We start from the raw sequence: 144179 nt of genomic DNA on the forward strand, positions 1-144179 counted from the left end.
GGTACAGTTTGGCCAATTTTGCTTTTGTGGGCCTATCGTAGGTTAGCAAATCTTTTCCCTACATATGCCCATGTGTACAAACTACGTAACTTAACCTGGCAAACAACATCCTGGGGGGACACCCTAACTACACTTACTAACCTGGATAGGAATGGACTGTTCACCACACCAAGACAGACAGGAGAATTATTCTGAATTGCACAACTGGACCACCCTAGGAACACAGCCAGACCAGTACAGAGACCTATAGAGTTCTTCAAAGGACTGTCCCGGAACTGTGGCAAAGCAGGACACATGGCTAAACGCTGCTGGTTACCATCCAAGCAGGGACGGCTTGGCCCCTCCATCCCCCCCATTCCCCATATGCAGAGCAGCCGCACCCCCCCCCAACCCCACAGTGGCAGCCTACTCTATGGCTGATCCCTTCCCCCGTGCCCCTGAAACAAACTTGGGCTGTCGTGAGAGGGAGGTTCTGCAGGTGGTCTCAATATGCCTTTCCAACTCCCCATCGGAAAACCTGATGATGTTTGTGGAAATGTGGGGCGGCTCATCTCCTTACTGGTGGGTTCTGAGGCCACCCGCTCGTCTGCGCCTCCCTCTGAGGAACTTTCCCCGAGTTCCAAGACTGTCCGTACAGTAGAGGTTTCGGGAGTGCCCATGACAGAGCCACTCTCCCAACCCGTGAACTTTAGTATCGGACCAGCCACTGTCCCTGGCCTGGCCATCATTTCCACTACCTGCCCAGTCATCCTCCTGGGCTGACAGACCTTATGCAAACTAAATGCCAGCATTCACTGTTCCCCGGAGGGCCTCACACTGGAGATCCCGGACACCCACTATTCCATATTGCGGGCAGTAATCACCCAGAGCCCGGAACCCCCTAACCAGACAAGTTCCTGTTATGCCAGGTCCTGCCCCATCACCCCTACCCGCTCTCTTCTCGACCACTTCCTTTCCCTGTTATCAATGGCCCCTTCATCCCCCACTTTACCTTTCATCCACTGGGTGATACTGACAGGCCGCTTGTCTGTCGGGCTCACTGAGCAGCTTCCGGCCCGCAGGAACCAGCATCAGCATATGATGCACTCGCGGACCCTCATCTCACCCTCACCTCCCCGCTTGCACTCACTGGCCTATACTTTGTGGGATCATAGGGAGTGGCGGCAGAGGTACAGCTTGGCAAGGAACAGGCTGCACTGTTCTTTAATGGCCCAACGGCTGTTCTGTACATTCTCCTCATTGTTAAGAGCCTGGGAGTCCCTAAGGATTTAGCCCACGTGATGGTGACCTAAGGGAGTGCCCCCTCCACTTCGCACCCCTCAGTCAAGCCCCCACCCCTCTAGTAGAGATTGCCCAACTTGGGCTGGATGAGTTCTGTGTGCACAGTGGTCCTGCAACACTCCAGGCCACTTTCACCAAGCTAACCACAGACACTGCCCCCTCCTATGAGAACCCCCTGTTGCTAGCAGACCTCCCGACCTCACTGTGGGTGCACACCCTAACCACGTAGGCCAAGTGAAGTCCACCCCACCACACATTGTCACACTCAAACAAGAAGCCAGCCTGCCATCTATCCGGCAATACCCACTGTCCCCAGCAACAGCAGAAGGCATCAAGCTGGTGACTGACTCCCTTCTACAGCAGGGTATCCTAGTTACAACAACCAGCCCCTGCAATACACCCATCCTACCCATCCCAAAACCCAGGAGGCCAGGAAAGTGGCGCTTTGTCCAAGATCTCAGAGCTGTCAATGCAATTGTAATTTTCTGCTCCCCAGTGGTCCCAGAGACTAACGCCATCCTCACCAGTATCTCTGCCCCCGCCACCCGCTTTTCTATAATCGACCTCTGCTCAGCCTTTTTCTCCATCAAATTATCCCCTGAGAGTCAGTACCTTTTCACTTTTACGTACGGCAGCTGCCAAGTACACATGGACCAGGCTTCCCCAGGGTTACACAGAGAGCCACATAGTCTCTGCCGCTGCAATACACCGTACCCTCTACTTTACACCAGCCGTGCAACAGCAGCCTCCTGCAATTTGCGGATGATTTGTTACTGGCTTCCACCTCCGCGAGTCATACATGCAGGACACTGTGACATTGCTCTGCTGTCTGGCAGTGGACGGACACAGAGTCTCCATGGAGAAGATGCATCTCTGCCAGTACATGGTTCAGTATTTGGGGTACAAACTCTCACATGGCCTCAGGGCACTATCTGGAGAAAGAGTCGCAGCTATCACTCAGCTCCCCCCTCCAGCCACAAGAACTCAGCCACAGGCTTTCCTGGGGATGGTGAGTTATTGCAGGCACTGGATCCCAGACCACCGTGCCGTTGAGCAGCCTCACCAAAGAAGCCTGCAAAAGTGAGCTGGACACAACAGATGGAATGGGCATCACTGAATGGAAACAGCGACTCGTGTTTGCTCCTGCCCTGAGGGTCCTAGACTACATTCAGCCCTTCTACCTATATGTTAATGAATCCGTGGGGTTTGCATCTGACATCCTAACACAGCTCCATGGGGATCTCTGACATCCTGTTACTTTTTACCCTGTACACTTCCTGCCTGTTGTATGGGGAATGCTGGTGTGTTTGAGAGCTGTGGCAGCAGCCGCGGTAACAGTAGAGAAGGCCATCCCTATTCTGCTGGATCACCCATGCACTGTTTTGGTTCCCCATTCGGTCTCCCTGCTGCTCAATTCAGCAGCAACCCAACATTTCACTGCCACATAGAGAACTGACTATGAGGTGGCTTTACTGTCCAAAGCCAACCTGTCCCTACAACGTGCCCCTGCCTTGAACCCTGCCACCCTGCTCCCACTCATTCAGACTGCCATTGCAGATGACCACGACTGTTTAGACCTTGTTCAGCAGGTTGTCACCCCACGTCCTGACCTCTCTGAAACACCTCCAGACAATCCTGACCTCATACTCCATACTCTGAGGCTCATCCTTCAGGCCCTCAGACCACTGTACACTGGCAGGGTATGCCATCTGCTCCCCTTTCACAGTCCTAGAGTCAGCTGCACTGCCAGATGGCACATCTGCACAGGCTGCGGAGCTGTTTGCTGTCACTAGGGCTTGTAACATTGCTAAAGGACTCACAGCAAACATTTATACTGACTCCAAATATGCCTTTGGAGTCGTCCATGATTTTGGCACACTCTGGAAACAGAGAGGCTTCATCATGTCAGCAGGGAGGCCACTACAACATGCTGCGCTAATCTCTAACCTCCTGGAAGCAGTCCTGTTACCCTCAGCCCTAGCAATTATCAAATGCGCAGCCCACACATCTGCCGCTGACCCGGTCACCCTTGGGAATGCCTCAGCTGACACATCAGCCCAGGAAGCCGTAATGCACCCCACGACCTATGTCCTGCAGGCTCCCAGAATAGCGAAGGCCCCAGTATTCAGGGTCCAAGTTCTTACTGGAACACTAGCACATGACCACTGTATTCGCAGTGACATCCCTGCTTATGACAGAATCCATCTCCAGAATCACCAAATCTTATGACTACATCTACCACCCCCTCCACACCATGTATGTCCTTACCCAGTTTTGAAATAAAAATATTTTCCTTACATTATTATCTGAAAGGTTTAACTAAGGGCATTCTCATTAAAACTAGACATGTTTTCAACTTCACCACACCCAGCAACATCTATTTTTGACAGTTTCAAATCTTAGAGAAACCTCACAATTCTTCTGAACTGGTCAATTGAAATGATGTAAGGGGACAACAGCAGGAAGGGTGGTCTGGCACTGCACTTTCATAGAATCCCTACAGTGTGGAAACAGGCCCCTTCGGCCCAACAAGTCCACACTGACCCTCCAAAGAGTATCCCACCCAGACCCATTCCCCATTACTCTAGATTTACCCCTGATTAACACGCCTAAAGTACACATTCCTGAACACTATGGCCAATTTAGCATGGCCAATTCACCCAGCCTGTGCATCTGTGCACTGTGGGAGGAAACCTGAGCACCCAGAGGAAACCCACACAGACACTGGGAGAATGTGCAAATTCCACACAGACAGTCGGAATCAAACCTGGGTCCCTGGCACTGTGAGGCAGCAGTGCTAACCACTGAGCCACCATGCCGCCCTGTTTCAGCAACTAAAACAAAAAGAACAAGATGAGTATCAGTGGTCCAAAGCTCACAGTAATTAAAGGACAATTAGTCTGACAGACCGTCATCAAAAGGTGGCCAGTTGATGCCAGTTAGTTTTGTCCCTTTGACGATGCCTTCGAGTGAGGAGAGAGTGATTGACCACTAAAGGGTGAAACTGCACCATAAAAGAAAAGCAGAGGGATATCTTCATTCAATTGCAATGGCAGGAGAGTTTTGTATTTTTATATTTTGTACTCCTACTTTGCATTTTTAATCCTAGGATGAAGTGACGAGTTAGCCTCTGGGAAGGCTGCACAATATAGATTCATTCCTTCAAAGGACTTGCTCAAGGTCTGCAAAGGATCAACGCAAATCTCTTCAGAGGTTGCTGCTATCGATGGAGGAGTCACAGAGAGGACTGCAGGGACTGCATCAGGACCCACCCCACAATATTCTGGGCGGAGACGACGAGATCAGGGGGCCATCAGAGTTGCTTAATGATCGCATCGCTGAATCACCAGGTAAAGACAAAGAGTTTTCTTGTCTCTAGTACGAATATGGAACATCATTCCTGTTCTTCAGCATCCTGGAGAATGTTCCTGCATATTCAGAGTTTCCTGTTCTTCTGCACTGTTGGACAAAGTAATCACACACGTCCTGTGTGCTGCTGGATGAGACTCCAGTCTGAGCGCCCATATAACTAGAAATATGGAAACTTCCATCTCTTCTTCAAAATGCAGTGCTACCTCATTAACAATGCTGGTCATACCAACTGGCTTCACCTCAACACTGGGTGAAAGATTCTGCTGTCACTGATTTGGAACTGTACCAGAGAGATCTTCATGGCCTGCATCAGCAACTGAAGGATCAGGTACCACAAGATCTATTTCTGGAAAGAATGACATTAGGCCTGATACAACACGTTATCAGGTTCACCAACCATTCCCACCAACACCCCACCCCATCCAACAATCGTCTTGGCCACCTTTTGTCAGCTGTCTTCCTCCAGTTGGAATGGTGTTATGGACTAGGCCAGACCACTCAAAACATATTTAAGCAGGCAGCCCAGACCATAACTTTGCAATTTGTTTCGGTAAGATACAATGGAAATTATCTGGATTAATTTAGTTAGGTTGACTACTAGATTTTAAAACAGACAAACATTTATTCACAAAATTGCACAATGAAACACAGAGAACAAAATAAAGAACCCCTACAGAACTCAGTCCATCCAAACTAGACTTAGGTATGCTGGTCCAAATACACACAACAGTCACAATAAACAAACTCCCTTTAAAAAACCAGTCCAACATGCTTACAGGTTGAAGTTGAAGGGCAGAAAGAGAGAAAGAGAGTTTCCACACAGCTCACTGTTGAACTCTCAAACTGCTCAGCTATAGAGAGCTGACCACTCCCCTTTCATTATACAGGTCACTTCTAAAACATGACCACTTTAGCCTGAAGTCTCAACTGTTTCCATATAAACAAAAGGCCCTCAAAATCCTTTGCATCTCTGTATCAAACCAGACTGATCAGACCCCGGCCCGGTTTATTACCCCTCTGAAAAAATGTCAAGGACAGAGTCTCCTTGAGCCAAGGAACAGTTTTTGGAAAAAAAAAGGACGAGCTTTGTGACAATGGTAACTGTTCACCTAACCAGCCACGTGGTGAAAATTACCTCCTCAACAATCTTTCAGAGTCGGCACATAGGCAGATAGTTTCAATGCCAAGTTATGAAAGAAATCAAGCCCCATCATCTAATTTTTGATCTGCTATTTCTGGAATACTGCATCCACAATGTGGTCTTGGTTTGAGCCACTGATAACGTTCCAAAACCGAAATTGATGTTGCATACAGCAACACATTTTAAAAAAACAAAAGCCACATCTTATAGGATCAGGACATGCTTTTTTCCATTCTTCCTACCTCGTTTCCTTTTCCCTTCTTTTGGAAGTCACAGGGAGAGATAAGTTTTGGAAGTATATTAAGATGAATCCTCATATTTGGACTCCTGGCTGCCATGTTTTACAAATGGAGTCAGAGAACACTGTTCCTGTCAATATAGTTTGAGATAAGATTGTGCATTAGATCCGTACGCTGTCACATCACCTCTCGGACCTGTATGAAATCCAATCTCTCAGTGCAGGACAAATACACTTTGTAATTGGAAGGTTATCCACAAATGAAGCCCACAAGAACTCTCATCTCTTTGATCTATTCAAAACATGGGACAGCCCCCTTGGTAGCAACCTGTGGAAACACAAAGTAAGGTCAAGGCAAAATGAAAGGGAATGAATGTGAGAAATTGGAACGTACACCTTTCAACTGACAACTATTATGCTAACAGGACTTGCTTGATAGAAATTTGGAGCATGTTAGTGTAGTGTTACTTGAATGGATCGGGGACTTTCATTCCAGTGGCAGTGATGTGGCAAAGGGGATTCATGTCTGGCCACCACAGCCATGACCCATGATGGAGCACCTAACAAGAAGGACTGCAAAGTTGGACATTTTCTTTACTTCTTCATTTTTCTGCCTTTATATTTTATATTTTGGTTTATTTTTCCACGTTTTAAGATGGTATTGGAGAGTGGCGACACTATACAACAGTTTTCTCTGTATTTTGTAACAATATACATGTGACAGTAAATAAGTTAAATAGTAATCCCACTACCCGAGTTCAACTCCCACCACAGTAGTTGAGTAAGTTCAGCTAATAAAGAAATCAGGATCTAATGAAACTAGTAGCAATGTGCAGTGACTAGACTTCCCTAAACTCTGGTCTGGTTCACTAATATCCTTTAAGAAAATAAATGCACGGTCCTCAATGGGCCTTTATATGCCTGTAAATCTACAGCAATGTGGTTATCCCTTAAATGTCCCCTGAAATAAGGACTAAGGACAATAAATCCTGGCCTTGCCAACAGCACCGACATCCCATAAGTGAATGAAAACAAGAGAAAAGACCTTTATGATTTTGGTCTTCCTCCTTTCAGTGACAAGAAACTAATTGTGACCTGCTTTGCCAGTTCTGAGGAAGGGTCACCAAACCCAAAACATTAACTCTGATTTCTCTCCACAGATGCTGCCAGACCTGCTGAGTTTTTCCAGCAAGTTCCGTTTTAGTTTCTGCTGTGCTTGTTTTTACTTTCACCTGTGTCGGCCATTAACTGTTAGCTTATAGGATTAGTCAATGCCCAGTATCCTTCTTGTGCTGACTTGAAATACGTCCCCTAACCTTACTGATTGATTCCTATAACCTGAAAATCATGAAATTCCTTAGAATCGTCAATTTCCTATCTGACAATTTAACACTTGTGGAATGTCAGATTTGGATGCCAGAAAATTTCAGTTTCCTGATTTAATTTGTCTTCATTCTCAGGATTCCGAGGCTTGGAGCTCAGTGGCTCCAACTAGCTCTGTGCTTGAGTTTTCCTGTGATTCTCTGACTAGACATAGCTCAACTTGCTTGGTATTTATTCCTTGTGTTTACTTCCTTGTAGCCCTGAGGATCTTTCTTACATTTGCACTAGTGTTATGTTACCCTAGCAACAGTGATTTGGTGTGAAGCAGTTTACAAGTGATAACAGGCGAGTAGCTCTCGGTTGACTGCCAGGTATCACTGGGAGTTTGGATTGACTTCATTATTAAACAATAAGAAACAAAATCGAGAAAAAGGACCAAAGTTGGGATGATTAACTGGATTCTTAAAATCTCAGTCTAGTCACGGAAGTGTTTCAAATTGTTTTTCTGATCGAAATATTTTCTGGGATCATTTTTGTTTCATGCTCAATGAAGTGAGGGATGTCACTACCTTCACTCAGGAGAACAGAAAGCAAAAAGAAATTGCCAAGCTGTCTTCAGCACATTTGAAAAATGCTATGAAGGAAGTAACTGATAAATGTCACATGGATGGAGAAATGTTCTGGATTATTAGCAAGGTACTACAAAGACGGAGCACGATGATACAGAGAGATAAGAAAATATTTGACAGACATCACATTGTGAACACATATTTAAAGAAAGGTATCACTTCCAGCGAATGGTGCCACCAGGTGAAGCATTAAATGCAGGAATTAGAATTAGAATTAGAATTAGAATGAGGTTCATTGCCATTTGTACTCAAGTACAGTAAAAAGTTTAGAATGTCACCACACCTGGTGCCATTTTAGGTACAAAGTATCTAGGAACGCAGCATTACAACCTGATGTGATGCCTCAGCAATGGAGTCGAGCATTGCTGATGTCTTTTATCTTGTCTGTCTATGTTTGCTGCAAGCTGTGTGTATTTTGTTTCCCTACTCATCCTATTAGAGCAAAGAAAGTGGATTCGAAATAATCCACACCATTCTGGTTTTTTGCTGCTGGCTGCAGAAAGGTCTGTCTTTGCTCCTGACTAGAGAGTCCCCTAACACAATCGATGACTTGGGACCCGACGTACCCCTCATTACGTTAGAAGCAGTCTTGATACCGGAAACTTGGCTCTTCGTGCTATGTTCCCCTGAAAGTCCATCACCCCCTACATTTTCCAAAACAGCATACTTGTTTGAAACGGGGATAGCCACAGAAGATTTTTGCATGACCTGTCTACTTCTCTTACCTTTCCTGGAGTTAACCCATCTACCTGACTGTACCTGCGACTTTTCTCCATTCCTATTACTGCCATCCATCACACCCCATAGCTCTTGTAAATTCCTCATTGCTTCTAACTGTCGCTCCAACTGATCTATTCAATCTGACAGGATTTGCAAACAACAAATTGCAGAATTATTGCAGATATAACCCCCAGTATCCCTTAAACTCTCCTGAAACTCCCACATCGAACAAGAAGAGCATATCATTCTACTAAAGGCCATTTTGCTTCTTCCAAGCTACAGTCCCAGAAAATAGCATTGGTCTACAAAACACTGCTCCAGGCTAAATTAATACGTCTGACTTACATTTTTAAAATTTAATCAAGAGACAGATCCCAATAAAAAGAAATAATCAAGGAAGAACCCACTCTACTCACTATTTTAGATTTACAGCAAGGCTATTCTTAAAACTACTTACTTATCTGTTTCTGTGCTGGTGAATGGTGTGTTGCCTCCCTGGTGCCAAGATCAAGGATGTCTCATAGAGGGTGCAGAATGTTCTCAATGGGGAGAGGGACCAGCAGGAGGTCATTGTACACGTTGGTACCAACGATATAAGAAGGGAAAAGGATGAGATTCTGAAGGGAGAATATAGAAAGTTAGGCAGGAATTTAAAAAGGAGGTCCTCAAGGGTAGGAATATCTGGATTACTAGTGAGGGTAGGAATAGGAGGATAGAGCAGATGAATGTATGGCTGAGAAGCTGATGCATGGGAGAAAGATTCACATTGGATCATTGGAATAGCTTCTGGGGTAGAAGTGACCTGTACAAGATGGATGGATTGCACCTGAATTGGAAGGGGACTAATATACTGGCAGGGAGATTTGATAGAGCTGATCGGGAGGATTCAAACTAGGAAAGGGTTGGGGGGGGGAGGGGGGTGTGGGGTAGGGGTGTTGGTTGGAACCCAGAGAGATAGTGAGGAAAGAGATCAATCTGAGACTGGTACAGCTGAGAAAAATAGTGATTCAAACAGTCAGGGGAGGCAGGAACAAAGCAGAGAACAAGTTGTACTGATAAATTAAACTGCATTTATTTCAATGCAAGAGGCCTAATAGGGAAGGCAGATTAACTCAGGGCATGGTTAGGAACATAGATTGGGACATTATAATAATTACAGAAACGTGGCTCAGGGATGGGCAGGACTGGCAGCTTAATGTTCCAGGATACAAATGCTACAGGAAGGATAGAAAGGGATGCAAGAGAGGAGGGGAGTGGCGTTTTTGATAAGGGATAGCATTACAGCTGTGCTGAGGGAGGATATTCCTAGAAATACATCCAAGGAAGTTATTTGGGTGGAACTAAGAAATAAGAAAGGATGATTACCTTATTGGGATTGTTTTATAGACCCCCTAATAGTCAGAGGGAAATTGAGAAACAAATTTGTAAGATTTCAGTTTTCTGTAAGGAAAGTAGGGTGGTTATGGTAGGGGATTTTAATTTGCCACACAAAGACTGGGTCTGCCGTAGTGTTAAGGGTGTAGATGGAGAGGAATTTGTTAAATGTGTACAAGAACATTTTCTGAGTCAGGCTGTGGATGTACCTACTAGAGAAGGTGCAAAACCTGACCTATTCTTGAGAAATAAGGCAGGGCAGGTGACTGAGGTGTCAGTGGGGGAGCACTTTGAGGCCAGTGACCATAATTCTATTAGTTTTAAAATAATGATGGAAAGGGATAGACCAGATCTAACAGTTAAAATTCTAAATTGGAGGAAGGCTAATTTTGACAGTATTTTCAAAAGCTGATTGGATGCAGATGTTCGCAGGTAAAGGGATGGCTGGAAAATGGGAAGCCTTCAGTAATGAGATAACGAGAGTCCAGAGACAGTATATTCCTGTCAGGGTGAAAGGAAAGGCTGGTTGGTATAGGGAATGCTGGATGACTAGAGAAATTGAGGGTTTGATTATGAAAAAGAAAGAAGTATATGTCAGGTATAGACAGGATAGATTGAGTGAATCCTTGGAAGAGTATAAAGGCAGTTGGAGTATACTTAAGAGGGAAATCAGGAGGGCAAAAAGGGGACATGAAATAGCTTTGGCAAATAGGGTTAAGGAGAATCCAAAGGGTTTTTATAAATACATTAAGGACAAAATAGTAACTAGGGAGTGAATAGAGCCCCTCAAAAATCATCAAGGCAGCTTTTATGTGCAACCGCAGGAGATGGGGCAGATACTAAACAAGCATTTTGCATCGGTATTTACTGTGGAAAAGGTCATGGAAGATATAGAATAGGGAAATAGATGGTGACATCTTGAAAAATGTCATTATTGCAGAGGAGGAAGTGCTGAATGTCTTGAAATGCGTAAAGGTGGATAAATCCCCAGGACCTGATCAGTTGTACCCTAGAACTCTGTGGGAAGCTAGGGAAGTGATTGATTGGTCTTTTGCTGAGATAGTTGTATCATCGATAGTCACGGGTGAGGTGTTGGAAGTTTGGAGGTTGGCTAACATGGTGCCACTGTTTAAGAAGGGTGGTAAGGACAAGCCAGGACCAGTGAGCCTGAAGCTAGTGGTGGGCAAGTTGTTGGAGGGAATCCTGAGAGACAGGATGTACATGTATTTGGAAAGGCAAGGACTGATTCGGGACAGTCAACATGGCTTTGTGCATGGGAAATCATGTCTCACAAACTTGATTGAGGTTTTTTGAAAAAGTAATAAAGACGATTGATGAGGGCATAGTGGTGAACACGATGTAAATGGACTTCAGTAAGGCGTTCAACAAGGATCCCCATGGGAGACTGATTAGCAAAGTTAGATCTCATGGAATACAGGGAGAACTGACGATTTGGATACAGAACTGGCTCAAAGGTAGAAAACAGAGGGTGGTGGTGGAGGCTTGTTTTTCAGACTGGAGGCCTGTGACCAGTGGAGCGCCACAAAAATCAGTGCTGTGTCTACTGCTTTTTGTCATTTACGTAAATGATTTCGATATGAACATGGGAGGTATATTTAGTAGGTTTGCAGATGACACCAAAATTGGAGGTGTAGCGTTCAGCAAAGAAGGCTAACTAAGATTACAATGGGATCTTGATCAGATAGGCCAATGGGTTGAGGAGTGGCAGATGGAGTTTAATTTAGATAAATGTGAGGTGCTGCATTTTGGGAAAGCAAATCTTAACAGGACTTATACACTTAATGGTAAGGTCCTAGGGAATGTTGCTGAACAAAGAGACCTTGGAGTGCAGGTTCATAGCTCCTTGAAAGTAGAGTAGCAGGTAGATAGGATAGTGAAGAAGGCATTTAGTATGCATTCCATTATTGGTCAGAGTACTGAGTACAGGAGTTGGGAGGTCATGTTGCGGCTGTACAGGACGTTAGTTAGGCCACTTTTGGAATATTACGTGCAATTCTGGTCTCCTTCCTACCGGAAAGATATTGTAAAACCTGAAAGTATTCAGAAAAGATTTACAAGGATGTTGCCAGGGTTGGAGGACTTGAGCTATAGGGAGAGGCCGAATAGGCTGGGGCTGTTTTCCCTGGAGCGTTGAGGGCTGAGGGGTAACCTCATTGAGGTTTATAAAATCATGAGGGACATGGATAGGGTAAATAGACAAAATCTTTTCCCTGGGCTCGGGGAGTCCAGAACTAGAGGGCATAGGTTTAGGGTGAGAGGAAAAAGGTATAAAAGGGACCTAAGGGGCAAGGTTTTCACGCAGAGGGTGGTGCGTGTCTGCAATGAGCTGCCAGAGGATGTGGTGGAGGCTGGTACAATTGCAACATTTAAAAGGCATCTGGATTTGATTTGATTTGATTTGAGTGTTTCAATTTGATTGCCTCAACCTTGATTGTTGCATTTAAAAACCAGTTCCCATGAAATGAAAGTAGGGAACTCTGTGCATGCACCGGCGTTGATGTCACTGAGCACAGAATTACACCATGAGAGAAAAGTGGTGCAACTTAAAAATAAATGTATAATCTAAAGACAAATTCAAAGTGTCAGGTTGGATTCATTGGTATTCCAGCTTCATCACTTTAAAACACAGAAGTAAATTGTTTTATTGTGCATTTTCCAAATTCAAGTCACATCTTTTATTCTAAATGTACGTTGATTCAGAGGGTTTGAGATGAATATATTGTACACCTTGATCATCAACTTTTCAAATGCCTGCTCTAAATGAAAGCTTTTTGAGTAAGTATTTCCAAAAAAAGGGACTTGATGTATTCAAACTCCAGGTCAGTCAAATCAGTCATGGTCTCATTGAATGGTGGCGCAAACTCGAAGGGCTGAATGGCCTGCTTCTGCTCCCTTGTGTTATGGTTTTATGGTTCATGCCTGTTTTGCAAAATTTTCCCATCTCTGCTCGCAACTGCTAAAGTTCTGCCTATATATTCTGTGCCTGTGCACTTCCCACCACTTCACCTGACAAAGGAGCAACACTCCGAAAGGTTGTGATTTTAAATAAACCTGGTGGACTATAACCTGGTGTTGTGTGACATCTGACTTTGTTCACTCCAGTCCAACACCAGCACCACCACATCAAAGTTTTAAGTACTGAGCCCATGTGTTGGATTCTGATAAAACATCATTGATCTGAAATTCAGCTGTTTTTCTCCACCCACAGATGCAGTCAGACTGTATTTTCTGTATTTATCAAACCTTTAATGTGATTGGTTGAGAGATAGATATCGGACACATTATCACCTCCCTCCCATCCTTGTTCTTTTTCCTATCAAACCGTGAGATCTTTTACATGCACCTGAGGGGGCAGTCAGGACCTCGGAATAACGTTGTCATTGATAAACAATATCTTTGATAGTGTTTCTTCTGTACTGGAGGTTGTGCATTTGGAGTAAATTAAATCCCAAGCCTCTGAAATGAGGCTCGAAGCACTCCTTTCAGAGACAGAGGTGAGAGTTGCGGCTGATGTTGTGACAGAGTTACATATCACATTAATACAATTTACTGCCAATCATCGTGTGTGTGTGTGTGTGTTTTGGGGGGCTGGGGAGTATCTTGCTGCTTTGTTTTCCATCTTAAGGTGCTTGTCCATCAATTGTTGAAATTGTGGATTCCTGAAAAACAACGCAGTTCTATTAGAGCCACAAAACCGAACACGAGAAGCCTCAAATTATAGACTGTCCGTTGGGTGTGAAAATCACTGTGTGGCTGGACGGGCCACTCAAAATGGTGAATTTACAATGGATTTACAAAGGTGGGACAATAACTGAGGCATGCTGGGAAACAGAGACAAGCCTTGACCAAAGGGACTGTGCTAATAAACATGCTGCCAAATCCAGGCAGGCTGCGGCTACAGACAGACAGTATGCAATCGATCTGGTAGCTGCAGACCACACAATACACACCCGAATTTGGGGTTGAATAGAGTCAACCGGAATACCCTTGTCAGAGTGATTGGAAATATTGGGGTGTGTACCAGACACAGAGGGGTGCCTCACACCCTTATTGGAGGGGGCTACATGTGCCCAGCACTCCAGGAATGGATGCCTCAGGACCATCCTACCATCGACATGCCAACGCCACGTTGGGTCCAATTGATCAGGGTGATCGAGCCCTGATTGATCTATTGGAGGACAGTGAGGACCCTCCCAAAAAGAATTTCAAGTACAAGAATCACACAACACCGTACCAGAGGCAGTAACTCGAAACCAAATACTGTGAAGAGAAGACACCCCTGGAAACCCCAGGAAATGACCAGATGATCATCGCCATGTGGATCAAGGCCAAGATCTATTGTGGTGGGATTTGACCATCCAGAGTTCGTTAAAGCACAAGATAGATTCATAATGTAAATCATCAGTTTATTGTGTGTTTTGTTGTTATAATACTAACTGTGTTTAAATAAATCAATAAATATTATTTTTTAATATCATTAAGAGTTGCCTTGCAGTTTCTTTGCTAGATATAAGAGTTAAAACACACTATGCGGCAAGCACAACACTGTCAAACTTTTATTGCCAGATTTTGAGATGCCGGTGTTGGACTGGGGTGCACAAAATTAAAAATCACACAACACCAGGTTAAGCTAGTGCTTCCAATTAAACCTGTTGGACTATAACCTGGTGTAGTATGATTTTTAACTTATTGCCAGAGAAAGTGCTGGTCAGCTTCTTTCTTGAATACAGCTGAGTCTCTTGCTTGGCCTTTTCAGAGGGAAGTTAAGAGCCAACTGTAATGTGCTGGCTTTGGGAGGTCTGTGCAAGTCTAACCAGGTTAGGATGATAGGTTTTGTTTCTGAAGCCTAGTAGTGAACCAGATAGTTTTTTTTTAAAATGACCATCCAGTAGTTTCTTGGTCACCCTTACTGAGGCTAGTTGCTTTATTTCAGATGAGTGCAATTTAAGTTTCCCAAATGCAACAAAAGGAGTTGAACTCTAACTCAAATGTATAATGCAGTTGTTCCGTTCTCGTGTAATCTCATGTTATAAGAAAATCGTGTCATAGCGGCACCATTTAAATGAACAGGGCTGGAATCACGTTATAACCAATAGACGCTTTAAAAGTTCATGCTTTAGAAATAGTGTCCCCAGTTCATCACTGGTGTTATAGCAAAGTTATGATGAAACACGTGTTATAGCAGAACAAGCGGTGGTCGTTTTCCTTCTACACAGATACAATAAGGTACAAGATACAGGAGCAGAATGAGGTAATTTGGCCCATCAAGTCTGCTTCACCATTCATGGCTGATATGTTTCTGAACCCCATTCTCCTACCTTCTTCCTGTAACTCTTGATCGCCTTATGAATCAAAATTTATTTATCACCGTTTTAAAGACACTCAATGACTTGGCCTCCACAGCCCACTGTAGCAACAAGTTCCACAGACTCACCACCCTCTGGCTACAAAAGCTCCTCCTCATCTCAGTTATAAAGGGTCATCCCTTCACTCTGAGGTGGTGCCCTTGGGTCCTAATCTCTCCTGCTAGTGAAAATATATTCTCCACATCCATTTTATCCAGACCTCTCAGTATTCTGTAAATTTCATGCAGATGCCCCCCTCGCCCTATTAGAGTCCATTGGGCACAGACCCAGAGTCCACAACTGATCCTCATAAAACAAGCCCTTTGTTCCTATAATCATTCTTATAGACTTCCTCTGCAACCCTGCCAAAGCCAGCACATCCTTCCTAAGATACGGGCCCAAAAGCCACTCACAATATTCTAAATGCAGTCTGACGAGCGCTTTATACAGCCTCAGCAGTACATCCCTGCTCTTGTGCTCTAGCGTTCTTGAAATGAATACTTGCATTTGCCTTCCTAACTGCCAACTGAACCTGCATGTTAACCTTCAGAGAATCTTAAATGAGTACTCACAAGTTCCTTTGTGCTTCAGATTTCCAAAGTCTTTCCCATTTTAGAAAGTAGTCTACGTCTCTATTCTTCCACCCAAAGTGCATGATCTCATACTTTCCTACACTGTATTCCATTTGCCACTTCTTTGCCCACTCTGCTAGGCTGTCCAAGTCCTTCTGCTGCCTCCCTGCTTCCTCAATATGACTTGGCCTTCCACCGATCTTTGAGTCATCTTTAAGTGTATCACACTGCCCTCAGTATCTTTGTCCAGATGGTTAATGTGTAACGTGAATCGTTGTAGTCCCAACGCTGACTCCTTTGGTACTCCACTCATCACCAGTTGCCATCCTGAAAAAGATCCCTTTATTCCCCACTCTCTGCCTTTTCCCAGTCAGCCAATCCTCTATCCATTCCAGTACTTTGCCCCTATAATGATGTGGTCTTATCTTATTGAGCATCCTCCTGTGCAGCACCTTGTCAAAGGCCTTCTGGAAATCTAAGCAAATCAATTCCACTGGCTCTCCTTTGATTAACTTGCTTGTTACCTTCTCAAATAATTCTAACAGATTTGTCAGGCATGACCACTACTTGATGAAGGTCACGAATGTGGTGCTGGAAAAGCACAGCAGGTCAGGCAGCATCCAGGGAGCAGGAGAATTGATGTTTCGGGCTGGAGCCCTTCATCAGGAATGAGGCTGGGAGCCTCTGGGGTGGAGAGATAAATGGGAGGGGAGTGAGGCTGGGGAGAAGGTAGCTAAGAATGCAATAAGTGGATGGAGGTGGGGATGGAGGTGATAGGTCGGAGAGGAGGGTGGAGCGGATAGGTGGGAAGGAAGATTGACAGGTAGGACAGGTCATGAGGATGGTGCTGAGCTGGAGGGTTGGAACTGGGATAAGGTGGGGGGAGAGGAAATGAGGAAACTGGTGAAGTCCATATTGATGTCCTGGGGTTGGAGTGTTCCAAAGCAGAAGATAAGACGCTCATCCTCCAAGCGTCAGGTGGTGAGGGAATGGCAATGGAGAAGGCCCAGGACCTGATGTCCTCGGCAGAGTGGGAGGGGGAGTTGAAATGTTCAGCCACATTTTGATTGGTGCGGGTGCCCCAGAGATGTTCTCTAAAGCGCTCTGAAAGAAGGCATCCAGTCTCTCCAATGTAGAGAAGACGGCATTGGGAGGAATGGATACAGTAAATGATGTTTTTGGAAGATCGGGTGAAACTTTGATGGATGTGGAAGGCTCATTTGGGGCCTTGGATGGAGGTGAAGGGGGAGGTGTGGGTGCAGGTTTTGCAGTTCCTGCGGTGGCAGGGGAAGGTGCCAGGAGGGGAGGGAGGCTTGTTAGGGGTCGTGGACCTGATCAGGTAGTTATGGAGGGAACTGCTTGATGAAGCCATGCTAACTCAACCTGCACTTCCAAGTACTGGGAGAAAGTGAGGACTGCAGATGCTGGAGACCAGAATCGAAAAGTGTGATGCTGGAAAAACGCAGCAGTCCAGGCAGCATCCAAGGAGCAGGAGAATCAACGTTTTGGGCATAAACCCTTCTTCAGAAATGAGGCTGGTGTGCCAAGCGGGCTGAGATAAAAAGCTGGGGGGGGTGGGGGGAAATTTGGGGGAGGGGCACTGGGAATGTGATAGGTGGAAGGAAGTGAGCGTGAGGGTGATAGGCTGGACAGGGGGTGGGGCAGAGAGGTCGGGAAGAAGATTGCAGGTCAAGAGGGCGTTGCTGAATCCCGGGGTTGGGACTGAGATAAGGTGGGGGGAGGGGAAATGAGGAAGCTGGAGAAATCTACATCCAAGTACTGTGCAATCTTATCCTTAATATTAGACTCTAAATCTTACCAGCAACCAAAGTTAAGCTAACTGGCCTATAATCTCCTGCCTTTTGCCTTGCTCCCTTCTTAAACAGTGGTGTTACATTAGCCATTTTTTATTCCTTTGGGATCGTCCCTGATTCCAGTAATTCCTGAAAGTTTACCTCTAATGTCTCCACAATCTCCTCAGCATACTCCTTCAGAACTCTGGGGTGTAGTCCATCTGATCCAAGTGATTTATCGACGTTCAGACCTCTCGGTTTACCCAGCTCATTCTCCTTAGTGATGGCTGTTACACTCACCTCTGTCCCTAATTGTCTTGAAGTATGCTGCTGGTGTCATCCACAGTGAAAACTGATGCAAAATACTAATTAAGATCCTCCATTTGTCCTTTGTTTCCCATTACATGATTCTGTTTTCTGAGCAGCATGGTGGCTCAGTGATTAGCACTGCTGCCTCACAGTGCCAAGGACCCGGGTTTGATTCCAGCTTTGGGCGACTGTCTGTGTGGAGTTTGCACATTCTCCCCATGTCTGTCTGGGTTACCTCCGGGTGCTCCGGTTTCCTCCCACAGTCCAAAGATGCACAGGTTAGGTAGATTGGCCATGCTAAATTGCCCATGGTGTTCAGGGATGTGTAGGATAAATGCATTAGTCAGGGGTAAATGTAGAGTAATAGGGTAGGCGAGATAGGTCTGGGTGAGTTGCTCTTCGGAGGATCGGTGTGGACTTGTGGGCTGAATGGCCTGTTTCCACTGTTGGGATTCTATGATTACTATTTCTCCAGCCTCATTGTCCAATGTCCACTCTTGCCTCTCTCTCATCTCTTACATATCTAAAAAGAACTTAGGCAATTTCCTTTTATATTACTAGCTAGTTTACACTCATATTTCTTCTACCCCATCCCCCCCAACCCTGCTGTTTTAATTATCCTCTTCTGATTTTTAAAGGATTCCCAATTCTCTAGATTCCCACTAGTCGTCACTGCATTGCATGCCTTTCCTTCAACCCTTTGTCGCTGTCCCAGATGTCCCTTGTCAGCCATGGTTGCCTCTGCTCAAAGGCTGGTCTGACCCTCAGCACTGCGGTCTCCACCATCAATGGGGTAAGCTTCCCCCCTCCACCTCAGCAGGAATGGGGATTAAACCCTGCGCTTTTGGCCCCAAGTTGATCCACACCATCAGTCCAGCATTGCACTGTCCTCCACATCACTCCTCTATCTTCGTCCCTCCCCCACCACCATAGTTTACTGCAATGTTTTAAATATAGTAGGTTCTCAACATCTCAAACACATTAATTCGCATGCTATATGTTACACATGTAACAATGAAACATTGTATTTACAAAACATGCTGCATTATAAACATACAGTGTTATTTGACAAACAGTGTTACTTTATAATCTGATAAGGGCTTACACGTTCATGTGGATTTAAGACATTATGACCATCCTTTATTTTTTAAACTTGTGACAAGGCAGCATCTGAAATCACAAGGTTTCAGTGGATAACATGCACAATGTTTAGTGCAAAAGGCTGCAGCAGCTGAAACAGCCTTTGGCACTTCATTTCCAGGTTTTTGGGGAACACCAGGTTTGTAATCTGAGCAGACCAGTACCATGGTTTTTCACTTTATATGCTGCCTATCAAATTCGTTTGTTTTGCATGCTGGGACAGAGTTCATGAAGGGACAAAGATTTTACAATTTATTTGGGCTGGTACTTTTGTCAAGAACAGCATTGCTGACTGCTGAAAATCTGTCAGGCTTCAGGATACTGCTGGACGTCAATTGGAATTGAAGGGGTAATCCCAAGTCTTACCCTTGAGTCATTCTTGTAGTTCTTTTCCCTGGTTTAAAGTCTCCGTTTTTTAGGAAACCCAGGCTTCACATTGTGTACTTTTGCGCGAGCAGTTTATTTTTCTGTTGAGTTAAAACCTCCTTAGCTTCTTGAAGAACTTCCTTAAGGTTACATCAAAGTTCAGCTGAGAAAGTTTAATGTTCCTTTTCATCCAGTTCACAATATTTATTCTTAAAATTTCTTCTTGCCTTCTTTGCTCCCACTCTATATAAACAATCAAATTCAGGTTAGATCGATTGACCATGCTAAAATAATTGCCCATTAGTGCCCAGAGACATGTAGGCAAGTTGGGTTAGCTGTGATTAGCTGTAGGGTTTTAGTGGTGGGTTGGAGGTGGTGGGTCTGGGTGGGATGCTCTTTGGAGGATTAGTAAATTCTAGACTGAATTGCTTCTTTCTGCACTGCATGAATTCCGTGATTTTTGTTGTTGCAAGGGTGATTACTTCTTTAAGTTCTATTCAAAATGACACATCCTTCCTGGCAGCTCTATAGTGTCAGTATTGGACTCAATGTTTCCATTCTGTTTTGAAGCATGTTTTTGCACTTTCTCCTTAAAGCTTTAGATACTATTACCAGCTTCTTTACTACATTATAGGAAGGATATTATTAAGCTGGAGAGGTTTCAAAAGAGATTTACCAGGATGTTGCCAGGTCTGGGTTACAGGGACTGTTATCACTGGAGTGTAGGAGGTTGAGAGATGACTTCATTGAGGTTTATAAAATAATGAGGGGTTTAGATAAGGGTTGTCCTTTCCCTAGGGAGGGAGATTTCAAGACAAGGGGGCATATTTTTAAGGCGAGAGAAGAAAGATTTTAAAAAGACATGGGGGGGGCGCAATGTTTTTACAGAGAGAGTGGTTCATGTGTGGAAATAACTTTCAGAGGAAGTGGTGAATGTGGCTAGATTTACAACATTTAAAAGACATTCAGGTAAGTACATGAATAAGAAATATTTGGAGGGATTTGGATAAGCGCAGGCAGGTGGGACTAGTTTAGTTTGAGATTATGGTTGGCATGGGCTGGTTGGACCAAAGGCTCTGTTTCTGTACTGTATGACTCTGTGACTATTCAGGGACACTGCTTCCAATACCTTTGCAGAAACAAAGTATCAAGGATCAATACCCTCTGACAGAAGGATGTTTGCCTGTTCTAACTGGGTGACCCCTTGTTTAACAGTGACACCCACCTCTAGATGCTCCCATCGATTATATCATCATCTCCACACCTATCCCACAGGATCTTACCTGTTTCAATCAAGTCACCTCTGACTGTTCTGAACCTCGGCTGAAACAAGCCTAGGTAGTCCAACATTTCCAACCCTCCCATTCTAGGTATTGGCCTGGGCTGCTTTGGTACAGAGTGACTAGATTGAGAATTGCTGAAAGAGGAAGTAAAAATTTCAGAATTAGAATTTAGAATGAGAATCAGGTTTATTGTCACATGTACCCAAGCAGAAAAGTACAGTGCAGTGAAAAGTTAACAATGTAACCCCTCACGGCACCATCTAAGGATGAGGCCTGATTGCAGCGGGACAACCAGTATGCCCAGAGTGGAGTGGGGACGGTAATTGGACTGAGGACAAGTCTGGGTGGTCAGTGGCTTGTGAGCCCGGTCAGACCAAGGGCGAAAGCCCCCTGCATTAATCTACTTATAGAAAGATTATAATGTTTATCCTTTTAACTATATTTCTTACTTTTCTAATTTATCCTATGCATAGCTGTAAGGTAATATAACTTCATTTTCTTTGTTTCTCTATTTTGTATCTAAGATTTGTATAAAATCTGGGAGTGCTTGCTGGAAATTTACCATTTTACTTGAAGTTACTGCTTTAAATCTAAAGTCTCTCTGTGGGCGGGGCTAAGCCAGAAAACCAGGATTTCTGCAGCAGAGCAAGTGAGATCAGCTAAGTACCTGGTTCTACTGGGTTTAATAACAGACTGTCGGGAGTGAGAGGAACAATTGAGAGAGTTTATGTGCCCTCTTACTGGTGCTCTGGTGTAGTGTAATAATACTAGGTTTGGACAAAGTTAACAATCACACAACACCAGTTGTAGTCCAACAGGTTTATTTGGATGCAATAGCTTTCAGAGCACTGCTCCTTCATCAGGTAACTGAAGGAGCAGCGCTCCGAAAGCTAGTGCTTCTAAATAAACCTGTTGGACTATAACCTGGTGTTGTGCGATTTTTAACTTTGTCCACCCCAGTCCAACACCACCTCCTCCATATCATGACTAGGTTTGGTAAGTAGGGAGTGCAGAAAGAAGGGAAGGAGAACTTATCATCTTCTTTCTTTCTCTATCTCCAGCCCCAAACAAGAAAAGGTGATGAAAAGCTGCACAAGACAGGTGAATTCTGAAAAATATTCAAAAGCGATATTGCAGGGAAAGCATAAGCTTATCAGGTGAGACTGCAAACCATGCCGAGCATGCGGATAAGACAGGTGAGTATTTCTACTATCCAGTCTTTAATGTAAAAATTAATCTTTAGGTTAAAAATGTTTCAAGTATAATAGGTTAGATTCTCTACAGTTTGGAAACAGGCCCTTTGGCCCAACAAGTCTACACTGATCCTCCAAACAGCAATCCACACAGACCCATTCCCCTATCCAATGCACCTACCACTATGGGCAATTTAGCATGGCCAATTGACCTGACCTGCACATCTTTGGATTGTGGGAGGAAACCAGAGCACACCCACACAGACACGAGGAGAATGTGCAAAGTCCACATAGACAACTGCTTGAGGCAGGAATCGAACCTACATCCCTGATGCTGTGAGGCAGCAGTGCTAACCACTGTGCCACCCTAATAATAAATAAGGTAAAGTCCATGGTATATAATTAATATTCTTTAAACTAGATGAAATAAATGGAAAATAATAATTTAAGGTTTAGTTATGGCAGGGCAGCTTGACCTGGTGAAGTACTTCTCCTGTACAATGTGGGAAATCAGGGACACTTCCAGTCTCCAGAGTAAGCACACATGCAGGAAGTTATCTAGCTGCAGCTACAGAAAATCTGCATTTTGGATCTGGAGTAGTAGTTGGAGTATCCACAAAGCCGAGATCTTCATGGATAGCTCATACATTGAAGTGGTCACATTGCAAGTAAAGAGTCGAAAGGAAGATAAGCATGAGTGACTGCCCATTCAAAAAGCTCCAGGCAGGTAGTGCTGGAGTCCCTTGGGGACATCTCCTCTCTGACAGATTTTTCTTTACGGACACTCGGAGTGAGGGGGAATGTTTATGGCAGTGGGAGTGGCTCCGTGGCATGTGTCGGTGTGTGGGGGAGGGTCAAAAAAGAATGTATGAGAGCAAGAATGATAGGGGATTTTGTGGTAAGGGGAACATATAAACATCATTGTCATTGCAGATGTGACATAGAGTCATAGAGATGTACAGCACGGAAACAGACCCTTCGGTCCAACCCGTCCATGCCGACCAGATATTCCAATCTATTTCCACCTGCCAGCACCTGGCCCATATCCCTCCAAACCCTTCCTATTCATATACCCATCCAAATGCCTCTTAAATGTTGCAATTGTACCAGCCTCCACTACCTCCTCTGGCAGCTCATTCCATACACGTACCACCCTCTGTGTGAAAACGTTGCCCCGTAGGTCTCTTTTATATCTTTCCCCTCTCACCCTAAACCTATGCCCTCTAGTTCTGGATTCCCTGACCCCAGGGAAAAGACTTTGCCTATTTACCCTATCCATGCCACTCATAATTTTGTAAACTCTATAAGGTCACCCCTCAGCCTCCAACGCTCCAGGGAAAAAAGCCCCAGTCTGTTCAGTCTCTCCCTATAGCTCAAATCCTCCAACCCTGGCAACATCCTTGTAAATCTTTTCTGAACCCTTTCAAGTTTCACAACATCTTTCTGATAGGAAGGAGACCAGAATTGCATGCAATATTCCACAGAATGGTACATTGTCTCACTGGTGCCAGGATCAAGGGGTCCCTGAATGGCTACAAGTCATTCTAAAGGTGAAGGGAGAACAATCGGAGGTTGTGGTCAATGTCAATGCCAACAATATAGACAAAGAGAGGATGAGGTGCTACAAACACATTACAGAGAGCTACAAAATAAGTGAAGATGCAGAATCTCGGTTTTAATCTCTGCACTAAGACTTCCTTGTTCTGTACACAAAACCTTTTGCAAGGGAGATTAAAACAGCATTTGTCTTCCTAACTGTTTGCTGCACATGCATGCTTGTTTTCAATGACTAGTGTACAAGGGCATACTGGACTCTTTCCACATCAACATTTCTCTTTCTAACACCATTCTGTTTTCCTACTGAAGTGGGCATCTTCACATTTACTCAAATTATACTATGAAACTTGATAGGTTTCAGAAATGATTTACAAGGTTGTTGCCATGGTTGGAGGCAACGTGAGCTACAGGCAGAGACTGAATAGGCTGGGGCTGTTTTCCCTGGAGTGTCAGAGGCTGAGGGGTGACCTCACAGAGGCTTATTAAATCATGAGGGGCTTGGATAGGGTAAATAGCCAAAGTCCAGAACTAGAGGGCATATGCTTAGGGTGAGAGGGGAAAGATATAAAAGGGACCTAAGGGGCAACTTTTTTATGCAGAGGGTGGTGCGTAAATGGAATGAGCTGCCAGAGGAAATGGTGGCGGCTGGTACAATTGCAACATTTAAAAGCCACGATGTAGAGGAGCCAGTGTTAGACTGGGGTGGACAAAGTTAAAAATCACATTACACCAGGTTACAGTCCAATAGGTTTATTTGGAAGCACTAGCTTTTGAAACGCTGCTCCTTCATCAGCTGGTTGTGGAGTATAAGATCATAAGACACAGAATTTATAGCAAAAGATCACAGTCATGCAACTGAAACAATACACTAACAAACCTAGATTGCTGTTAAGTCTTTCATCTTTTAGAATGGGTTGCAGGTTTCGGATCTTTAATATGTAAATCCCAGAACTCCTTTCAAGATCATGTGTCATACAGTGATATACTGAACAAACCTGGATTGTTAAGTCTTTCATCTTTTAAGTCACCTTCTCAAGATAACTTAAGGTTTTATAACAACTTAAAAGAAATTCTGGGATTTACATATTAATGAACCGAAACCTGCATTCTAAAAGATGAGAGATTTAATAATCCAGGCATTTAGGAGTGAGTGAGGACTGCAGATGCTGGAGATCAGAGTTGAAAAGTGTGATGCACACTGGAAAAGCACAGCAGGTCAGGCAGCATCTGAGGAGCAGGCATAATCCCTTCATCAGGATTGTGGGGTGGGGGGAAGGGGTAGAGAGATAAATAGGAGTGTGAGGGTGGAGTGGGGGTGGGGACATTGTAGCTTGGAAGGCGACAGGTAGAAGCAGGTGAGGGGTTATAGTGATAGGTCAGAGGGAAGGTGGAGTGGATAGGAAGGAAGATGGACTGGTGGAACAGTTCAAGAAGACAGTGCCAAGTTGGAGGGAGGGGAGATGAGGAAACTGATGAAATCAACATTGATGCCATTGGAAGATGCAGCTTTCTTCCTCCAGGCATCAGGTGGCTAGGATTTGATGGTGGAGAAGGCTCAGGATTTGCATGTCCTTGGAGGAGTGGGAGGGGGATTTGAAGTGTTCGGTCACAGGGCAGTTGGGTTGTTTAGTCCGTGTGTCCCAGAGATATTCTCTGAAACATTCTGCAAGTTGGTGTCCTGTCTCCCCAATGTAGGGGAGACCACATTGAGAACAATGGATGTAGATGAGGTGTTTGGATGTGCAGGAAAATCTCTGCCGGATCTGGAAGGGTCCTTTGGGGCCTTGGATGAAGGTGAGGGGGAAGGTGTGGACACAGGTTTTACACCTCATTCGGAAGCAAGGGTAAGTGGCAGGAGTGGAGGGTGGGTTGGTGGGGGGTGTGGACCTAACAAGGGAGTCGCAGAGGGAATGGTCTCTTTGGAATGCTGAAAAGGGTGGGGAGGGAAACATATCTTTGATGGTGGGGTCTGATTGTAGATGGTGGAAATGGCAGAGGATGATGCATTGTATGTGGAGATTGGTGAGGTGGGAGGTAATTGTGCAACATTTAGCACATGTTTTAACCAATCTCCTGTCTCCCAGGACAGAAGCCTTTGTTTACTATAGATAAAACAATGTAACACCATATTAATGGAATGTTAATATATATAAGAACTATATTTTGGGATTCTATTGCTGCCTCGAACTTGTGCTATTGTGATTGCTGAATAAGGGAGATTATTTTCACTGATTTTGGTTGATATTTGAACACAATCCCATAGTGTCATCAGCAAACTTGGAAATATTACATTGATTCCCTCATCCAAGGACTTTGTCTATTTGTCCTACCAATGCCCCTAATGATTTTGTGGACCTCTGTCGGGTCTCCCTCTCGGCCTCTGATGCCCTTGGGAGGGCAACCCCAACCTATTCAGTTCTTTCTTAAATCTTTCCCCTCTGAGTTCCCAGAGGGAGCTGGCTTTTAAGATTAATTGTATTCCAGTAGCATTTTGCAAAGGAGTGTATGGTGTCCTGGAACAACTGATCACTGGGTTCCACAAGTCCATTGTCCCATTCCAGAGCTGTTTAGTTAGAAAGGTTGGAGTGTTGATGGGTGCAACTGGCTGTAGACTGGAGAGAAGCTGAAGAGAGCAGGCAGCTGCACAAAGCGTGGACCCGTGACAAAGAAAGTTATCTCAGAGTACAACAGGATCTGAACCAGATGGGCCAATGGGCTAAGGAGTGGCAGATGGAGTTTAATTCAGATAAATGTGAGGTGCTGCATTTTGGGAAAGCAATTCTTAGCAGGACGGAGACACTGAATGGTAAGGTCCTAGGGAGTGTTGCTGAACAAAGAGACCTTGGCGTGCAGGTTCATAGCTCCTTGAAAGTAGAGTCACTGGTAAGATAGGATAGTGAAGAAGGCATTTGGTATGCTTTCCTTTATTGCTCAGAGTATTCAGCACAGGAGTTGGGAGGTCATGTTGCAGCTGTACAGGACATTGGTTAGGTCACTTTTGGCATATTGCATGCAATTTTGGTCTCCTTCCTATTGGAAGGATGTTGTGAAACCTGAAAGGGTTCAGAAAAGATTTACAAGTATGTTGCCAGGGTTGGAGGACTTGAGATATAGGGAGAGATTGAATAGAGAACTGTTTTCCCTGGAGAGTCGGAGGCTGAGGGGTGACTCTAAAGAGCTTTATAAAATCATGAGGGGCATGGATAGGGTAAATAGACAAGGTATTTTGCCTGGAGGGGGGAGTCCACAACTAGAGGTTTATAAAATCATGAGGGAGGCATGGATAGAGTAAATTGACAAGGTCTTTTCCCCCTGTGGTGGGGGAGTGCAGAACTAGAGGGGCTAAGGTTTGGGGTGGGAGGGAAAAGATATAAAAGGGACCTAAGAGGCAACTTTTTCATGCAGAGGGTGGTGCATGAATGGAATGAGCTGTTAGAGGACCTGTGGAGGTTGGTACAATGACAACATTTAAAAGGCATCTGGATGGGTATATGAATAGGAAAGGTTTGGAGGGATATGGGCCAGGTGCTGGCAGGTGGGACTAAATAGGGTTGGGATATCTGGTCAGCATGGACGAGTTGGACCGAAGGGTCTGTTTCCATGCTCTCTATGACTCTAAATCATTGATATATATTGTAATTGGCCACAGATGCTGGTGCCATGTGCCAGCAAGATCAGGAATTGGAGAATAGACTGTCTCAACATGGTGCTGTAGAAGTTTAGATCCTTGAGGCATTGGGATTCATTCAAGGTAGATGGGACCTATTCAAGCTGGATGGTTACAACCCAGTTGGACTGGGACCAATATCCTCAGAGGAGCATTAGCTACTTCAGTGGGGAAATGTTTAAACTAGAGTGGCAATGGGATGGGAAACTGAACAGGAAGACAAAACCGAAGAAAACAGGGATGGAAATGAAGGTTAGAAAAGTAGAAATCAAATGGAGAAGACAGAGGAAGGAAGGACTAACAGCAAATAGGGTTGTAATTCAAAAAAGTGTGAAAACGTCAAAATGACAAGTTTAAAGGTACTACATCAGAATACATGGAGCATTCATAACAAGATGAACAAGTTAATAGCACAAATAATTATAAATGGATTGGATATGATTGTGATTCTGGCTACATGGCAGCAGTGTTACCAAGGCTGGGAGTTGAACATTCAAGACTATCCAACCTTCATGAAGGACAGGCAAGAAAAGGAGGTGGCATGGAATTAATAGAGAATGATGAAAACAATGCATTAATGAGAAAGGCTCTTGGTGCTGAAAATCTAGGTGTAGAATCAGCCTGGGCAGAGCTTAGAAATAATAAGGAGTGGAAGATATTAATGGGTCTATAGGCCTCCAAACAGAATTGGTGAGCTCGGGGAAAGAAATTTATATAGGAAATTTGATCTGCAATAAAGGTGCTACAGTCATCATGGGTGTCCTTAATTTACATATAGACTGTGTAAACCATATGAGCAATAAAGCTGTAATGGTTGAATTTTTGGAGTGTTTACAAGATGGTTTTTGTTTAGGCCAGTGTATTTAAACTATCCTATATTTGATTTTGTGCATTGAGAAGAAGTCAATTATTAATTCTGTTATGTGATTGTCTTTTAAGTAACAGTGACCATTATCATAGAATTCTTCACTGGGAAAGAAACTGGAGTAGTCTCATTATAATCTAAGGTCTTCGACCGAAACACAGGAAAGTGATGGTATGAGGGCTGTGATAGACTGGGTAACTTAATTGAAAGGCATGTTAGTGGATAGACAATGGTTAATATTTAAGGAAGTAATACATGCATCGCAACAATTCTTGCATGCCTTTTGCACGAAAGAGCACAACAGGAAAAAAAGTCCCACCAAGGCTAATGAAAGGAATTAAGGATAGTTTTAGATTGAAAGAGGAGTCATATAAAGTTGCTTGATAAAAAGAGACCTGAGGGCGGTGAGCAATTTTGAATGCAGCAAAGGAGGACCAAGAGGTTGATTAAGGAGGAAAAGTAACATACCATACTTGCCACTTCTTTGCCCACTCACTTAAACTATTCGTATCTGTTTAGTCTCCATTACAAAAACAATGTTACTTAATTCTGGGCAGGAAAGCCACATGTGTACTTTAGTTTGAGGCAGCTGGATGATTAAGGGAGCTGAGGTTAGAAAGGGAAAAAGCAGTAAACCTTGGAAATGATTGAACTGATGCAAGTTAGCTCATCTTTTAAAATACATTTCATTTCAGATCAGTACGCCAGGTTTACTGGCTTTTGGATTTTTCTGTTTTATCCTTCATTGAGAGTTTTTAAGGGAGTTAATTGGGGGTGAATGGGTTAAGGGAGGTTACATGGGTCTGGAAGTCTAATTAACAGAGCAGAGGTCTTAAGAAACTTGGGATGTCATTAAAGGATCTGCCTGGTTTATTAAGGGATTTGGAATAATTACTAAAGAAGCTTGGAGATTCAGGGACAAAAACAAAAACAGAAACAAAAACAGAAGTTGCTGGAAAAGCTCAGTAGGTCTTGCAGCATCTGTGAAGAGAAATCAAAGTTAACGTTTAGGGTTTGGTGAAGGGTCACTGGACCCAAAATGTTAATTTTGATTTCTCTTCACAGATGCTGCCAGATTTATTGAGCTTTTCCAGCAAAGTCTTTTGTTTCTGCAGTTCTTTCGGTTTTTACTTGGGGCTTCAGGGGTTTATTCGGGAGCTCGCATCTGTGCAGGACGTAAGCGATTTGGACACTGGCGACAGGACATAGTATGGGGTTGGGAGTGTCATGGGAAAGGAGATTGAAGAGATTTGGTTGTGTTGAGGGTGCAGGGGAGTTGCTAAGGTGCTTGAGGGGTGTTAACGTAGCAGTGGGGCCAGCTCCAACAGCACTGATTAAACCTGACACCACCAACCAGGGCAAGACAACCTCCTCAGGGGGTCGTGGGGTGACAAATTTTGGGGTGAGTTGTTGGGGGACTGGAAATGTAAAGAGATTTGAGAGATCTTGAAGGGGCAGGTCAGGTTGCTGGGGCGGGGCAGGGGAGGGGCACTCAGCAGTGGGTGGAGGTAGGGTACCAGTGAGGACACTGTGGGGGCTGTTTGTTGTTGGTTGTGCTGCGAGCAGGCACCGCGCAGGACGCCTCTGCGTCACCGAGTGAGGAAGGACCCCCCCCCCCCCTCCCCCAGCGACAGCCAACGGCCGGACAAGATGGCGGCGCGGAGGCTGTTGGCGACGGTGGCGGCTCGGGGAGTCCGAGAGTCCCTTCAACGCGGGGTCAGTGCGGTCAGGGCCCCCGTAGTGGGAGGGAGAGGGGAGAGTGAAGACTCGGAACAGGGGGAAGAGAGAGAGAGAGATTGATTGATCGATCGATCAGGGAAGTGTCAGGGGCAGGTGGAGGTCACCGGGGAAGGGACACAGAACACACAACGAGGCGTTAAAGAAAAGAATTTAGGGGGAAAAACACTAAAATAAAAACCGGCTCACGGGTTAGGGCACCAAGTAGAATCTATCGATGTCAGGGTTGTTGTTTTTTTTCAGCTGGGAGACCCAGGAGTCACTGTGTTGCATTACCAGCTGTAACCCAGACCCTCAAAACCCGAGAAGGCTCCCAGGGAGGAGGGCACGCCAAGAGCAGCTCGGCAAAAGTGAGGACTGCAGACGCTGGAGATCAGAGCCTAGATTAGAGTGGTGCTGTAAAAGCACAGCAGGAAGGGCTTTTGCCCGAAACGTCGATTCTCCTGCTCCTTGGTTGCTGCCTGACCTGCTGTGCTTTTACAGCACCACTCTGACCTTGATGCCAAGAGCAGCACCAGACCTGTCTCAACCTGAGGGCTCAAGCTTTGCCAAGTGACAGGTGCCAGTGTTGGACTGGGGTGGACAAAGTTAAAAAATCAGGTCGCTCCCTGATAAAGGAGCAGGGTGCTGAAAGCTTGTACTAAACCTGTTGGACTACAACCTGGTGTCATGCGATTCTTAACTTTGCCAAGTGACAACAGGTGACAGAGCCGGGCAGTCCCACAACCAACTGACGGGTCAGATCTGCGCTGCATGGTCCTGCTGCATCCGGTTGTGAATGGCAGTGGGCAATTCATGAGTTAATTGGGGAAGGAGGAGGAAGAGGCTTCACAAATGTCCACATCCTCCTCTTTGGGGGAGCCTACCCATTTTCAGTGCAAAGATAAGTACTTGAATCTCATTTTCAGCCAGTGTTGCTGAGTGGATGACACATCTCAGCTTTGTCAAGAGATCCTCTGCATCAGAGACGTCAGGTTTTGACCAATTTGATTCGTGTCACATGATATCAAGAAAGAGCTGAAGGTTTTGGTACTGAAAAGGTGGTGGATGCTGACAGTATTCCTGCAATAGTATTGAAGACTTGTGCTCCTGAACAAGCTAGACCTATAGCCCAAGCTATAACTATTCCAGTGCAGTGACAACACTGCTATTTAGTTGGTAGTGTGAAAGATTGCTCAGGTTTGTCCTGGCCACAACCGAGCAGGAGAAATCCAATCCAGCTATTTATAATCACTGAGAACTAGTTGATAAAAGCTGTGTGAAGTTAAGGGTGATGTGATTACCCGCATCGCTCTCAATCTGTGTATTTCTGCTTTGGGTTCCAGGCTCGAATCCACACAACGTCCCACAGAGAGCTGAGGTATGGCTGGTTGGCCTACATGTTGGGTGAAAGAACAATGCGAAAGTTCAAGGACAACAGTAAAATCATCACCATTGATGGAAACCTTGCTTCTGGAAAAGGTGCCTTAGCAAAAAGTTTGGCTGAGAAACTAGGTAAAATGCTGAGATTGCTTTATTCTTTTCTCAGTAAATGTTAAATAGCTCTATATTATTTGTTGCACCATTTAAGTTATAGATATAGTGAAGTTGATGTTAGTTGTTGTGTAGTTGGATAATAAATGCTGAAACATATTGCTTATAATCTCTCGAAATGTAATCTCCTGGAAACTTTGAATGATCACAAATAAACTGAAACATATCCCAGCACTATAAGTGCACTCAAGCTGGCCCTGCTGTTTTTGAGGGCAATAGGCACCATTGACTGCATTTGCTCCAGGTAATTTGGTTTGAAAATTATTTTGCTGCTCTCTTCCTAAACAGGAACTTGACTAAAACTTCTAAATTTTCTGTGATGTGCTACAATCATAGTAGGGACTGTTAACATTTAATGAGAAATTCAGAAATCCCAGTGATTTAATTGAAAGAACCAGAATCATAAAATCTCATAAGTTAAAACAAAGCAATCTTTGTGAGGAGAAAGTGAGGACTGCAGATGCTGGAGATCAGAACTGAAAATGTGTTGCTGGAAAAGCGCAGCAGGTCAGGCAGCATCCAAGGAACAGGAGAATCGACGTTTCGGGCATAAGCCCTTCTTCAGGGCTCTTTGTGAGCCCTCTCTGGATTGCCTCCAGTGCCAGTATATCTTGCCTTTGATAAAGGGCCTAAAAGTGTTCACGGTATTTCAGCTGTGGTCTTGACTAATGTCTTGCATAGTTTTCTTTATTTTACAACATTATTAGTTCACAGTAAAGCTATTTTATACAATGCAATTTTCTGTAATTATAAAGATTATTTGTGAAGTAGTTTCTTTACCGTGAAATGCTTTAGATGTCACAAAGATGTAAAATATGCTAAATGACTGCAAGTATTTGTCTTTTTTGAACACTTTTTGCTTTCTTCAGACATGTTGTATATCCCTGAGGTTGATATTCATTACTGGGACTGGAAGACAGGTGACGGCAAGAAGTTAAATTCTGCATTCAATGGTAACTGCAGTGTGGAGAAGTTTTATACTGACCCCAAATCTCCAGATGGAAATTCCTATCGGTTGCAGAGTTGGCTGTATCACCTTCGCACCCTGCAGTACTCTGATGCTCTGGAGCACCTTCTTCAAACAGGTGTGGAATTGAAAACAAATTATTCATTTTTCGTACAAAAGCCAGCAGTGCAGATCTAAGTATTCTGGTGTGGCAGTTTATTTTCTGTTAAGAAGGAGCAATTGTAAATTCATTTCTTTCTGGCTACTGATACTGAAGGGTATTCTCATAAGATATTCAGAGTTTTACCTTTCAAGAGTTGAGCCTGGATTTCTATCAAGGTAGAAGGACCAGGGAGTCTTTTAAAATTAGTGAGTCACTCCAGCGTCTGTAATCCTGACTCTATCCCAAATCTTTCCAGTTTTCAGTACCTTTTCTTTTTGGATGAAGCTTGGTTCAGGTCTTGAGGCCATACCCAGCATTTTAGACCTGGCCTGCTCCATTGTAGGTTTGTGAGATCTCAGCCAAGACTGCATAGTGAATCTTGGTTGAGAGCCCAGAAATTCATTAGTGTGGTCAATCACCCAAGCCCCAGGTAATTTACAATATTCATTTACATAACAGGTTTCAGGTGCTCCAGTTTTTGCCATTGATACACTTAATGGTAAGGTCCTAGGGAGTGTTGCTGAACAAAGAGACCTTGGAGTGCAGGTTCATAGCTCCTTGAAAGTGGAGTCGCAGGTAGATAGGATAGTGAAGAAGGCGTTTGGTATGCTTTCATTTATTGGTCAGTGTACTGAGTACAGGAGTTGGGAGGTCATGTTGCAGCTGTACAGGACCGAATCAACACGGACATCTACTGACCGAATCAACACGGACATCTACTGACCGAATCAACACGGACATCTACTGACCGAATCAACACGGACATCTACTACAAACCGACCGACCGAATCAACACGGACATCTACTACAAACCGACCGAATCAACACGGACATCTACTACAAACCGACCGACTCCCACAGCTACCTGGACTACACCTCCTCCCACCCCGCCCCCTGTAAAAACGCCGTCCCATTCTCCCAATTCCTTCGTCTCCGCCGCATCTGCTCCCAGGAGGACCAGTTCAAAATACGCACAACACAGACGGCCTCCTTCTTCAAGGACCGCAATTTCCCCCCCGACGTGATCGACGATGCCCTCCACCGCATCTCCTCCACTTCCCGCTCCTCCGCCCTTGAGCCCCGCCCCTCCAACCGCCACCAGGACAGAACCCCACTGGTCCTCACCTACCACCCCACCAATCTCCATGTACAGCGCATCATCCGCCGTCACTTCCGCCACCTCCAAACGGACCCCACCACCAAGGATATATTTCCCTCCCCTCCTCTATCAGCTTTCCGTAGAGACCACTCCCTCCGCGACTCCCTTGTCAGATCCATACCCCCCACCAACCCAACCTCCACTCCCGGCACCTTCCCTTGCAACCGCAGGAGGTGCAACACTTGCGCCCACACCTCCCCCCTCACTTCTCTCCAAGGCCCCAAAGGAAACTTCCATATCCGCCACAGATTCACCTGCACCTCCACCCACATTATCTACTGCATCCGCTGCAGCCGGTGTGGCCTCCTCTATATTGGGGAGACAGGCCGCCTACTTGCGGAGCGATTCAGAGAGCACCTCTGGGCCACCCGGACGAACCAACCCAATCACCCTGTAGCACAGCATTTCAACTCCCCCTCCCACTCCACCGAGGATATGCAGGTCATTGGACTCATCCACCGCCAAACCACAACAACGCGACGGTCGGAGGAGGAGCGTCTTATCTTCCGACTGGGAACCCTCCAACCACAGGGGATGAACTTGGACTTCACCAGTTTCTTCATCCCCCCTCCCCCCACCTTGTCTCGGCCGAATCCCTCCAGCCCGGCACCGCCTTCCTGACCTGCAGTCTTCTTCTTGACCTCTCCGCCTCCACCCTACTCCGACCTATCACCCTCACCTTGACCTCTTTCCACCTATCACATTTCCAACGCCCCTCCTCCAAGTCCCTCCTCCCTACCTTTTATCTTCTCCTGCTGAACACTCTCTGCTCATTCCTGAAGAAGGGCATGTGCCCGAAACGTCGAATCTTCTGTTCCCTAGATGCTGCCTGACCTGCTGTGCTGTTCCAGCAATAAAGTTTCAGCTTGCAGCTGTACAGGACATTGGTTAGGCCACTGTTGGAATATTGAATGCAATTCTGGTCTCCTTCCTATCGGGAAGATGTTGTGAAACTTGAAAGTGTTCAGAAAAGGTTTACAAGGATGTTGCCAGGGTTGGAGGATCTGAGCTACAGGGAGAGGCTAAACAGGCTGGGTTTGTTTTCCCTGGAGCATCAGAGGCTGAGGGGTGACCTTATAGAGGTTTACAAAATTATAAGGGGCATGGATAGGGTAAGTAGGCAAAGTCTTTTCCCTGGTGTTGGGGAGTCCAGAACTAGAGGGCATAGGTTTAGGGTGAGAGGGAAAAGATATAAAAGAGACCTCAGGGGCAATGTTTTCACGCAGAGGGTGGTACGTGTATGGAATGAGTTGCCAGAGGATGTGGTGCAGACTGGTACAATTGCAACATTTAAAAGGCATTTGGATGGGTTTATGAATAGGAAGGGTTTGGAGGGATATGAGCCGGGTGCTGGCAAGTAGGACTAGATTGGGTTGGAATATCTGGTCGGCATGGACGGGTTGGACCGAAGGGTCTGTTTCCATGCTGTACATCTCTATGACTCTATGACACTTGTATTGCTTTTTAAGTGCAAGGACTTACCATTAAAATTAGTGGAAAGTTATGAATGTTTAGTTTTGAAGAATATTTTACTCTTGTTGTGGAATTCATTTATTATATTCAATATATCGTGGGCCAGTGGGCTTGGGAATGCTGTATGGCTATCATGGAGAATCAGAGGTCATGGAGTGGCATAGCGCTATTTATGGGCTTGAGTTGCTCATTGTGTGAGACTGTGGGGAGATGAACGGTGAAGATTAGAGAACTGTTTTTATTATAACTGGGATGAAGTCCCACTACATCAAAGTGGGCCTTTAAACAGAATGACACTGAAGTCTCTCAACTCAGCAGCTGATCGCTCACAAGAAGTAGGTGAGAAGACTAAAGGTACTTTATCATAATATTCCAAAGTTTTTTGACTCCAGGATTATCCGTTATGGTTTGGAAATGTAAGCCCATCATTTAAGGAAGGTGAGAGAGAGCAAAACCATTAAATTATAGGTCTATTTGTCACATTATTTGGGGGAGAGTTCTCAAAATCTACATAAAGTCAGTAACTGAGCACATTAAATGAGAGAAAACAAAGAGCAAGAAGCATTTGTGAAGAAGAGCTCATGTCTAGTGAACCTAATTTAAATTTCTGAGGAAGTAACCAAAGAAGTTGTGCGAGGTCTATAATTATTTGGGAACTTGAATTGTAAAGTAGTGGGAATATTTTTTTGGTTTTCAGTTCTATAAAGGTGTCTTGTTTTCACTTAAGTGTTAGGAGTTTTTTTTAGCAATAGGTTGAAACAGAATTTCTAAGAAATCATGTGACTGAAGCTAAATGATGAGGCCACTTACCTGATGAAATAATTGCCAAATGTTTACAAAGTTCAGTATTTATGACCTAGAGGAAGAGGCTCGAAGCAGGTTAAACTTAGAAGAAAGCATGCGTACCAGGAGTTGTGCTGTTCTGCAGCCTGAAAATAGTCAAAGTAATTGGGGAAAAAAAACGTCCTGATAGAGTTCTATGAGAAAAGTCAGTGATTTCAACTGCCTGTGTGTCTCAGGCAGAGGCAGAGAGAACCATAAGTGATGGATAGGAATAGGAAAGAGTGGATAGGAAAGAGTGAAGACAGTAATTTGTTGAGTGTCTCTAAAAGATCTTGCTGAGATAAAGAAGTCAATTTTTTTTCTCCCGATGACAAAATCTTTACTTTTTTTCCCCTTTCCTTTTGTGCTTCATAAACCTATTGTTCTTTAGTTAAAAGTGCAATGGCAGCTTCTTGTGAAGATGTCCTGTGTGAAACACCGTGGTAACCAAACTGCAAAAATAATCCCCAAGACAGATTTTTCACTGTAAAGTCTGAGTTGCTCAGTATTATCATAACACAGTAGACAGGGTAATGTCAGTAAATATTAGCGAGTTTTGACAAGATTTGTAGCTCAGGTTGAGGTTCTGGATGTAGATTTGCTTGTTGAGCTGGATGGTTTGTTTTCAGACGTTTCATCACCCCACTAGGTAACATCTTCAGTGGACCTCTGGACCTTCCAGCTCAGAGAGCAAACCTACACATCAGTAAATATTCATTACTATGGAATTTCAGAGGTCATTTCATAAGATTCAGAATAAGTGACTGTTAGCTCAAAACAAAGATCATAAAATTGAAGATAAGTGAGTAACCTGATTTATAGATTGGGCATGCAGTCAATGACAAAGTGAAGGGATTATGCACTCATATTGGCAGAGAGAGATTTATGGAGTTCTCCAGGGATTGTTATTGTGACATTGACTATTCATTAAATTTGTTCAGGATTTGAATATTTGCTGTTGACGCGACTCTGCATTGCAAACCAGCCTTGCAGCCAACTGAGCTAACTTAGCCCCATTTATACCTTAAATTGTAAAGAGGAGAAACATTCACTGCATCAAAATGAAGCCCTAGTTGGATCACATTTAGAGCAGTTTTGGGGAAAGTGTGTTACCTTAGATGAGGTATAGTACTGATTTCCCTGGGCACCAAGACTTAGATTGACAAGTGATTAGATGTATTAGCTTTTTTTTCCTGGGTTTTGATTGCAAGCAGAGCTATTTCAGGTTCTTAGGATTTTGTAAGGAATTGATAGGCTAGTTAGAAAACTTTTCTGCTCATGACAGAGTCTTTGGCAAGGAGACCTTACAAAGTCGACCAAGCCTTTCAAAAGTGAAGTTTGTGAACTCTTCTTTCCACAAAGGCTGGTCGATGTGTGGAATACTCTCCCATAAGGCACAGTATAGGCAACTTCAAAACTTTTTTTAGGCTAGTCTAGGGTAGACAAACATAAAGAGCTAATACTATTGGATTGTATTGATATACAAACCATGAATGCAGTGAATGGTAGAACAAACCAGAGGAGATGAATGGGTCTCCATTTTTTTATGTTCCATACTTGTTACTGCCAACTGGGAGTATTGGTGCCAAGAATATTTCTTGAACCTAATGTTGCCACCATTTCTGTACACAGTTAAATTTCCAAACAAATATTAGTGTAAGTGTGGTGACTTTTATTTCATGTTGAAGTTTATATGTTTACATATAGTTAAATATACTTGGCAGTATAAATTGGGACATTTTCACTATTTTCGTGCAAAGTATTGACCCTTCTTGAGATGTGTTTCTGTGATTTCTGCTTGCTGCCAGTTCAGTGATGTTATTCATCATTTGTGGATGAGGTCATGCATATGACCTCTTAGAACTAAGAGCAGCAAGGAGGGGACATGAAAAGTCCTTAGTTGGAAGGATTAGGGAAAACCCTAAGGCTTTCTATAGGTATGTCAGGAATAAAAGAATGATTAGGGTAGGAATAGGTCCAGTCAAGGATAATAGTGGGAAGTTGCATGTGGAGGCTGAAGAGATTGGGGAGACACTGAATGAATACTTTTCGTCAGTATTCACTCAGGAACAGGACATTGTTGCCGATGTGAATATTGAGTCACAATTAATTTAGAATGGACGGCTTTGAGGTATGTAGGGAAGAGGTGTTGGAAATTCTGGAAAGGGTGAAAATAGATAAGTCCCCTGGGCCTGATAGCGTTTATCCTAGGATTCTCTGGAAAGCAAGGGAGGAGATTGCAGAGCCATTGGCTTTGATTTTTATGTCGTCGTTGTCTACAGGAATAGTGCCAGAAGACTGGAGGATAGCAAATGTGGTTCCCTTGTTCAAGAAGGGGAGTAGAGATAACCCTAGTAACTATAGGCCGGTGAGTCTCACTTCTGTTGTGGGCAAAGTCTTAGAGAGAATTGTAAGGGACAGGATTTATGAACATCTGGATAGGAATAATGTGATCAAGGATAGTCAGCATGGTTTTGTGAAGGGCAGGTCGTGCCTCACAAACCTTATTGAATTCTTTGAGAAGGTGACTAAGGAGGTAGATGAGGGTAAAGCGGTAGATGTGGTGTATATGGATTTTAGTAAGGTGTTTGATAAGGTTCCCCATGGTAGGTTACTGCAAAAAATACGGAGGTATGGCATTGAGGGTGAGTTGGAGGTTTGGATTAGGAATTGGCTGGCTGGAAGAAGACAGAGGGTAGTAGTTGATGGGAAAGGTTCATCTTGGAGTGCAGTTACTAGCAGTGTTCGGCAAAGATCTGTTTTGGGACCATTGCTGTTTGTCATTTTTATAAATGACCTGGAGGAGGGGCTAGAAGGTTGGGTGAGCAAGTTTGTGGATGATACGAAAGTCGGTGGAGTTGTTGACAGTGAGGAAGGATGTGTCAGGTTACAGCGGGATATAGATAAGTTGCAGAGCTGGGCAGAAAGGTGGCAAATGGAGTTCACTGTAGGTAAGTATGAGGTGATTCACTTTGGTAAGAGTAATAAAAAGATGGGGTACTGGGCTAATGGCCGGATACTTGGTAGTGTGGATGAGCAAAGGGATCTTGGTGTCCATGTACACAGATCTCTGAAAGTTGCCACCCAGGTAAATAGTGCGGTAATGAAGGCATATGGCGTACTGGCTTTTATTGGTAAAGGAATTGAGTTCCAGAGCCCTGAGGTCATGTTCCAGTTGTATAAGACTCTGGTGCGGACTCATCTGGAGTATTGTGTGCAGTTTTGGTCGCCATACTATAGGAAGGATGTGGAGGCACTGGAACGGGTGCAGAGGAGGTTTACCAGGATGTTGCCTGGTATGGTAGGAAGATCGTATGAGGAAAGGCTGAGGCACTTGGGGCTGTTTTCATTGGAGAAAAGAAGGTTTAGGGGTGACTTGATAGAGGTGTACAAGATGATTAGGGGTTTAGATAGGGTTGACCATGAGAACCTTTTTCCACGTATGGAGTCAGCTATTAGATTAGATTAGATTAGGTGTTGAATGGGTTGCGATTGCCACAGGAAATTTGGTGATTTGTGTCCCCTCAAATCCCATGACACTGAGACAAGAAATGGTGCCCACTTTTGAAGTCAGACAACAACTCAACTTGACCACTCAAGGACTCGCTAGATAAACTCATTTCGCCAGTAAAGGAGTTTAAATTCAGCTTTTCGTGATTAAAGTTGATGTATATTATGAATCGCTACCAAGGGTTGATGCCATTTTGATAACAAATGTAAGGATTGGGGTCATAATAATGATAAGGGACATACATTTTCCAAGTAGAAGCTGCAAATTTGAAGGATTCTGACTGCTTTTTTACCATATAACCAATTAACAGGATAAGCATTTTCAATGGACTTTGCATTTTAATCTGTTTGTGTTTGCACCTTTAGGGCAAGGTGTTATTTTGGAGCGGTCGGCCTACAGTGATTATGTTTTTCTCGAAGCGATGTACAAACAAGACTATATCCAGAAGCAGTGTAAGTTATACCATTTTGCCACAACACTGTTATGCACAGTTTGCATTCTCCAACTGCTGAGAAAAATTTATTTGAGCTGGATGTGGCTTGACATTTTTATTGTCCTGACTCCCTGTTGGGTTTTCAGTGGTACTTGCAGTGTTGCCCAACTTGCTACTCTTTATTTGAGAGTCTGTGTTAATAGGTTTCTTAATTACTGCAAAGTGCTGAGACCTATCTTTTACAATTGTGGAATGGCTGAGTCAAATACAAAATTGACTAGAAGCAGGTTATACTTTCTTTTCAGTGCAATACAAATTGTTTAGAGCACAGAAAGTGACTTTTCAGCTCATTCAGTCAATGGTGTTGCTCATGCACCACACAAGCCTCTTCCTACAGTTCTTCATTGAATCCTATTAATGTGTTCTTGTTTATTTTCTCTCTCTTATGCTTATCTAACTTTTGCTTAAATGCATCTCCACATTTATCTGTTATTATTGAGTTCTAAGGTTCTTGCCATTCCCAGGGGTAAATAAAAATCTCCTGAATTTGTTTTTAGTTTGATTGATTGTGTAATGATTATCTTAGGTATATGGCCCAAAGTTTTGGACCCCACTCCAGTGCAGGTTTAACACAATTTCTGTTCAATTCTAAACCTCCAGAAGTAAACTGCAAAGTTTTGTTTTGCTTTTTGATGGCTTTAATAACTGTTATACGTGGTTCTGTCTACCCTGCCAAATTATTCCATGATCTTAAGATATAAGAGCACTAACCTGTTCACGTTTTCCTGACATTTATACCCTCTCTCTTCTGGTATCATTCTTGTAATCCTGTTTTGAGTACATCTTCTCCAATGTCCCATAGTTTTGCATAATAAGGTGACTAGAAGTGTTTACAATACTCCCAAATCTTATCTAACCAAGGTTCAACGCAGGTTTAACATGATTTCTGTTCAATTCTAATCCTCCAGAAGTGATCTGCAGTGTTTGGTTTTGTTTTTTGATGACTTTAATAATTGTTGTAGATGGTTCTGAAGGGTTTAACACTGAGGAAAGCTGTAAGCACTACCCATTATACAGATGTCATGTGGACCTGTAGGTAGAAAGCTGAGGATCTCAAAGGATTGAGGTCTACTTTGGGCTGCTTCCAAGTCCCTGTAGCAATGTCTACCATATCTGTGTAACTTATAACTAGTTGCTGACATGCAATAAACTATATCTTGTTCCCCAGTGAAGGCTTTTCTAAATTGACAAGAAAGTGATTCTCCTGTACCATCCTAGACTAAACAGCCCCTATAGTTTTCTACATTTAAAGAAGATGGTGGCATCATGAGCATGTAGCTGGCATGCATTGCTATTTTTAATAAATAATGTGCCTGCGTTCCCAGATTCCTCCTCTTAATTTCATCACAAACTTTCCAAGGAGTTTCTGACTTTCTCATTCTTTGAATAAAATGTAGTTACTTGCAGTGACCTATGCTGAATTCATTTGCCAATTAAAAGCCTGTTCTCCCACTTTGTTGGTGTCTTCCTGTTTATTTTTCGAGTTTAGTTCTCGTCTGTGTGAATTACTTCTCCAAATTTAGTGTCATCTGCAACTTCTAAAATTGTTCTGCTTCCCAAGCCGTGATTATTTGTTTCAATGGGTGACCAACAGGGTCCCCAGCAACACACCTTGTGGGACTTTAAACCATTCGCTAATCCACGTAGCTACCTTTAATTCCAAAACTGCATTGATCCTTAGTTAGAGTACATTATTGAAGTTACTATTTTGTGTATATATGTTTTGTATATGAAAAGGAATTTAGGGACATAGAAATGGATACCTAAAGATTAACACAGCAAATAGTGCATTGATCCAGTGAATGGATAGCGTTTTCCTTCTTCCCAATACAGAGGAACCTTGATTATCTGCCATTTGATAGACTGAACTCTGGATTATCCAAACAAGATCTCAAGGTCCCGACGCGTGGCTAACTATGTTATCTGGCATTGATTATCCGACATTAGGTTAACTGAGCAAAATACTGCTCGCCTATGTCCTTCGGATAATCGTAGTTCCTCTGTAATTCCTTTCAATCATCAATTAAATGTCAAGTTGTTACAATGGTGTATCTAAGCCTGAAGAAGGTCTTTGCCTAATTACTGCACTAAATACTGTGATGAAATTTTTTTGGACCTATTTCTTGTGTGCATGCTATCAGCTGGCAGCTGTGGAGAAGTATACAGGGAGCATATGTTGCAGTGATATCTACATTCAAACAGATTCGTGGGATGGTAGGACTATCTCTTGAGGAAACATTGAGGAGACTGGGCTTATGTTCTCTGTGGTTCAGAAGAATAAGACATGATTTCGTAGAAACTTGCAAAATCCTTAAAGGGTTAGACAGGAGATGCAGATAGAATGTTTCCCCTTGCAATGGAGACTAGAACCAGTGGGACGGTCTCAGAATAAAAGGCAAGCAATCTTGGACTCTGATTGGGAGGAGTCTTTTCGCTTGGAGGGTGGTGACTCTTTGGAGGTTGCTGTTTGAGAGGGCTGTGGAAGCTCAGTCAATCATAGCTTCCTTCTGCACTGTAGGAATTCTATTCGGCCCATCGAGTCCGCACTGACCCCCTGAAGAGCATCCCCCCCCGACCCAGTCTCCCTCCACATAAAATAACCCCTTATTCCATGACTGAAGTGGTGAAGAAGGCATGTAACATGCTTACCTTTATTATTCGGGGCACTGAGTATAAAAGTTGGCAAGTAATATTGCAATTGTATAAGACTTTAGTCAGGCCACATTTGGGATATTATGCACAGTTTTGATTGCCACACTATACAAAGGATGTGGAACCTTTGGAGAGGATGCAGAATTAATGCATTAGCTTTCAGAAGAGGTTGGACAAACCTGGATTGTTTTCGCTAGAGTGTTGGACGTTGAGGGGTGATCTGATAGAAGTATATAAAATTATGTGGGACATTGTTAAGGTGAATCATCAGAGAAATACTAGAGGGGGAAGGTTTACAGTGAGGTGAGCCAGGGAAGTTTTTTCCAGGGGCATTAGGTGCCTGGAATGTACTGCTGCTGAGGTGGTAGAAGCAGATATGATAGCAAAATGTAATTGTCATTTGGACAGACACACGAATGGGCAGCCAACAGAGGGATATGGACCAGGGGACAGGCACAGGGGATTAGTTTTGAATAGAATCACGGTTGGCACAGGCACACTGGGCCAAAGGGCCTGTTCCAATGATGTACTGTTTTATGTTAACTGGAAAGGAAGGAGATGTAGGGTTACAGGTAGAAATGGGTAAAAGACTCCAGGTGGACTGCTCATTCTGGGAGCTGGTGCAGATACTGCCAACCTGAATGGCCTCATCCACATTGCAACAATGCACAATTCAGTAACTTGTCTGATGTAGGCTCAAATCAGGTTAAATTCAGTTAAGATTAAATAAACAGTGTTCAAGCAGGCCTATTCAGTTTGTTTATCCTGGCAAGTAACAGTTTCAACAATGTAAGGTATACCACTGGAGATCTTTCTGGGCAAATGCATAACCCAGAACAAATATGTTGGTGCAGTTTGATTTCTGTGGAATATAATCCCTTTGATACTGGGATCAAAAATATATTAGATCAAGTTGAATCAGTTGATTGTCACTTGAACCAACACAGAATACATAAGCACAGTATGAAGAGATTCATTCCAGTTTTACCAATTCGAAATGTGTCACGAAAACCACAATTATGTTTTGATTAAAACCTTTAGAGGCATTACAAGTATTTGGAAGTCTCAAAAGGGAAAGGCATACTGTAACAATAAACTTATTGAAAAGAACGTTACTGTGTTTTTTCATTCAAAGTTACATGTGAACCTGCCACAGCATTGAAAGATAATAGATTGATCTAATCATGAAAAATTTAGCTTGCCAAATTGCTCAATCATATACACTAAAATTATAGAATCCTTGCATTTAGCCCATCAAGTCTGCTCGAAACCTCCAAAGAGGATCCCCCCTCAGACCCAGCTCCCTACCCTATTCCCATATTTACCCACAAATCCTGCACATCCCTGGAGACTGTGGACAATTTAGCATGACCAATCCACCTAACCTGTGCATAGTTGGACTGTGGGAGGAAACTAGAACACCTGGAGGAGACCCGCGGAGACACAGGGAGAATGTGCCGACAGTCACCTGAGGGTGGCATCCAACCTGGGTCCCTTGTTTTGTGAGGTGGCAGTGCTAACCACTGTGTTGCCAGTGCTTCAATATGTTCAAGATAGAGATCGATAGATTTCAAGTTATTCATGATTTTGAGGGATGTCTGTGCAATGTGGAAACATAGTATGAGATAGATATGTAGCTATGACCTAGAAAAACGTAAGTTCACAGGGCTGAATGGCTCATTGATGCTCCTATGTTCCAATACAGCTAAAGGGAAAGAGCACATGCTTGTTGTGAGGTTATCATTGGGTCACTCAGAATAGTTACTGAACTGTCAGTTTTTAGTCATTAGCCAGAATTAAGATGGAGAAGAGCAGCAGAATCAGCTCTTTGTAGGGCAAATGCTGCTGAGAAAGTGGCTGACAGCCAACTTATGTGTCGTTGGTGTTCGGAAGAAGCCCTAGGAGCCATTTGTAGAGCTCCATAAAGTTAGAACACAGGAGTAGTGCTGGAGAGCTGATTAAGATGGTCTACTGCAAGACGAAGAAGGTTTGACCCCAAAAGAATGCTGCTTTGGCTGGTTTTGAGTGGTTAAAACTCTTGAGAAATCCTGGGAACGTACAGGTTTGACTGAGGATCCAGGAACGATCACAGAAGCTGGAAGAAGCTCAATGACCCAATAATTATTCAGTGATGCTGCTTACCAACTGGCAGTTAGCCTAAGTCGGCAGCTGCAGTCTTTGTTAGATCGTAACCCAGTCACTGTGGTAAAGTCCTTCTCTATTTTCAGGTATTGAACATTACAATGAACTCAAAGGAAATAGCATTTGTGAGTTTCTTCCCCCTCACCTTGTTATCTACCTGGATGTGCCTGTTGTGGAAATACAAAAGCGATTGAAGCAGCAGGGTGAGGTAAGGACTTTCTTTTTAACTCCTTTTGTTTTCATAGAGCTGTACAGCATGGAAACCGACCCGTCAGTCAAACTCATCGAGCCAACCAGAAATCCTAAATTAATCTAGTTCTATTTGCCAGCATTTGGCCCATATCCCCATCAACCCTTCCTATTCAGGAACCCATCCAGATGCCTTTTAAATGTTGTAATTGTACCCGCCTCAACCACTTCCTCTGGTAGCTCACTCTGTACACGCACTAGCCTCGATGGTTTCCATTATTTTGTATACTAATACCAGGGTATTACACATGCATTTATCTCAGGTCATTCATTGCGTATTTAGTATTTACAGAGGAACCTTGATTATCCGGCATTCGATTACCTGAACAAGATCACACGGCCCCGATGCTTGGCTAAACTGTGTTCTCCAGCATTTGATTCTCTGAGCATTTGAATATCTGGACAAAATACTCCCCGCTTGTGTCATTTGGATAATCAAGGTTACTCTGAAATAGAGAGGACACCAGTTTGGAGGTTGGTATTTTAATGAATTATTAAACTTCATGTACAATTTGGGGAGGGATTTGGAGATGCTTTGCTTAGTATCACAGGGCTGCTGTTTGATAGTTCCGAGAGGAGTACCTGTTCATAGCTCCTTGAAAGTGGTGTCCCAGGTAGATAGGATAGTGAAGAGAGCATGTGGTATGCTTTCCTTCATGCTGCAGCTCTACAGCACATGGGTTAGGCCATTTTTGGAATACTGTTTGCAATTCTGGTTTCCCTGCTATAGGAACGATGTTGTGAAACTTGAAAGGGTTCAGAAAAGATTTACAAGGATGTTGCCAAGTTTGGAGGGTTTGAGCTATAGGGAGAGGCTGAATAGGCTGGGGCTGTTTTCCCTGGAGCGTCGGAGGCTGAGGGGTGACCTTATAGAGGTTTATAAAATCATGAAGTAGTGGACAGGGTAAATAGGCAAGGTCTTTTCCCTGGGGTGGGTGAGTCCAAAACTAGCAGGCATAGTTTTAGAGTGAGGGTGAAAAGATTGAAAAGGGGATCTAAGGGGCAACTTTTTCACTAGTGGGTGGTCCATGTATGGAATGAGCTGCTGGAGGAAGTGGTGGAGGTTGGTACAATTACAACATTTAAAAGGCATGTGGATGGGTATATGAATAGGAAAGGTTTACAGGGATGGGCATGGGCCAAATGCCAGCAAAAGGGACTAGATTAATTTAAGATATCTGGTTGACATCGACAAATTGGACCAATGGGGTTTGTTTATGTATTGTACATCTCTATGACTCTTAAGTTACTGGGGCTGGTAATTTCTTGATTCCTTGCATCAGCCTCATCTACTGTAGATCAAGAGCAAAAACTGTGTCCCATTGTTTGTCTGTTAAAGCACATGATGTATGTCTTCAAGGTGTACGGGGCAATGGGTTGTTTGCATAATCTCCTCCCCAGTCCTGATCACGTGAGATTCTCAGTGAAGTGGCTGGCAGCTGTAGATTTCTCCTCGTGCATGAGATTGGAAAATATTCAACACAGTCGAAGCCTTAGGCTGAGAGGGTTACCTGCTTTAAGACTAAACTGACAGCATCTTTGCAGTTACCTGATTATACAGGCATCATAATGAAGCGTAGCATTTCCACAGCATGGATAGCTAGATTGACATTTGGAAAGCGCTGGGGTATCACTTTTCCTGCTTTGTCACCTCGGGATGTTTAAGCATGTTATAGGTATCTTCGGGATTGAGCTTGTCATCTCTTTGATAGCTCCAGTGGAAAAACTTGCCTTAACACTGAGGGAAGCTTCACTTATGCAACTGATTGGCTACAGATTTAACTTAGTGTCAGATGTAAATTTGTGTATTTATTGATACATCTAAAAGGATGTTAGCAAAGTACTTGAGGGAGAAAAGAAGGGATGAATATGCTGATGGTGTGATGTGGTGGAGAGTTGCTGGAGACTTATGTTAAAACTCCCTCGAAAGCCCAGATCAATGGGCAGAATGGCTTTTTTCTGTTTTTTCTCTGTAATATTTACGTAATATCTAGCCAGGACATTTATTTTGCTTCTTATCTCTCTGTTGATTGCACTTTTCCGTTCATAAACTAACCAGCAAGAAGTTTACTATTCTTTTAGCGTGGGGTGAATTTTCATGTTTACTAAATAAGGGATTTCAATACTGCATAATGAGAGTGTGGTGTACTGTCAGCCAGTTCGGCACTGACCACTCCCAGTCCATTTACCTTCTGACTTAAACTGGATGCAGAGATTTGCTCTTTGTAATTCTACTTTGCCATCTAATGAGCTTCAATCTCCTGCAGCAATACAAAGCTAAGGTAGTGATAACTGATGTTTGTGCAACTTCACTCGTCACCTTTCCACATCACAAAACTCTTCATAGGCAGACACATTTATAAATTGCATTTCCAATGAAGTTGAGCTGCTTAAAGGAATTTAGGTGTTCTGTAGGGGTGAGAAATAATAGGTAAGGAGAAAGATATACCTGATTCCCATGACAGTAAAGGAGGACAGAATTCAGTCACAGAGTGCTCCTTTTAGTAATATCATGGTTTGAAGGTCAGAAATCTTCTGGAAGTTGAAATGACTCTTTATCAAAGCCTGTTATCATAAAATTGAACTGACAAAAGTCCTTCAGTCATTGTTGAAGCTGTTCTCATCACTATTGAAAACACCTGTGGTGGTTATAGTTTTGGACATAGTACACACACTGCTGACTTTCCTTGGTCTTTTCATGCCAGTTGCACAAAACCACAACCGAAGCCCTGTGATTTTTAACACGGCTCTACCCACTGCAATTCTCTCAAGTTTCTTGAATTTTGCCCAGCTCTGATCAAACTGTGAATTTATGACCTAAAATTTGACTGATAACCATAGTTCAGTGATTTTGTTTCCCTCTCTAGGAGACAAAGTATTTTGTCTTTGTATCTCACAAAGAATCCTTTATAGGTTCCCTTGTTGCACTTTCTGAAACATGCTGTGCTTCAGTATATGTAAATGGCAGTTTCCTGGCTTCAGGTGTTTAGCCCCTCTTAATGCACGACAGTTATAGAAAATATAGTGCAATTTCACATTTTTTATGACTTAGTCATAGAGATAGACAGCATGGAAACAGATCCTTCGGTCCAACTTGTCCATGCCGACCAGATATCTCAACGTAATCTAGTGCCACCTGCCAGCACCTGGCCCATATCCCTCCAACCCATCCTATTCATATACCCTTTTAAATGTTGCAATTGTACCAGCCTCCACCACTTCCTCTGGCAGCTCATTCCATACGCATACCATCTTATATGTGAAAAGGTTGCCCCTTAGGTCTCTTTTATATCTTTCTCCGCTCACCCTTAACCTATGCCTTCTAGTTCTGGACTCCCCCACCTCAGGGAAAAGACTTTGTCTATTTACCCTAGCCATGCCCCTATGATTTTATAAACCTCTTTAAGGTCACCCCTCAGCCTCTGACAATCCAGGGAAAACAGCCCCAGCCTATTCGGCCTCTCCCTATAGCTCAAATCCTCCAACCCTGGCAACATCCTTGTAAATCTTTTCTGAACCCTTTCAAGTTTCACAACATCTCTCTTACAGGAAGGAGACCAGAATTGCACGCAATATTCCAACAGTGGCCTAACCAATGTCCTGTACAGCTGCAACATGATCTCCCAACTCCTGTACTCAATACACTGACCAATAAAGGAAAACATACCAAACGCCTTCTTCACTATCCTATCTATCTGCGACTCAACTTTCAAGCAGCTATGAACCTGCACTCCAAGGTCTCTTTGTTCAGCAACACTCCGTGGGACCTTACCATTAAGTGTATTAGTCCTGCTAAGATTTGCTTTCCCGAAATGCAGCACCTCACATTTATCTGAATTAAACTCCATCTGCCACTTCTCATCCCATTGGTCCACCTGATCAAGATTCCGTTGTAATCTGAGATAACCTTCTTCACTGTCCACTACACCTCCAATTTTGGTGTCATCAGCAAACATACTGACTATACCTCTTATGTTCATATCCACATCTTTTATATAAATGACAATAAGTAGTGGACCCAGCACCGATCCTTGTGGCACTCCAGTAGCACCTCGTTAGCCAACCTCCAGTCTTCTGTCACCTCACCTGTGACTATCGATGGATACAAATATCTCAGCAAGAGGCCCAGCAATCACTTCTCCAGCTTCCCACAGAGTTCTAGGGTACACCTGATCAGGTCCTGGGGATTTATCCACTTTTATGTGTTTCAAGCACTTCCTCCTCTGTAATATGGACATTTTTCAAGATGTCACCATCTATATCCCTACATTTTATATCTTCCTGTTTTATGCAGGTTTTCACTTGTTTCACACTCTATGTAACCTCTATGCATGCCAGTGAGATTCTTTCGAAATGTTGGTGTAATTCAATAGCGGGGAGATGTGAATATATTTTAGCATAATTTCTATATTATTTTGTTTCAGGATATTCCAGCCGAATTTTATGTTATCCTGAGGCAAGTCATAACTCTTCATGTTGATTTAGTTGCTTCAAGTGCACATAATACACTATCCAACAGCTTGAGTGTAGGCACCTAAATGAGTATTGATGGCTTTAGCATGGTAATTATTCCTCCATTCCTAGAGCTGTTGGTAAAATGTTGAGATTAACAGCATCGCTTCTGTGGATTGGTGCTTGATGATACACCTACCTTTGTTATTTTGCAGTCTTAGTTCTGCATTAGACAATTCAGTGGAGACAAGCTATGTCCCTGAAGAGAAATGATCTGGAGAGTTGAACTCATCTGTGCTCTTTAAGCAGCTGACGGTTGGGTGAAACAGCATCGGCAAAAGCTGTGGGGCAGACTGTTGTCTCCCTACCGTAGCACCCTGAAGGATATTGGCACAGTCCAAAGGAACAGAACTAAAGCAAGATTATGCTTATACAAAAATGAGCTTTTAAAAATTGAGATGAAGCTTCCTTGTCTGTGCATCAGAGAAGAAACCCTCCTAAAACTATCTAGGAATACTTTGACCTGTGACCATTCTGGGTAAAAAGGTGTTGGTTTTCAGCCTTTGGAGGGAACATTGGGAAATATCAGCTTGCCCAGTGTTCTACTGTATTTAGAGACTGCGAATATAAACCAGCTGAACATGTAATAAAATCATGACCGACCTGACGGTACATTGCTGTATTGTTAGAATTACTAGGTTTCACATGTCAAACCAATGCTCATATTCAAGTAGATGTGAAAGGTTCCATAACATTTTTGAGCTGTCAGTCCTGATCAACATATGTTTCTGAACTGATGCTAGTCCAATTGTTGGTTCATCTTGGTGATACTTCAGGCTCATTCCCGTACATGATGAGGTCACAGTTTTTGGCTGCAAAACTGCAGTGAATACTCTTCAAATGAAAAAATGCACCTGAAGTGCTTGAAATATCCTCAACATGATAAAAGGTGCTTTATGAATGCAGGCTTTTTCCTGAGCTAATGAATCCCCTGAAAGCTGCAAAGCTGTGTGAGAAGGCTATGTTTACGCTGGGTAAAGAAGGCAATTTGAAGATACTTGCCTTCATTGCTCAGTCCTTTGAGTATAAGAGTTGGGATGTTAAGTTGAGGTTGTACAGGGCATTGGTGAAGCCTCTTCCGGAATACTGTGTCCATTTCTGATCGCCCAATTATGAGAAGGATATTATCAAGCTGGAGAGGGTTCAGAGGATATTTACCAGGGTGTTGCTGGGTGTGGAAGGTTTGAGTTTTATAAAGAAAGGCTGGATAAGCTCCAATGGCTATGTCCACTGGAGCATAGAGGTTAAGAGGTGACCTTATTGAAGTTTATAAAATAATGAGGTATACATAGGGTTAATGGTAGTTGTCTTTTCCTTAAGATGGTGCATTTCAAGACTAGGGAGCACATTCTTAATTCTGGATCATTGGTGCTGGAAGAGCACAGCAATTCAGGCAGCATCCGAGGACAGGCAAAATCGACGTTTCTGGCAGGAATAAAGGCAGAGAGCCTGAAGCGTGGAGAGATAAGCTAGAGGAGGGTGGGGGTGGGGATAGAGTAGCATAGAGTACAATAGGTGAGTGGGGGAGGAGATGAAGATGATAGGTCAGGGAGGAGAGGGTGGAGTGGATAGGTGGAAAAGGAGCTGGGCAGGTCGGACAAGTCCAGACAAGTCAAGGGGACAGTGTTGCTGGAGGTTAGAAACTAGGATGAGGTGGGGGAAGGGGAAATGAGGAAGCTGTTGAAGTCCACATTGATGCCCTGGGGTTGAAGTGTTCCGAGGCGGAAGATGAGGCGTTCTTCCTCCAGGCGTCTGGCGGTGAGGGAGCGGCGGTGGAGGAGGTCCAGGACCTCCATATCCTCGGCAGAGTGGGAGGGGGAGTTGAAATGTTGGGCCACGGGGCGGTTTGGTTGATTGGTGCGGGTGTCTCGGAGGTGTTCCCTAAAGCGCTCTGCTAGGAAGCGCCCAGTCTCCCCAATGTAGAGGAGACCGCGTCGGGAGCAACGGATACAATAAATGATATTAGTGGATTTGCAGGTAAAACCTTGGATGTGGAAGGCTCCTTTAGGGCCTTGGATGGAGGTGTGGGCACAGGTTTTACAGTTCCTGCGGTGGCAGGGGAAAGTGCCAGGATGGGAGGGTGGGTCGTAGGGGGGCGTGGACCTGACCAGGTAGTCACGGAGGGAACGGTCTTTGCGGAAGGTGGAAAGGGGTGGGGAGGGAAATATATCCCTGGTGGTGGGGTCTGTTTGGAGGTGGCGGAAATGTCGGCGGATGATTTGGTTTATGCGAAGGTTGGTAGGGTGGAAGGTGAGCATCAGGGCCGTTCTGTCCTTGTTGCGGTTGGAGGGGTTGGGTCTGAGGGCGGAGGTGCGGGATGTGGATGAGATGCATTGGAGGGCATCTTTAACCACGTGGGAAGGGAAATTGCGGTCTCTAAAGAAGGAGGCCATCTGGTGTGTTCTATGGTGGAACTGGTCCTCCTGGGAGCAGATACGGCGGAGGAATTGGGAATACGGGATGGCATTTTTGCAAGAGGTAGGGTGGGAAGAGGTATAATCCAGGTAGCTGTGGGAGTCGGTGGGTTTGTAGAAAATGTCAGTGTCAAGTCGGTCGTCACTGATGGAGATGGAGAGGTCCAGGAAGGGGAGGGAGGTGTCAGAGATGGTCCAGGTAAATTTAAGGTCAGGGTGGAATGTGTTGGTGAAGTTGATGAATTGCTCAACCTCCTCGCGGGAGCACGAGGTGGCGCCAATGCAGTCATCAATGTAGCGGAGGAAGAGTTGGGGAGTGGTGCCGGTGTAATTACGGAAGATCAACTGCTCTACGTAGCCAAGAAAGAGACAGGCATAGCTGGGGCCCATACGTGTGCCCATGGCTACCCCTTTGGTCTGGAGGAAGTGGGAGGATTCAAAGGAGAAATTGTTAAGGGTGAGGACCAGTTCGGCCAAACGAATGAGAGTGTCGGTGGAAGGGTACTGTTGGGGTCGTCTGGGGAGGAAAGAACAGACCCCACCACCAGGGATATATTTCCCTCCCCACCCCTCTCCGCCTTCCGCAAAGACCGTTCCCTCCGTGACTACCTGGTCAGGTCCACGCCTCCCTACGACCCACCCGCCCATCCTGGCACTTTCCCCTGCCACCGCAGGAACTGTAAAACCTGTGCCCACACCTCCTCCCTCACCTCCATCCAAGGCCCTAAAGGAGCCTTCCACATCCATCAAAGTTTTACCTGCAAATCCACTAATATCATTTATTGTATCCGTTGCTCCCGATGCGGTCTCCTCTACATTGGGGAGACTGGGCGCCTCCTAGCAGAGCGCTTTAGGGAACACCTCCGAGACACCCGCACCAATCAACCACATCGCCCCGTGGCCCAACATTTCAACTCCCCCTCCCACTCTGCCGAGGATATGGAGGTCCTGGGCCTCCTTCACCACCGCTCCCTCACCGCCAGACGCCTGGAGGAAGAACGCCTCATCTTCCGCCTCGGAACACTTCAACCCCAGGGCATCAATGTGGACTTCAACAGCTTCCTCATTTCCCCTTCCCCCACCTCATCCTAGTTTCTAACCTCCAACAACACTGTCCCCTTGACTTGTCTGGACTTGTCCGACCTGCCCAGCTCCATTTCCACCTACCCACTCCACCCTCTCCTCCCTGACCTATCACCTTCATCTCCTCCCCCACTCACCTATTGTACTCTATGCTACTCTATCCCCACCCCCACCCTCCTCTAGCTTATCTCTCCACGCTTCAGGCTCTCTGCCTTTATTCCTGCCAGAAACGTCGATTTTGCCTGTCCTCGGATGCTGCCTGAATTGCTGTGCTCTTCCAGCACCACTGATCCAGAATCTGGTTTCCAGCATCTGCAGTCATTGTTTTTACCTCGTTGATTTTAATCCTACTGCGAATCCTCTTACAAGGATGCCTGCCTTGAAGAAGTTTTCCTCCTCTCTCTACAAGAATCTCAGGGAGTCTCTCTCCCACTGCAATTCCCAGGTCATTTCCTCTGCCCTGAAGCTCTTCAACCATGTCCTGAAACAAACCCGCTACTACAGCCACATTTGCTTCGTCAGTGCCTGCCTCCGTAACCAACTCATCCCACACGGACTCCGGACCACCTTTAAACCAGCACAGTTCGGACCCGAACAGGACAAACAGTACAGACTACAGATTCAAAAACACCAGCAACAGTTCTCCTTCAAGATCCTCCGCTCCACACTCGCAGCAATGCGCCGGCACCTAACCTCTCTACAGTCATCCCTGCCTCAGCTGAGGGCCACACTCTCTCAGAATTGCAAAGGACCCACTCTGTACTACATCCTCAGGAGAATCCATACTCTCAACAAACAGTATTTCAATTCCATCTCAAACATCAAAAACTGTAAGTACAACAAACTTTTATCTACCCACCTCCATAACCAGCGCTCCTCGAACATTCCAGAAGATTCCCCTGGCCTCGGAAACACCATTAGCCATGCGGCTGATACAGCTACCACCCCCACGCTGATTGATGATGTCACTTCTGCCCCCATCATGGCCACTCCCACAGCCACTTCCGCCCCTTACATCATCGTTGATGCCACACGCTCAGTGACTTCCACCACCCTTACTGCCGTGTCTGCCACCACTTCCGCCCCCACCAGCTCCACTCACCTGCATTCTGCTGACACGCCCCCCACAGACCCCACTGTCACTATCCCCACCCCCCAGAACCCCGAGGGGAACACTACCCCTGCTCCTGACTCTACCCCCATTCCCCCCACCATCACACCCACTCCAGGTACTGGCTCCAACCCCACTCCCAGCTCTACACCCACACCAGCTCCCAGCCCTGCCGAGTTTTCACCATCCCTCCAGACCTCCCCCTCACTGAGGACGAACGATCAGTCCTCAGCAAAGGACTCACCTTCGTCCCCCTCCGTCCACGCATCAATGAATTTAATACACGCCGTGACATCGAACAATTCTTCCGTCGCCTCCGCCTCCGAGCTTACTTTCATAATCAGGACTCCCGCCCATCTTCCGAGGACCCCTTCGCCCACCTCCAACACACTGCATCCACCTGGACACCCCACGCTGGCCTATTACCTGCCCTCGACCTCTTCATTTCCAACTGCCGCCGGGACATTAACTGCCTCAACCTGTCGACTCCCCTCCCCCACTCCAACCTCTCACCCTCACAACGCGCAGCCATCCAATCCCTCTGCTCCAATCCCGACCTCACCATCAAGCCAGCGGATAAAGGGGGCGCAGTGGTAGTCTGGCGCACTGACCTCTACATCGCTGAAGCCAAACGCCAACTCGAGGACACCTCTTCCTACCGCCCCCTTGACCATGACCCCACCCCCCATCACCAAACCATCATCTCCCAGACCATACAGAACCTCATCACCTCAGGAGATCTCCCACCCACAGCTTCCAACCTCATAGTCCGGGAACCCCGCACTGCCCGGTTCTACCTCCTTCCCAAGATCCACAAGCCTGACCACCCTGGCCGACCCATTGTCTCAGCATGCTCCTGCCCCACTGAACTCATCTCTACCTACCTCGACACTGTCCTATCCCCCTAGTCCAGGAACTCCCCACATACGTTCGAGACACCACCCACGCCCTCCACCTCCTCCAAGACTTCCGTTTCCCCGGCCCCCAACGCCTCATCTTCACCATGGATATCCAATCCCTCTGCACCTCCATCCGCCATGACCAGGGCCTCCAAGAGCACATTCTTAAGGTGAGAGGAGAGAAATTTTAAAAAAGACTTCAGAGGCAAATGTTTTCACACACGATTTGCGTGTGAGATGAATTTCCTGCGGATGTGGTACAATTACCATGTTTAAAAGACATTTGGATGGATTTGTGAATCAGAAAGGTTTGGAGGGATATGGGCCAGAAACAGGTAGTTTTGATATTATGTGCGGTATGTGCACTGAAAGGTCTGTTTCCTTGCTGTATTACTCTGAGGGCATAAAATACTGCAGATGCTGGAATTTATACTGAAAACAAAAAAATGCTGGCCATCACAGCGGGTCAGGTAGCATCCATGGAGAGAGAACAAGCTCATGTTTTGAGTCTAGATGAGTCTTCATCAGGGTTGACGTGAAGTGTGGAGGAGGTAACATTTATACAATGTGTGGGGGGAATGGGTGGAATATGGGGGGAGAAAGTGCGGATGCAGTGACTAGCAGTCTTTCCCCATTAGCTTGCTGTCTGTCGTTGGATGTTGTTTGACCTGCTGTGATTTCCAGCATTTTTTATTTCACTTTTGTTTTCACATGATTGTTTAAAAAAAACTCAACTTTTAACAGGAGGATGAACTGTGTTGCATTTATTTTCAAGATACAGCATCATGCAGCCTAATTTTAACCAGATAGATGGAAAGGTGGAACTGACAGAGAACATTCTCCTGATTAACCCTAATCCACAACTAGTTCCATTCTTATGATTCAGGGTAGCAGGGACAGGTCCAGAAGTGTTTTGTACACCTTCAAGTTGGAAGTTTTGAATGAGGGCAAACAAAAAATGTTGGAGAGTCATCTCAACTCGAAATGTTAGCTTGCTGTCTCTCCATGGATGCTGTCTGACCCACTGTGATCCGTCAACTTCTGCATCTCCTGATGCTGCCTGGCTCGCTGTGTTCTTCCAGCCTCCTGCCTGTCCACTGTGATCTCCAGCATTTGTTGTTTTCACTGTATCCTCCCCTTCCTCCCAACTATAGCATAAATGCTGCCCCTCCACACTTCACTTCAGCTCTGTTGAAGAGTCATCTAGATTCGAAATGTTAGCTTGCTCTCTCTTCGTGGATGCTATCTGACCTGCTGTGAACAAGTTTCTGGCCTAAATTCTGATCTACTGTTTGCATTTTCAGGCTGCCGTCTCACAAATCGGAATGACATTCATGGGAGGGAATGTTACATCTGGGGGGGGGAATGTTATATCCAGGCAGGGAATGTTGTATCCAAAATGTGTGCTGATAGACATGTCTCTGGGCAATACATCTGTCTAGCCAGTTCTTACAGTGATGTCATTCTTTTCAGATGTTAATTGCATGCAGAACTTATCTCATTTCTTTGAAGTCTGATCTTCGCAGGATTTACCCTTTAGATTGTTACAAAGAAAGTTTGGCTCAAATTAAGCACCTGTTAACAGTCTCAATTGTCTGACTATTGCTGGGGCTGTTTTTGATTGTTCCAGGAAACAATCCTGGCCATCCTTGAAATTAGTGAAAAAGCAGCACTTTTTTCTCTGAGTGCATTGGCTGCATATCTTCTTGATTGAAAGTAATGGCTCCTTGGGAGTGGGCGCTCGCATTAAAAAGGCAACTAAGTTCAAAGACATTGGGGCGAGAGTCCCAAAGTTCTCCACATTTTGACAAAGGATCACCAAGACTTCAGATGAATGGTACAAATGAAATGAGTCAAAACTCTGTTTTATTGGATATTAATTGAAACAAACATCAAGGCCAAAACATATCTCTTTTTAATGCTGAAACTGAGAAATTGAAGGATTATGATATCATCCAGGTTAATAATCAGATAGATCTGAGGTCTGTATTGAGTAATCACCTCACTAATCCAGTTAGAGTTGGCTGTTTCTTATCCAGATGCTGCCAGACCAACACTTTGTCTCTAATTCAGACTTCCTGCATCCATTGTCCATGGTCTCATATAAACATTTCCTGTTTAATGTGTTTGAAACAATTAAAATCTCAGTCAACTTTTTCTTTGTTTAAAAGAGTGCCTAATTCATAAAAATATCTCTACACATAGTCACGAAAGTAGTTCAGTTCTGTACAGTAGCATATGGAGAAACAACAAACATTGAAGTTTAACTCTATCCAGCAAACAAATTAAAGACATTTCTTACTTGTACATGACTATATTTTCACATTTCAGGCAAAGGGAGGGTCAGATAACTGAATAGACCCCCATTTGACTTCGACAGAAAGATATTAGATGGTGGTCTTTTGCCACTGCGCCTTAGTGGCAGTTTCCCCAAACTTGAATGCATCCCTCAACTCGTAGTCCTGGAATGTGCCAGTCTGCAATACTCTGTCAAGGTTAGCTCCTTCCTCTGGAAATCCAACAAGTTTCAGGCAGACCAAAAGCATCTTTCACTGAGTTTATTGTTTCCAGGAGCAATTGATGTTTGTCTCTGTGTGCATATTGCACTGCCATCGTAAAAACAGAAGTGTTACAAATGCTCAGTATTAGGTCTCTTCCACATTCGGGACTACTTTAGGAATGTCTTAAAACTAGTGAAGAGATCAAATGTACCCATTGACTCACAGGTGTCCTCGGCTTGTGACCAATTGAAATGGAGAAATTTGACTCTGGATACCATTATGTGATTTCATCAGGGGTGAAGGGTTGAAGTTAAGGTGACACAGAGAGCACACAAACCTCCAAACAACCCATCTACCCAATCACCTGCTCTGCATGTGACAGAATCACTTTGCTGATTGATCAGCCATCTCAGAAGTTGTTGAACTGGTCATCCTGAGTGACTGCCTAAGACGAAGGGGATGCTGAATGGATGTTAGTGGATCATCTTCATTTAGTCTGCAAGTGTGACCCCTGCAGTTTGGATTAGGTTCCCCACACTGTAGGGTTTGTATGAACAATGACATGCTACTATAGTTCATTTGTTTCCATTTTTTTAATGCTGAAATTTGTTGCTGTGATTCCCAGCATTTAGTTAGGGAAGGCAAATGCTTTTCCTTGAGATTTAGAGGTGCCAGTGTTGGACTGGGGTGTACAAAGTTAAAAATCGCACAACACCAGATTATACTCCAAAAGGTTTATTTTGGAGCACTGCTCCTTCATCAGGTGATTGTGGAGTATAAGAGCATAAGACACAGAATTTATAGCAAAAGATAATAGTGTGATGTAACTGACATTATGTATTGAAAAAGACCTGGATTGGTTTAGTCTCTCATCTTTTAGAATGGGCTTGTTGGTTTCAGAACATTTTTAAAGTTACATTCTCAAGTGAACTTTAACAATTGGTGTCATGTCGGCCCAGACAATGCATTTAAGATGTGAGCTGCCCTGTGTGAGACTGTCTGTGTCACAATGATTTAGAGATGCCGGTGTTGGACTGGGGTGTACAAAGTTAAAAATCACACAACACCCGGCTATAGTACAACAGGTTTAATTGGAAGCACACTAGCTTTCGGAGTGCTGCTCCTTCATCAGGTGAACTACCACCTGATGAAGGAGCGTCGCTCCGAAAGCTAGTGTGCTTCAATTAAACCTGTTGGACTATAACCTGGTGTTGTGTGATTTTTAACTTTGTGTCACAATGGTCAGACTGATTCTAATCTTTAAAAAAAAGAGATTTACAGAATTTTACGTGGATTCATGCAGTTCTTGAGCAAAGTAAAACGTAATTCTGCAAGTACAAATTCACCCCACAAAATTTGCGTGTGTGTGCGCATGTGGGTAGGTGCATGAGTGTGGAGAGTGTATGTGTGTGAGTGTAAAGGGGTATAAATCTGAGAGGGTGTGTGGGGGAGTGTATGTGTGAGCATATGAAGAGAACTTGTGTTTGAGAGGGTCTGTCGGAGTGTGTGTGTGTGTATAGTGCAGTGGGTACACCTGTAGTGTGACATGAAGCCAAGGTCCGATTTGAGGCCATCCCCATGGGTACTGAGCTTGGCAATCACCCTCTGCTTGGCCACTTTGTGTTGTTGCCTGTCCCGAAGTCTGCCTTGCAGGATAGTTACTCAAAGGTCCAAGGTCAAATGTCCCAATCGCTGAATTGTTCTCCAACTGGGAGGGAACACTCCTGTCTGTTGATTGTTGTGCTCCCAGTAGTGTTCAGCAGTCCAGGCCATTCGACCTTGGACCTTCAAGTGACCATCCTCCAAGGTAGACTTTGGGACAGGCAACAGTGCAGAGTGGCTGAGCAGAGGCTGATGGCCAAGTTCAGTATCCATGGGGATGGCCTCAACCAGGATCTTGCATTCATGTTACTCTACAGGTGACCCCACTGCACTATGCGCGCGCGCACACACACACTCCTACAGAGAGAGAGAGAGAGAGACTCTCCCAGAGACCCTCTCTTATATGCAAGCTCTCTTTCATACGCTCACGCATGCACACACTTTCTCACAGATTTAAACCCCTTTACATTCACACACATATACACACTCTCTCAAGGACACTAATCTCCAACTCCTCTCTCTCTCTCTCTCTCTCTCTCTCTCTCTCTCTCTCTCTCTCTCTCCCTCTCACATGCGCATACACAAACTTAAATCAGTCTCTGGGCCGACATGACACCTATTGTTAAAGTTCACTTGAGAATGCAACCTTAAAAATGTTCTGGGATTTACATATGAAAGAACTGAAACCAACATGTCCATTCTAAAAGGTGAGAGACTTAAAAAATCCAGGTCTTTTTCAATATATAATTTCAGTTACATCACACTGTAAACTTTTACTATAAATTCTGTGTTTTACAATCTTATACTCCACAACCACCTGATGAAGGAGCAGTGTTCTGAAAGCTAGTGCTTCCAAATAAACCTGTTGGAGTATAACCTGTTGTTGTGTGATTTTAGCTTTTCCTTTTGTCAGCAGATCACAGTACTCCCATAAACTACTTGATTTATATAGTACATTTACCACTGTAAAAATCTTGAGCACCTCACAGAGGAGATTATGGGTACTGAGTATGAGAATTAACACACATGACTGGAAAGAACAGTTTCCTAAGCAAACCTGTTCAGAAATAATATACAAGGAAGAGACACTTGCTTTTATAGAGCATCTTTCATGACTTTCCAAAGCCCTTCACAATCCATAAAGTGCTTTTGAATTCATTTATGGAGGAAGTTCAACATTGGAAAAATGATTGAGAGGGACACCGTGGTATGGCAGTCATATAGATTTTCCTGTTTGATCTTCAAGTGCTGTTCACTCAGAAATTCTGTCAAAATTATTTAAAACTGTATAAGGCTTGTTGTTGATTATTAAATTTATCCGCACATTGCTTATAAATGTAAGAGGGTATCAGTTCTCTCTCATTCCTGTTCTTAACAGTACTAAACCTCGGCCTGGATTTATACCCATGTAATCTGGTAAGTCAGGGGGAAAGAAATCCAAACAAAACCAACTGAAAATCAAGTGACTGTTTCACACTTTATCATGGAATAAAAAAACAGCTGCATTTTGCACTCGAAGAGCAAGTGGGAGACCAGCAGCGACTGCTAGGAAGGACAAAGTCAAGTCTATGTTAACCAAGCAAGGTAAGTTGGTGAGAGCTGCTTTCCTGTTTTGAAGAGGACCAAACAGTTGCGACCTCTGGAAATTTAAGGAATGAGGAGCAGCAAAGTAGACCTTTCTAGTGAAATTTGGTTCGAGAATACTTCAGTTGAGTGGAATATTTTTCAAAGGACACTGGCAAATTCCATGTCGTGAAGTAGGGTGAAGTGAGCCTGCTGGAAAGCTAGGAGTAACTTAGATATGTAGTAATACAAAGTTAAGATCCATCAGACGTGCAGAACGAGAAGAGGTGTAAGATGTCTCTCAAAAATATCTTTATCTTTAATTTTGTGTCTTAGTTACCTATTAAGGAATGTTTGTGTTCATTTGAGTTTGTTTGTTACAGTAAAAGTTGGAAAACGTGGAATCTTGTCCTTCTGTTGTTTCTATCAGTTGATGGAAAACTCATCATTTATTACAAGTTATTTGTCTCCATGGGATGCACAGTTGAGTAAAACAAAAAATCATATCCGTGTATTAATGGAAACAAAAGGCAGCGGTAGACTGTTTTGGAGCTTCAGCCACCTCCGAGCTGATTAAAAGTTCATGGCCGATCTGATTGTGACCTTAACTCCACCTTCCTGTCTGGCCCCAAAAGACTTTGACTCCCTTGTGAGTCAAAATCTATACAGCTGTATGTATATTAAAACCACTCAGAAAAGGCTGGAGCTATTTACCTTGGAGTGTCGGAGGCTGAGGGGTGACCTTATAGAGGTCAATTTAAAACATGAGGGCAGGGTAAATAGACAAGGTCTTTTTCCTGGGGTGGGTGAGTCAGGACAAGAGAGCATACGTTTAGGGTGAGAGGGGAAAGATATAAAAGGGATCCAAGGGGCAACTTTTTCATGTAGAGGGTGGTGCGTGAATGGAATAAGCTGCCAGAGGAAGTGGTGAAGGCTGGTACAGTTGCAACATTTAAAAGGCATCTGGATGGGTATGTGAATAGGAAGGATTTAGAGGGATATGAGCCAAATGCTGGCAAATGGGACTAGATTCGGTAGGGATATCTGGTCAGCATGGACAGGTTGGACTGAAGGGTCTGTTTCCGTGCTGTACATCTCTATGACTCTAAGTGGAACGAGCAGTGACAAATCTTTATTGAGTCTTGGCATTTGCATAATTTCAAGGTGAGACCAACTAGAGGGAAGTCTTCATCTGCTTGCAATGACCTCTCCGCTCCAGTTCTAGGATATGGTCAGGATCCCTTGGGCTTTGTTTAGCTTCTGTTCACTGACATCACCCAGCTTTATCTCTCTACTGTTATGTCTGACCATGTTGACCTCCCACCAAAATCAGTGTAGTTTCACTCATGTCCGCTCCCCCTCCACTGGCTGTGCCACCTTTTTCATCACTTTGCTGAGCTGCTTGTTCGGCTAGAAGCCAACATACATGGCCTTTCTAAACTTGCATTGAGTGGACCATGAGGTTCGCAACTCGTCTCATCATATCACTCCCCGGTTTTGTTTCCAGTCTCACTCTAATTTATCATGAAATCATCTCCACCTCACTTCTTTGACAATACTACTTTCTTCTTTTGTTTTCCTGGTTTCCTGACTTCAATCCTACATCAACTCTTCACCTAGCATTCCTGCTCAATAGCTTTTATATATAAAGCACTTTTAAGATCATAGAACAGCCCAACGAGTTTTATGGGAGGCTACTGAACAAAATTTGACCCTGTCGCACTTGTTCTTACCAATTTCAACTTGCTCTGGTCTTAGTGTATCAAATTCAAAATTAATTGATGGCAAATGAGTCCAATGCAAAATTTCCATTTCTGTTATAATTCTGCCCTTTTTTGTCGGGTGGCAGACCTTTCTGGTGTCTTGACCCTGCTGGGATGCTTTGCAACATTTTACCTCTTTTTTTTCTATTTTAAAATCTACCATTTTGACCATGTGTGTGGCTGCCCTTAACACACTCTTGCCCTATTGCGTTCATTTCAGCTCCACGTGAAGATCCTTAAAATGCTTGACTCGTTAGAGACATAGTGGCAGTGCCTTTTAGCGTGGGTGTTTATAGTTGACTAATTGCAGTCTATAGTTTTGATTCCTTCGAGATTTGATATTGTGTAATCGAAACAATTTTACATGCTACATCGCAAGTGGTTCAGCAATGATGGTTTTTGAATGATGCGTGCAGGCGAAGTAAACAGCCTGTTCTGCTTAAATGCAACAGCTTAACCATATACATGATCTAGTTCTCTCTGATGCTGATTGTGGCGAGTGGATTATAGGATTTGAATGTGGTTTGTCTAGCATGGCTTGTTTTTTTAAAGCTGCTGTTTTTTTGCCAAGACGTGACACATCACAGCAAGCTCCGAACAGTTGCATTGCACAAATCTGGCTTCCTGGAGGTAGACATTTAAAACAAGTGGAAGCTGGGTGAGACGTATTTGTGAAAAACTTGAAGCTATGTAAAAGTTCAGACAGCACAATGGATTGATCAGTTTTGAAAATTAAATGTGAAAATCAGCGAGATCCTTTTTTCATTGTATTGTCAAGTTACTCAGAAATGCCAAATTTACTTTAAGTCCCATTTTATCAGGTTTCCTTGGCTCTTGAGCACTTGTGATTGTCCGAAGTTTAAAGAGCCCTCAAGTTAGGAGCTTGCCTCATTAGAGGTTTATAAAACCATGAGGGTGAATAGCCAAGATCTTTTCCCCAGGGTAGGGGAGTCCCAAAACTAGAGGGCATTGGTTTAAGATGAAAGGGGAATGATTTAAAGGGGACCTAAGGGCCAACCTTTTCACACAAAGGTGTGGATATGAAATGAGCTACCAGAGGAGGCTGGTACAATTACAACATTTAAAAGTCATCTGGACAGATACATGAATAGGAAGTGTTTGGAGGGATATGGGCCGAATACTGGAAAATGGGAATCGATTAATTTAGGATATCTGCTCGGCATGGACAAATTGGACTGAAAGGTCTGTTTCTGTGCTGTACTACTCTTTGACTGTATGACTATCTAACAGTATGTGCCATGGACCAATGTAATAATACGAATGAGCAGTGGTTTCTGATGTGCAATATGTTTGTGTACCTTGAACCATTTCTTCTAATTATAACTGTTTAAGTTGTGTACTGACAATCCTTAAAGCGCAACTGCCTGCAAAGGAATGGCTTTTTTAAATGGACTATACATTGGAAGGGCATGAATGACCAATGCTTTCTAAATATAAATTGCTTTAAATATCCACCATCAGTTGGAAGGTTAAATGCTATTGTTTGTTTTAAGTTCTTTTCAGTCTTGATCAAACCACAATTTCCTGTATTGCTTTCATCAGCAGAATAGTGGAATAATAGGCACAGGATACCAGTACAAAACGTTCCAAGTCAGGAAGGTGTGGGATACTGCTATCGGAGAGTGAGAGTACTCAATTAATTTTGGAAAGGAACAATAAAGCGGAAATGTAGTAGACATACCCACTTCTTGACCATTTATAAAAGAGACCAGCTACAACCCCCCTTGTCAGAAGGCTTTGGGAACTTCATTTGAAAATTAAAGATCTGAACTTAGCTTGAATATTCTTTTAGCTCAACTAGTTGAATATGGAGAGCACAAAAGGAATCTTGAAACACCTGATGGGCTGGTTTTTCTTCTTAACCACCCGACCACCCACCTACTCTTAAGAAGGTGGCACTCCTTGTTACAGAGTCTGTGTGGCAATCTGGCTAAGAACTGACACCAAATCAGCCCCAGGATATAATTGAATACAACCTTCTGGATTTAGTTAGTGAAGAGCTGCTGCACAACAATGTGGACTCTGACTCATGCCAGGCACTTTCGTGTTTTAGTCATGCTTATTTACTTTAAAGTTAGTGATTGTGTGGCTGCCTTGAGTGTGCCAGCTTTTTTCATAAGAGAATGTTTGTTGTAACTAGAGTAATGTTGTCTGGTCTATCCATTGAAAAATAGTTTTAGCTGTTTTGTCTTGGAATGTGTGTGTGTGCTGGCTAGACCAGTATATATTGGCACGGTGTTTGGCCTTAAGAAGTTGGCAGACAAAATTGAGGACTGCAGATGCTGGAAACCAGAGTTTAGATTAGAGTGGTGCTGGAAAAGCACAGTTGGTCAGGCAGCATCCGAGGAGCAGGAAAGTTGACATTTCAGGCAAAAGCCCTTCATCAAGGATGGAGGCAGGAAGCCTCCAGGGTGGAGAGATAAATGGGGGCTTCCTGATGAAGGGCTTTTGCCCGAAACATCGATTTTCCTGCTCCTCGGATGCTGTCTGACCTGTGCTTTTCCAGCACCACTCTGATCTAAACTTAAGAAGTTGGTGGTGAGCCACTCTCTTGAATCACTGCAGTGTGTCATTTAGATGTATCTAAAATGCTATCATGGAGGGAGTTCCAGATTTTCGCTTGGTGACAGTAAGTAAAGATGCTACTTTGCTTGAGTGTGTGTGTGCAATGTTGAAGGTCTCCTTGCAGGTTAGTTACCAATACTAATGGTGCCCACAGCCTGGAGATATTTATGAGATGGTGGTATGTTTGTCGGGGATGTTTGTTTCTTTTTTTTCTCACACTATAGCCTTCTCAGCTCAGAGTCAGGAATTATTTACATATTTCACTAATATCCAGTATAGTGTAGCAAGGATGAGGGCCATTGCTTTTGTGGTCAACCACAACTTGAAGGGTATCTTAGTGAATCTGCTTGAATAATGTTAAATTCTGGTAAGTTTGCATGATTGATGGCAGTGGCAGATCCTATTGATAGAAATATTCCAATGTCAAACCATTTCATTAGCAGCAACAACTTGCATTTAAAAAGTCACTTTAAAATCTTGAAGACCTGGGAATGATTCACAGGAGCATTATTTACAATATTTGACAATGACCCACGTGAGGGAATATTGGGAGACGTGATGTTTGTTTATAGAGGAAGATTTTAAGGACAGCTTTAAAGGAAGTGAACTTAGAAGAGAGATGGAGAGGTGTAGGAATGGGATTCCAGAATCTAGGCATCTGAAGACACACCAGCCATCCTGTAATGATTCATATCAGAGCTAGGTTTAGAGGTGTGTAGAGATCTGTGTTGTGGAGACTGAACTGGACTGCAGAAATGGAGAAAAATTAATATTCCCCAATCATGCTGTTGCTGGATGAAGAACCAGTAGAGGTCAGTGGGCTTGGGGTGATGTGTGAATGGGACTTTGAGCAGCTTGAAACAAGCAATCCTCTGCAGCCTTGCTGTGACCATCCCTGCAGTATTTTGTGCAGGTCTTCTTGCCGTAGAAAATATATACTTATCAAAGCAGAGGAGCAGCAAAGGTTAATCAGACTGATTCCTGGCCTGGCAGTTTTATTGTTTAAGGAGAGATTGCATCAAGTAGGCCTGTATTCACTGGGGTTTAGAAGAATGGAAGATGGGTTTCATTGAAATATACAAAATCCTGACAGGCTGAACAAAGAGGATGAAGGGATGATGTTTCCCCAAGCTGGACAGTATGGACAGAAGCAGCCTCAGGATGTACAGAGTGACCTCTCAGATTGAAATGTGTTGTTTCTTTGACTTAGAACGTGGTAAACCTGTGGAATTCTCTACTGTAGGAAGCTGTGGAGGTTAAATTACAGAATGTATTTAAGAAACAGAAAGATGCTGCAAGGTTAAATGTCAACGGACATGGGGAGAACATGGGAATATGTTGTTGAGATAGTGGATTAGCCATTATCATGCTGAATGGGCAAAGTGGGCTCAATTGTGTCCTCCTACCTTCTAAGGGGTAGATTTCCACTGGCAGACTGTCGATATTCCAGTGTAGAAAGGAGTTGCATATGAGAACCCTACAAAATCCCCACAAAGGACTGCCTGGGAAATTGAATCTTCTGCTGCAAGATTCCTCCACACCTAGAACCCTCCAAAGATTCCATCAAAATTAGAGACTGGATGGTTCCAGTGAAATCAAATCAAATAGTCACTGAAAGGTGAGAGTATTAAATTCAAAGTCTAACACCTGAATACGTATTAAACTGGTCCCATATCTGCCTCACTCACAACCCTTAGATCCTTTATACCCATTGCCCTTGGATTCAACGCCACCATCACCTAAGCTGAAACCCCTGCTCCAATCCACACCTGACCATTACCACGACCGCAGCTCCCCCCAATACTGGTACCCACCCCCACCTGTCCCATTACCGATTTTCTCCAATCCACCCAACCTGCCTTAAACAACACTTAGCTGCCCCCAGCAACCTACCACCACAGCTTACTGCTTTCCAAGGGTGTCACGAGAACTGTCAGCATGGATGAACGGCTCCACATTTCTGAAGGAGCCCTGAGCAGAATCTCCTCCGAAATGTGGACAGAAGTGACAGTCTGAGAGATTTTTGAATTTTAATTCTTTTTCGGGCATAATTTATGAATGAGCTATTATAAGTGCAGGCTATCCATTCCTTTTTCAACATGATTTAGTTGGTTTTCTGAGGAACATTAAAATTATAATGAGGGGCTGATGGGATAGGTTTATCCCTTACCTTAATATCACCCTTTAATTGCCTCCCTTTTTTTTGGTTAATGATACATCTAGTGGTATATTTCATGTGTATCCACTAAATGAACTGTTATTTTGTAGGGTTATGAACAGAAAGTTTCCGCAGATTACCTACAGAGCATTGAGGATGTGTACAAGAAGTCTTTTCTTCCAGAGATCAGGTAGGTGCACTTCAATTCCTTGTTAATTTCTGTTGTGTGAAACAAGCAGTCATGAATTTTCAACAAATGTGCTGTCATTGCATAATAGCCCTTAGAAAGAATTCACAGCACAAACAAGCCATATGGCTTAACTGGTCCTTGCTGCTATGTTCCACATGAACAAGAATGCAACAATAAGCACCTAAAACAAACAACATACACCTACTTGCATGAATTAGGAGCATGAATAGATCACTTGGCTTTTTGAATGTGCTTTGCCGTTGGATAGGATCTTTGCTGATCTGCTTTTGGCCTCTGCTCCATATTTCTGTCTATTCCCTATACCATTTAGCTCAGTTATTTATGAATCTATTTACTTTGACCTTAACATATACTAAGTGACTCTGCCTCCACAGCTGTCTTGGAAAGAGTGTATCCTCTAAAAGAAGGAATTTATCTTTACTTCCATCATAAACAGAAGACATTAAACAATGAAGAAGTAATATTAAACTGTGCCTCAGAATCTCCTCTGATCTGTCTTCATTTCAATGAATCAATTAACCTTCCATGCCTTTTCCCTTCATGTTTATCGAGGTATCCGTTTGATGCATATACACTATTCAGTCCTGATGAAGGGCTTTTGCTCGAAATGTCGATTCTTTTGCTCCTCGGATGCTGCCTGACCGCCTGTGCTTTGCCAGCACCGCTTTAATCTAGATTCTATAAACTATTCACCTCTACTGCTCCCTGTGCTGCCGAGTTCTACTTTCTCAGTTTTCTCTTGTTTAAAGAAGTTTCTCCTGAGTTCACTACCAGATTTATTGGTGACTTTCTTGGTAATGTCTACAATTGATAGCCACTTCTCTGCACTTATCCTATCAAGCCCTTGCAGTATCTTAATGGCTTCAACCTGTTAAACCCCCTCCATTTAATTTCTCTAGAGGAAAGAACCGAGCCCATTCAGTCTTTCCTGTTGATTGTAATATCTCAGCTCTGGAATCTTTCTAATAAATCATCTTCTCCATCCTTTTTCTGAGACTAGAACTGTTCACATTATTCCATAAATATGGCCTAACCAAAATTCTGTATGAGTTTGACATAATTGCTCTGATTTTCAATTCTATCATTTTCAAGGTGAACTGCTGTACTGCTTTGGTTGCTTTTCTGTTGACCTTATTAACCTGTTAGTAACCTGTTATGATTCACATATCTGTACCATTCAGTCATAGAGTCAGCAGCATTGAAACAGACCCTCAGGTCCAACCAGTCCATGCTGAACATAATCCCAAGCTAAACTAGTCCCATCTGCCTGCTCTTCTCCATGATTGAGTCACTTTTATTTTTGAAGAAGCATTGCCCTCTCTAATACTCCTACCAAACACTGTTACCTTTGTTCACATTGAAGCTCATTCTGCAAGTTTAGTCGTATCTTCCTGCATTTGTCACAGTTTGCTCCCTGTCAACACCACCATTCAATTTTGTCTCAATATCAAATTTTAAAATCTGACTTTAAATTTGAGTCCAAATCATTTTTAAGGCTAAATAGCTACGCCCAACACCATTAAATGTAAATAATTGCTCTTAACTACAACTTTCTGTTTGTCTGTTATGGCTACCTGACTATCTGTTCTCCTTGTCTCCTGACTTCACATGACCTGACTTCAAGTCCTGAGTCTGTTGTGCATTGTTATTGACAGCTCTGTCTTGCTGCTCTCCTAGTCAAAATGAAATCAGATTAGATTGTGCAGTCAGTAGCGTTTGTATGTGGATTGGGTATTGTTGTATACGGAGAGAGACAGTATTTCGTGAATGACTGCTTCTTTCTAATCAATGTTCATCAATGTTATGGACTCGGCCAAACCACTCAAAACATTCTTAGGCAGACAGCACAGACCATGACTTGGCAATTTGTTTTGGTAAGTGTACAGTGAAAATTACCCGGATTAAGTTAGCGAGGTTGACTACCAGGTTCAAAACAGACAAAAAAAATTTATTCACAAAATTACACAATAAAACATGAAGAACAGAATAAAGAACCCCTACAGCACTTAGTCTATCCAAACTGGACTTAATTATGCTGTTCTGAATATCCACAACAGTCCCAATAAGCAAACCCTCTTGAAAAACTTTATAAATGGAAGAAAGAGAGAGACAGACGACAGACAGACAGAGCGAGACAGAGATTCCATACAGCTCACTGTTGAGCTCCCATCCAATTCAGGACTGCACTAAACTGCTCAGCTACAGAGCTGACCACTCCCCTTTCATTCTGCAGGTCATTTCTAAAACATGACCACTTTGGCCTTCAGTCCTTTTTATCTCTTTACCAAACCAGTCTGATCAGAGCTCGGCCGGGTTTGTTACCCCTCTGAAAAAAATCAAGAATAGAATATCCTTGAGCCAAGGAACAGCTTTTAGAAAAAAAAGGACTAGCTTTGTGACAATCAGCTTTAAATTACAGTTGGTCAGAGTTGGTGATCTTCCTGGGAAAGATGGTGGACATGCAGCAAGTCAAATCTGCTGGGAAATGGTTAGCTTCGTATGGTGCACTCATGGTTGAGGGGCACGATTGACTCGAGGCAGTTATAGTGAAGCTATTATTGGGTGTCGATATGGGTTGTCATTTACTCTTTGCCTGTTACCAAGATCTTGTAGTCATTCTTGTGGCACAGCGGTAGCGACGCCCCTTCTGGACCAGGAAGCCAGGTTCAAATTCCACCTGCTTCAGAGGTGTTTAATAATATTGCTGAATGAAAATATCCAGCCCACATTAACTGACAAATAATATCGCCATATTCCTTGAGCATCAGTTAGTGTAACTCCTAGTTGTGGGAATTGATGTTTTGAGCCTTCTTGCCTCACATCCTTGAAATAGCTCTTCAGGCATCCTACTCAACCTTTGGCCACAGCTCGTAAATGGAAAACTAGAAGTCCGTTGACTTCCCTTTTAGCAGCCTAATAAACATGGCTCAGCACCCACAAAAAATGCTTTAAATCTTTGTGAGTTAAAATACTATTCTGATCCTTTTCAAATGTTTGTCAGTTTTGATATGTGGTTCTAAAATTGCACAACTTTGCTTAAGATTGAAAGCTGACCTTTCCAGCTACAGAGATCCATTAAGGAACTTCACTTATGTTTGTTTTGGTGACATTTAAATAAAGCGTTGAGCAGAATATTTCGTGTAAGTTTGCTTATGTAACAAAGCCACAAACACCAGACATTGACGCTTTTGTTCTGGAAAAAATGACGAGGATGTCAAAAATGGCAACAGCAATAATTGTGTACGTAATAAGCACTGCTGGGAGCCTGCACAAAAATGCAAGAGAAGGGCTGTTTTAAATAAAACTCCACTTTTGAACTTTTTTTTTACAAAAAGAGCTTGGCTGTTATATATGTAATTTGTAACATATTGAATGGTTGTGCTTATAAGTTGCAGTTTAAGCAATGTTTGTTCGTACATTTGGCCAAAGCTGTTTTATTATGAAATGGGATTTGCGCTGAACCAGTTTTCCCAAAGCTTATTTTTTAATGTGTTTTCAACTCATAATTAATCTCATCTGTTGAGTAAAGTTAGCACTGTTGAGAAGGTTACAGTATGTTTACTACACCCAGGTGCTTTCTTTGAAATAAAGCACTTGGTACATTATGGATTTTGTCATTTGAAAACTTCTCATTGAGTTTTACAGTAATAGTTTGCCATTGTATAGCACTTCCAGTGGAAAAGAATGTTCTAAGGTGACTCTCAAATAGCACCTTTTAATGTGTTATAACATTCAAAGGCACTTCACAAGAGAGGTACAACCCAAAATTAGATGTTGAGCCACAGGGGAGATATTAAGACAGATGACCAAAATCTTAACTGAAGAGATGGGTTGTAAGGAATGCATCAAATGAGAGAAGAGAGATGGAGCGGTTTAAGGAGGAAATTATGGGTGTTGTATTGTTGGCACTTGAGAGCATGACTAATAGTGGAGAAATTAATGTTGGAGATTCTCAAGAGTCAGAATTAGAGGAGAGCAGAGATCTCCCAGGCTTGTGGGGTTGGAGGCAATAGCATGTAGACAGGGGTCATATCATCGAGGAATTCAAAAGCAGTGATTAGAATTTTAAAATTGATGCACTGCTTGACCAAGACCTGTGTGATCAACACAAGCACAACCATAACAAAACATGCTCCTGTCTCCAAAGGTAGAGCACAAAGATGAACAAAATGTTAAGACTTTGTGGAATGGCTCATTTGGGAAGGGTTGGGGGAATTACATTTCAGGGTATGATGGAGTTTGAATGGAAGGAGATATGGAGAGTTTAATGGACTGTGTTGAGGAATGGGGGTGCTAGTATAGATCAGTTAAACGTTAATTCAGTGTTTATAGCATAAGTGCAGAATTTTGAAGATGATGATATTTATGATATTTATTTTGAAGAGGTGATGTTTTTGAAAGAGAAAGGGGAGCAGTACAGAACCTGAGTGATGGAAATTATTTACAATGTAAGTTCATATGGAGACAGCAAAGAAAGTTTAGTGGGCATCTTTACTTCCCTCACTACCACCAGCTCCACCCCCACCTCCATACTCACCACTTAATCTCAGTTCATGTTAATTCAACAAACACCCAATGTGCAGGAAAACCTTGCTTCGCACATCTCATCAGACCTGGTCAGTTACCATCCTTGTGCTTGCTGGCCTTGACCCTTGCTTGCCTTGGAGCCTTTATTGTAAAATTTTGAACTTGGTCACGGCCCTCCCCAAACTTAAGCTGTTTTAGAAGTCGACTCAGCCCATGAGGAGTGCTGTGCCATTCAGTGAGACCATGGTTGATCTGTTAATCCTTGGTTGCATTTTTCTGGCTCATCCCCATAACCCTTGAGTCCCTTATTGATTAAAATTCTGTCTATTTGACCTTGAATAGCATTAACAGTTCTCTGTGGTACAGAATTCTAGATTCACTACTCTCTTAAGAGAAAGAGCTATCCTCTTCATCCCATATTAAATGGGTCACACTTCACTCTGAGATTACACTATTTTGTCCTAGACTGTCCCACAGGAGGAAACAACCCTTCTACATCTGTTAAGCTCCCTAAGAATCTTATGTTTTAGTAAGGTCACTTCTCATTCTCCTAAGCTCTGATGAGTATCTGCTCAATCTCTCATAAGATTTCTCCTTACCCAGGGTCAACCTCGTGAACATTGGAGGGCTGACTCCAGTGCTAGTATATTTTTGTTGGACAAGGGGATCCAAATTGTTCAAAGTATTCCAAGTGTAGTCTGATTTGTGGCTTGTATAGTTTTAGCAAGATCTTCCTTTTTTTAGTACTCCTCACCTTTTTGAACAAAGAACAGTACAGCACAGAAACAGGCCCTTTGAACCTGTGCTGACACATTTGCCCTTACATACTAAAACTATCTTCATTTAAAGGATCCATACCCCTGTATTGCCATTCAGTTCATGCATATGTCCAGGTGCTTCTTGAATGCTGCTGTTGTGTCCTCCTCTGGCAACATGTTTCAGGCCCTCACCACTATTTGTTAGAAAAACTTGTTTTGCACATGTCTTTTAAACTTAATCTCTCCACACCTTGAACTTGTGTCCTCTAGTAATTGACCCTTCCACCCCAGGGAAAAAGCTCAATCCATGCCATTCACAATCTTAAAAAACTTCTATCAGGTCGCCTCTCAAACTCCTGCATTGTAGTGAAAACAAACCCAGTCTTTCCAACCTTCCTTCATAGCTACAATCCACAAACCATGCAACATCATGGTAAACCTTTTCTGTACACTCTCCAAAGCATTCACATCATTCTGGTAGTGTGGTGACCAGAACTGTATGTAATATTCCAAGTGTGGCCTAACTAAAATTCTGTGAAGCTGCAGCATAACTTGCCTATTCTTGTTGTGATACTCATAATAAAGGCCAACATTCCATTTGTCTTCCCAATTACTTGCTGATGCTAACTTCTTGTTATTCAAGCTCTAGGACCTCTAAATTCTTCTGAACTGTAGCTTTCTTCTGTCTTCCATCTCTTCTATTCTTGCTGTCAAAGTGCATAACCTCACATTTCCTCACGTTATATTCCATCTGCCAATTATTTGCACAGTTATTTAAATCCCTCTATATCTCTTAGCAAACTCCTTGTGCAATTCTCACAACTTGCCACCCCACCTATTTATGTCATCAGTAAACTTGCCAGTAGTTCATTCACATCCATGATCTAGGTAATTTGTTATATATTGAGTAATTGTAGCTTCAACACTGATTCCTGAGCACCAAACAAATTTGCCTTATCTTGAAAATGCCTCCTTTATCCCAACTCTGGCTTCTATTAATTAATCAAACCTCTATTAATGCTAATATACTACCCCAAAACCATGAGCTCTTACAGTACCACACACAAGGCTGGTTAGTATCAAATGTGTTTTAAAAATCCAAATGTATTACATTTACTGGTTCTACTTTATCTACCCTTCTTGTTCCCTCCTCAAAGAAATGTAATACATTTGTCAGGCATGATTTCCCCTTCAGAAAGCTATGCTGATTCTGTTTGATTATATTATGTGTTTCTAAATGCTCTGCTATTACTTTATTATTAATAGACTCTTAACATTCTCCCCATGATAGTTGTAGAGCTGACTGGCCTATAGTTAACGGTTTTTTGTCTTTTTCCTTTTACATTGGCAGCTTTCCAATCCTTTGAAATCTCTCCAGGATCTAAAGATTTCTGGAAGATTATTACCAATGCGTCCACTCTATGCAGCTTTGAAATCCTAGGGTCTTAAAGATCAAGTTTTGTTCCATTAGTTTTGTTGTACCTTTTCTCCAGTGATTGTGTAATTTCCTCCTCCCCCTTTAGCCCTTTCGTTAGTCAGTATGTTTGGAATGCTAGTAGTGTCCTTTTATTGTGAAACCTCTGCTGTTGCCTGATTCCCCATTATTTACCCAGTGTTGTTCTCTAAGGAGCCTGTGTTCACTGTTGCCTGACTGTTTATTTTTATATATTTAAATACATTTTTAACTGTCTGTTTTATATTGTGTTAGTTTGCCATCATTGTTTATTTTCCCCCTTTTTTTGTTGTTGGCTTCTTAAAACTTACCCAAACCTTTGATTTTCGACTAATCTTTACCAAAATGTTTTTCTTTCAATTTGATGTTATTCTTAGCCGGGAAAGGTTGCTTTATCCCCTTCCAGAGTTCCTGTTTCTCACTAGGATATACCTTTGTGAGTCATGAGTTATTTATTTAAAACGTCTGCCATTGTTCATCAACCATCCTTTCTGCTGAACACCTTTCCCAGACCACGCCATCAACTCTGCCCTCAATTCTATATAATTTACCCTTATTGAAGTTTGGTGCAGTTGTTTCCAACCCAAGTTTTTCTCGCGCACTGTATCTCGTACACTCTCTCTCCGCGTGCTTCCTCCACTGCGCCCCCCCAAAAAAAACAGAATGCTAAATTTTACCTTGTTATGGCCACTTTTCCCTAGAGATACTTTGAGATCATTGTTTAAACTTGACTCAATTGCACATTTACAGATCCAAAGTAGCCTAGTCCCTGGTTAGATTCACAATATATTGTAGGAAATGATCCTGAAGACACTCCATGAATTATACTTCATGGCTACTTCTGCCAATTTAATTTTCTCAATCTACTTGAAGTTAAAAATAACTCAGGATGAATTGCCTGTCTATTGCTCTAACCAGCCCTTATTGTCTCCTTATTATTCTGTCTTAGATTAGATTATATTCCCTACAGTGTGGAAATAGGCCCTTAGGCCCAACAAGTCCACACTGACCTTCCAAAGAGCAACCCACCCAGACCCATTCCCCTACACCTAACACTATGGACAATTTAGCATGGCCAGTTCACCTAACCTGCGCATCTTTTGGATGTGGGAGGAAACCAGAGCACCCGGAGGAAACCCACGCAGACACGGGGAGAATGTGCAAACTCCACACAGACAGTTGCCCGAGGCGGGAATTGAACCCGGGTCCCTGGCGCTGTGAGGCAGCAGTGCTAACCACTTATGTTCAGGGGTCTAAAGGCTACTCACGTCAGTGTTGTCTTCCCTTTGTAACTCCACATGTGGATTCTATAACTTTCGATCCAACATCTTTTCTTGCTATTGTACTTATTCCATCTCGTACTAACATAGGATCGAATCCCCACAGCAATGAGTGAAGAGGGTGTCTATGGGCTTGATGACCTTTTCTCAACCTGAGTATATAAATGCTATTCTCTAGAAATTAATCATTTATATGTAGAGTTGCATTGTTTTCCAAAATATCTGTCGTTAGACACTGGATGATCTGTGCAGCAGATATTGCCAATACAACAGTAATCACTCTTTTGTTTCTTTCCTCCTAGTGAAACATCTGAAATTTTGCAGTATAATACATTCCAGCCTCCTGATGTAGAGAAGGTAAGAATAGTGACAGGACTTCCCTCCAAACTGTTACGTCCCATGTTGTCCAGCTGCTAAGTGATCGCCCATTCTGTTTCTCTATATAATAGAATGTGTTACTGTGCAATGATGGACAAGAAGAGGTTACATTTGCAACATTACTTGTAATTGTAACTCCTGTTCCACATATTTATTCATTTCCATTCATCTCATTATGGCCAGGTCTGTGTCTTTAGAGTTACTTTCCTCTTCCCTCCTGGGTCTTGTGATATCTAGAAGGTTCCCTTGCTTTCACGCCTCCTTTGAAATTGGACAGATAGATTTGGAGAAGAGCAATTCTGAAGAATGTAACTGGCTCATTGAAATTGTATTTTGTTTTTGACATGGCTGCTCGCCTTTTCTGAGACCGTCTCCAGATTATTATTATCCCTGACTGCAGAGCTGAGGTCTTAAGACAAATGATTTAATTCAAATAGCCGACTGTTACCTGCTTACATTTTTATTTACAGAGATGCACGTCACAAAGATGCACCTCCAAACCCAACAACTACAGTTTTAGCTTATTGCTACAGGAAAAGCAAATAAATTCCCAGTTAATGTCCACCACTTGAATATGCAATTAATATATAAGGTTGGATGGTAAGGTACATTGCATCTTTGTTGTACAGCGTGCTATCTGTCGCATTGCATTCACATCCAATCCACTTTGGTTTCCCTAGCATCTTAAAAATGTGCCATTTTATCTTTAGACATGAAAGTAAACTGCACACCCTATTGGACATAAGATCTGTTTTTTTTTTTATTTTGCATTCCTGTCCATTTTAAGTACATGCATTGTTGTAACCTTTGCTCATTTATTTATTTTCCCTTGGGTCCTGAGGTATCTTGAGGGGATATCAGCTGTTTGGCACCACTGGGTCTATAGGTGTACTACCTGTTTGATTCATGCCAGTAGAGGTGATACTAGTCTGGAAGAAACCGATGTGTTGATGCTGACAGAACGTTTTCTTTCAGGGAAATCAAGAATTGTTGGCACAGTCTAAAAACAAGGGTTCTCCAATTTTTAAGGAGGAGTTGAAGAGGTTTTTTTTTGTCTCTTGACAATCATTTGGCTTGAAATTTTCTTCCACAGAAAGCTGTGGAAACTGGACCAGTGAATGTATTCAAACCTGAGTTAAAAAGATTTGTGATTGACAGAGGAGTTCAGGGTTATAATAACCATATTTTTGAATGGGAGAGCAGAGTTGGGGGACCAAATGGCCCATATACCTTAGCTCATATGATGTCTGGGGATAACACAAAGTCATTGGCATTTTGAAGGAAAGAGTTGGCAACAGGTTCTCCCTTTGAAGTTTTAACATATTGTGGATTTTTTTGAATTCGGGTAAGGGCATTAAGAATAAAAAAAAAAGTTCTCCTGTCACACACAATCCCTCTTACCAATTTTCAACTCCTACATATTCACACCAACTTGGAATATATCCAAATGGTTGCTAATGGACCACCATTGTTTTCACTTCTATCCACATCATATTTTCATTCTGTTTTGTAATTAATTTAAACATAATTGAAATCAAAAATATCTTAATGCACCAACTAATAAAAATATCTTGCATGATGTGTTTTTAAAAACAAAACTGGTGTTAAAGTAGAATCTGACGACTTCACTCTGGTTCTAAATGGAAAATGGATGTTCTGAGGGAATGGGACACATACCTGGTGTTAGCACACAAATTACCACTTTCTTTGATTTCCTGGCTTGGTGGCTCAGTGCTTAGCGCTGCTACCTCACAGCATCAGGGATCTAGGATCAGTTCTAGCCTCAGACAACTATCTGCGTGGGGTTTGCACATTCTCCCTGTGTCTGTGTGGATTTGCTCCGGGTGCTCCAATTTCCTCCCACTGTCCAGCGATGTGCAGGTTAGGTGCATAGGCCATGCTAAATTGCCCATAGTGTTCCGGGATGTGCAGGCTAGTTGGATCAGCCATGAGAAATATGGGGGTAGGGAGGGGATTGGATCTGAGTGGGATGATCTTTGGCCGGTCAGTGCAGATTCAATGGGTCGAATGGCCTCTCTGCGCAGTAGGGAATCTATGATTCTATAATCTTAATATACGTGATTTGACAAAGTTCTATCACGTATTTAAGGAAACCTGGAGGATTTCAGACTTATTCAGTGTTCAGAACAGTTCCTGTGAAGTGTATTTGTAGTGTATCTTTCATGTCCTTTTGCTTCTGTGAATTATTCTATCTATTAATGAGTCTATTCTATTTATTTTAAATGGACTTGTTTTCAAATCCTGGTGAAAGGGCATCCTGAACAGTTTTTAGTGGTTACATGCAGGTTGTCAAAACAAGACTACACATGCTAATTCATGGCAGTAGGCTTCAGTGCAAGTGAGACTGCTTTTGATATTACAATTTGCCATCTAGCCATGAATGTGAATCGGACCATTGGGGAAAACCCCAAACTCTAATTTAGGAAGCACAATTTTTCATGATTAGATCAAGCTAGCCATATGTCATTCATGGCATCTGTAAACAACAAAAATGTACATTTTGAGGGAATTACGAAGCTTAATGGCAGACAGCCAAAAGGCATAGAGGGACAAAAGAAACTACTGATACACCTGCCACAGGATTAAAACAGCCTTTAATATTCCTCAGCAATAATGGATCTTTCAACGCTGTGGCAGGTTCACATGTAACTTTGAATGAAAAAACAGTAATGGTCTTTTCAATAACTCTGCTGTTAGGGCATGTCTTTCCCTTTTGAGACTTCAACCTACTTGTAATGCCTCTAAAATTTTTAATTGGAGCATGATTGTGGTTTTTGTGACGCATTTTGAATTGCTAAAACTGGAATGAATCACTTTATACGTGCTGACGTATTGAGTGTGTTGGTTAAAGTGACCATCATCTGATTCAAATTGACCTAATATATTCTTGATCCCAATTTCAAAGAGCTTATGTTCCATATTTTGTCTTGGCTATTTCACTTGAAATAAATCAAACGGCACCAAGCTAAACCTGTCAATTTATTTGTTCTGGATTTTGTGTTTGCCCTGAAAGGTCTCCAGTGGTATACCTTACACTGTTGAAACTGTTACTTGCCAGGATAAACAAGTTGAATGGGTTTGTATGAGCACTGTTTATTTAATTTTAAGTGAATTCAATCTTGGTTGAGCCTAAATCAGAACGGTTACTGAATAGTGGATTGTTGCAATGTGGATGAGGCCATTCAGTTTGTCATTCTCTGCACCAGCTCCCAAAATGAACAGTCCACCTAAAGCCATTCTCCCCAATACTACCTGTAACTCTACGTCTCCTTTGTTCCAGCTAACATAGAGCACCATTCCGTGCTGACCGTGATTCTGTTCTAAATTAATCCCCTGTGCCTTCACATAGTCCATATCCCTCTATTCTCTGCCTATTCATGTGTCTGTCTAAATGCTCATTAAACTTTGCCGTTATATCTGCTTCTACCACCTCCTTGCACATTTCAGGCACCTATTATCCTATGTCTTTTAAAAAAAAAAACTTACCTTGCACATCTCCATTCAACTTCCTCCTCACCTTAAACCTATGCCCTCGAATATTTGACATTTCCATTTTGGGAAAGAGCCTCCAACAATCCACCCTAACCATGCCTCTCAAAATTTTATATACTTCTATCAGGTCGACCCTCAGCCTCCAACGCTCCAATGAAAACAATCCAGGTTTGTCCAACCTCTCCTAATAGCTCATACTCTCTAATCCAGGCAACATCCAGGTAAATCTCTTCTGCACCCTCTCCAAAGCATCCACCTCTTTTGTGTAGTGTGGTGACCAGAACTGCACACTGTACTTTAAATGTGGCGTACCAAAGTCTTATACAGCAGCAACATGACATGCCAATTCTCATATTCAATTAGGGAGGCTGTGTGGGTAGAGGGCTCTCTGAGCTGTGAGGGCCAAGGACAACTAGTACAGAGAAGGGGAATTGCTAACGGATAAAAGTCGAGCTTGCTCTTGGGGGAAACCTTCTCAACGTGGGTTTGAGTGTCAAAGAAAATGTTCAGGCCCTTCCTCACTCTGGGAAACAAGTTGAAAATGTTGAAGCAGGTTGGTCCTGGCCAACAGCCGGTGTCTTGTCTAAATAATAATTTGCTTTTCCTGTCTCTGTTTCTCTGCATTTCTACCAATCCTCCAATTCCCAGCTAAAAAAGCTGTCTCCATCTGGAGAGGAAAGGAATTGTTGAAAACAAAAAGAAAAAAACATGGGCGGCATGGTGGCTCAGTGGTTAACACTGCTGTCTCAGGCGACTGTCTGTGTGGAGTTTGCACATTCTCCCTGTGTCTGTGTGGATTTCCTCCGAGTGCTCCGGTTTCCTCCCACAATCCAAATGTGCACGTTAGGCGATTTGGCCATGCTAAATGATGTTCAGGGATTTGTAGGTGAGGTGCGGTAGTCAGGGGTAAATGTAGGATAATAGGGTAGGGGAATGAGTCAGGGTGGGTTACTCTTCGGAGGGTGGATGTGGACTTATTGGGCCGAAGGGCCTGTTTCCACACTGTAGGGATTCTATGATAATCAGTGCCCCGACTAATGAAAGCAAGCATGTCATTTGCCGCCTTCACCAATATCTCTTATTATTTTTATCTATTTTTGTCACTTGCAATCCAGCCATTTACAGTATTCTTTCTTCTTGCATTTGACCTCTTAAAGTGCATCAACTTCACATTATCCAGATTAAGTTCCATCTGCTGTCTCTCTGCCCAACTTTCCAGCTGGCCAACTTCTGCAGCTATCCTACTGTATCCTTCAGTATCCTTCATCATTATCCACAACTCCACCAATTTTCTTTGTCCTCTGCAAGTTTACATATAATTTTCATCCAAATCATTTTTATACATTAGAAACAACGGAGGTCCCAGCACTGTTCCTTATGGAACACCACTGGTTGCAGACTCCAGTCAGAAAAACACCTCTCCACAACTACCCTCTCTCTTCTGTGAAAAGGCCAATCTTGTATCCAACTTTTCAACTCACCATGGATTCCATGTGGTTACATTTTCTGGACCATCCCACCGGGAGGGACCTTGTCAAATGCTTTAAAGTCCATGTAGACAACATCCACTGTTCTATTCTCATCCATCATCGTAGTCACTTCTTCAAAAAACTCCATCCTTCAATGTTCAACAGAAAACGTCTTTGTAAGAACACATCGACTCAATACCCAATACAAACTCACCAGTCCCACAATTTCCTCAACTATACATCCTTGCACCTTGCCTCCTATAAAGATTCTATTCCATTTTCTCAGTTCCTCCATCTCCACACCCATTCCTTTGATGCTAATTTCAACAAGTGGAGCCTTCAAAATGTCCACCCTCTTCCTCAACTGAAGATTCCCCATCACCACAGTTGTCAGAACCCTCAGCCTTGTCTGACCCATCTCCTGCATTTCAACACTCACTCGCTGTCTTCCCTTGCACAGCAGGAAAGGGTCCCTCATCTGGGATGCCACCACCAGACACACATTTCCCCTCCCCTCTCTTGTCAGCCTTCGGCAGGGACCATTCCCTCTGGGAGACTTTGGTCCACTCCTTCTCCAGTCCCAACACCTCCCCACACCCTCACTATCCCCCAGAGCCCACTTTATCTGGAGTCAATCTAAATAACTTTTGGTCACAGTCATAGTCATAGAAATGTACAGCACGGAAACAGACCCTTTGGTCCAACCCGTCCATGCCGACCAGATATCCCAACCCAATCTAGTCTCACCTGCCAGCACCTGGCCCATATCCCTCCAAACCCTTCCTATTCATATACTCATCTAAATGCCTCTTAAATGATGCAATTGTACCAGCCTCCACCACTTCCTCTGGCAGCTCATTCCATACACATACCATCATCTGCGTGAAAACGTTGCCCCTTAGGTCTCTTTTATATCTTTCCCCTCTCACCCTAAAACTTTGCCCTCCAGTTTTGGACTCCCCCCACCCCAGGGAAAAGACTTTGTCTGTTTACCCTATCCATGCCCCTCATGATTTTATAAACCTCTATAAGGTCACCCCTCAGCCTCCAACGCTCCAGGGAAAACAGCCCCAGCCTGTTCAGCCTCTCCCTATAGCTCAAGTCCTCCAACCCTGGCAACATCCTTGTAAATCTTTTCTGAACCGTTTCAAGTTTCACAACATCTTTCCGATAGGAAGGAGACCAGAATTGCACGCAATATTCCAACAGTGGCCTAACCAATGTCCTACACAGCTGCAACATGACCTCTCAACTCCTGTACTCTATACTCTGACCAATAAAGGAAAGCATACCAAATGCCTTCTTCACTATCCTATCTACCTGCGACTCCACTTTCAAGGAGCTATGAGCCTGCACTCCAAGGTCTCTTGTTCAGCAACATTCCTCAGGACCTTACCATTAAGTGTATAAGTCCTGCTAAGATTTCCTTTCCCAAAATGCAGCACCTTGCATTTATCTAAATTAAACTCCCATCTGCCACTCCTCAGCCTATTGCCCATCTGATCCAGATCCTGTTGTAATCTGAGGTAACCCTCTTTGCTGTCCACTACACCTCCAATTTTGGTGTCATCTGCCAACTTACTAACTGTACCTCTTATGCTTGCATCTAAATCATTTGCACAAATGATGCAAAGTAGTGGACCCAGCACCGATCCTTGTGGCACTCCTCTGGTCCCGGGCCTCCAGTCTGAAAAACAACTCTCCACCACCACCCTCTGTCTTCTGCATTTGAGCCAGTTCCGTATCCAAATGGCTAGTTCTCCCTGTATTCCATGAGATCTAACCTTGCTAATCAGTCTCTCTTGAAGAACCTTGTTGAACACCTTACTGAAGTCCATGTAGATCACGTCTACTGCTCTGCCCTCATCAATCTTCTTTGTTACTTCTTCAAAAAACTCAATCAAGTTTGTGAGACATGATTTCCCACGCACAAAGCCATGTTGACCATCCCTAATCAGTCCTAGCCTTTCCAAATACTTGTACATCCTGTCCCTCAGGATTCCCTTCAACAACTTGCCCACACTGGTCTATAGTTCCCTGGCTTGTCTCTACCACCTTTTTTAAACAGCAGCACCACGTTAGCCAACCTCCAGTCTTCTGGCACCTCATCTGTGACTATCGATGAAACAAATATCTCAGCAAGAGACCCCGCAACCACCTCCTAGCTTCTCACAGAGTTTTAGGGTACACCTGATCAGGTCCTAGGGATTTATCCACTTTTATGCATTTCAAAACATTCAGCACTTACTCCTCTGTAATATGGACATTTTTTTAAAATGTTGCCATCTATGTCCCTACATTCTATATGTGTATTCTTTTCCACAGTAAATACTGATGCAAAGTACTCGTTTAGTATCTCCCCCATTTTCTGCGGTTCCACACAAAGGCTGCCTTGCTGATCTTTGAGGGGCCCTATTCTTTCCCTAGTTACCCATTTGTCCTTAATGTATTTGTAAAAACCCTTTGGATTCTTCTTAATTCTGTTTGCCAAAGCTATCTTATGTCCCCGTTTTGCCCTCCTGATTTCCCTCTTAAGTATACTCCTACTGTCTTTGTACTCTTCTTAGGATTCACTCGATCTATCCTGTCTATACCTGACATTTGCTTCCTTCTTTTTCTTAACCAAACCCTCGATTTCTTTAGTCATCCAGCATTCCCTATACCTACCAGCCTTTCCTTTCATCCTAACAGGAATATACTGTCTCTAGACTTCTTTCTGAAGGCTTCCCATTTTCCAGCCGTCCCTTTACCTGCGAACATCTGCTCCCAATCAGCTTTTGAAAGTTGGTGCCTAATGCTGTCAAAATTGGCCTCTCTCAATTTAGAGCTTCAACTTTTAGATCTGGTCGATCCTTTTCTATCACTATTTTAAAACTAATAGAATTTTGGTCGTTGGCCCTAATGTGGTCGCTCACTGACACTTCAGTCATTTGCCCTGCCTTATTTCCCAAGAGTAGGTCAAATTTTGCACCTTCTCTAGTAGGTACATCCACATACTGATTTAGAAGATTTTCTTTACACACTTAACAAATTCCTCTCCATCTAAACGCTTAACACTATGTCAATCCCAGTCTATGTTTGGAAAGTTAAAATCCCTGACCATAACCACACTATTATTCCTACAGATAACTGAGATCTCCTTACAAATTTGTTTCTCAATTTCCCTCTGACTATTAGGGGATCTATAATACAATCCCAATAAGGTGACCATCCCTTTCTTATTGCTCAGTTCCACCCAAATAACTTCCCTGGATGTATTTCCAGGAATATCCTCCCTAAATACAGCTGTAATGCTATCCCTTATCAAAACTGCCACAGCCCTCCTTCTCTTACCTCTCTTTCTATCCTTCCTGTTGCATTGTAGGTGGCACAGTGGTTAGCACTGCTGCCTCACAGCGCCAGAGACCCGGGTTCAACTCCCGCCTCATGCGACTCTCTGTGTGGAGTTTGCACATTCTCCCCGTGTCTGCGTGGGTTTCCTCTGGGTGCTCCGGTTTCCTCCCATAATCCAAAAATGTGCAGGTTAGGTGAATTGGCCATGCTAAATTGCCCCTAGTGTTAGGTGAAAGGGTAAATGTAGGAGTATGGGTCTGGGTGGTATACGCTTCGGCGGGTCGGTGTGGACTTGTTGGGCCGAAGGGCCTGTTTCCACACTGTAAGTAATCTAAAAAAAAAAAAATTGTATCCTGGAAAGTTAAGCTGCCAGTCCTGTCCATCCCTGAGCCATGTTTCTGTAACTGCTATGATGTCCCAGTCCCATGTTCCTAACCATGCCCTGAGTTCATCTGCCTTCCCTGTTAGGCCCCTGGCATTGAAATAAATGCAGTTTAATTTATCGGTCCTACCTTGTCTCTGCCTGCCCTGACTGTATGACTTGCTTGTGTTCTCAACTGTACCAGTCTCGGATTGATCTCTTTCCTCACTATCTCCCTGGGTGGTCCCCCCCCCCCCTCCCCCACCCCCACTTACTAGTTTAAGTCCTCCCAAGCAGCTCGAGCAAACCTCCCTGCCAGTACATTAGTCCCCTTCCAATTTAGGCGCAATCTATCCTTCTTGTACAGGTCACTTTTACCCCAAAAGAGATTCCAGTGATCCAAAAACATGAATCTTTCTCCTATACACCAGCTCCTCAGCCATGCATTCATCTGCATGTCCTCCTATTCCTACCCTCATTAGCTCGTAGCACCAGGAGTAATCCAGATATTATCACTCTTGAGGACCTCCTTTTTAAATTCCTGCCTAACTCTCTGTAACGTCCCTTCAGAATCTCAACCTTTACCCTTCCTATGTCATTGTTTCCAATGTGGACAATGAAATCCTGCTGGCCCCTCTCCCCCGTGAGAACATTCTGCACCCTCTCTGAGACATCCTTGATCCTGGTGCCGGGGAAGCAACACACTATTCTGTTCGCTGCTGGCCACAGAAATGTCTCTGTGTACCTCAGACTAGAGAGTTCCCTAATTCAACTGATTTCTTGGAACCTGGCTGCACACGGTACTGTAGGTCTGGTTTCACCAAAGCCCCTATGTATTTTCAGTAAGACCTCATTCTTCTACATTAATCCCTTAGTGATATTGGATGCATAATGTACAAAAATAGTCTTGTTTTAGCTGCAGATCTAAGCCATAACCAGTCATATTGGGTGGATTAGACCCAAAGAGTAACATTTTTTAAAAAATGGCCTGTTAGTTTTGTTCAGATTTGAAGTGTCATCCTTTTTCATTATTGAGAGATACGCAGGTGAGAAATTTGATCTGACTTGAAACATTGACTTTTGACTTGGGCAACACATTCATCATGTCTTTTGATGATGCACTTTGAGGGTTTGTCCTCTCTCTAATGGTGGTTTCGGGGTGTTGTACAGAAAGAGAAAATCTGCCCTTTTGTAACATCTGTTGCATTCTCTAGACGCTCAAGTACATTTCAGCAATGGCTTGTGAGATCAAGCCACTGTTATGTGTAGACAATCTACAGCCCACAGGCAATGTGATCAATGGTCATGCAATGTTTGCTTCATACTTTCATTTGCTTGATCCTTTGACTCAGAAATTCTCTCTCTAAATTTCTCCACAGTTTTTTAAGACTCTGTTTTGAAACTTACCTTTGAGTTTGTTTTGATACTTTTCCTAATGTCACCTTGGTCTTAAGTTTCCTTGGAACATTTTGCAACATCAAAGGTGATATAAAAAAGCTAAGTTGTTGTTGAAACAAGGTTGCCACCTTGGAGGAAGCCAATTAGTTTGGGTGGTTGTGCTATTTCTAATGGAGCTGTTTATCCTGATCAAACGTCTCTATCCTGTTCTATTAGAAAAATAAACTTTGAATGACGGTCTGTGACTAAACTACCACTGGTGTAATTGCAGGTTGCTGAGGACGTTAAACTCTTGAAATGGGAGAAAGGGCCATGGCTGGAACAAAGTGACGTTTCCTTCCATTTACTCAGACTGCTGTGAGTACATGGGCTACACTGATGGGGGCATTAATACCATTCAGAATAAGTTTGTCCTCTGATGAGTGCACTGTGCCGCTAAGAATACCTAAAGACAGTAAAATTGAAAGTCTGAAAGAGTAGTCAAAAATAAACATAAAACGTACAGCAGGTCTATCAATCCCTGTAAAGTGAAAGATGACATACTGTTTGAGTAGCTGCTGGATTCTAGCCAAGAGTGCATATTTGAAGTGTCAAATCTGTTGTTTCTCTTATGGATGCTCTTGGACTTACTGTACATTTACAGAATGTTCTGTTTTTGTGCCAGCTCTCAGATTTCAGTGAAGTGCTAAATAGACATTCATGGACAACTGCCTGCTAGATGGGTTGTAATTTTTTTAATCACATTTTGGTACTCAACTGAGGGAGTACTGCAAACTTGTGTTCTGATTCGGGTGCTGAAAATCTGTTGCCACAGCGTGGTTGACAGTCCCGTGCACACAGTCTTGTTTCTCATCTGTTTATTATCTTTGGATAATGTTTTACCTGTCTCGACAGAAGCCTCTTGTCTGAATCACTCCACACCTGTTTCTCTCTACTTCAGCTGCTCTGCTGTGAAACGTGATCATTGGCTTCTATTGTGGACATCTAGGTCAAGGAGCTCATTATGACCTGGCATTCTGGTCACAAATTACAAGGGCAACTGAATCAGCTAGTGTTAATGTAATGGAGAATTTCAGTTCTCAGGGATTTGGCATGGCAGCTATGAACATCTAGTAATTAGGCGAGGGCAACTGAAAAATCTGTGGATATAATGAATAACTGTTTACTTCAACATATATTTGGTTGCCAGTTACCATTTCAGTTCTTTGCAGGGAGCACTTGAGTAACAGAATTGCACTAAATGGGTACATAATTTTTGTCACATCTGCAGGTTTGAGATTAGTTTCTTTTAAATGATGTTGATTTAAAGACAAGTGTATGTCAGGTCATGGGGAAAACTCTTCAAAATAATACCATGGGATATTACAGACAGGGCCACTTACTAGTAAATTGAAGGTCATTTTGGGGCATTCATTTGAAGGTCCTGATGCATTATGGTTCATTGTGACTGAAGCAGGTCTGTTAAGTTATCTGTCTTACCCTGTCTATCTTTTCATACACTTGTATATTCCACTCCTTGCTGACCCTCTCCGTCCTGTATTAAGGAGCTTGACTTAGGCTGTAAGGTTAAGACATGTACTGCTCCTGTTTCTGTCTGAGAGCAGGCTGCTCTTGTCAACGTCTCAACAGTAGATTGCTTTACATTTTTTTTGGTTTGGAAATACTCCAACGCACTACAAAAACTGAATAGAAAAGTAAATCAACAAGTGCCTTTTATAAACTAGTAAATCCACAACATCATAAATATCTTTCTGGTATTTGTTGTTGGCTTTTGTAGGATTCTGTCATTCCAGTATAACCATGTCCCTGTCTTTATTTAATTCCTCATTGAGAATGTTTTGTAGGCAATGTTAAGGAATACCATTTTCAAGCAACAGGGTTAACTGCTGTGCAATGGAGCCCTCTAAAGATCAAATCTATTTCCTAGAAGCAGCAGAGTAAATGAGTCTGGAGGTATAGGCACCACATGAAAACAGCACTTATGGACAGAGACCAATTTCACTTCAGAAAACGTTGACTGAGCTGTGCCCTGTTTCATTCCAGTAGATGTATACTTATCAAGTGGGGCAAAAATATATAGATGTAGGTAAGGTGTGCATGTTTGTACCACTCCTAAATGAAGTGTCAGGAGTTGCACCACAACATTCATTCTCCCAACCCATTCAAATCTGTTGCCTGCATCAGAGTCTTGCCACCAAGGATTGCTTGGTTCTCTGCAGCATTTTCCTTTATTCGTGGAGGAATTCTGATGAAAGGTCACAGGCCTGAAGTGTTTCTCTCTGCATAACTGCTGTCACATTTGATGGGTCTATCCTCATTTTGTTTTTATTACAGATTTTTGGCTTTTTTTGTAAAGCTATAGAGTTTGGAAATGTCTGTGGTTTCCGTATAAATGTCGAGTGACTGATCAATCTTTGTATTGGCACTTATTATCATCAGGAGGATATTTGAGCAAGATTCTGCGTCGAGCTGCACTTCCATGGTGTGCATTTTAAAGGAAGAGTGAACTGAATATTTTTGAAGTTTATAAAAAAAAGTGATAACTTCCTTCCTGCATTTCCCTATGATTTGTCTGAGTTTAAAGGTTCATTGTTCATGGTTCTCAATTAATTAACTATTTTACAAGTCAAGTGTGAACTTCTGATTATTGTTGTGTCTTGCACATTTTTGTGTATGTGAAGTAACACTGTGTTGTCCTTTGTAACAATAATTAGTTCACTTTTTGTCCGTCACCCAATTTAAATTGGATTCGTCTTAAATTCAATTAATAAAATTGCCATAATGCCAATGTGATCATTTAATCCTTCAGTGTTAACATCACTCTTCCTCAGTGGCAACTCTAGCAATGTAAACAGCCTCTCACATTTACAGGACAGATTGAATTAAGCCACTTTGTTGTAAGCATAGCATCTTGTCTGTAGGTTTTGAGGTTGCTAAATCTAGACTTTCAGGAGCAGGGTCTGCAGAAAATTGTAATGTGTACACAGAAAGATCCCACCTACAGCAGTGTAAAAACCAACTTGAAAGATCCCACCTACAGCAGTGTAAAAACCAACTTGTTTTTAGTGGTGTTACTGAAGGCCTATGTATCAGCACAGGGTGAATGCCCGAAATGGTGCTAAGACCCCTTTCTTCACTTGGAGGGGAGTTAGAATTTGGAATTTGCTACTATGCAGAATGTAAATGTTGGCATAGAAGTTTTAGACAGAATTACCTCTCCTCTGTTCTGCAAATGCTGTATGCAAACTCAGCGCATGCACCACAAGTTGAGCGGTTTTCTGCAGATTTTAATTGTAAATTTTTAGTGCTGTGGATTACTGGGCTGACAGCACAGCAGCAAGGACACATCTGAGATCTCCAAAAGAGTCAACAGTTTATCTTAGAGTACAGTGTGAGCAATGGAAAAGTAAATGCAGCAAGTTCTCATTAAAGTTGGAAATGAAAACTTTTAAGTGAATCATAAGCCTTGATAGGAATCAGTATTAAAACTGGAGTTTGGTTCACTTGTACATTTTTTTTTGCCTGGAAAAACAATGTACAAATTATAATGTTATACATCTGTAATGCTGAGCATTCCCAACTGAAGTAACTTACAAAATCAGACACTCTGCATAATAGCAAAACTGTACAGTTTGGTGCTTTAAGGTATTTCACAACAGAAAATAAAACTTTTTAAAACATGGCCTTTCAACTTATATCATTAAATGCTGACCTTAGAAAATAAAATGCCATTAAGATAAAAAGCAAAATAAGTATAAATTTTGTGGTGTAAATAAATGTTTTAAAAAAAATTAGACTAACCCACTTAAGTTTTAGATTGACCAGGTTCCTCCTCAGTTTGTCATGAGTATAGTGCTGGAAAAGCACAGCAGGTCAGGCAGCTTCCAAGGAGCAGGAGAACCGATGTTTTGGGCATAAGCCCAGTCTCCTTCTCAGTTTGTAGCAGAACTCGACCCAGGATAATCTGCAGTGACTAAGTCCAGTGACAGATGATGCTGATGTGTTCAGTGTAAGATCAGAACAGAGGGACAGCAAGTCCCCGCTGTTAGCAGTAAACACCAGGGACTTTAAAGGTGAAAACATTGGGCAGGAATAGGACTGGGGGCATGAGCAGGGGTCAGGCCAGAGTGGGAACAATAGCTGACGTGTCCAGTGGTGACAGTGACCACCAAGAACTTGAAAGACATCAAGATTGAAGATTCACATTGGGAGCCATGGAAAGGAGGGGCCTAGGACTGAGAGTGGGTGTGGGAGCACTGGGGAAAACAACCAGAGACCAGGCTAACCACTGAACAGTTTAATTATGTAAATATTATTTAGCATCGGTTTCCAGTGTTATATGGATATGTTGGTAACTACAGAATAAGCGACGTGAAAGCGTGATGGTGTTCAGCAAGCCAGTGTTAAAGAGGATTTAATTGGATTAGCAATTGGACTCAAATGAAGTAGTCAATGACGTAGGAAAAGAGGGAAAATGATTTGGTTGTGAAGAGAAGGGAGGCAAAGGAAAAATAGGCAAGCAACTTGGATAGTAGAGCTTTAACAGCAATTCCTACAGGAATGAAACTCCACAGCTGAATATTCTGTTCGTGGGCCACTGAGGTTGAGAAACAAATGTCAGTTAAGTGGTCCTTGCATTGTTAAAACACTTGTTCTAACTTTCTGTAGCAATTTTAATTCTCATTTCCTGTAAAAATCCAGCAAATGTCTTGAATCTCTTGATGCTGATGTGAGCCCCAGTTTTGAGGTTAACAGCATAACCTTTTTACATGTTAATAATTGTGTGCTCCATAACCTTTGTTATTTTGCTGTTAAGTTCTGTCTCAGTTAATTACGTTGGCATTTTCTCTTGATCAGAATTTTTTGCCTTTGACTGGATAATCTGTTGTTAGTAAGAAAGAGATGTGAACTCATTTGAAATGGCAGCAATATGTCCTTAGTTTGAGTCACTCATTGTCTGCTCCACATAAATGTTGCCATTGTTCCTTGTGCTCTTTGAAAGATTCAGTGCAGCTTCAATGGGCAAAAGCATAAAAGACCTTGCAATCTGAAATATAACAGTGCACTTGTATTCAAATACAACAGTATCACTCATTTTAGAGAGGACAATAAGAAGATCAGTCACTGTTTTGCCTAGCTTTGGAAGAAAATGTTTTTAAGACTTTTAGGCACTGTAGAGAAAGCCTTTAGCAATTGATAGATTATAGGCTTACATCAGGACGGCTCACTTCAGGAGCCACTATATCTCTAGAGTGTGGTTGATATGAACCAAGGAAATTCATTGGCAGACACTTAATTGCAATGCAAAACTTATGAGTTAGAAGATGTTGTGAAACTATGGAACTGCAGGTTATAAATTAATATTGATGCTATTGTACAAATTATTCATGTTCCCATTGCTATTTTGCTGCATTTCAGTAAATGAGTTAATATCTTTTAAAAGAAGGCAATTTTATTTGCACCAACTGATTTGCAATATGGTTTACCACGCATCTTTTGCCTTGGGGATGCAGCAAAAACATATAAAATTTAACAGTCTTTTGTTTCTTTCCATCGATTTTGTTCTGACATTTTTAAGTGAGCCTTGGGAGTATAGAACAAGTCAAGACAAACTGTAAGTCTTGCTCTGCACTTGAATTTCAATGAAAATGGAACATGGCCCTGTAATAATCCCACCCAATTTGTGGCCATTTCTCTTGATCTCCTCTTCACATTAGATTCTGTCAATCTCTGATCACCTCTGTGTCTCAGGGCAGGACTCAGTGGAACAGTCTCGGTTGAAAGTGATACAGATGCATGAGTCTGACAGCAAACTGCACAAATGTGTTAAGGCAGTTGAAGCCTTTGAACTATGGGTTTTGACAGAGAAGGCACCAGCTGTCAAAAAAGTTATTCTCCACGATGAATTGTAGAAAAATTTGATCTCTACTAATGTCATTGAGTTATGGGCTATGTCAGAGGAAAGCACTAGGGGGTGCTATTGTTACATTGAACTATTTTGTTTTCTGTGTATAGTTACCTCTTGCTTATCCTCATGTTGTGTTCCTAGTCAATGAACAATTTTGCTTTTGGAGAAATTAATGAATGCTGTATTTTCAGAAAACTTAAAAAGTCATGTGGTAGGTTCTGACCCAGCAATTTTTAATATAATTCTGACCATCGTATTAAAGAGCAATCACAACCCAGGTTCAGTGCATCTTTGCAAAGTGTAGGTATTGATCTGTTATGAGGATATTTACCAACACACATTACCTTTCTTCCCTTGATTAGCGTTGAAGACAAGCAACGTGTAGCTGACCTGACGTCGTTCCCCAGATTCCTTCCAGAAGTCACAATTGGAGCTCACGAGTTTGATCAAATGTATCATGCCTACAGACAGGTAGGGAACGCGTTATAAGCCTGCATGCTGCATTAAAAATAAGATTTCCAGCACCTGCAAAATGCTTCTTCTCTGCTTTTCCGTATTTGTGTACTTTCTATGGATTTGCAAGGTGAATAGAAATATCATTTGCGTCTGACAGAATGCTTTTCCGTGAATCGCACTTTTTTGCCCCGTAATGAAGGTAGTATCAAATGCTCCCAGATCAGGGTGAGCACAGATGGTGTGCAAAGTTAAGTTTGTTGCTACATTGCTAATCCTAAAAGCTGTAGGACAGTGAGATTTTGAACTAGTTTTTTTAATCAACCTGTTCGAACATGCTATTGCACATTAAAGGGACGGCTGGAAAATGGGAAGCCTTCAGAAATGAGATAACAAGAATCCAGAGAAGTATATTCCTGTTAGGGTGGAAAGAAAGGCTGGAGGTATAGGGAATGCTGGATGACTAAAGAAATCGAGGGTTTGGTTAAGGAAATGAAGGAAGCATATGTAAGTTATAGATAGGATGCACCTTGCAAAATGTCCATATTACAGAGGAGGAAGTGGTGGATGTCTTGAAATGCATAAAAGTGGATAAATCCCCAGGATCTGATCAGGTGTACCCTAGAACTCTGTGGGAAGCTAGAGAAGTGATTGCTGGGCCTCTTGCTGAGATATTTGTATCATCGATAGTCACACGTGAGTTGCCAGAAGACCAGAGGTTGGCAAACGTGGTGCCATTGTTTAAGAAGGGTGGTAAGGACAAGCCAGGGAACTATAGACCAGTAAGCCTGACCTCAGTGGTGGGCAAGTTGTTGGAGGAAATCCTGAGGGACAGGATGTACATGTATTTGGAAAGGCAAGGACTGATTAGGGATAGTCCACATGGCTTTGTGCATGGGAAATCATGTCTCACCAACTTGATTGAGTTTTTTGAAGAAATAACCAAGAGGATTGATGAGGGCAGAGTGGTAGATGTGATCTATATGGACTTCAGTAAGGCATTCAACAAGGTTCCCCATGGGAGACTGATTAGCAAGGTTAGATCTCATGGAATACAGGGAGAACTAGCCATTTGGATACAGAACTGGCTCAAAGGTAGAAGACAGAGGGTGTTGGTGGAGGGTTGTTTTTCCAGATGGAGGCCAGTGACCAGTGGAGTGCCACAAGGATTGGTGCTGGGCTCTCTACTTTTTGTCATTTGCATAAATGATTTGGATGTGAGCAGAAGAGGTACAGTTAGTAAGTTTGTAGATGTCACCAAAATTGGAGGTGTAGTGGACAGCGAAGAAGGTTACCTCAGATTACAACAAGATCTTGACCAGATGGGCCAATGGGCTGAGAAGTGGCAGATGGAGTTTAATTTAGATAAATGCGAGATGCTGCATGTTGTGAAAGCCAATCTTATACACTTAATGGTAATGTCCTAGGGAGTGTTGCTGAACAAAGAGATCTTGGAGTTCAGGTTCATAGCTCCTTGAAAGTGGAGTCGCAGGTGGATAGCATAATGAAAAAGGTGTCTGGTGTACTTTATTTTATTGGTCAGAGCATTGAGTACAGGAGTTGGGAGGTCATGTTGCGGCTGTACAGGACATTGGTTAGGCCACTGTTGGAATATTGCGTGCAATTCTGGTCTCCTTCCTATCGGAAAGATGTTGTGAAACTTGAAAGGGTTCAGAAAAGATTTACAAGGATGTTGCCAGGGTTGGAGGATTTGAGCTATAGGGAGAGGCTGAACAGGCTGGGGATGTTTTCCCTGGAGCGTCGGAGGCCGAGGGGTGACCTTATCGAGGTTTATAAAATCATGAGGGGCATGGATAGGATAAATAGACAAAGTCTTTGCGCTGGGATCGGGGAGTCCAGAACTAGAGGGCATAGGATTAGGGTGAGAGGGGAAAGATATAAAAGAGACCTGAGGGGCAACGTTTTCATACAGAGGGTGGTACTTGTATGGAATGAGCTGCTAGAGGAAGTGGCGGAGGCTGGTACAATTGCAACATTTAAAAGGCATTTGGATGGGTATATGCATAGGAAGGGTTTGGAGGGATATGTGCCTTGTGCTGGCAGATAGGACTAGATTGGGTTGGGATATCTGGTTGGCATGGACGGGTTGGACCAAAGGGTCTGTTTCCATGCTGTACATCTCTTTGATTCTATGATTCCCAGCCTTCTGATCCAAAGGTAGGGATATTACCACTGCATCACAAAGGCTCTAGCAAATGGCTGCCATGGAACCGGAATTAAATGCTAACAGCTGTGAGCTTCTTTAAATTCTCGTGATTTTGCCTGTGGTAGATGCAACCACAGAGGAAGCTCTTGCTCCCTAAAAGCTTGTGAAAAGCTCGGTGTTCATGTTTATTTAAAACAAAAACTTCTTTTTGTAGTTTAAACGCTGACCAGCTGCACCTCACTCTTTGCTCTGCCTCCCACCCTACTTGGGTGTTCTGACCCCGCCCACCTTGAGGTCCCATGAAGATTGTGGTATTAAAATATGATCACATGGAGCAATGGAGTCGGGGAGCACTTCTTTATAGAAACATAGCTTATTAAAAATGAGTAAAAAGCAAGTCAAATGTTGATGCATTTAAGATTTTGGGGTGCATTTTGTATCTTAAACAGTTTTTTTTAACCCTCGGCAATTTAATGTTAACAATTTATTGAAAATGAGATGACCAAGGTCTACATCAGGTCAGTAGCTGGTGTAATTCTGAGTATATGCACCTGAAACTTCCATCATCCAACTCAGTCATTTTATCTTGGGTATAATTGCCACATTCATGTTCGGTTGTTGCTAAGTTTATGTAATGTGCTTCTTAGTCAAGAATGTCCTCCTCAGGACAGTGATAAGATGGCTGGTTTTCCTTCTCTCTGGCTAGCGTTCTGTGTTGGGATCAACAACAGGTTTCAAAGCTACTCTGGCAGCCCAGTGTATGACCATTAGACCAAATTTTACATACATTTTGGAAAAAGAAACTGTTCTAAGTACTAATCATAAAATGCTCTCTCAATAAAAAAAAATGTTTGCTAAACCTGCTGAAGGTTCATTAGCTGAATAATCTATTTCCAAAAAAATAGGCTAGGTTGGTGTGGTAAGCCCAAACAGGCTTGGTCAGAAGATAGTTTTCAGGCAAGTGAGGTGAAAGATTTGCTGTGAGTAAACATATTTTGAGAACTAAGTCCAGCATGCAGCCTATGCATATTTCAGTCCTGGGCAGAAACCACAACGGTTTCACTTAGCCTTTCATGTTCAAACAAGGCAACTTGGCACGGCTGTTCAAAGGTTACTATTTATAGTTTGGACGCAAGCTGAGGAATTGCAGTGAAAGAAAGAGGAAAGTTTGATCCCAAGAGACCTGTCCGTGAATGAATCCATGGAACACAATGCCAAAAACCATGAGCAAAAGTAGAGCATATAGACCACTCAGCCTATCTCTCTGTTCTGTTCCCCTGCCATGCACTTATAATTTCATATGATTGTGGATGATCTTCAAAATAGTGCTATTACATCCAGGCAGGTAGATGAGACCTTCTCATCCAAACGAGAGCACCTCTAACAGTGAGCACTCTCTCAGTACTGCACTGAATTATCAGGTCAGAAATTTTGCCTGGAATGGGACATGAACCTAGACTCCTTGTGACTCAGAAGTGAGAGCATTGCCAGCTGAACCATAGGTGACACTGTAAATGTCTGAGGTGCCTTGAGATTCAGTGGGGCTTCCCCTCTCAACACTCCCATTAAATGATTATAAGTGCCATCTCAAGTACATGAGACTCTGTATTTGGCAAAATGAAAACAGCGTACTCTGTTCACCAAAGTCTTCAAATTCATGTTGGGTACTCCGACCTTATTGCTTTGAACACAGGATATATGGATCTTCTTCCTTTCTGCTCCTTCCCTACTTCCCTATCCCTAACACTAACCCTCTGTGTTAATAACTTTGTGCTTTTAAGAAAAAGTGTTGGCATATTTCTGGTTGTAAGTAATCTTCAGTGAAACGTGGTTACTTCGTATCATATCCACTACTTCAAGTGTGCGCAGGTAATTGCACATCAATATTTAAATGTGATTTTGCTTTGGTTCACGCTCATGGTTGATCTGTGTAATGCAGAAACTTACTACAGTCAACACACTGAAAATGAATAGCGACAGTTTTTCTTTGACATAACCATGTTATACCTGACAGAGTACCATCACCAAATAATAGAGGGTTGGGATGGGAAGGGGGAGTGGAAGCTGTCCTCTGGAATGTTAGCTGGGGGGTGGGGGAGAATGCATTTGCCATGAGATACTAGCCTCCCTTCCTGCAGCCTGCTTCAATCCTTCCTCAACCTTTGCTTCACTGCCACTTCCTGCAAGTTTAAGCAGCCTTAAAGCCTAACTTTCTGGTCATGCTTATTGGTCACCTTCCCTGATCTTTCTCCTGGTTATTTTTGTCCTTTGGAACTTACCTTTTGTTTCACCCAAATAATAAGTTAACAAGTTGAAGGGTGAATAATTGTAGGATTCAGTCTTTCTAAATGCTGTTCTAAGTAGAAGTTAATGAATATCAATTAATTATGCACTCATTAACCTGAACTTGAGTGCACACTGCTATCAGGCAACATGAAAAAGTTATAGGCCATGCTTTCTTGTAACCTGCATAAAACAGTGTTAGCATTTATCTGTTTTCTGTCTCTTCTTTCAGCTCCCAGGTCGAAAGTATGCAGAAGGTTTCAATGCTGATGTCGGGGATAAGTGGATCTGGTTAAAATAACTGTGTGGCTTGCAGAAGAACAATTAAATGGATTTGAAAGGAAGAGAAAGTGAGAGAACTCTCTGATGCATGGTGAAATAGCTGGTTTTGCACTGAGCTCAGCATGGCAAGTCTGATTGGATTTACCCAGGGCCTGTGCAGAATTTTGAGCACCTTATTAATTGACTGTAGGTATCAAATAAAACCTAACATTGAAATTACCGCATCCTTGTAGATTTGAATGAAGTAAAGTGTGACAGCATGGAGCAAGTCTGGGGCAAACATTTCAATTGGGGGGTGGTTGTTGCACCAGTTCTCTACGGCCTTTAAGTGAACTGTATCAGTGTTGTTTTAGAATCTAGCGGTAGTCTGGCTGCCATCTTTTTCTCCCAGAGCGGCACCCTGTCCATCATGAGCTTTTATGAACTTGTGTTATTTCGCACAGATCGCTGTCTGAAAAAAAACACCTCACTCTATCTCAACACCACTTCTTTCAAACCCTCCACATGTCTTGTCGAATATTGGTTCAAAATTCGATCCTCTGGGAGCTGAAGTTCCCTCTAATTGAACATCAAGAAGACTAAAGTCATTGTTTTCACTTCACACCATAGATTTCGCTCCTTTCTTTGACCATAATCTCAGACTAAATGAGACTCTTCATAACGTCAGCATCATATTTAACCCTGAACTGAACTCCTGACCCCCATATTCTCTGTCTTCAAGCCTTCTGCTTCCTTCATATCACTTATTTTAGTTTCTGGCTCACAATATCCCCGGGCAGCAGTACATGTGGAGTTTGCACTTTTCCTCCTCCTCCACCGCCTCTCTCCCCTCCCCCGCCACCACCGCCGCCATGTCTCTGTGGGTTTCTTCCCACAGTCCAAAGATGTGCAGGCTTCTGTGAGTTAGCCATGTAAATGCAGGGTTACAGGGATAGGGTAAGGGGATTGGTCTGGATGGGATGCTCTTTGGAGCATTAGTAAGGACCTGATTGGCCAAATGCCCTGTTTCACACTGTAGGGATTTTGTGATACTATGAAGTAATGAGCTTGTGTGGAATACTTGAGAAAAGTTGCAAACTGCAGGCTATTATTTTAAATTACGGAGAGCACATGTGTGGTGTTGAACATTCTTCCTCTGCGTTGACACCACTGTGAACAGAAGACATGAGGACGTAGGCAACATTTTCCCTTTTACGGTGTCTCCGAAGCAGATCTTTGCTGGATCACAGTTCCTTTGCTACCAATGTCGGTTCTTATCGTAAAACCCATCCTAAGGAGGACAGACTGTGTGTGAGCCAGCATGTATCTTTTGTAATAAAGTGGATTTATTCCTCTTTCAACAATTAATGGATTTCTCACAATTAACTTGTGTCTTGAGTTATCCAAGTACACACAGCACAAGGAAAGAGCAAGCTTGTCTTCTTTATTTATATCCAGGCAGCATTGTGGAGAGGGTTCACCAGAGGGTGTCGTCTTATTTTTGATGTGAACATTTGCAGCTGCATGGTCCAAAAGCCTTGATAAGTAGCAGAGTCCATCCTCCCCTCAATCCCCAGGGTCTGCTGTGACCTGCCGAGGGACCTGACTACCTCGATTCCTGCTGGGAAACTCCTCATTACAGGTTGCACCAACGCTTACATTTTACGACTTCCTCAGGACAAGCCCAGTGAGCAGGTCGCTGGAAAGCTATTAACAACGGAAGGCACCGAGCGTAATGGCCAATAAATGTTACAGGTGACAAGACCCCTTTGCCCTCGAGACGTGTTGTCAGGCTGCAGCTGTTTGGTGAATATTATCTGGATGATCACAGCACAATTACTACTTTAAGGTGTGATGTAAGTTTTATTTCAAGTTGGTGTCAGTTTAGAAACTCTTCGCCCAGTCCCACAACAGCAATCTCAGCATTTCCACATTACCCACTGAAGTTGGGAGTGACAGCATTCAGGGTGCCCTTAGTCTGGAAATATTATTCGGATAGCGCAGCACTCTGCTTTTATTATGTTGGAGAAAACATCTCTATAAAAATGAACAGGCAGTTGTGTAATTGGCTTACCAATAAATCCTCCATTTTCCTGACAATTTAAAAAAAACTCCTGGCTTTGAATGAGGGCCACAGTGTGACTTGCTACTGGAGCCAAGTTAAGCAAGTGTTGGTTAAAGCATTAAGCAAAGTGAGTTAATGTGTTTCTGGCGAATAGAAGGCGTTTTTAGCATCCATTAGGCATGTAGTTTTTTTTTTGCACTAAACACTTTGGGTTATTGTTCAGAAAAGTTTCCCATACAGTTTATTAATGTCACAGCTCTTTGCTTGTGACCCATCAATAAAATCTCACCTCTGAGGCTTACTGCACATGCTATTTAATGAAGTAGCCAACTGTGCCTTTGGGCAGGATTGAACTGGTTTAACAGTGTCAGAACAACACCTCCCTTCCAATCCTAAAGCCTCACATACACAAGGAGTTTTACGTAAACCCTAGATGACATCATTCAAAATATATCATTGTCCTTTAGATACATGGGATCATTCTTTGTTTTCCAAAAAAAAATGCAGTGATTTATATAAATACCACCTGTAGATGGTGCAAAAAGCAGGTTTTTGTAATGAGAAAGTCAATGTCATTGGTTAGTGCAGTAAGCAGCAATAATTCTCAAAGGTGGTGCTGCAGGAACTGTGCGTTCAGAAATGTTCTTCAGATTTTAGATTTTTTACAAACTATAAATAGCTAATACCCAAAATGGTCAAACCCAACATCCAGTTCTGGATTCTTTCAAATTTCTGACAGTTAAATTTTGGGAATGTGAAACCTTCAGTCCATACTCCAAATACAATTTTCTAGACTCTGGCAACAGTCTTGAGGTTAAACCAGATTGTTTCTGTTCATATTTGACCCTAAATTCATGTTCGCACCATCAATAACAACTCCCTACTTCGCTCCAGAATCAGCTCAGCTCCTCCTAAATCCATCCCTTATGTTTTCATTAATTCAAAACTCAACTATTCGAACATACGCCTCGCTGCTCTCCGCATATTCTGTCCACTTTGGGTCATTCAGAATTCTTCTGCTGTCTGTTAACTTGTGCTGCGTTTCTCTACTACTGCCCTGAGCACACTCACCGACATTGACTCTTTGTCAAGCAAACCTGTATTTTAAAATTCTAATCCTGGATTTCAAATCCTTTACCTCTCCCTATCTCTGTAACATACCCTACCAGCTCCAAGGTCGCCATGGAATAGGACTCCTGAGCCAGTGTTTGACCACTCCAACCAGTTCTTTTTTTAAATTTCTTCACATCATATTTCTTTATTCTTATTACCTCCCATCCTTGGGCGACATTGATATCTGAGTTGAAAGCCAGTGTGGATGTCAGGCCTCAGCCTGGCTGCTCACTCCCGGCCTGGAGGTGAAGCCTGGTGCAGTCTGGGTTGGAATGACTGTTATACTGAACTCCTCTCTATTTTTATAAATTATTGCTGGACTTTTTATTTCCTTATTTCTCTAAATTTTTTCCCTCAGAATTTGTATTAAAGAATGTGTACCTAAGATTGCTCCGTAAGTGGCGACTTGTAAACCTTTCACTGTACTCATCTCAGTACATATGACAATAAAGCTAATTTTAATTCTAATATTGTCAATCCCCAAAAAAAACCCCTGAGATCTCTGAAATGACATTGGGGCTAGTCAAGTCAGTCTTGACCAGCCCTAATTTCAATAACTTCAGAATTGGCGCCTTTGCTTACCTCAGTCCTATGCCCTGTAGTTTCCTTGCTAAACTTTACCATCTCTCTGTTTCTTTTCCTTTTAAGATGGTCCTGAAAGCTGACCTCTTTGGAAATCTATAATCGCTATGCAGCTCTATTGATATCTTCTAATGCTCCTCTGAAACCTTTTGGATGATTTGATATATCCAAGGTGCTTTATTACCACAAATGTTTGACAAAGGTGCAGCACTGTACTTGCTTCATTTTCACTTTCTGCAGTGTGTTCCTTTTTGAACTGAAGGTCACATATAACAGGCAGAGTGAGTGGAGAAAGAGAAACTGGATGTTTGATAAATGCGGAACAGCTTTGGGTCCCAAATGTGTGAGTGGAGACGCTCTACTCTGTTGCAAGTAAAACAATCCACTATGCACGGCAAGTTCAACTTATTCCCCAGCTGCAGCTTTTATGTTTAAGACAAAACACTTGTGAAAATATATGGATGGGTGGAGAGTCTGGCTCAACGCAATATGCTGCTGTGTGCTATGTGCACAAGAACTGTTGCCAAGTGAACCGGGTGGAATGCAGAAACTGAACTGCCCCAACTATATAAATACTGCGGCCACAGTCATAGGGCAGAGGTTAGAAATTCTGAAATAATGACTCCCCGCTGACTCATCAAAGCCTGTCCAACAAGGCACAAGTCAGGGTGTGATGGAATACTCCCCACTTGGCTGGAGGGTGCAGCCCGAACAACCCTCAAGAAGCTTGACAACATCCAGGACAAAGCAGCCCTCTTCATTGGCGCAGCATTCGCATCCTCTGACACACAGGGACAATAATGGATATTATCTGCCTTCCAAGCCCATGTCCTCTGTCAGCCCTCTAAGGGCAGCAGATCAATACGCCTGCAAATACCTTTCCAAGCCACACATCATCCCGACTTGTGAACGCATCGCTGTTCCTTCACTGTCGATGGGTCAAAATCCTGGTGCTCACTTCCTAACAGCTCTGTGGACGTGTGTAAACCCCACGGCCTACTGTGGTTCAAGAAGGTGTCTCACCACCATCTTAAGGTTAATTAGAATAGATTACTTACAGTGTGGAAACAGGCCCTTCAGCCCAACTAGACTACACCGACCCTCTGAAGAGCAACCCACCCAGACCCATTCCCCTACATTTACCCTTTCACCTAACACCACGGGCAATTCACCTAACCTGCACATTTTTGGACTGTGGGAGGAAACCGGAGCACCCAGAGGAAACCTACACAGACACGGGGGAGAATGTGCAAACTCCACACAGACAGTTGCCTGAGGCAGGAATTGAACCCAGGTCTCTGGCGCTGTGAGGCAGCAGTGCTAACCACTGTGCCACCATGGACAATAAATGGAGGCAGGAATACTCATTTCCCATGCAGCTATAAAAATAATAAAAGTGATAAAAAAAAAGGTCCAACAGGAGCAGAAGAGGTGGAGACCACAAAGCAAGTAACTTAGATTGGAAAGATAGACATCATTGAGTTTAATACTGTTTCTGGATGTTCAATTGATGGGCATTTCTTGTGCTTACTGTGAAAAATTGTACTGCATGTAAGACCTCACACACTCCAAACCGGTCTACCTTTATGTATTTGATATCTATGTAACTGCAGTGAGCACAGTGTTTGAATAGAAACTGTTATCACTATATCTTATTGACTACATCATCTGCCCTCAAATAACTCTCTTTGACTGTAGAGGCAATGGAATAAATACTGAGAGAGCTTAGGTTTCAAATTCTTTTTAAGTTTAGTTAAGATAAACAGTTAACGGAACCCAACTAATCTTGTCCAGGATATCCAAAATATTAATCTTATGTTAACTCTTATAATAAAACATGACAATGGATTTCGAGGGACTTGCTGCTGAACCTGTTGACTGCATGTTCCAATTCAGTGTGAGCTTTAATATAAAAGCATAATGTAGTTGCTGAAATAAAAAAAAACAGAACGCTGAAGGAACTGAGCTGGTCAGACAACATCTCGCACAGAGAGAAACAGAGTTAACCTTTCGAGTCCACGTTCCTTCCTCAGAAATGTCATTCATCTCATTATTTGTTTTTGGAGTTTTGCAGGACTTTCATATTTATACATTACTTGACAATGCTTATTGCAACTCAAGTAAAATCCTTAGTTGTAAAGATGCAAGAATATGCTGTGTGCTATAGGTCCCCATCTCTGATATTTCCAGCACTGTCAATGACAGAGTAATCTGTTCTGTTAATCATGGCTCAGTTGACACTGCTCTTGTACCTCTGAACCGTGAGGTTCTAGGTACAAATCCCACAGCAGGCAAAACAAGCAAATGAAGACCTTAAGACATATGGGTAGAAATTAGGCCATTCAGCCCATCAAGTCTGCTCCACCCTTCAATCATAGCTGATACGTTTCTCAACCCCATTCTCCCACCATCTCCCCATAACCCTTGATCCCTTTGATACTCTAGAACCTATCTATCTCTGTCTTAAATATACTCAATGACCTGGCCTCCACAGTCTTCTGTGGCAATGAATTCCATAGATTCACTACTCTCCGGCTGAAGAAGTTTCTCCTTATCTCTGTTGTAATAGGTCTTCCCTTTACTCTAAGGCTGTGCCCTTGGGTCCCAGTCTCTCCTACCAATGAAAACATCTTCCCAACTTCCCCTCTGTCCAGGCCATTCAGTATTCTGTATGTTTCAATTAGATCACCCCCTCATCCTTCTAAACTTCATCAAGTATAGACCCAGCATTCTCAAATGTACCTCATATGTTAAGCTCTTCATTTCTGGGACCACTCTCGTGAAATCCTCTGATCACGCTCCAGGGCCAGTACATCCTTCCTGAGATAAGGGGCCCAAACCTTCACGTAATACTCCAAATATGGTCTGACCATACCCCTATATAACCTCAGAAGTACATCCCTGCTTTTATGTTCCTCTCAAAATAAATGCCACCATTGCATTTGTCTTCCTAACTACTGACTCAACCTGCAAGTTTACTTTGAGAGAATCCTGGACTAGAGCTCCCAAGTCCCTTTGCACTTCAGACTTCTGAATTTTCTGCCCATTTAGAAAATAGTCCATGTCTCTCTTCTTCACACTAAAGTGCATGACCTCATATTTTCCCATGTTGTACTCCAACTGTCACTTCTTTGCCCACTCTCCCAATCTGTACAAATCCTTCTGCAGCTTCCCCACTTCCTCAATGCTACCTGTCCGTCTACCTACCTTTGTATCGTCTGCAAACGTATGCAGGTTGATTTTGATGCAGAGCTGAGAGTGTGTTTCGTGTTGAAGCTTCAGTCTTTCAGGTGAGATGTTGAACTAAGTCCCCTATCTGCCTGCTTAATGGATGTACCTGATCCCATGGCACTGCTTTGAAGATTAGTGGGAGAATTCTCCTTCCTGGTGTCTTGCGCCAATGTTTATCTCAACCAACACTGCAAAATCAGGTTGTCTCATCAGCACATTCTTTATGGTAGACCTCCATGTGTGGGATGGCAGGCTTTGAGGAGCCACAGTGAGACTTGTGCTTGCCTAATAGATTCAGGGCAAGCCAAAGTCCCTGCACAGTCAATTGCCACTGCTGGCCTCAGTGCAAACTCCTTATGTACTTTCCTCTCCATTTGCCCAGCTGAGTAAAGTTCCTACAACACAAGGAGCTCAACACATTCCAGGGTAAATCAGCTTTCTTCCTGTGATATTTTTGCTTGCCTGCACTGACACCGACTGGGGGCAGTTGCCACTCAGAGCAGGCCTTTTTTTCCCGTTACAGATTTACTTTAAAATGTTTACAGCCAGCAGACAGGACACTTGTCATCTCGCCAATGTGAATTTATAGGAGTCAATGCTTCTTAGATTTAGAGCTCCCACTGTGATGGTCTTATCGTAGAGCTGCCCTGTCATACTTTGCAGCTAATCGTTGTCTTTATTAAAGGAAATTGTGAAGATGAAGTATACTCTGTGAGGTCCTGAGGTCATGGGAGGTGCCATAGAAATGTAATTTCTCCCTTCAGAGCCCTGAAAAGCTCGCTCATTCAAATCACAAAACAAATTGAGTCACTGGAAGTGGGAAGCAAGCGTCTCCCAGCAGGGCTCCTTTTAAAGAAGAGTTTGAAATCCTGGTCCCCCGCTGGCTGTATTGTGTTGTGTGAAGTGATAATTATATATTGAAAGAAAAGCAAATACTCATCTTCCCTGCGCATCTCTGGGGTGATTCAGTCACAGTGGGTAAGGAGATTATTACTCCGTAATGGCCAAAAAGAAATGTAATCCATTCAGCAGTTTGTGAACACTTGATTTTTTTTCCCCCTCTCACACATTATCAAATACAAACACCTGTTCTGCGTGAATTGTGCTTCAGATGTTTTATTCATTGATGTGAATAATACAGACACCTCTCCCTGTAAAACGCAAATCTACTTCTGTACCAGATGTGACACGTCCAGGTAAGATAGCACTCGCAGTTCGACCAAGACACTTGTTCTAATGTGTACAAAGTTAAAAATCACACAACACCAGATTATAGTCCAACAGGTTTATTTGAAAGCACTAGCTTTCGGAGCAATGCTCTTTCATCAGGTGATTGTCTGACAATCATCTGATGAAGGAGCGTCGCTCCGAAAGCTAGTGCTTCCAATTAAACCTGTTGGACTATAACCTGGTGTTGTGTGATTTTTAACTTTGTACACCCCAGTCCAACACCGGCATCTCCAAATCATGTTCTAATGCGGATGGACATAGGAAATGAGGAAACAGGCCACTCAGCCTGCTCAAGCCTGCTCCACACATTGAACTACACATTGTCCAACTTTTCACTTCATTGCCATTTTCCAGCATGATCTCTGTATTCCTTCATATTTTTAAATTCTCACCATCTATCTATCTTTCTCTACTGGACTATACTGATTCCTTGAGCCCCCACAGCTCTGTGGAGTAGAGAATTTCAAAGATTTGCCATCAGCTGAGTGAAGAACTGCCTACTAATCTCAGCCTTAGATGGTCTATCTCTTGACGTGAGATTGTGTCCCTAGCTCTAGGCACCCCTCACACACAGCCGGCACAAACGTTCTTCGTGCATCAAACCTGTTGAGCCCTTTAATGAGTTCACCTACCATTCTTTTCAGCACTGGAAAGCGTAGGGCAAATCTCCTCAATATCTCCCCATGGGATATTCCCACCATCTCAGATATCAGTTTTATCAACATTCACTCCACTCCCTCCTTGGCAGATGTATTCATACTAACATGGTTCCTCAATGGTTAGCACTTGTGCCTCACAGACCAGGGGCCGGGGTTTAATTCTACCCTCGGGCGACTCTGTGCAGAGTTTGCACATTCTCCCTGTGTCAGTGTGGGTTTTCTCCACATACTCTGGGTTCCTCCCATCGTTCAAAGATGTGTAGGTTAGGTGGAATAGCCTTGCTAAATTGTCCTGTTGTGTCCAGGGATGGATAGACTAAGTGGATTAGCCTTGAGAAATGCAGGGTTACAGGGTAGGTAGGGGGGTTGTCTGGGTGAGATGCTCTTCAAAGGGTCAGTGTGAACTTGATGGGCCAAATGGCCTGATTCCACACTGTTGTGATTCTAAAGGAACGAAAACTGTGCACAATACTCCAGCTGTCATCTCACCAAGTCCAATATTCATTACTAATGTACTCAAATTGTCTTGCAATAAAAATCATCCTATCATTTGTTTTCAGAGTCACTTGCTGCAACTATGTGAGATATTTCAATGAATTAAGAACATGGATGTCCAAATCTCTCTGGTAATCAATTCTTCCCAAGCTCCTACCATTTAGGAAATTCTGTGAATTTCTATTTTTCCTACCAAAGTGGATAACTTCACAATTTTTTTCACATTATGTTCCAATTGCCACATTCTTGCCCACTGTCTCAGCCTGTCTAAGTTTCCTTGAAGCCTCTTTACATCCTCTTCACAATTCTCTAGTTTTGTGTCATCAGCAATGTTGGAAACAATACAGACAGTTCTTTACATCCAAGTTGTTGAATTGGATTGTGAACAACTCATGTTTAAGCACAGATTCTTGCAGTGTTCTACTGGTCACCGCCTGTTCAGCCTGAAAATGATCCATTTATTCCCATTCTCTGTTTTCTGTCAGTTAGCCAGTTCTTAATTCATGTCAATGTAATACCCTGAAATCCATCTGTCCTTATTTTGCTTACTAACCTCCTGTGTGAGACCTTGTCAAAAAACCTTCTAAAACATCCAAATGTACCGCATCCACTGTTAATAATTTCCTCAAAAACAGATGTAATAGCTTAGTTAAACACAATTTTTCTTCATAAATCCATATTGACTTCTCAATGTTAACATTATCACATCTTTTATGTTACTAAAGAAAGACACATTTCCTTGGAGCTTTTTGTTTGCACTCATCAGGACACTTCACAAGAATACCAATGTAAAGGAAGAACAACATGTATACTGTATAAGAGGAGAGTGCTGATTGACTGGCAAGTGCACTGCCTGGTACAGGTATTAACATGGTGAATTCACCAGTTATGATGACTGACATTTAATTGCCACATTGAGATTGGCCTCACCAATAATCTTGTAAATAGGGCCCCAGGCTATTTCTTCACTATGTAAGTTTAGTGCCGAAATGGTGCCATCCTGTGGATCTCTTATTTCTCACTCCACATAAAATAAACCTGATGACCAGGCTTAAAGTGAACACTCTTGATCCTCAAAACTACGCAGTCTACCTTAGATGACCATGTAAGTGTAAAGTATCTCTTGAACAACAGTGAAGTTAGCTGTTTCACCTTGCTACTATGCCGCTTACTCAGCACTAACAGGATACTATTATTAAGCAAAAACTATAGTTTGCCTATGATACAAATGGGTAATGTGGTATATGAATGTCAATGCTGGCATGATGCTGAGTATCTAGGCAATACCATCCAAAATCTGGCGGATTGTATCAAACAGTTCATGGCAAAGTACTGGCTGTACCCATCCAGCCAGCAGTTGCAAAATTCACAACATGGTGTTCAATATTAGATACGTTTCTGCAGTTGGGTGATGTTTCCTACACAATCCTCAAATTGCAAATTATTAATCTGACAACCAATTTAAGATTGTCAGTTGAGTTTTGAGTGAGGCATACTGGACGCTACATATATGAATATTGTGTCTGTTTAAATTTAACAAAACAGCCATTCACTGGCTCATTTCACAGGGCAACCTGCCTGATTTTAAATGTCAACAAATCTTGGTGGTTCGCTGTCAGTTATCTTGACTGGTGTATTCTCCACAGCAATGCCTTTACCAGTTAGACCACTTGGCAACCAATCAGCACTCTCCTCTGGATTCTGTGTTGTTGGAGATGATCATTGCCTAACATTGTGTGGTGTGCATGTTATCAGTCTAAGTGTGAATGTTGCTGCATTTGGACAAAGACTGGTTCAGTATTGAGGAGTTATGACTGGTGCTGAACATTGTACAGGCATCAGGGAACATCCCCACTTCTGACATTTTGATGGAGGGAAGGTCATTAATTAGGCAGCTTAAGATAGTTGTGCCTATGACACTACCCTGAGGACCTTCAGCAATGATATCCTGTGGGTTAAGATGATTGACCTCCAAAAGCGCACAACCATTTTTTGCCCCCGGGCAAACTTCAACCAATAAAGAGGAATCCCCCTGATTTTCATTGACTTCAATTTTGATAAAACTACATATACTCAGCCAAATGCTGCCTTGATGTCAATGACAATCGCTTGTATTTTTATCTCTGCAGTTCAGATTTTGTAATCCACATTTCGGCCAATGCTGTATTGTTGTCTGAAGGTGAGTCAGCAGCATCCAAACTGAGTGTAAGTGAGCTGGTTACTGTTGACTGAATGCTGCTGAATAGAACTGTCGATGATTTAGAGTGATGAATACTGCCATAAATAAATGACAAGAAAGCAGACCCAGAGCTGATGCGTCATTCCAACAGAATTCCCTGATATTTCCTCTGGAAGACATTATAATCCTGCTGGGGAATGTTAATGACCTGTTGTCCAAAGTCAGCAAAACAGGAGCCCAATGCTGCTCATAAAACCAAAAACATTTGCAGTTCCCGCCCAAAGCACTAGTACATGTTAAAATAAATTCCTGTTAATCACTGTGTCCCTGTTTGGTTGTACAGCTGAGCATATGTACAACGGCAGCTAATGGCAGTTAAATTAATTGCTTAATGATTAGAAGAGTGTTACAGTACTGAAAGTATGGAGAGGAAAATATCAAAGCTGCTTAGCCTGAAAGCTATTATCGTAACTGCAGGTGGCACTGCCTTCACGACGTGAGCTGAATTCGGGATTGGTCCTTATCGATCATACTTTCAAATCTAACTGCCCTACAAGTCTGGGGAGAAATGGTTGAAGATAACAATTGGATTAGTGATGAAGAGTTAATACTATACGTGGAGCAAATTTCACATTGAGCACTTTCTTTAAAGGAAGTGCCATTAAAGGGTTTCAGTTGCAATTTTCTTTGACAATTTAGTTGGTGCTCTTAGCAGCATTTTGGAGTGCATTCAACACATATGTACGAAATAACTTAATATTTTCTGATCACAAAATGATGAAGGATGAGGGAGATCTTTTGATTCATTGTCAATTGTCCATCCAGTGAAATGACAATCCCATCCCCACTCCAATTGTTTCTTAAGGCAATCCTGGGTTTTTGCCTTAATCTGGAAGATCTGGATGTAAGTTTGCTCAATGAGTTGGATGGATTGGTTTCAGATGTTTCATCACCATACTAGGTAACATCACCAGTGAGCCTTCAGATGAAGCACTGATGGTATAGCCTGCTTTTTATTTATGTGTTTAGGGTTTCTTGGGTTGGTGATGTCATTTCCTGTGGTGATATCATTTGCTGTTCTTTTTCTCAGAGGGTGGTAAATGGGATCCAAATCAATGTGTTTGTTGATAGAGTTCTGGTTGGAAAGCTATGCTTCTAGGAATTCTCATGTGTGTCTCTGTTTGGCTGTTTGGATCTGGAAGTTTTCTCTACACAATGTTCTCTCTTTATGTGAAAATTCATTTCCTGATTCAAGTTCTATAAGAAGTTTTGCTCTTCGAAGTTTGTTCCCCCATTCTGCAGTTCAATGTAATATTCTAAGCTTATTTGTCAAAGTCCCCAAGCCATTTTCCATATTTTAGAATAGCGCCTCTTGAAGTTATCTTCCCAGGCTGAAAATTTCAACTTCTTTCATGGTTTCCCCATAACTTAGACCACTGCCATTGAAATTAGTATTGAAGGTGTGGACATTAAAGCACTAACCTCATTGAGAAGAATGTTATGGACCATTTCAAACCCCCTTCAAATACATCAAGGAGATAGCCTAAGTTTTTCTTATTTAAAGGCAAGCGTAAGGTACTGTGTTCCAGATATAATTTGATTTGTTACACTATTTAGCTTTAAGCAAAACATGCTTTATTCATCTCTGCAGCTAAAATACAAATAAAACAAAGAAGAATTTGTCTAACTTTAACTCTGTTGGAAAACTTAACAGAATAATAGATTATTTAATGATTAAACAGCAAATGTTCCGATATACTGACATCCTATAAACACAGCCTTGGCAAAGGAAAATTCAGTAAAATAAATTATCTCACATGCAATGTTTTTCCAGTCCAGGAGGAAAGATCATCAAAAGATAATTCTGGCAGAGAAAGAGAGAGAACTCAGGTGTTTTGCTGGAAAAGGTAGAAATGTATTGCAACTTCAAAACCCCAACAACTACTGAAAGCTAAACTAAAACCCTGGTTCTGTGGGAACCTGATTCCACCCATTCAGGCTGCTTCTATTGTCCCAACTTAAAAAGAAACCAAGGCCTCACAAGCTGTTTATTTTATTGGCTTGGAACAGACCATTCAACACCCCAGCCTTAGCCTTCATAAAAATACCAGGGAAAAATATCCCTCTTAAAGCAATAGTATCATCACAAGAAATAGAAAGTTGTGAATTATTTGAAAAGGCTCTGATGCTAACATTTCTGCCCCATAGTCAGCAGCTCGTTGATTCAAGTTCTCTTCTAGAAGGTGAGCACAAAATTCTAGGCTGAAACTCCACTGCAGTGCTGAGAGGTGTTCCAATGATAAGATGTTAAACAAATGTTAATAAAAATGTTTGCCTATCTTGCTCACTTTTGTTACTCTATGCTTCTGGTTATACTGTATACCTCATTAACTGCTTTCTCAACCTATCTTGCTCCAATAGACATGGCCTGAGAAGTCGTGAGTAGGTAAGGAACATTGCACAGTCATTGGTCAATATCCCACTTCTGACCTCCCAATGGTTGGGAGGTCATTGATGAAGCAGCTGAATATGGTTGGGCTCAGGATACTACCCTAAGGAGCTCCTGTAGAGATGTCCTGGAGCTAAGAATAGAGGCCTGGAAATGGCACAACCATTTTCCTTATTGTTAGGTCTGACTCTGAGAGCTGTGAGCTTTTCCTGTGTATATTGAATCCAGTCTTGGTGGGGCTTCTTGATGGTACCTTTGGTCAGATGCTGCCTTGATGTCAAGGTCAGTCACATTTACCTCACCTCACTGACAGAGATTGGGAGCAATAGGGCTGTGAAGCGATTTGAATTCAAGAAAGAGTTGGATAGAGCTCTTAAGGATAGTGGAATCAAGGGTTATGGGGATAAGGCAGGAGCAGGATACTGATTGAGGATGATCAGCCATGATCATAATGAATGGTGGTGCTGGCTCAAAGGGCAGAATGGCCTACTCCTGCATGTATTGTCTATTGTCTATAAAACCGAGATGTGATGTTTAAAGTTGAGGAGTTGTTAAACTGGGTAAGGTCCTTTAGTGCTTATTATTTATCCCATAACCTGAACTCCTCAGACATTCACACTTATTCTGTTGCATGTGGTTCTTTTTTATGCAGTGTGTGTGAAACAGAGAATCATCCCCAGGGAATATAAACAAAGCTTCTTCTTTAGTAATTACAGGCCTAAGGGAGACAGGGTGGTGTTGTGGGTATGGGCCAACAGTACAAAACACTGCAAGGTTTGGCATAGACTGGCATTTCATTGCTGGTTCATTCAAATTTAGAATTATTGGATTGGGAAATAGGCTTGCATGTTTAATGTTGGCATTAAAATGGATTGTTCATGTCTGAGGGGCCTGGATTGTTCTTCTGAAGTAAACAATGAAAAGTGGCCGTGTTCTTCCTTCTTGCCATCACCTTGACAAAAAACAGAACATATGAGTTAGGAGCTGGAATCAGCCCCTCCATCCTATTTTGTCATTTAATAAGGTTATGACTGATCTGATTATTCCACCTTCCTGCATACCCCAATAACCTTTCACCCTTACGCAAATTAAGAACATGCTTGCTTCTGCCTTAAAAAATTTAAAGATTCTGCTGCTACCTTCAGTTCGACGAAGAAAACTCCATAAATTCTCAGCACTTAGTAAGAAAAGAATTAACCTTATCTCTCATTGGGTGGGCCACTTCTGGAATATTGTTTGCAATTCACTTTTGTTACTCTATGCTTCTGGTTATACTGTATACCTTATTAACTGCTTTCTCAACCTATCTTGCTCCAATAGACATGGACTGTTTTAGTATCTGAGAGGTGAGTAGGTACGGAACATTGCACAATCATCCGAAGGATGTTGTGAAACTTGAAAGGGTTCCGCAAAGATTTACAAGGATTTTGCCAGGTGGAGGGTTTGAGCTATAGGAAGGGGCTGAACAGGCTGGAGCTGTTTTCCCTGGAGTGTCGGAGGCTGAAGGGTGACATTATAGAGGTTTATAAAATCATGAGGGGCATGGGTAGGCTAAGTAGACAAAGTCTTTTCCCTGGGGTGAGGGAGTCCAGAACTAGAGGGCATAGGTTTAGGGTGAGAGGGGAAAGATATAAAAGGCAACCTTTTCAAGCAGAGGGTGGTACGTGTATGGAATGAGCTGCCAGAGGAAGTGGTGGAGGCTGGTACAATTACAATGTTTAAAAGGCATCAGGGTGGGTACATGAATAGGAAGGGTTTGGAGGGATATCGGCCAAATGCTGGCTAATGGGACTAGATTAATTTAGGATATCAGGTTTACATGTACAATTTGGATCAAAGGGTGTGTTTACGTGCTGTACATCTCTATGACTCTATTTCGTTAATGGGCATCCGTGTATTTTCAAACAGTGACCCCTGGTTCTAGATTCTCCCTCTCCACAGTCAGCCTGCCAAGAGCCCTCAGGATCTTAGATGTTTCAATCAAGTCACCTCTTATTCTTCTAGATTCTAACAGGTACAAGCCTAACCTGTCCAATCTTTCCACATAAGAGAACACACTAATTCCAGGCATTAGTCTCAGAAACTCTCTCTGAAGAGTTTCCAAAGCAGTTACATCTTTCTTAAAGTAAAGTAACCAATGCTCCAATGCTGTACTGTACTCCAGATGCAGTCTCATCAGTCCCCTGTATAACTGAAGCAGAACCTCACTATTTTTGTATTCAGTTCCCTTTGCAATAACTATTATTATTCATCACTTGCTGTGCTGGCATACTAGCCTTTTGCAATGCATGCGCAGGGATTCCGAGATCCCATTGCATTTCAGAGCTCTGCAATCTCTCACCATTTAGATAATATGCTTCTTTTAATCCTCGTAATGAAATGGAGAACTTCACATCTTCCCAAATTATACTCTATTTGCCAGATTTTTTCACTGTTGGTCAACATATCTGTTCACACCCTTCACAGGTTTTGTCTACCAACTTCGTAAAATAACAGAGAAGTAATCAGAAGAAATAAAAGAATGAACAGTGCCTTTGTAAGTATTCATCTTTATTTGTGTTAGGCAAATTGTGAAGCACAATGTGATGGGTTTAACACAGAGCCGGTACGCTTTGCCAAGTATGTGGAGAAATGTAATATTATCCCAGGGGTCAGTGACGCTATCTATCACGGAACATTGCGCATTGTGTCACTATCCCAAAACTCCCCTAAGCTTTGATGGGTTTCTCCCTTAGTAACAGTTGCTATTTTCTGCTGTAAGTTATGGATATGTGGAGTTTATTTGTCAGTATTATACGTGGTTCGTTGCAGCTGTTAATGAATATAGATCCCAATGGTTTGATGCCTTTGGATAAGTCATTCAAGAAATATTTACACAGACACTGACCTTCATCAAAGCCATAGAGACAAGTTTGGGTGGGTCCTTAGGGCTTGCTTTTGTGTTCAGGCAACAGTTTTGGAAAAGCTGATGGCTTTCTTTCAGCACAGAAATCCATATCTTTTCCCACCAGGTCTAGGGTTGGCTTTGAAACCCTTATTGCTATAAATCACTTGCTGAGAAATGTGTCAAGTACTTCATTTTTCTTCAAAGACACCAGAAAATAACCACAGCCTTTTTCATCCCAACCAAGGGTTGCTAATCCTCCCAGAATGTTCTGGAGTCTCCAGGAATTAAGTAGTAATCCCCAATAGAAAAGAAAGGTTTCTATCAAATAGCATCTCTTTATAAACGAAAGGAAAGTGAGCAAGTGTTACACTTTATTATTCCTGGGAACTTGTGAAGCACATAGTCTCCCATCGTTTTCTCCACAGCAATGCCTCAGTCAATCAGAGTCAAACCGCCAACTACCCAGGACCCTTTGCTTTTGTCATACAAATTGTGACAATTGTTTGAAATTTGTCATTTTTGTTTTTGTCCTGATCAGTGCAAGATCAAAAGCTTCACCGACATGGCCCAACATTTTCACCAAAATTCAACCTTTCGTGTCCTTCCAAGTCCTCTATAGCCAAGGAAGTACTCTTACAGTGTAGTCACTATTCTAATGTAGGAAACATGGCAGCGAATTTGTGCACAGTAATCTCCCACAGACAGCAATGTCGTAATGACCAGATAATCTGCTTACTTGTGACGTTGATTGATGGATAATACGCACCAGACTATCTTCCCTGCTCTTTGTCAAAATAGTGTCAAGGGACCAGTAACATTCACATTAGAAGTGGAGGATGGGCCTTGGTTTAACATCTCCCCTGAATGATGGCACATCTCACTCTGCAGCATTCCCTCAGTACTGCACTCGAGTGTCAACCTAAACTGTTGTGTTCAGGTATCCACCACCACCTGACTTGGAGCCAAGATGTATGAGTGACAGCCAGAGACAAAAACCAGGAACAAAACAACTCTATTTGGAAATGAACCACTGAATGCACTGGAACTCCTTTGTAAAGTACACAAGTTGGATCAATATGCATCATTCATGACCTTTATTGTTTCTTTCTCCCTTACAGGACGTCACCGCTGTGGGCAAACCCAGGAGAAAATTCATTGAAATATTACAATAATTGGTGATTTGTTCTCTTAGTTTCCTTTACACTTCTGTTGATTAATTAAAGGGAAAAATGTGGGGACTGTTTCAGCAAGAGTTAAACTTTATCCAATTACATAAGAATGGCTTGAAATTTTTCAAATGGCGTGGGAGACCCATGTAGTGTAACGAAGCAACTGTCAGTGACCAACAGCAGAAATGGTGGGGTGGTTGACATCAGAGGGTCATACGTTGTAACATCCTGGAATCCATTCACCCAGAGCTAATGAACTTGTAAGAAAAAGGAGCAGAAAGTGAACATGCAGTGCTTTGAATCTTCCCACTATTCAATATGATGTGGCTGATCTTCAAACACATCTCCACATTCCCACCCACTCTCCATATCCCTTGATTCCCTGAGGGGCCAAAGCATTCAATGACGAAGCATCCACTGGCCTGTAGGACAGAGAATTCCAAAGATTCATAAGCTACTGAGTTGAAGAAAGCTTTCCGCATCTCTGCCCTAGATTGTTGACCCCTTATCCTGAGACCGTGCTCCTGTGTTCTAGAATCCCTAGTCAGGGAAAACACCTCATTTGTTATGGTCAGCTTGGCTTTCTCCCTTAAAAGAGAAAGTGAGGTCTGCAGATGCTGGAGATCAAAGTTGAAACTTTATTGCTGGAACAGCACAGCAGGTCAGGCAGCATCCAGGGAACAGGAGATTCGACGTTTCGGGCACAGGCCCTTCTTTAGGAAATGAAGAAGGGCCTGTGCCCGAAACATCGAATCTCCTGTTCCCTGGATGCTGCCTGACCTGCTGTGCTGTTCCAGCAATAAAGTTTCAACTTTCACCCTTAAAGCCAGAAATTGTCATGTGGTCATTTAACATTTGTCCCTAAAGCCTTCCTTCCCCATGTTGAAATTGTTGTTACATATCCAGCTTCAGCACATTGGTAGCAATCTCAACAACAAATTCTGGAAAGCTTCTATGGGCGCTGACTTCATCACGAACTCAATAATTCAGTCTGTTAGCTCCCATTCTGAAAAATCACATGATGAGCCCTTTACTCTGTAACTGTGGATGAAGTGGTCTATGGATTGGATAGGCTTCTGTCTAACTGGCATGAATTCTAGCTGATGACTATACAAGTTTAATCTGACTCTAACTGATCTTCTAATGTGGTCCAGATCATTTGGGAATATTTTTAGCTTCTTCGCTATTAACAATGATGCATTAATTTTCTAAGCTAATTTTAAAGCTTGATTTTTCTACATTAGACACATCTGAACCTAGAAACCATTGCTCTGAATGCTTAAACATTTTAAATTTTATTAGGAGATCTGCTGTGTCCCAATTTAAACTAGGGAATTTTGCAAACATGCCTTTGACTTTCCCTCGTTTACTATCGACCTAGCAAACAAGCTGTTCACTTGACTTTCTCAAGTGAGTTAAAGTGGCCTATCAATGGGGATATGTCTGATTAACAGTGATCAATGTTTTCAACATTCCCTATTGTAGCAATGAACTTAAGGTCAAGGGTTATCTTATGCACTTCCACATGATTTAGCACTGTTGACCAAGTATTTCACCTCTAGGTTAACTTGCTTGCTAATTGTTCAAACATCATAGGTCTCATTGGCCTGATACTTTCCACTATTGTTCACCATGGTCTTTCTTAGATTAGATTACTTACAGTGTGGAAACAGGCCCTTCGGCCCAACAAGTCCACACTGCCCCGCCGAAGCGCAACCCACATCTACCCCTTACCTAACACTATGGGCAATTTAGCATGGCCAATTCACCTGACCTGCACATCTTTGGACTGTGGGAGGAAACCGGAGCACCCGGAGGAAACCCACGCAAACACGGGGAGAATGTGCAAACTCCACAGTCAGTTGCCTGAGGCGGGAATATAATGATAGTAGCCTAACAATCAATCCCTCATCAGCGATTGATTAACTCCGTGGGCTAGTTTATTTAAAACAGTAAGACACATTACAATTATTATAGCAGAAATTACAGTAAATCAACTGACTCTTACCTGTGCAACTGGGAAATGCACAGCAGACACGCTTCCAGAAAGCCTCACAACATAATATATCCACACAACATGTAGTCCTTAAAGGTGTATTCTCTTAAAGGCAGGGTACATCCACAGCAGTGTTAGGGCTTGCGTGAGGCATAAAGGAATTAACCTGACAGCACAGCTGTTTATTTGACGTCTTGTATCCTCAGTATTAGTGAATATTGTAGATCACTCTAAGTTTTCAGTGCTTGGAAATGTTTTCCTCTAATTTGTGTTGTCACCAGGTGCTTTGTCCTTTTGTGAGGAGGAGAGGGAGAGCGAGCGTTCCCCAGCTCAGTACTTAGTGACGTCAACCTTGAAAAGAGTTGCACGAATGAAGGCCTGACAGAGATGAAGCGAACGGTACAAAAAAAAAGATAAATCTAGAGTATTTCTTCAAATTAAAAATGCAGAGTGGGAGAAAGCAGCTCAAATTTATAAGTGAGAGGCAAAGTTTGGCCAGGTAACAGTAAAGTGTTCTTCCCAAACAGAATGGTGAATGGTGACAGTGGGTGTCCAGACTGGTCAGTGTCCTGAGGAGTCCTGTTTCTATTTGTCAAGAAAATCTATGAAGTAAGTGAATGCTGGTGGTAGATGATTGATCCTGTCGCCGGTTGTTAGGGGATTGTCATTTTCATTGAGCAGGTCCTTAACTCAGGCATCATGCACATTAACCTCAACAACAATGTCTGGCAGAGCAAGTTCGAAGAGCAGACTAACCTACTCCTGCTATTCTATCCAGGTAGCTCTTTCAACATTGTAAAACATGCCACGGTGCGTCACAGAAGCACCAGCAAACAAAATTTGACACCGGACAAGACAAGAAGATATTAGGGCAGATGACTGAAAGCTTGGGTAAAGTAGTTGTTTTTCAGGCGAGCTTTAAAGGAGAAATGAGAAAGGTTCAGAGGTACGGGGAGGGAATCCTGGGATTTGGAGCTCATGTGGGCAGCTGAAGCATAGCTGTACAAGTAAAACCAGAGGTCAGCATGTGAGGAGTGCGGGGATCTGATGGTTGTTGGACAGGAGGAGATTACAGAGTTAGTGAGTCGTAAGGCTATAGAGGGATTTGAAAAAACGAATTTGAATTTTCAACATTCAGGCGTTGCTTAACTGGGAGCCAATGTAGATTGGTGAGCACAGGGATGATGTGCATGTTGATAAAGAGAGTTTCAAACCTGTGTTCAACAGTAGGAATTGGAATAATAGACAATACAAAAGAAAATAAACCAATCAAACAGAGCAGAACACAATTGAGCAAGTGAAATACACCCAGTGCAGAAATACACATTAAGGATCTTCTGGTTGGCAATATGCATACTGCTTATTTTTAAGACTGTGTTGTTGAGTCTCTGCCCAATGTGCCATTGCTGATTGTACTTATGGTGCGAACACTGAAGGTTATGTCTTATTGTACTGATAGCACACCCTAATTGTGTCCCTGCTTGCAGTTATTAAATTGCTCTCCTATGTATTTGACCACATTAAGTATCCTAATTACTCTGACAATATGTTAGCAATATCTTACAGTCACAAAATTTCTCCAGCATGGAATATTTTACAAACTGTTGACATGAGATATTAAACAATCTGCATTTGGAAACTTAGCTTCCCTATAAATTTATAATGAAGTGAAATCAATATTTTGGTTTAATTTAGAGTAATCTCTCTCCTTAGTCTCATTCCTCCTTTCTCGTTCCTTATTTTCTTTCTTAATCTCTATCTCTACAGGCATTTTTATCTTATGCTATTTTCTCATTTTCTGTACGCTGTTCACCATCTCCAGCAGGGAGATAATTCAGTCCAGTGTAAAGCAAAGACGAGTACAGCCATTAATAAGGAAGGCTATCCTTAAAAGGTGTGCAATAAAGACTGATTTCTGGGAAGAGGTCATCCTTTGCAGAGAGACTGAATTGCATGGGACCTATGTTTACTAATGGTCTCCATTCTTCGCTTGAGTTTGGGAGAAATGGTTTTCTTTTTGAAACTAAGTGTGAAAGTTAACCAGAAAGCCAGAGCTGCTTCCAGAGACCAGGTAAAAATTGGCACCACACTTTAGTGAGGTCTTCCTTATAGTTCTGCTGACTAGGTGAGAAAGGATGTTCTTTTCCCTATGGAAAACACAAAGGCCATTTGGATCAACAAAGACAGCCTGGACAGAGACCTGGACTGTGGAAGTCAGTGTGTGGGTCAAGAAAACGTGTCTCCCAGTTTCACTGAATGATCTGCTGTGCCCTGCCAGTGACATGCTACTACTCAATGATTCATGCCCTTGTGAGTGTGAGTTAGCATTATAAGGCTGCTACTATACAGGATTGTCACATAGGAAGTGGAATGCCAGGCATTTTCATCAGAGGCCTCATGTGCAATCAATGTCTCTCATTTCATTGGAGTCATAATATGGAGCACTATTTGCTCCACAGTGCTGCTGCCTCTCACACATCTGCCAGTATTCAGCCTTCAAACTTAGAAGGAGCAATAACACTCAGTAGCTCATGTACAATCAAGTCGCTAACCTTATTTCACAACTAAAAGAAGCACACATCTGCGAGCTTTTCATCAAAGGGCTGCATGGACATAATCACAAAAGACAAGCTTGGAATGAACACATGACAGATGTCTCAGGCACATATTATTAATAATATTATTGATTAGCATCAACTATAGCTCTCAGCAGATGCTGAATTCACTTTCATTCTGAACCGTTTAATACTAACATCCCCCATATCCCACATTTTCTTACTTGCAAGGCATGTGGACAATCACTGATCTGTGGATTGACATCTCGATCTGTTGTCTTTCAAAATGGCTTGGTTATCCACATTTTTATGTAAACAGTAAGTTTTAAGTGGCATGAGTGCTCCTCTCAGTGAAAACTCTGTAAGCACAGGCAAATGATCGCTCCTGTTTTTAGACAGTTTTTACCTCAGCTCCTGTACTTTTATTTTTAATCAAGAGAAAAGGCTGTGAGAATATGGTCCAAATAATACTCCCATTTAATAGAGCCTTTCACATTTCAAAGTACTTATATTCAATAAGTTATGTTGGCAGTGCAGTGACTATGGTTGTGCCAGTAATTATAGTTATAAGGTACTTGACTTCAGTAGGAAGACCATAATATAAAGCCTTGTAGCATCTGGGGAATCCATTTGGGTAAATTCCCTTAAGTTATTTCTGTTCGTCTTCAGCCCAACATTAGTTGAAGAAATGTCAATGCTTTGGGCATTTTGGTATCTCGTCCACTGTTTAATGCAACTATTATCTAAGGTTATAATGAAAGGTCACAGTTGCAAATGTTAATCTTTTCCCATCTGCAGTTTTAATCTCCTTACCTAAGGAATGCTATCCTTGCCTTAGAAGGTGTGCAATATAAACTGATTTCTGGGAAGAGGTTATCCTTTGCAGAGAGACTGAGTTGCACGGGGCCTAGGTTTACTCATGTGGATTGTACTTTTCCATTCGTAAACTGATTGAGCAGGTAGATTGCTGGCGGGGACAAAAAAAACAAAGTGTTTACTTGTTTGTGGAGTTGGGAAGTAATTTCCATAACTATTAAATAAGGTCTATTAATGCAGCCTTATGAAAGGTTTCTGTTCTGTCAGCTCTGCACTCCCTGCCCATACGCATTATGTCTTAAACTGAAAGCAGAGATTAGTTTCTTGTTACTCTGAGTTGGCTTATGATGAGTTTCAATCTCTTCTGCCAGTTTAAAGCTAACAAAGCAGTGTTTGTCTAAACATCTCTTGACATCAGAAAACTCTTCATAGGTGATGCACTTTGTGGTTTTCTATGTTAGTCTATGTAATATCCAACAACTAGGTTTGTGTTGAGTCAGAGATCTAAAGGTTTACTTACAACACTAACTACTTACAATGGCACAATATCATAGACAACTACTCTGGGTACTGTACTTACAAATGTTATACACACATATAATTGATTGACTGCACTGACTTCATGACACAAAGAGAGTGACATAAAGTGTGGAAGCTACCTTTATACCTCACATCATGAGAAGTCATGTAACTGTCTTAAAGGTACAGGCCTGTTGTATGTAATATAATGTAAAGCAATAGGCAGACATATTTAGAAAATGCATGTTCGATGATATGTAAGGACTTTAGGCATCCTGTGGAGATATGGGACAATTAACTTTTAGAAGTAGATTAATTTCTCAAAAGACCAATGGAAATAAACCAGTGCTCAAGATTTTATCTTTTAAAACTTTTACTGGAACCAGCAAATTTAAAATCAATGTAGGTTAAGCATCAATTAATAGATAACCAATACACCAAGAAAAAGTAAATTTTTGCATTCAATGACTATTGTGTCTTACAAAATGATTTCACTCAATTCCATGCATCTGGCCAACAGCCCAATTACAGGAACAAAATCACACACTCACTCCCAGCTCTCCATACCATGTTAAAACTTCCTTTGCCCTTTGATAACCATTATACTCAGCCTGCACTCTCCTGCAATAACTATCAGGAAGGCACATTTGACAACTCTGTCCTCTTGAAATCTTCAAAAGGTGCCTCTGTGTTCTATTATATTTCTTTTCATCAGAAACAAAATACTCCACAACAGAAAATTCTTGTTTCTGCAGCTGTAGCAAGAGCAATTCCTTTAGTTTTTGAGATGCTCTGAAAAGGTGTTTAAATTGCCACCTCAAACCTTCAATTGATTTCTGCTCGAGTTTTTTCCCTTGGCAACCAGATCAGTTGATATACCTCCACACTGAGACGTTTACTTTATTAAAGGTACTTTTCAAACCATAACTATTTTTACAGTTCAGCATTCATGATAGTTTGAGGTTTGGCTTGTATTCCCTTGAGTGTTTACATAGAAGAATAATCTAACTGAGTTGAGTCATAGAGTCATACAGCACGGAAACAGACCTTCGGTCCCAACCAATCAATGCCAAACATAATACCAACCCAGACTAGTCCCACCTGCCTGCTCCTGGTCCATATCCCTCCAGACCTTTAATATTCACATACTTATCCAAATGTAACTGAACTGTAATTACACTGTAATTGAACCCATGTCCACCACTCCCTCAGCAAGTTTATTCCACATGCAAACCACCTTCTCTTAAAAAAATGTCCCTCATGTCTTTTTTAAACATTTCTCCTCTCACCTTAAAAAATGTGCCCCTTAGTCTTGAAATACCCGATCCTAGGGAAAAGACAACTACCATTAATTCTATCTATATCCCTCATTATTTTATAAACTTCTATGAGGTCGCCTCTCAACCTCCTATGCTTCAGTGGAAAATAGTCCCAGCCTGCCCAGCTTTTCTTTATATCTCAAACCTTCCATACCCGGCAACATCCTGGTAAATCTCTTCTGAACCCTCTCCAGCTTAATAATATCTCGCCTATAACAGGGCGACCAAAACTGGACATATTATTCCAGAAGAGGCTTCACCAATGTCCTGTCCTCTCATTTATCTCTCCACCCTTCAGGCACTCTGCCTTTATTCCTGATGAAGAGCTTTTGCCCGAAACGTCGATTTTACTGCTCCTCGGATGCTGCCTGAACTGCTGTGCTTTTTCAGCACCTCTAATCCAGAATCTGATTTCCAGCATCTGCAGTTATTGTTTTTACCTAATGTCCTTTACAACCTCATCATAATATTCCAACTCCTGTATTCATAGGACTGAAGGCCTGCATGTTAAGTGCCTTTTTAACTACCCTGTCTATACATGATGCAAACTTCAAAGAATTAAGTACCTGAACCCGAGGTCCCTCTGTTCTACAACACTATCCGAGGCCCTACCATTAATTGGATAAGCCCTACCCTTATTTGTACGACCAAAATGAAATGCCTCACATTTTTTCAAGTTAAACTCCACCTGCCATTTTGCAGCCCATTCACCCATTTGATCAAGATTGCTTTGTAATCTTAGAAAAACTGCTTCACTGTCTGCTACGTCACCAATTTTGGTGTCTGTCTTCCGCAAACTTACCAAACATGCCTTGTATATTCTCATCCAAATCATTTATATAAATGACAATCAAAAGAGAGAAAGCACTTTCCCCGGAGGAAGAATCCAGAACGAGGCAGCATAAACTTAAACTTCATGTGAGGCTGCTGTGGTTCTGTTCGCCGAGCTGGAAGTTTTTGTTGCAAACGTTTCGTCCCCTGTCTAGGTGACATCCTCAGTGCTCGGGAGCCTCCTGTGAAGCGCTTCTGTGGTGTTTCCTCCGGCATTTATAGTGGCCTGTCCCTGCCGCTTCCGGTTGTCAGTTTCAGCTGTCCGCTGTAGTGGCCGGTATACTGGGTCCAAGTCGATGTGTTTGTTGATGGAGTTTGTGGATGAGTGTATCCACAATAGACCTGGACCCAATATAACGGCCACTACAGCGGACAGCTGAAACTGACAACCGGAAGCGGCAGGGACAGGCCACTATAAATGCCGGAGGAAACACCACAGAAGCGCTTCACAGAAGGCTCCCAAGCACTGAGATTAGATTAGATTAGATTACTTACAGTGTGGAAACAGGCCCTTCAGCCCAACAAGTCCACACCGACCCGCAGGAGCACAACCCACCCAGACCCATTCCCCTACATTTATCCCTTCACCTAACACTATGGGCAATTTAGCATGGCCAATTCACCTAACCTGCACATTTTTGGTCTGTGGGAGGAAACCAGAGCACCTGGAGGAAACCCACGCAGACACGGGGAGAATGTGCAAACTCCACACAGTCAGTCGCCTGAGGTGGGAATTGAACCCAGGTCTCTGGTGCTGTGAGGCAGCAGTGCTAACCACTGTGCCACCGTGCCGCCCTGTCTAGGATGTCACCTAGACAGGGGACAAAACGTTTGCAACAAAAACTTCCGGCTCGGCGAACAGAACCACAGCAACGAGCTACAAATCTTCTCACAAACTTTGTTCATGTGAGGCTGTTCAGAGGCCAAATCACAAAGCATAGCATGCAAAATGTCATAGAAATCTGGAACTTTCTCCCCAAAAAGTTTACGGGTGCTGGATAAATTGAAGCTGTGAGGTAGATTTTTGTTAGGTTCTCAGGGATATGGAACGAAATGCTTCAGTGTTGGGATACACATAAGCTATGATCTAACTGAATAGCAAAGTAGGCTAAAGGCACCTACTCCTGTTCTGGAAGTTACTATCACTCAGCATTTTGCTTCATTGAAGAGACATTTCCAGAAGTTTCATATTCTTACACATGTCGCGTTGACTCCTTCAACCAATGGTTGGTTGGGGTGACTCATCCAGTATGAGCTATGTGAGAAATGAGTTTGGGGGGTTGGTAGATTGGGCCCTCCCTCTTTCCATTCAGACTGTTGGAACACTCTCCAATATTTTAGTGGAGTGGTGCTCACAAAGAGGCAGCAGGTGGTGCTGTTGAAACAGGGTATACACACACACACACACACACACGATGCAGGACAAACAAAGGGTTTGCCTCGTGGTAAAGTGCTTAATGAGCACAGGAAATATGTCCAGGCAATCTGTCTCTTGTGATCTTTAAAACCAAATATAAACTGGTTAGTGAATAAGGGAGATTGTACAACAGCTGGAATTTACAGACCCATGACTTAAAGGGATGTTGGTTTCCTGGGAATGGACTTCCATCCAATCTTGTCTGGCAGGCAAACTGACACCAAACTCAGAGATTCTGCAGAAACCTGAGCATCTTACACTTCACTCTCTAGTGACATAAGGTTCCTCGGAGCCTTTATCCAACTATGCACAACAGACAAACCAAACGATGTCTTTCTGAAAACAGCCTGTTACATGCTTTCCAAGTGTTTATTATGCCAACCGTATTGTTTACATCCAAATTGATGCTTGAATTTCCTGTTCAAGGAGCTTACCTTCTTCTGCATTGGTTTTGACAAGCTTTTTCCAGATTTAGTTAATTAGTACCTGATGTCTATGGCTCTTTAGTGCATTTCTCTGGTTTACTAGTCCAGTACAAAAACACTGTGCTGCCATATGATACCCAATCTCCCAGCTTTCACCTTAGACCATATGACCATAAGACATATGAGTGGAAGTAAGGCCATTCTGCCCATCGAGTCCGCTCCGCCATTCAATCATGGCTGATAGACATTTCAACGCCATTTACCCGCACTCTCCCCGTAGCCCTTAATTCCTTGCAAGATCAAGAATTTATCAATATCTGCCTTGAAGACATTTAACGTCCTAGCCTTCATTGCTCTCTATGGCAATGAATTCCACAGGTCCACCACTCTCTGGCTGAAGAAATGTTTCCTCATTTCCGTTTTAAATTGACCCCCTCTAATTCTAAGGCTGTGCTCACGGGTCATAATATGTTAGGACATATGTCCTAACGGAAACAATTCCCAGCTTCCATCCTTTCTAAGCTATGCATTATCTTGTAAGTTTCTATTAGATCTCCCCTCAACCTTCTATACTCCAATGAATACAGTCCCAGGATCCTCAGTCGTTCATCGTATGTTAGGTCTACCATTCCAGGGATCATCCGTGTGAATCTCCGCTGGACACGCACCAGTGCCAGTATGTCCTTCCTGAGGTGTGGGACCCAAAACTGGACACAGTACTCCAAATGGGACCTAACTAGAGCTTTATAAAGTCTCAGTAGCACATCACTGCTTTTACATTCCAACCCTCTTGAGATAAATGACAACATTACATTTGCTTTCTTAACCACGGACTCAACCTGCAAGTCAACCTTTAGAGAATCCTGGACTCGCACTCCCAGATCCCTTTGCACTTTGGCTTTATGAATTTTCTCACTGTTTAGAAAATAGTCCGTCCCTGAATTCTTTTTTCCGAAGTGCAAGACCTCACATTTGCCCACGTTGAATTTAATCAGCCATTTCTTGGACCGCTCTCCTAAACTGTCTAAATCTTTCTGCAGCCTCCCCACCTCCTCAGAACTACTGCCTGTCGGCCTAACTTCATATCATTGGCAAACTTTGCCAGAATGCCCCCAGTTCCTTCATCCAGATCATTAATATGTAATGCAAACCACTGTGGCCCCAACACTGAAGCTGCGGGACACCACTTGTCACTAGCTGCCATTCCGAAAAAGAGCCTTAGTCTCTGAGGAGCATGGTCCACTGCCTCACTATGACTTTTATCAGTCACAGAGTCACACAGTTAGACAGCACAGAAACAGAAGCTACAGTCTGACTCATCCATGTCAACCACGTTCCCAAACTAAACTGGTCCCACGTACCTGCTTTCAGCCCATATACTTCTAAACCTTTCCTAATGTCTTTTAAATGCTGTAACTATACCTGCACCTATCACTTCCACGTATAAACCGCCGTCTGTGTGAAAACGTTGCCCCTCAGGGCCCTTTAAAATCGTTCTCCTCTCACCTTAAAAATATGCCCTCTCGCTTTTCCTCCCCCTAGAGAACAGACCTTTGCTATTCACCTTATCTATGCCCATCGTCATTTTATATATTTCAATCGGGTCACTCCTCAACCTCCAATGCTGCAGTGAGAAAAGTCCAAGTTTATGCAGGCTTTGCTTGTAACTCAAACCCTCCATTCCCAGTAACATTCTTGTAAGTCATTTCTGAACCCTCTCCAGCTTATTAATATCCTTCCTATAGCAGGGCAACCAGAACTGGACACAGTATTCCAAAAGTGGCCTCAGCACTATCCTGTAGAACCTGATGGCATTCTAACTCCTATACTCAATGGTCTGAGCAATAAAAACAAATGTGCTAAACATCTTCTTAACCACCCTGTCCACCTGTGACACATTTTCAAAGAACTATATACCAGAACCCATGGTCTGTCTGTTCTACAACACTACCCGGGGCCCTACCATGAACAGTATTAGTCCTGCCCTTGTGTGTTTTACCAAAATGCACTACCTCGCATTTATCCAAATCTCCATCTGCCACTCCTCAACCCATTGACCCAATTGATCAAAATCCCTTTGTAATCTTTGATTACCTTCTTCACTGTCGACTATACCACCAACTTTGGTATTATCCACAAACTTACTAACCATGCCTCCCAAATTCGCATTCAAATTATTTAGATTAGATTCCCTACAGTGTGGAAACAGGCCCTTTGGCCCAACAAGTCCACACCAATCCTCCGAAGAGTAACCCACCCAGTCTCATTTCCCTCTGACTATTGCACCGAACACTATGGGCAATTTCGCGTGGCCAATTCACCTAAACTGCACATCTTTGGATTGTGGGAGGAAACCGGAGCACCTGAAGGAAACCCAAGCAGACACAAGGAGAATGTGCAAACTCCACACAGACAGACGCCTGAGGGTGGAATCGAACCTGGGACCTTGGTGCTGTGAGGCAGCAGTGCTAACCACTGAGCCACCAAGCCAGGGAATCAAAGAAACAAATGGTAATTTGTCTGCTAACACCAGGTGGCAATTGTGTTCCAACAGCCCAGTTTTGACCCTTAACCCCCTCCCCCACCCACTGCCAACAGTGGGTGTCCAATCGGAGTGGGGGAGGGGAACTGGGGTATGATTTGTGTGGGTGGGGGATGAGAGGGTGAGAATTGTGAGGGGGGGGGTGTATAGGGAGATGAACAGGGGCAGAGTTGGGGGAGGGGGGAGGGTCAGAGAAATAAATGATAAACGAAAATGAACCCAGCACTGATCCTAACGACACATCGCTAGTCACAGGCCTTCAGTCAGAACTAACAACACTCCACCAGCACCCTCTGTCTCCTATCGTTAAGCCAATTTTGTTTCCAATTGGCAAGCTCTCCCTGAATTCCATGTGATCTACGTTTACTAATTAGTCAGCATGTGGAGTCTTGTCAAAGGCCTTACAAGTGTCCATGTAGACAGTGTCTACCACTCTGCCCTCATCAATCTTTTTGATTATGTCCTCAAAAAACACAATTAAGTTTGTGAGGTACGATTTCCCACCCACAAAACCATGCTGACTATCACTAATTTGTCCTTGCCTCTCCAAATGCATGTAAAACCTATCTCTCAGAATCCCTTCCCAGTCACCAACTGTCCTTACCATCTTCCTGTGTCAGATTGCATATCTGCTCCCATTTATAGATGTTCTTATGGGGTTGTACTTGCACACCACTTGTACATCCAGGTACGAAGTTGATAATTGAGGCCAATTCATTTTTTATGGGCTATGGCCAACATCAGGAAAAGCATAGGAAATGACATCACCACAGGAAATGACAACACCAGTCCAAAGAAACCCAAACATATAAATAGAAAGCAGGAATCATCAGCAATGCTTTGTCCGGAGGCTCACTAGAATGGCGACGCAAAGTCTGAACATGTATCTTCCAGTTTGTGAGAAGATTTGTAGCTCGGGTGCTCGTTGTTGTGGTTCTGTTTGCCGAGCTGGAAATTTGTGTTGCAGACGTTTCGTCCTCAGTGAGGATGTCACCTAGACAGGGGACGAAACGTCTGCAACACAAATTCCCAGCTCGGCGAACAGAACCACAACAATGTACCTTCCAGCTCAGGCGAGCAAATCTACATCCAGAACCTCAACCTGAGCTACAAATCTTCTCAAAACTCGCAAACAGGGCTGTATTTGAACTTGAATGTTTTTGTTTTATACAGGAACAATTAACTGTGTTTTGACCAGCAAACAGGGTGGACTGTGAATAAAAAATTGTTTCCTGGGTTGGTGGGGGAGCATTTTATCGTTTGACAGCCTGGAATACCTGCATTGGGGGCTTGTCATCCAAGAATGAGATTTCTGCACAAGCCTCAGAGATTGATCCCAGAATGTGAAACACTGACAGGTGTTCAAACATTGTCAGCATTCACTAAGTTTAGTGTTGGAAACCAAGGACAGCACTGTCCTGAATTAAAGATTTATGTCCAGCAGGCAGCTATGAGCAAATATAGTGGGGAATTTGTTTTAAATATGCTTTGCTTTCTTTTTCTTTGTAGAATTTTATTAACGTAGAGAGTGAGGCCATTCATCTCATCATTTCCACACCAAGTGTCTATAAAAGAGACTACTTGACTATTCCTTATCCTCCCTACCCTGTCCCTGTGGCTGGAGGGTGGTTATTCTTTGGAATGCATTGCCACAGAGGTCAGTGGAGACCAAATCATTGAGGGCAGTTAAGACAGAGACAGATAGGTTCTTGATTAGTAAAGGGATCAAAGGTTACAGGGAGAAGGCAGGAGAATGGGGTTGAGAAACATATCAGAGCTGAAAATGTGTTGCTGGAAAAGCGCAGCAGGTCAGGCAGCATCCAAGGAACAGGAGAATCAACGTTTCGGGCATAAGCCCTTCTTCAGGAATTATGCCCGAAACGTCGATTTTCCTGTTCCCTGGATGCTGCCTGACCTGCTGCGCTTTTCCAGCAACAAATTTTCAGCTCTGATCTCCAGCATCTGCAGCCCTCACTTTCTCCTTGAGAAACATATCAGCCATGATCTGATTGGGCTGACCGGCCTAATTCTCCTCCTATATCTTATGGTCTGATTCAGTGAAAGTAAAACATATCATTGAAAGGCCTACAAGTGAGCACCTGATCTACAACATGAGATTTCTGGTGGGAAAAATATTGGGAGGTGAATCAAAATATTTTTCTTCTCATAATTTTCAGGTTTCCCTTTGAAATCTATGATGCAACATCCCTGCACAATACTCTCAGGCAATGCATTCCAGACTCTAACTGTCCAATGTGTACAAAGACTGTGCCTCATGTCATCTTGGCTTCTTTTGCCAATCACCTTTACTCAATGCCCTCTGATTCCTTTGCCAATAGGAACTGTTTCTCTCAATCCATACTGTCTGGATGGACACACTGTGATGTTGCACGTCTATCAAATTTCTCACCTTTCTCACCTGGGAGGAAAACAGTTGCAGTTTTTCCAAAGTACCGTTGTACACAAAGTTATTTCTCACCCTGGAACTATTTCCGCAAATCCATTCTGCAATCTCTTCAATGTTTTTACCTTCTTCCTAAAGTGTACCACCCAGAATTGGAACACAATGCTTCAGCTGAGGCTGAATGAGTGTTTTAAAAAATTCAGTATAGCTTTCTCATTTTTTAAAATGTATGCTTGCATTAATAAAACCCATGTGCTTTGTTAACCAGTCAGGACTTAAGCTTGACTGACAAGAGAAACAGGGAGGAGAAAGAGAGGACTGCAGATGCTTGAGATCAGAGTCGAGAATGTGGTACTGGAAAAGCACAACAGATCAGGCAGCATCCGAGAAGCAGGAGAATCGATGTTTTGGGCATAAGTCCTTGTTTAGGACTGAAACGTCAACTCTCCTGCTCCTCGGATGCTGCCTGACCTGTTTGCTTTTCCAGCACCACACTCTCGACTGACGAGAGAAACAGAGCAATATACTGAGGGACCTGGATAGACTGGACATGGAGAAGATGTTTCCAGTAATAGGAGAGATTAAGACTTGAGGGTTCACCCTCAGAGTGAAGGGGTGACCCTTTAGAACTGAGATGAGGAGGCCTTACTTTAGCTGGAGGATGGTTAATCTGTGGAATGCATTGCCACAGAGGTCAGTGGAGACCAAATCATTGAGGGCAGTTCAGACGGAGACAGATAGGTTCTTGATTAGTAAAGGGGTCAAGGTTACATGGAGAAGGCAGGAGAATGGGATTGAGAAACTTATCAGCCATGATCTGATTGGGCTGAATGGCCTAATTCTCCTCCTATATCTTATGGCCTTACTCAGTGAAAGTAAAACGTATCATTGAAAGGCCAACAAGTGAGCATCTGATCTACAATATGAGATTTCTGGTGGGAAAAATATTGGGAGATGAATCAAAAGGCTGTCAAGAATAATTATATGAAGTGATGGGGAGTCTGTTCACGACTGAGTTAAGATGGAGAGACAGGGAAACACAAGGAGTGAATATCGAGCTGAATAATTATGAAATCGGATATGGACGTGCACAAAGTCATTGGAGGTGAGAGGTCATTGGATTAAACCACTGCAAAGAGAACTGATTTGAGGTGTCACACTCATGCATCCATTAAGCCAGAGAGTCATCTACCTGTGTGAAACTTCCCATTTGAAACATTTGGGAACATGAATAACCTGTAGCATAAACAAAAATATCGGCCATTGTACGATAACAAATGCTGAATATACAAACAGGGTATACAGCTGATTAAACTGAAATAAGTTCTCTGGATGTTAAATTAGTGCAAAGTGCACTTGCAACTTTAGATGAAATTTTTTACTCAAATAGAAATAGATGCTTGGAAAAGGAGAAGTAGTTTGGATATGTAGAGTGGCCATTTCTCACCCTTAAATATAAGAATATGAATTATGAACGGGATTAGACCTTTCAGCAGCTCAAGTCTGCTCCGTGAGTTAATACATTTGTGACTGATCTGATTGCTCCATACTCCTGCCTACCTCCTTTCACCCGACCTTTCACCTTCTTCTGTGAACATACAAGCAAGGAGCAGGAATTGGCTGTTCAGCTCCTCAAGTCTGTTCTGCCATTCAATAAGACAGGGATAATGCAATTGTAACCCCAAATTTCCATTCCAGTCTGCTCCTGAAAAACTTTCACCCCATTGCTTGACAAGACTTTATCCAGGTAAAAACAATGACTGCAGATGCCGGAAACCAGATTCTGGATTAGTGGTGCTGGAAGAGCACAGCAGTTCAGGCAGCATCCGAGGAGCAGCAAAATTGACATTTCAGGCAAAAGCCCTTCATTAGGAATAAAGACAGAGAGCTGAAGCGTGGAGAGATAAGCTAGAGGAGGGTCGGGGTGGGGAGAAAGTAGCATGAAGTACAATAGGTGAGTGGGGGAGGGGATGAAGGTGATAGGTCAGGGAGGAGGGTGGAGTGGATAGGTGGAAAAGAAGGTAGGCAGGTAGGACAAGTCATGGGGACAGTGCTAAGCTGGAAGTTTGGAACTAGGGTGAGGTGGGGGAAATGAAGAAACTGTTGAAGTCCACATTGATGCCCTGGGGTTGAAGTGTTCTGAGGCGGAAGAGGAGGCGTTCTTCCTCCAGGCGTCTGGTGGTGAGGGAGCAGCGGTGAAGGAGGCCCAGGATCTCCATGTCCTCGGCAGAGTGGGAGGGGGAGTTGAGAAGACTTTATCCACTCCACTCTAAAATTATTCAAGGACTCTGCTCCCACCAACCTTTCAGGAAGAGACTTCCAAGTTTTAAAACCTTCTTAAAAAAATGTTTTTCTCACCTCTGTCTTACTGAGAATCAATAACGCCTTATTCTGATATTTACACAACAGGCAAGATCCTATTTGCAACTACGCTATTCAGACCCCTCATGATCTTATATATTTTTCCTAATTATGTTTCCTAATTATTTAAGTTGTACCTGTATAGTAACCTTCTGTGATTCAAGCCCAAATCCCTCTTCATTTCAGGGCTTTGCAATTACTCGTGAGTTAGGTAATATGCTTCTTTTCTATTCTTTCACTCCAAAAGGACAATTCACATGTTCCTACATTATGCAGCACTGGCCAGACCATCCAAGTCATTGATAATATTGACAGCATTTATAAAATGCTGAGGTCCCATCACTGATTCCTGTAGCACACCATTCGTCACACCTTGCCAACCAGAAAATGACCTATTTTTTTTTATCAACTCTGTTTCTTGCTATTTAGTCAACATTTCATCCATGCCAATATGTTATCTTGAGTACTTACCCTCTACAATAAACTTTATTGTGGCACTTTGTCAAGTGCTTTCTGGAAATAAAATACAGGACATTTGCCTCTTTTATCCACAGCATATGTTACTTCTTCAAAGAGCTCCAATAAATTGGTTAAACATGATTTCCCTTTCACAAAAACAAAATTGACTCTGCTTGATTACTTTGAACTTATCAAAATGCCCTACAATAAGTTATTTAATGCTAGTTGCTAATAGTTTCACTATGATGTGAAGTTAACTGGCCTGTGGGTTTCTGCTTTATATCTCCCTCCCTTTTCGATTGAAGGATTTACATTCATTATTTTCCAATCTAATTGGGCTTTCTTCAAATTTAATGAACTTTGGAAACTCAAAACCAAAGCATCAACTATCTCACCAGTCTCTTCTTTAAGGCCTCCTCTGAATGGATGAAGTCCAGTGGGCCTCTGGGAGTTGTCAGCCCATAGTTCCAGCAAATTACTTCAATCCACTTCCGCAGTGCTTGTAATTTTCCTAAGGTCCTCCCTCCCTTTCAGTCTCAGATTTACAGCTATTTTTCAGATGTTACTTGTATTCTCTATAGTGTAGACAATTGCAACATAACTGTTAAATTCAACTGTCAACTCCTTCGTTTCCATTATAGAGTGTCTTTCTATAACGTGATCATGATTTGGAGATGCTGGTATTGGACTGGGGTGTACAAAGTTAAAAATCATACAACACCAGCTAATAGTCCAACAGGTTTAATTGGAAGCACTAGCTTTCGGAATGCTGCTCCTTCATCAGGTGGTTGTGGAGTACAAAATCATAAGATACAGAATATATAGCAGTAGTTTACAGTGTGATGTAACTGAAATTATATATTGAAAAAGACCTGGATTGTTTATTAGGTCTCTCATCTTTTAGAATGACCATGTTGGTTTCAGTTCTTTCATATGTAAATCACCTAACTAGAGAACTGAAACCAACATGGTCATTCTAAAAGATGAGAGACCTAATAAACAATCCAGGTCTTTTTCAATCTATAATTTCAGTTACATCACACTGTAAACCTTTGCTATCAATTCTGTGTCTTACTATCTTGTACTCCACAACCACCTGATGAAGGAGCAGTGCTCCGAAAGCTAGTGATTCAAAATAAACCTGTTGGATTATAACCTGGTGTTGTGATTTTTAACTCTATAATGTGATGGTTGTGCAACCCCATTTAGAGAAAAATCATGCTTTAGAAAACGGTGCTTAAAGTGTTGGCAATGTAATCACGTTAGAGCCAACACATGACATTTGCGCTTTAGAAACAAGGTCCCCAATTTGTCAATTGCGTTACAGCAAATTTGTGTTAACAAACCGTGTGTTATAACAGAACAAACTGTAATAATACAGCAGTCTCACTGTTTGTAGGGCCGAGGTTTCCTTTGTTAACTACTTTCTTTTCAAATTATGTATAGAACCTGTCAATGCTTTCATATTTATGTCCAAATTTATCTTGTACTCCGAATTTTATCACCCATATTAATGCTGTAGACATCTGTTGCGGTTTTTTAAAAGTTTTGTCCAGTCTTCTGAGCTTCCATTCATTTGGTTATTTATATTCTTTATGTTTGATGCTAGCTTAACTTTTATGTTAACCATAGATCCGCTCCTTAGAATTTGGTTTCTTATTGGAATGTATCTGTTTTCTATAATATTATTTATCCCTTTAAATATCTGCCACCACATCTCTACTGACCTGCCATTTAACCTAATTTGCCAGTTCACTTTAGCTGGGTCTGCTTTCATGCCTCATAAAGTTTAAAATACTTGCTTTGAACTCATTCTTCTGTCCCTCAAACTGAATGTAAACTTTAACTAGATTATAATCTCTGTCATGTGGGGACAGCTTTAAAATGAGGTCATTAATTAAGCCCATCTTGTTGCACAATACCAGATCTAATGTAGCCTGCTCTCCCATTCTTGTCTCCAAAATGTGCTGTTCTGAGAAACTAGTATGAAAACTTTCTATGAACTCCTAACCTAGGCTATCTTTACACATCTATTGTTTTCTAGAAGGTAATAATCTTCAATTTTTATTGCCATATCTTTCTGAGAAACTCCCATTATTTCTTACTTTATACTCTACACCACCACATGGTGATATTGCAGAGGGGGAGGGGAGGGGGTGATATCGGTGAGGGGGAGTAGAGGGGTTGATATTGCAGAGAGGGAGTGGAGGGGGTGATATTGCAGAGGGAGAGTGGAGGGGATGAATTTGCAGAGGGGGAGGGGAGGGGGTGATACTGCAGAGGGGGAGGGGAGGGGGTGATATGGCAGAGGGGGAGGGGAGGGGGTGATATTGCAGAGGGGATGATATTGCAGAGGGGGAGGGGAGGAGGTGATATCGCAGAGGGGGAGGGGAGGGGGTGATATGGCAGAGGGGGAGGGGAGGGGGTGATTTTGCAGAGGGGAAGCAGAGGGGGTGATTTTGCAGAGGAGGAGAGGACGGGGTGATATCGCAGAGGGCAGTGGCAGCCTGGCCTGGCGGCATGGTGCCCAGGGGCTCTTGCTTGTGGTAGGCCCAGTGCGGGGGCTCCAACCATTGACGAGGCGGTGACATCAGCAGAGTCAGGGGCTCCTGGTTGTGGGGCGAGTGTAGATTCAGCACGGGACCCAGCATTAGCAGCCTGTTGGTGAGGTGGGCATAGCGATGAAGGGATAGATCAGTACAGCATAGTACAGGTCCTTCGGCCCTCAATGTTGTGCTGGCCTTGTTTTCCTACTCTCAGATCAGACTAACCTACATGCCCTTCTTGCCCTATCTTCCATGTGCTTTCCAAGAGTCACTTTAATGTCCCGAATGTATCTGACTCTTCCATCACTCTGGCAATGCATACCACTCACTGTGTAAAGAACCTACCTCTGACATCTCCCCTCAACCATCATCCAATCACCTTAAAATTATGCCTCCTCATGATGGACTTTTCCACCCTGGGGAAAAACTCTCTGGCTATCTACACCTCTCAACATCCTGTACACCTCTATCAAGTCACCTCTCATCTTTCTGTGCCCCAATGAGAAAAGCCCTAGCTCCCTCAACCTTCCTTCATAAGACAAGATGGCACCTGAAGAGTGGTGACTTTGCCATTCATGTGTCTAGCACCCAGGGCAGCATAGCTCGGGCAACTCAGGCTCAAAACTCATGGTGAGGTGGCTGAATGAAGACGGACTTTCTTTCAACTTTGTCTTTTTATTCTTGAAGTGTTTGAATGGTGGATTGTGGCGACAGTTGAAGCTTTTCACTCTATTTTACTGTGTTGTTCACTGTAAAGTGCAAGTTTGTACATTCAGTTAGCGCTGAAAAATGTGTTGCTGGAAAAGCGCAGCAGGTCAGGCAGCATCCAAGGAGCAGGAGAAGCGACGTTTCGGGCATAAGCCCTTCTTCAGCTCATTCCTGAAGAAGGGCTCATGCCCGAAACGTCGATTCTCCTGCTCCTTGGATGCTGCCTGACCTGCTGCGCTTTTCCAGCAACACATTTTCAGCTCTGATCTCCAGTATCTGCAGTCCTCACTTTCTCCTTCCTCGTTAGTACAGCTACCCGTTCACCTTTCTGAACTTCTCTAAATGTCATGCACCTTTCAATATTCAGATCCCACTTTACATTGTCCTACAGGAATGACTCTGCTATCAGTTCTTCCAATTTGTTTTGAACGCTCCTTGCACCCGTCCGTTTATAATTTTTCTCACTCCTATCCTTATATGTTAACTTATTTTTAGTTAAAAATCGCACAACACCAGGTTATAGTCTAACAGGTTTCATTGGAAGCACTAGCTTTCGGAGCGCTGCTCCTTCATCAGATGGTTGTGGAGTATACAATTGTAAGACACAGAATTTATAGCAGTGTGATGTAACTGAAATTATACATTGAAAAATACCTTGATTGTTTGTTAAGTCTCTCATCTGTTAGAATGACCATGATAGTTTCACTTCTTTCATGTGTAAATCACAAAGCGTTTTTTAAAAAGTTACATTCTCAGGTGATCTGTACAACTGGTGTCAGCCCAGATAATGTGTTGAAGGTTTTAACCCCCCCCCCGTGTACTGTGTGCTTACATGTAGGACTCTATTAACTCATTTTTTAGATTAGAATCAGTCTAAACATTATGGCACAGACAGGAAACACAGGGGGCTAACACCTTCCACACATTATCTGGGCTGACACCAATTGTTAAAGTTCACGTGAGAATGTAACTTTTTTAAAAAAGGTTTTGTGATTTCCATATGGAAGAAGTGAAACTAACACAGACATTCTAACAGATGAGGGACTTAACAAACAATCAAGGTATTTTTCAATGTATAATTTCAGTTACATCACGCTGTAAACTTTTGTTATAAATTCTGTGTCTTACAATTGTATACGCCACAACCACCTGATGAAAGAGCAGCACTCCGAAAGCTAGTGCTTCCAATTAAATCTGTTGGACTATAACCTGGTGTTGTGTGATTTTTAACTTTGTAAACCCTAGTCCAACACCGGCATCTCCAAATCATAACTTATTTTTAGGTTCTCATTCTCTATCCCTTTCTTTCTTAGTTCGTTTAGTGTTTCCGTATTAATACCCTTCTCTCTCGTCTTGTCCCCACTTTTTGATTTACCACAACTTCTTCGGAAGAATAATCATACTGGCGTTAAAATATTAACTCTCTTTCTCTCACCATCAATGCTGTCAGATTTACTGAGTTTCTCCAGCACTTGGTGTTTCGATTTCAGCTTTTTAGCGTCTGCTGTATTATGCTTCCATTTGAAATAGATGTTGCTTCTTAGAGCAGGCTGCTGGCTTGCATTGTGCAGTCTTAAAGGCGTTTTTTTTTGTTTCCAAGCTGGCATGATTTGAGGAAATAATGATCTACCTGCAGATGGCTGCTTTGGCACTGAATGCTGCCTTATGACAGGAAGTCCCTTTAATCATTATTGCTTTCGCAGCAAGTGCTCTCAGCTGGGCTCTGTAACTTTCAAAGTCAAAACTAAAAATCAAAGGGAAGCTTTAAATCTAACAAGTGAGTCATTTTATATATAAAGTGGAATATTATGCGAGATTATTTATTTATTAAAAATCTATCATATTTGAGTCAACAGAGGTGGATGGTGAAAAGATTGAATTTTTTTGGTCATCTGCTCATTCATTGTATTTGCAGGCAGCAAATATCCACCAGACAGAGGAGTGTGTGTGTGTGTGTGTGTGTGTGTGTGTTTGTGTGCATGCGTGCACACATGCATGTGTGTGTGTTTGTGTTTGCATGTTTGTGTGTGTATGTTTCTGTGTGTATGTGCGTGTGTCTATGTGTATGCATGTGTGTGTATGTGTTTGTGTGTGTGTATGCTTGTGCGTTCATGTGTTTGTGTGTGTATGCGTGTTTGTGTGTGCGTGCGCATGCATGTGTATGCACGTGTGTACACGTGTGTATGCATGCGTGTGCGTACACATGTTTGTGTGCTCATGTGTGTGCATGTGTTTATGTGCATGTTCGTATATGTGTGCATGTCTGCATGCGTGTGTGTTTGTGTGTGTGTGTGTGTGCATGTGTGAGAGAGAGTGTGTGCACATGTGTGTGTGTGAGTGTGTGCATGTGTGTGTATATAGAAGTTGCTTCCTGAGATGTGTTGTATTTACGATGAATGGGAGGCTGTCCCTGGATCAAATGAAGAAAGGTATAATGAACACAAGAGGCTAGGGCAGGAAACAGGGACAAACTGAACCCACCTATCCAGAGAGAAACAGTCCTTTGGGAGTATCTCCCTGGGGAAACCACAAGTCAGTTATACAGGTATAAGTGACCCAGGGGCAGCAGCCTGGAGAAGTGAGCTGTTGGGACACACTCATAGGGGGCAACAGTGTTGATAGGTATATCCTGTCACCTCTGATTCCAGTCCAAACCAGGACCAAAAACTGAGCCCACTGTCAGAGATGACAGCGCACTGCTGTACTGAGGGAACGCTGCATTCGGGAAAGGGCCATCATTCAAATGGGACAAGTCAAAGCCCAGTTTTCACCATAATCTCCCTGCAAGTTCCATGGACATGCAAGTCAGCAAAGCCACCTATACCCTTTCCTTGTGCTTGCTCTCAGTCCAACTCTCCTACCATTAGATTTTTGAGCTCAGGGGCACCTACAACTTGTGGGTTGGTTTTTACAGGTCGCTTGGTGTACAGGGATGTTCAGGGTCTTAGCTTGCATTTGTAACACCTGCACACGTTGTTCTTCTCTGGAGGTTGCCAGAAGCTGTGGCTTGCATTGCTTTTCAGCACAGAGTGGCAGGCAAGCAACTTGTCACAGTGGGGCGCACTAACCAAGTGAAGGATAGATGTGTCACTGTACAGCATTGTGCTCTGCCAATGTCATACCAAGAGCTCTGGCAGCAAACACCATTATAGATCTGTGTGAGAGTCAGTGGAGAGCAGTCTTCAATGAGGTCTCTCAGGGACTACTGCTGCAATTAGTCAAGGGCTCATCTGAATCCACAGATGAGGGAACACAGCCAGCCTAATGCTGGTGGTTTCTAGATTCCAAGGATCTGTGTCCTTGGAATCCAGGGATTGGATCACTGTCTGTCCTGCAAATTGAGCAGCTAGTCCAGAGATTAGAGGTAGCTCAGTCAGGGTGTGATGGAAACATGAAGGATAGGGCAGTCATCCTGCCTTTCCGACAGAGCCTGCAAATCACTTACAATGGGCATGCAATTGAAATCTGACCATCTTTGATCTATGGTCAGCAACACAATAACAATATAATCTGGCTGCCCCCACAAGAATGGTGGGTGGATTAAAATGGCCTGAATGTGAGACCCTGCTAGGAACAATTAAATGAATCCTGACTCCACTGATTCAGTAATATCACCCGTCTGGCACCATATTGCACTCCATTGACAGGTCATTCCTTGACTAACAGCCACATTCTAAATTACGGCATCAAACTTCACCCCCATTACATTGTGCACACGAATTGCCTCCTTGTTACGTCAGCTAAGCAAATATGATCAGACAAGCTAACTTGTGCAAGGGTGCATTTTTGGTAAGGGTAGGCCAGTACAGTGGCTTGCTGCTAAATCCCGCTCCCCAGTATAGCATGAACTCAACCGCTGGATAACGTCCATTTGGATTAGGTAACTTTCTGCACAGCAAGCTTCCAACAACAGCAATGTAGTGGTGGCTCGATAACTTGTTTCAATCTGACACGATAGTGTGCTCAAACCTTAAAAAGAAAAACAAGTGAAAGACATGCATTTATAAAGCACCTTTCAGAATTACTGGACATCTCAAAGTGCTTTCCAGCCAATAATGCACCTTCAGAAATGCAGCTGCTGCTGTAATGTAGGAAGCACAGCATCCATTTTCTGCACAGCAAGCTCCCATAACAGCAATTTACTCCTGACATAGTGTCCCTTATGTGGTCTCATCAATACCTGTTTAACTGATACATATCCTGCCCTTCTTTCTTCGATTTCCCTCTCACTAAAACATAACATTCTGTTAGCTTTCCTAATTACTTACTATTACTCGCATACTAATCTTTTGTGATTCATGAACTACAGCACTCTGATTCTACTGCTTCTCAGAACTCTGAAATCTCTCACTATTTAGATTATGTTTTTTTCACTCCTCCTGCTGAAATTGACAATTTTGAATTTTTCCACACTGTACTCCACTTGCTAGATCTTTGCCCACTCACTTAATTGATCCTTTGTGACCTCCTCTGCCCTCACCACAACTTACTTTGCAACCTATCTTTGTGTCAATAGCAAATTTAGTTATCATACCTTGTGTTCCTTCATCCAAGCCATTTATACTGTAAAAGGTTGAGGTCATCACCCCAAGTCATGTGACACACCACTCACACCTTGCCAAACAGAAAATGGTTTATCTATGCCTACTGTTTCCTCTTAATCAGCCAATTTTCTATACATACAAATATGTTGTCTCCTGCACTGAGGTTTCATTTATCACAATCACATCACTAAATGCCTTCTGGACGTCTCAGTACAGCACATTCACCAGTCTCTCTACCCACAGCACATGTTACCATCCCAACAACTTCAATAAATTGGTTAAGCATGATTTCCCTTTCAAAAAGCCATGTTGCCTTTGTCTGATTACCCCAAACCTAACCAAGTGTCCTGCTATAACATCTTTAATAGGAGTTTTAACATCTTCCCTATGACACACATTGAACTGACTATCCTATAGTTTCCTGCTTTCAGTCTCCATTCTTTATTGAATAAAGGAGTTGCATTAGATATATTTCACTGTAATGGAATATCCCCCAGTTTTTAAAAAATTGGAAAATTTGAAAATGCAACGTGTCAACAATCTTGTGACCCACTTCTTTTAAGGCCCTAAATTAAGTAATGAATAAGACATAACCATGAATATATATTGTGTATAGGTTGAATTTTGAAGACTTATTTTTAATTTGAAATTGGAGGGTCGACTTATACACAAGGTATTGTTTTTGAGGGGATGCATATTTATCTACAACATAGATAAAATGGGAAATTTACCCTCTTGGCAGCCTCCGTCCTTTGTTCTGGAACATTCCTGGAATATGTTTGGGCCGCGGTAAGCCACAGGTTAATGGAACTGTGGAAACCGACTCCACAGATACAGCGGTTGCCCTGTACCGTCGTACCATGACAGTAATTCTGAAAACCTGGAGGGGAGCGTAATGGCTGGTGGACTGGAAAGCCAGAGCAGATCGCAACGGGCAGGTACACTGACTCATTAATGTTGATCAGTAACTGTGAAGAACTAGGGTCGACCCACACACAAGATGTATGGAAAATACAAGATAATTTGGTCAAGAATAAGGGGGTCGACTTATACATGAGATCAACCTACACATGATTATATAGAACAAGAACAATACAACACAGAACAGGCCCTTCAGCCCACGATGTTGTGCCGAACATTTGTCTTAGCTTAAGCACCCATCCATGTACCTATCCAATTGCCGCTTAAAGGTCACCAAAGATTCTGACTCTACCACTCCCACAGGCAGCGCATTCCATGCCCCCACCACTCTCTGGGTAAAGAACCCACCCCTGACATCTCCCCTACACCTTCCACCCTTCACCTTAAATTTATGTCCCCTTGTAACACTCTGTTGTACCCGGGGAAAAAGTTTCTGACTGTCTACTCTATCTATTCCTCTGATCATCTTATAAACCTCTATCAAGTCACCCCTCATCCTTCGCCGTTCCAACAAGAAAAGGCCTAGCACTCTCAACCTATCCTCGTACGACCTATTCTCCATTCCAGGCAACATCCTGGTAAATCTTCTCTGCACCCTCTCCAAAGCTTCCACATCTTTCCTAAAGTGAGGCGACCAGAACTGCACACAGTATCCAAATGTGGCCTAACCAAAGTCCTGTACAGTTGCAACATCACTTCACGACTCTTGGATTCAATCCCTCTGCTAATGAACGCTAATACACCATCGGCCTTCTTACAAGCTCTCGCCACCTGAGTGGCAACTTTCAAAGACCTATGAACATATACCCCAAGATCCCTCTGTTCCTCCACCTCACTAAGAACCCTACCGTTAACCCTGTATTCCGCATTCTTATTTGTCTTTCCAAAATGGACAACCTCACACTTGACAGGGTTGAACTCCATCTGCCACTCCTCAGTCCAGCTCTGCATCATATCTAAGTCCCTTTGCAGCCGACAACAGCCTTCCTCACTATCCACAACTCTACCAATCTTCGTATCGTCTGCAAATTTACTGACCCAGCCTTCGACTCCCTCTTCCAAGTCATTAATAAAAATTACAAACAGCAGAGGACCCAGAATTGATCCCTGCGGAACTCCACTTGTAACTGGGCTCCATGCTGAATATTTACCATCTACCACCACTCTCTGACTTCGACCGGTTAGCCAGTTTTCTATCCAATTGGCCAAATTTCCCTCTATCCCATGCCTCCTGACTTTCCGCATAAGCCTACCATGGGGAACCTTATCAAATGCCTTACTAAAATCCATGTATACTACATCCACTGCTCTACCCTCATCCACATGCTTGGTCACCTCCTCAAAGAATTCAATAAGACTTGTAAGGCAAGACCTACCCTTCACAAATCCGTGCTGGCTGTCCCTAATCAAGCAGTGTCTTTCCAGATACTCATAAATTCTATCCCTCAGTACCCTTTCCATTACTTTACCTACCACCGAAGTAAAACTAACTGGCCTGTAATTCCCGGGGTTATCCCTATTCCCTTTTTTGAACAGGGGCACAACATTCGCCACTCTCCAGTCCCCTGGTACCACCCCCGTTGACAGTGAAGATGAAAAGATCATTGCCAACGGTACTGCAATTTCCTCTCTTGCTTCCCACATAATCCTAGGATATATCCCATCAGGCCCGGGGGACTTGTCTATCCTCAAGTTGTTCAAAATGTCCAACACATCTTCCTTCCTAACAAGTATCTCCTCTAGCTTACCAGTCCGTTTCACACTCTCCTCTTCAACAATACGGTTCCTCTCATTCGTAAATACTGAAGAAAAGTACTCATTCAAGACCTCTCCTATCTCTTCCGACTCAATACACAGTCTCCCACTACTGTCCTTGATCGGACCTACCCTCGTTTTGGCAAATAAACTTCTAAAATTGCTTTACCCATCAACCTGACTTCCTGTACTTCTTCGAAAATCATTGCAACTCACCTTCTGTTTCATTGGAATGACAAAAACAAAGGCACTGTTGTTAAAAGCTGATGGAATCTATGTTAAATGGATGAATGGAGAAATATTTCTTTCGTTGCCCCGGTGACTGGGATATGTTGGTATAATAAGCTTTGGTAGTCGCAGTGAGTCACAGAATTGCACATCTGGAGATTATGGGCAGGGGAAACCTGTGTACAACATCAAGAACAAAGTATGTTGTAAATTCCACAAGTCTTGTTTGGCCTAATATGAATTGCTATATGGGTTATTTATCATGGAGAGCTTCGCTTGGCAAACATTTCACCAAAGTCACATCAAAGAGAGGGGAGAGATTAGCAAGAGCCGTGGCAGAGGGAGGGAACACTTCCAGGCTCCATTAAAATAGTTCATTGAAAAATATAAGGGTTTTCCATCCTTCTCATTAGGAGCACTCTGAGACCAAAGCTTTCCCTGATTACTGGTTCTCGCATGTGTGAAAAGTTAACTGTGAATTCCAAATATATCACTAATGTTCAGCAGTTGTCTGAATGTCAGTGAGGAATACTTGCAATGATAAATTGCCTCCACAGCTCCCCTCAGAAAGAAGATGGCTTGCAAAGTCTTTGTCTTAAAAATCGCTGCAGTGTGGAAACAGGCTATTTGGCCCAATGAGATGTCACTTGTCTTCTGAAGAGCATCCCATCCAGACCCATCCCCTACCCTATCCCTGCATTTCCCCTGGCTAAAGCACCTAACCTACATATCCCAGGAGACTATGGGTAACTTAGCATGG

The 144179-nt window shown here is 42.7% G+C and overlaps 1 protein-coding gene across 1 annotated transcript; it reads left to right on the top strand.

The window, feature by feature from the left end:
- Window positions 1-29809: 29809 nt before the first annotated feature.
- Window positions 29810-97255, top strand: ndufa10 (NADH:ubiquinone oxidoreductase subunit A10). Its single transcript, XM_043693102.2, has 10 exons — window positions 29810-29905; window positions 31252-31420; window positions 32329-32544; window positions 39899-39985; window positions 44907-45028; window positions 67372-67451; window positions 75793-75847; window positions 86214-86299; window positions 92213-92321; window positions 96986-97255. Exons 1-10 carry the CDS (start codon window positions 29840-29842, stop codon window positions 97052-97054), a joined length of 1059 nt encoding a protein of 352 aa, XP_043549037.2. The 5' UTR covers window positions 29810-29839; the 3' UTR covers window positions 97055-97255.
- Window positions 97256-144179: the final 46924 nt, after the last annotated feature.

The sequence above is a fragment of the Chiloscyllium plagiosum genome, unplaced genomic scaffold, assembly GCF_037043375.1.
Source record: "Chiloscyllium plagiosum isolate Xiang-an unplaced genomic scaffold, Cpla_swu_hap1 HiC_scaffold_7, whole genome shotgun sequence".
Lineage (NCBI taxonomy): Eukaryota > Metazoa > Chordata > Chondrichthyes > Orectolobiformes > Hemiscylliidae > Chiloscyllium > Chiloscyllium plagiosum.

Coding starts and splice junctions, on each gene's coding strand:
- ndufa10 (XM_043693102.2), top strand. CDS start 29,840: ATGGCGGCGCGGAGGCTGTTGGCGACGGTGGCGGCTCGGGGAGTCCGA. Junction 75,848..86,213: donor AGCCTCCTGATGTAGAGAAG/GTAAGAATAGTG, acceptor GTGTAATTGCAG/GTTGCTGAGGACGTTAAACT. Junction 86,300..92,212: donor TTCCATTTACTCAGACTGCT/GTGAGTACATGG, acceptor TCCCTTGATTAG/CGTTGAAGACAAGCAACGTG.